Here is a 137,701-nt window from a genome sequence, read left to right as displayed (position 1 = left end):
AGCAGAGTGTGGTGTCCTTAAACGATGGATCTACATTTACACCAATTAACAAATATGGATACATCGACGAATACTACATCTGCAAATATAAACCAGTGATATTTTTCATCAACAGCGCTGAGCATACTTAACGGACTGCAGAGCTTCAATGTAGCACCGGGAACAACAGTGACCTTTGATACATCACTCTCCCAAGCAAATGTCAACAGCAGAACGTGGAGAAGGAATGGAACGGTGCTAACCAGCTCTGCCAAGTATCAGATCACAGTGGTAGGACAAACTCAACGTTTGGTCATCACAGACGCCCAGTCCTCTGACGCGGGGCAATACACCTACCAGGTTGGCTCTCTTACAACAACGGGAACACTGACAGTACAAACAGGTAAGAATCGATCTATGTCATATTTCATTTCCTATGACAAGCAACATTTACCAATTTGTCAAACACATTCACGTTTGCTACTTATGTGTGTAGAGCAGTCGTTTTGCGATGAATGAAAATAACAGTAGTTGCGAAGGAAACTAAACATGCAACATTACAAATGATCCTTCAGGCTTTGTTTTATTTCACTTTTCTCCACTTTATTCAAAATAAGTAAAAGTGACCAAAGGGAAAATTCTCATATGTTCTGATCATGTCTTTGATCATGAAGTGGTCAATGTACGAATTGTTTCATTCTCGTGTTAATATTGAAATCCAAAGAAAGAAAATACACACGCAAACATTAACATTCGATGTCTAATATAGTATGCTTAGTTATGGCTGTGAAAGCACAATTTCATCGGATAAGCAAATGCAAAACTGTTGAACAAGATCTACACAAATTTTACATAACGACGAGATAACTATTGCGATCGACCCTTAATAGATGTTTAACCGTCGAATGCTGAAAACTAGTTTTCATTCATGTAATGATGATGATGATGATATCAAGTGTCAGTGATATTTTAATCCTTGAACACAAGGATCCATTGGACGTTATTTATACTTCCAAGCATGAAATCATGTTAATTTAATCATACTGAATGTTGTCAAGTAAGCCTAATTGAACGTCAAGTCTCTTAGTTAGTGTTGATCAATTCCATTTCCAATGTCACAGAACATAGACTGCTAAGACGATTGATGACAATCTTTATTTCAGTCTGAATATATATATATATATATAATGTATATATATGTCTGAAACTGATATAAAGAAGATGATGGACTAACGTGGACACTATTATATTATTATATATAACATGTACACCGAGTGAACATTTACCTCATTTTTGTGTTTGTATATATATTATATTATATTACATTTCATGTAAAACTATTAATGTGTACCTTCTTACCTATACTGCATAGAAAGGTGCACATCCCAACAGTTTGACGGTGTGCATGGCTGAGCGAGAGATGGAAGTTTGCAATGTGAAACGCTTACTGTATGTTGCACCTTTTTCTAATTTGCATACATGTACATATTTGGTGAGCATAAAGCTTTAGTTCTTCTTACTAACTTACCTTGCTTGCTTTTAATGGTAAGTGACCTTATTATTACATGAGTTTGGGTGCCATGTTTATATATTAATATCAGCCATAATATATTTGCTATAATGAACATTGCAATCTGATTACAACAATTTATGACCAATCATTTCTTTAGTTTTACACAATGTAAAATACAAACAATGCTATAGATGTAGCTGCATCTATAGTAGAAGGCACAACAGAAACGCCTTGCCAAAAGATGAAGATTCAACTAATCATGGAGGGTAGCCATCTGAATACGGTGAATGTTATCTTAGATGCTCCTGTTTCTAGAACGTAAGTTTTGTGTTAATGCTTTGACGATCCGAGTGGCATTATTATTTCCGGGTCGAGATATAGTCTTTCGGTAACTTTAACGTTTGTTTCCCTTTGAGTTAAATAAACTAAATGTACTGTGAATGTCCTTCAGAAGGACGGAAAATGGCTAAAGGATGAACAATGACACTATTTATTATATACCATGTGTTATCCTTGCATATCAATGTTGTCACCATGCCGCTGTTTCAACGATTTATTGGAAGGGTATGTATATCTGTTTTCAGTTTCAGTAAAGTCGAATTTCCACGATCCAGTCTCCAAGCAATATATTACTGACCAGCGTTAAGAAGATCTGATGATTCATCCTCGAGACATATATTGCTTGAGCATAATGTGCAACTTTACAAGTCTCGTGGTATACTCCTCTCCATTTTACGTTGGAACTAAAATTATGTAAGTATACACTGATGTCTCAGGAAACACATAAAATCCTATTATCAAGGGATTCCTACGTCTTGCCGAAACGTTCTACACAAACAAATCACAGAAATGTATCTGCTTTCAATTCTTTATGGTAGCCAGAAAGTTTCCTAATTTGACGCATCAGTGTCTAAACTGATTTCCGCTTCAATTCCCTTTTTGGACTTGTACCATATGTCCCAGTGACAATTTTAGCGGAACACTGGACTTGCATGTGTTTTTGACGGTTGCAACTGGTGGGGCAGGATACATTGACATATGTATGCTCATTACTGTTTGTGTTTTTTCTTGGGAGTGTAAGTTCAGTAAAATATAATCTGCCTTGAAGGAAATTATAATACAAATGAATTTGTTAATTCAAAGTACTAATTCTCTTTTATCATACTATTTGATTTATTCTCTCTATCCTGAAATAACATAAGTTTTCCTTTCAAGGTCGACATTAATTGAAGGACCACCACGCTTGTTTCTACACCAGACAACTTTCTACTACTGCTTGACAGACGCCTGATCGTGACCTCAACTATACGATACAGATTATTGCAACATTGGCATCTAACTGCAAAAATAATTAAATATCCCAAGATGTTATTTACTTACAAAGCCATACAGAAATAGCAATGTACGAATACAAGAAGCCCATGTTTTCTTTCCAAGACTATCGAGGTGTACGAGCATGTTGTAGGCTTTCTTAGGTAAACGGTGTTGAGGAATTATTATTATTTTCACCATTACTTCAAGCAACGAGTGTAAGATACAATGTACAATTGGTATCTCCCGCATTCTCCATAAACCATATTACTCGGTGTTGACATACCAACATTCAAAAACCTTTTACAAGCGAGGAGATGAACCTTTTCAATTGTATAGAACTCTTTACAACCGCAATATATCAGACTCATATACACTACTGCCTAGAAGTTCATTCCCCTTACACGCATGGGCAACGCGTTACGCAACCAGTGTGCATCGGGTTGGTCACGCGTGTGATACCCGTGTGCAACGCGTTGCACACGGGTGTGCACCCCGTCCGCCACTCGTGTGCAACGCGTGACACACTCATTAGAGGGGGAACAAACTTTTGACCAAAGGAGGACCCGTCTTAAGCTGAACCTGGAGGTGGTAACAAGGAGAGAAAAATTTGTTCTCCTGACGAAAAATGATAATACACATGAATTTGCTAATGTCTCCTTTCTTTATGTGATTTTGTGGGAATAACATGAAAACTGTTGTGTTTAAATAGATCTGTCTTGTTTTATACGACCATTGCTTCTAAATCCGATTGTGTTAAGAGAATACATGGTCCTGGAACATGTTATTGCAATTGAAATGATTTTATTGTGATTTGACATTAACCGTCTGTAGTACGACTTTCAGTGATAATATGTATGAGGTTTGGCGGCGCATTGTTTTTATTGGACCCTAATTACTTTATGATAACTTGGACTCTTTATCTCAGCTCCATAGCCGTGAGGCTGGAAAAGAGAAGCAGGTAATTAATGAGGGTGGGTGATATAATTGAGGATACACTTGAGGGAGAGAATACTAATTACCGTACTACAGGAAGAGACCTGTAGACGTAAGCGCGGGGTTGTGTTTTAGCTGGCCGTTCGATAATGGCCGCCAGGAGAAGTGAGCTTTGACTGCGTCATCTAAAATAAATAATAAGATACAGCAGTGTTATTTTCACGGGCCTGTTGAATAAACTCCCAGCGCTGCGGTCAATGTATCTTCTACTTGATCCTTGATACATCATTTTGGCATTCACAATATATAGTATTTCAACGTACAAAAGAGCACTGTTCTAAAGCAATTCCGCGGGAGTAGTTGTTACCTGTGCATTACTGTATTTTCCCAGTGAGCACCCGGATGATAGAGCAGAAATCTAGACTTGTTCGCGACCTGTGCTCGCCATTCGTAAGCGCATTTTTATTGAAAGTAGAAGGACGTATGGTCACATTGATCAACAAAAATGAAATACAGTTTTGGAAATGTAGGTATATTTGTGGGGAGCATCGGTAATAGTGATGCAGTTTTTGTAAGTCACTTGCATGGTAATTGTGCGATCTTTGTGTACACTATTTTGACTTGCAACACAAAGTAAATATTTCATCTGAACATTGCTTATTTTACCGTGTGTATATGTTTACATTCAAAATGTAAACAGATTTCACTAAGGAAATTTATTAAACGCCTAAATATTCAGTTCATTTTACAAATTAACTGAAAAATATGTCCATCTTTATTAATATGATAACGAATTCCAAATATTTGTTTATGTTTAATATCATCACCAAGTACAGTTCTGTATTGTTTGGCTTCTTTTCTTAGCATAATTCATATATTGTGATATTTATAAGCTCTTTTTGCTCGTCTTTATCATTTTTAGTCAGTCGGTTAAATAAATGAATGGACTATTCAGTCAATTTGTAAAATGACTGAAATATTTAGATATTTTATAAATTGCCTGAGTGAATCATATTTTACACATTGACTGTAACATATACACGCTTACAAAAGAAAACACTTGCGAAAACAACGTCTATCGCGCATCGAAAAACTTCCCAACCAAACGGAAAGGAACAAGAATGATTCTGTTCAAAGCTGCAGCGAATGAATGAAAACAAAATGCAAATATCATTATTACAACCTAACAAAGTTATAATGTATCCGGGAATATCAACATAAAGGAACAATATCCATTGCGTCTGCAGCTGTACAAAAATACTTATTCGATGTCAAATGTCTATGTGAGAATCAAATACTTTAATAATAATTATTTGGAAACAATATTTGGAATATATATGAAATATATTAAAATATTTAAATATATCGTTTTTAAACGTTATTTAAATGTATCGAATATTATAACCCGTGTTTGTTTCTTAACTGATCACCTAGTTTGTTTCAATTGTTTCACATAGGTGCCAAGTTAGCTGAGAAAGCCCACGTGACAACTATTTTTATAATGTCCACGGTTCTTTAAAACATACATTGAGTTAGATAACAATGAACAACCAGTCAGTGTATTATCGGTTACCCTTTGAACAAAGTATGTTGTTTTTACATCTGTACTTCACGTCATGATATGAGTGTATTGCCTAGGTTTAGTAAACCTACCTTCACATGTAAACACTTACTTTTGACATATCCACTCTGCAAGATAACAGTAATTAATCAATCAACGTATTTCCTGTTGATCCTTTGATGTCTGGGAATGATCAGTTGATTTACAAAAAAAGTAAAGCAACTGACCATACATCTCTTGCTGGGCTGCCGCGTGCATATCACATAACTCACATTCCACCTCACTTCAAACCTTGATTTAGATTGAATAATTACCCCAGGTACAAGAAAGACCAAATTTGAACCTTTATAATCTGAGTGGTGCTACAACTAAGTATACATGTTATAAATTCATTAACTGAGCAGCAAGTAAATTACGACAAATACACAAGTGTAGGGTTATACCAGAAAATGTGGATGACAACAAGGGAGTAGTAATTATATCATCCACGCAATCCAAAATCCGCAAATGCTTTCACTCATGGATACTTTTTTATTATTAAACTGTAACCATCAGGGGTATTTCAAAATAACGACACCCGATGAGCTTTCGCCGTTATTTGTCTGTTTGTTTAGGCTGAAGAAATTAATTACCATGCGCCCTTTGTTGAAATCCTCATAGATCATGGGTAACCAATCAGTTTTCAAAAATGCTTAAGCTTATTTAGCTGTCCTTGCAGACTGGTAGCCCAGTCCCTTGTCACGCTCGGTTGCGTTAACGAGCAAATTGACTCACGGCAGCTAGAAAGCCCAAGCGGAAATCCAAAGGTCGTATTACCTGAAGAATCAACCTTCATTTGCGAAATATCTACTGCTCTCAAAATTAAAGTCATAACTTTCTAACCAATGATTACCAGTTGAAACAGGTCGGTGCCTGAACATTCCCAGGGAAGACAGCCAGTGTCCACTCTGTGAATCTATCGCTGTGGGAGATGAATTGCATTATTTATTTCAATGTGAAGTTTTCACCAATGGCGATATGAACATCTTAAATAAGCAATATCTTAAGTTTCCAAACATTTAAGAAAATTATGACCACTAACAGTGTAAGAAATCTAAAAGGCCTATCTAAATTCCTTAACAATGGGTACAATACAATTGGTAAATTGTATTAGTATCCACGTATCCTATTTTTTTATTTTTGTTAAATTGTACATAATAAAAATTGTAGATAATTGTATGTCATGTTATTCTAAGAATAAATGAGTTTGAGTTTGAGTCCGACACCCGAGAAGAAGCCAGAGATTAGTGCCCCTTTGTGAATAGTTTACAATCATGTGTTTTAGGGTTAGCCGTGTTGCCTTAAACGTATTTTTATTTCAAAAGAAATCTGGATCGGTAAACAAGCAAAACTTGCTTATGTAATACCTCTCCAGGTAACAACTTAACAACAGCTGGATATATATTAGTGAGTGATGAACATAAACATACAAAATGCACAAATGAAATACACGAAGCCAATACACTGAAGCAAGTGGTGTCTGTGAAATTAGGTAATGCAGTTTTCCTTTACTATATGCATAACATTAAGCTACTCAAACCTTTTGCTTTTGACAATGATGTCGTGAACTGATTTAAGAAGAGTCATGTTTGTAGAACTGATTAACTAATGCCACGTAATATCATTTTTAGACCATACCCATGTGTGTAGAAATACACAGTGTTTCTGATATTATCGTATTTTTTGACAGTTATAGAAAAAGTGAATTGCATCTTCAAGGTGATATCCACGAGTGCAGTCTGGTATGTCTGATACATGTCGTCTAAACTTATCAGCGTTTAAGTCACTGCATCCGAGCCTAAGGCGACAGTGGACAATTTGGAATGATCTATGAAAATATTTGAAGTCAAAATTTTTATTAGTAATTGCATCAGAACGATTAATTAATGATTTGATTTCTTTTAATGAGCGAGCATTAGTTACTTTATCGGATAGAGGGTTCCGCAGGTTGATCATATCCAGAAGAAATTATTATTAAGCATAGGTCTGTGTTCTACATTTGATTGTTGGTATGTTGAATCTATTTCTAAGGTTATATTTGCTGTTATCAGAGAATTGAATATACACTTTTCAAATATTTTGGCTAAGCAACTTGTGAGTGCTACAGGTCTATGATTTTGGCATTCATGTTCATCGCTGACACTGACACCGCATCAGCCCGGCAGTGGACTTGACACAGTTAGTTGCGCACTGATTATATAACTCCTACAGACAGGGTGGGGTGGTTGTTTAAAGCGAAACGGACGACCCCGTCTGTTATCTAACAAATGCTGTGCGGCGCCTTTGATCTTGCCTCAAAACATACACCTTATAGTAGTAAACGACGATCAGGATGGCCTGGAAATAAACACAATTCTGTCTGCCCAGTGTATCCACAATTAACTAGAATGCTTCATATCCACAAATATATATATAGAAAATAGATATTTGCCCACAGCAAATATTCATTTGCTTAATTGCATCAGTGTGGTTTATCAGAACATGTACAATGCTTACGCTTGGTGAGGCAGACTGAAATTGAACATTAGGATAACGTCAGCAGGGATAAAAGAGGTCATACCAAAGAACTTTAATTACTAGTGGAAAAGTCAGACATTCCGATCAACCACTACAAGGCCCGGCCGGATCTCAAGGTTGACCAGATCAACACCCCAAAGGAACATCTCTACGTCAAACAAGGAGTCCCTCTCGTCATGGTGCACAAGAAGGGGGGACAGGACATCGAGTACGACATCACAAACTACACAGACTTGAACCACTTCTTCCAGAGTAGTGGCGTACCGACCTCAAACCACTTCGTCGCCAATACCGCCGCCCTCCTTGCCAAGAGTCTCTACCAGAATCCCAACCCCCAGGATGAGAAGCTGACCAAGAGACTACTAAGACTACTAGAAGGATACCGCCGTTAGACTTCTAGCCACACATGCTCGCCAGCCGACGCCGTGCCTTCCCACGCTTGCCCCACCCCCCGCCCAAACTTTACCTTTACCATATTATTGAATATTCTTTTATCACCCACTCCCACCCAGCCAAACCCCAACCCCCTTAACTTTAATGGAATAGGCTGCAAACTTTTATTTTTTTATTTTTGGGGGGGGGGGGGGGGGGGGGGGGGGGTGCATTTAATCATTACGTTTTTTTACCCTAATAGTATAAGTGCTTCCCCGTGTGCGAGATAGGCTTAAGTCGGAAAGCGCACGTTAAATCTCCGAGGTACTTATCTACCAGAACTTTATTTGTTGTTCTGGTCATACATAAATATATGTAAGTTACGTACATGGGGAGGCTAGATTATTTACAGCTAACAGCAATATAGTGCAAATATTATGTTCAATAAAAGAAAACGTTGATAGATCTATAACACACTTTTTGTACTATTAAGCAAACTGTGGACTTTTAAGACATTTTCGCTTATTGTAATAACATCTAGCTAACAAATCATGTCTATCTCTGAAATCCACAAGCATAGTTGCTGTCAAACCTATAAAACATATTCAGGGAGGTCAGTTTTGACATTGGGCAAATGTAAAAATCACAAACCCTAACGAGATTATGTCTACATGGTGACACCCGGTGATTGTGAAGATCTCAAATTCTATCAACAGTCAGACAGCATGGCTGTTCATATTCATTTACAACATCCTCTTATAATTAGTATAAAAGTGTCCCACACAAAACCTTCTTTTATTTATTCTTTCAAAATACAAAACAGAAAGTGGGGTGTGGGGAAATGGGACATATTCCTACGTGAAATAATGAGACATTAGTAGTGGTGACGGCTATATCATAATTGTACTGTCTAAAGCATAAATTTGGCGAACGAAAAACGTTATATTTGCAATCAAATGAAATGACTCGTGTGGGCAAATGAATATGTTCGTAATCCACAAACAATCATTTTAGTAATGGCGAACATTTACCAACCCGCGACAATCGTGTCAACGCGGTGGTTCCCCTAGCAATAAACTCGCATCTAAATTCACTACTGTTCTACTGTCGGCTAGCCACAATGACGGGACCCTAGTGGAATGGTTCATGCCATAAAAGTCTAACAACCGAACACTAATTAAGACGGGCCGACCTTGTATTTATGGTCTGGTGAACACAGCTCAATGGCCGCTCATTAACTCAAATTTCACATCTCACTGTTTTGTTTTATCTCACTATTCATTTGATAATTTTGTCAACTTCAACTGGAACCCGGTCCCGTGTTACACGCGTGGTACACGCATGTGCAACGGGTTGCACACGCGATGCACACCCGTTGCACACCCGTGTGCAATGGGTGCTCACCCCGTGTGCAACCCGTTGAGCACCCGTGTCACATGCGTGTTACACGCGTTCTCAACGCGTGTTAGGGGAATGAACTTTTAGGCAGTAGTGTAGTAAAATAGGTTGTATTTGAGAATCAAATAATTTAAAATACATTTTCGGTAAAATAACTCCAAGCTGAGAGATAACAGAGTGGACTTGTAACAGAGCCCTCTTTGCTCTGTTTGTGAGATTAATTATAGACGTATTCAGATTCAGATTCAGTGTATGGGTAAACACTGGTCTGGTCTGGGCTTCGAGCAGACCACGGTAGAGTCTGTTTGACGTTGTTCTGGAGATGGTAAGTCACCTGAACTTTGACCAAATCAAGTTGACAATCAAAGGAGCAACATCCCCAAACCATCACCTAGCCGCCACCACATGCCACTATTTCCTGGATGTTGCGCTGATGATAATCTGTTCCATTTTCCTCCAGATACGAGTCCTAGCATCAGTGTTGTGCAATAAAACTGCCTCTCGTAAGACTAAAGAAGCCTCCTCCATGACTTGATTCCAGTGTGCATGAACCTGACACTAGTCCAAACGGTCCCGCATGTGTTGGGATGAGAGGAGTCGACGTTTTATTGGTCTTCTCGACCTAAATCCTGCTGCATTCACTCGACGCCTCTGTTGTGGGCATGTCAGCAATGACGAAAAACAGTGCAAGTTGTAGTTGGCAGCAGTTTTGCCTGCCGTACACATACTTTGTCCTCTCAAGCACTGTTCTTCCGTGGACGTCCTGATCTGGGCAAGTCCATCACCTGTCCAGTCAATGTGTGTGTCTGATGAGTCAGTCGACTGATTACAGTATGATTAATGTTCAAACCGCTGGCAATAACACGATATGACATGCCACTTTGGTGCATGCCAATGATTTGAATCTTGGATTTTCTGTGACTGTATGTTTCGGCATTACAATCGTTCCAAAGGCAGACCTTCAAATTGGAAGAACTTCCATTCAAAAGTCGTGGGAAACGTATCCAATACATATTATTATTATGTGGTTGTGTATTCAAAACAATGATTCTAACTGTTGTTACGTGTCAATTTTCGGAAGCCTGACCACTGTCGCCGCTAGGCGAATACATCACTGACTTTTGCTATCATCACTGTATCTGTGTATTTGATATTGACCACTGTCATCATATTATATATGGGTGCACGGGTGGCCTAATCGTCTAAGGTGTCGGGATTCGCTGTGCAGAGTCGCGTCCCTTGGGCACGCCAGAAACCTATGATTGTGAGTTCGAATCCCGGTTCGCCCCGATTATGTTTCTAGGTTAGTCAGCACCATACCCGTGCTCGTGGGTTTCACCGAAGTGCTCAACGTCTCAGACCTGCATCACTTCGGGCTTTCCTCCCACATTAAGCTTACATGCCGTGATATAACTGGAATAATGTTAAAAGCTGCATTAAACCCAACTCACTCACTCACTCATATTATATATTGCCACTGAATATTGAACTACCACTTTATTGTGTCTTGCCATTGTATGTCCTGTGCACTAATTTGTATTGATTTGTAAACCTGGTGAATTTTGTTGATTTTCTACGACTTGTTTGTCGTTTGTTGGTTTCACACTAAATTCTTTTACCTACAGATTTCTGGGTTAAGACATTGTTTTAATTGGGGAATCGACACGTAACAATATCATAATGTAGCTAATGGCAATACCAACTTCTGGATAACGGACACGTTGTTAAACGTTCACGTTCATTTCGCCATGTTTAATCAACGGTTCTTTTGTGTCTGTAGAATTAAGTTTTCAGCAAGTACTGTTTACATAACTTCTCTGTCAGACGGTGCGATGGCAAACTGGAAACGCAAGGAAATACTTTTTCATTAAATAGTGTAAATACTGTCTTGGAGATACCTCACCATCAAATAGTGTACATGCTGTCAAGGAGCTTCTTTACAATCAAATAGTATACCAATGTAACATTATTTTAAAATGTAGCGACTTGTGTGATTCTATAATCATAAAACCATTTGTTACAATGCCGAAAATTACCCCCATTTCTAAAAAGAAATAGTTCTGGTTGTATTTAATGTGTCTGTAGCCCCACTTGTATCTGTAGAAATAAGACATCACAACAACATCATCAGCGAACATCTATCGCATGATATCCTTAATATATTGGCTTACTGAAATACCATGATCCCACTTTCATACATACCATTTACCAGTTCATCAATAAAGAAAGCAAGTGAACAACTGGGGACACACAATACATCCATACATACACCAAACATTGTATTTTGAGTTACTTGCTTTTATACATGATCTAATTGCAACACATGTTTTAGAATGTTATGTATATTTTACCATGACATTCTGTTAAGATGTAACATATATACTAATTTCTTCCTGTCTACAAAATCAAAAGCATTTTTAAAGTCAAATATTGTCTGTTGTTCAATATATTTTGTGACGTTAAATATTAACTCACTCACTCACTTACCAATATATTTTACGAACCCTTGCCTGTTCTTCATAAATAAAATAATTTAAATCAACGCATATTCTTAAATTATTTTCTAAAATGTTATAGTACAGATATCCTCTCCAATGATTGACACAGTCGACAATTAATAAATGGAACCCTATATACTGGTATCCACTTGTGTGTAGTAAAGCACATTTTTGTCCAACTTCACAAGCTAATAAAGCTCTGATATCCATTATCGTCATTCCAAAAGTGTTGGGGATATCACATGTAAAGATTTGTTAAAACATTATTTGATAGTATGGTTGTCCCCATTTGTGTTATGGTTCAGAAATGGGGAGTAAAATAATTAAAGTAAAAAATAGAGTAAAGAAAAAATAGAAAGTAAAACTTCGACTTTGATGAAAGCGGACGTGTTCATTTGGTTACCCATGTAAACATATTCCTTTTCAGTTCGGTTTTGGATTTGCCTGGTTAGTCCAAGATGTTCGAAATATAAACATGGTTATATATCCAGTTTTAAGAACAGAATCTTTGGTAATCTCAAGCAAGCCTTCCATGTCCAATTCATCAAAGTGTAGGCACTATGTACAGTTTAAGTGTTTTATGCATATAAATGTTGAATTGTACCTTTCATCAAATAACCCTTCTTACTCTTACTAAAGTCTGTTTGATGTAGTAACTTTGGGTTAGCTGTAGAAACTGGAAAATACACATAAATGAATATTCACAGAGACTTTGCCCATTTTGTAAAAATAATAATCAGTTATATATTTGAGATGAATTTCATGTTTTGTTTATTTGTAGTAGGAATAATGTATTAAGAGAAATATATCTTAGCAACCATCTACAACATGTAAATGATAATTGCTTATCAATACACCTACAATCTTGGAAATCGATTGGCATCTACAACGAATGAAGCATTGTATAATGTTAGTCAATTAGGTACGTCAATTATGGAAAGTTTAACCTGCCACATAACTTGTACAACTCTGGCCTTAATATCCTCAAAATGTAAACCAAAACAAGCTCGTGTCTCTTAATTCTACTAAATGACTGCATTCTGACCTTTCTATTGAATAACATATTTCTGTCTGTCTATATAACTGTATCTAAGGATCCGGGGTAGAATAGGTTTTCACCAACTGCTGCTTGCCGGAAAGAAGAGGCCAGTGAGCTAACTGACTATAAAAGTCCAGTTTCCAGTAGGCTGGTATTATGGAGTTACATTTTGGCTGGACTAACGAGTCTATGCACGTTTTGCTTCTTTTTGAAAGGGTGACAATGCGACATGTCCCTTCTAGGATTCCATAGTAATCCGCGTGTAAAAATGCGCTATTGCACCTTCTGATATCATAGCTCTTCAAGAAGGAGTATCAATAATGGGATGGGTGATGAGGTCAACTGCATACCGATGTCAGAGTCTAAACGTTCTCATTATCAATAATGCGCTGAGTCTATACATTTTGCCAAATGAATGGCATGTATTACCTGTAGAAACATATCATTGATATACCTCTATGTTTTTGACGGACAAGGTGCCTTACATCCTCGGTAATAGTGAGGACTGGAATCATTGTGTTTCCGTTTTGTTCAGGTGAACGGTTGACTTGTCCTTGCAGGTGTTTGTGACGTGTGCCAGCGGCGTGGGAGGATACGCTCACCTTTTCGCGAACAACCGTTATTAAGGCCTGAACCTCATCGGGTTTTTATCTATCAATCTTAGCATTTCCTTGCGTCAGCATATTTGATCGACCCAAACCGCATTTGTTAAACACATATGATAACAGATCAGATACACGCATCTAAAACAACAAATAGATAAAAGGGATTTATGAAAGAAACTACTGAGTGGATTCCAATTGTTGTTCAGTAACACTAGACCACTGATCATAGCAAACACTAGGATTGCCAAACGCAACACTCAAGTTAATTATTTAACAGACTTTCTTAATTCCAGATAACATTAGAGGAAAATAAGTGTTGTCAATACGTAAACACAGGTTGTACTGGTAAAAGTACCACAATGTATCGACAGGATTTTGAGAGTTTTATGAGCAATTGTATCGCAGAATAAAATATTTCCCCAAAAGAGAGGCCACATGAGCATATGTATGTTCAACTTGCTTTTCAGGAACATCTGTTTTAGTTTGTTTACAAGAAATGTATTCCAATAATATCCCAATTAGATGAGAAAGGTCTGTTGAGAACTAGACCCCAGTAGATCACAGCGATAGTTTGGATGCGCTCATTTTCGATTTGTCCTCTCGGATGGGTTGTGCCTTGAACGGGCATGCAATCAAACGCTACTAATGTTTGCCAAAACGCTAAGTTCATTAATTAAAGGGTGTATATGGTGAGAAACGACGCTTCTGTGTGTCATTCGTGCGAGGGAACTCCCAGGGACTTCTCCAAGGAATGTCCAAGTAGTCCGTCAGTGTTTACGTCATTTCAGGAATACAGTCTCGTCAAGATGTGATCTTCATATGCACACTTATGAACTTCAGTTTCGCGGTCATGTGACCGACCTCTCTTCCAAAGGAAAAGCCGTATATCGTGTATACTTCACATTAAAAACATATTTACAGTAATAACCAAATAAAACACAACCCATTGTCCGATATCGGAGGGATATGGTATCTCAATAAACTTGGTAACATGGTTTGGTTTGACGTCTTGGCGCGTGTCTGAATTCCATCAACAGGTTTCAAATCGTACCTTGAACGAGCACTGAGACATGACCTAAAACTTGCACGAGCACTGAGACATGACCTAACACTTGCACGAGCAATGGGACATGATCTAACACTTGCACGAGCAATGGGACACGAACTAACACTTGCACGAGAAATTGGACATGACCTAACACTTGCACGAGCAATGGGACATGAACTAACACTTGCACGAGCAATGGGACACGAACTAACACTTGCACGATAAATTGGACATGACCTAACACTTGCACGAGCAATGGGACATGAACTAACACTTTCACGAGCAATGGGACATGACCTAACACTTGCACGAGCAATGGGACATGATCTAACACTTGCACGAGCAATGGGACATGATCTAACACTTGCACGAGCAATGGGACATGATCTAACACTTGCACGAGCAATGGGACATGACCTAACACTTGCACGAGCAATGGGACATGACCTAACACTTGCACGAGCAATGGGACATGACCTAACACTTGCACGAGCAATGGGACATGACCTAACACTTGCACGAGCAATGGGACATGAACTAAACTTGCACGAGCAATGGAACAAGACCTAACACTTGCACGAGCAATGGGACATGATCTAACACTTGCACGAGCAATGGGACACGAACTAACACTTGCACGAGAAATTGGACATGACCTAACACTTGCACGAGCAATGGGACATGATCTAACACTTGCAGGAGAAATTGGACATGATCTAACACTTGCACGAGCAATGTGACATGACCTAACACTTGCACGAGCACTGAGACATGACCTAACACTTGCACGAGCACTGAGACATGACCAAACACTCGCACTCGCCCGAAACAAACACCCTACACGTATGGCTGCACATGCTCACCTACACCCCAAAATAAAACACCCTACACACATGGTTCCACTTGTTCACCTACACCCCAAGATAAAACACCCTACACACATCGGTCCGCCTGGTCACCTACATCCAGACACAAACACCCTACATGCATGTGTCCACTTGCTCACCTACACCCCAAGATAAAACACCCTACACACATGGTTCCACTTGTTCACCTACACCCGAAGATAAAACACCCTAAATGCATGGCTCCACATGCTCACCTACACCCCAAGATAAAACACCCTACACACATGGCTCCACTTGCTCACCTACACCCAGTCACAGACACCCTACATGCATGGGTCCACCTGCTCACCTACACCCAGACACAAACACCCTAAATGCATATGTCCACTTGCTCACCTATACCCAGGCATGGCTCCGCTTGTTCAGCTATACCCAGGCATAAACACCCTACACGTATGGCACCACCTGCTCACCTACACCTCAGACACAAACACCCTACACAAATGTGTCCACCCGTTCACCTATACCAGGACACAAACACCCTAAACGCTTGGCCCCACCTGCTAACATACACCGAGACACAAACGCCCAACATACATGTGTCCACCTGCTCAACTATACTCAGACACAAACACCCTACATGCGTGGCTCCAGCTGTTCACCTACACCCCAAGATAATACACCCTACATGCATGGGTCCACCTACCACTTGCACCCCAAGATAAAACATCCTACATGCATGGCTCCACCTGCTCAATTATGCCCAAAGATAATACACCCCTCCATGCATGGCTCCACCTGCTCACCTATACTGAGACACAAACACCTTGCAAGCATGGGTCCACCTGCTCACCCATACCCAGACACAAACACCCTAAGATAAAACATCCTACATGCATGTGTCCACGTGATACAACTGGAAGGGCGTTATCTTGTTATGCCAACAGCACAAGTTCGAATTACAACTCACTCACTCACTCACTCATACAATGTGTGTAGATGAGCGTGTGCAGATTTTACTACGTCACCCTGAAACAGATAAATCACAGCGACATAATATATCCTCTTTCTTGAATGCGGCAACCAGAGCGTTAAATTGTGTAACTGGCATGCTGTCGTGCTGTAAACTGGGAGCGGGAGTTTTTACTTCCTTGTCAGACTCGTAGCTAAACAGGTTGTGACCAGCGTACAGAGAGGTGTTGCCTAACATCGTGATACCAGGAGCATTTTAGTTCCACTTACAAGTTTCTGTAAGGTAAATATACATCTTCTGCATTGTTTCAGTCCTTGACTCTAATTTATAGCTAAGAACAAGGCGCATGTGATATAATACATTACACTCAGGAACCACTCAGGATGATGTTGGGAAATAATACAAATAATTCACTCAACATTCGGGTCCAAAGGCAAGAGTCTGTAAACGTGATTTTACCCGGGACATGTAATTTCTCGTAGCTCGTATGTTATTCTCTAAGTCGTAAATGTTAACTCTATATCTGCAAACAGGTTCTGTGTATGATCCTATTTCGGGGTCAGGTAAATTTCCTATTCAATGTGAAGTTCAAGAGTGGCATCCTCCTCCGCCCTACACTTTTCATTTTGTTCATAATAATGTGTATTAATACTGCACCCACTGAAACAAGCTGAAAGGGCTTCGTCAAAAAGATAAACATACAGACACCAACAAGTTGTGAATATAAACTCAAAGAATATGTATATGGGTTACCCTAAAATGTAGTAAAAAGTATATATATAGCTCATCACTAACATTCACAGATGTATAGGGATACAGATCCTAGCCAGAGATTTAAGAAGAGGTTTGAAAGTTAAATGGTGATGACGCTTAACGCTGCTTTGAAAGTTCTCTTGCTGAACGATATTTGTGTTTGAGGCAGAATGTATTGCTGTTGAGATCGTAATGCTCGGGTGGGCCTAGGGTTTTGTGGGCTTGGCGAATAACATTAAACTAGATCATGTTCCCATAACATCTGAACGGGGGTATAAGTCCCTCTATACATGCTTCGGCGAGTTATGTTAATAGAAAAGAGAGGCATCATTCAAGAACATGGGTAGTCATTTCGAAATTTGACATTTTTGACGAAGCAGTAGTGAATCACGCCATGTTGAGGTTTGTTTGCCTCCACACTTCAGTAACCTTTCTGAAAAGAGATGATAAGTGCATTTGGAGGGTAAAGCGACGGAAACGTGTATTCTTAAATAAACCTGTGATAAGCCATGTCGGCCTCCAAGTGACAGAAGCATGTAAAGTCTGATCGTTATTGGAAGACAGATTGATGAGCAATAGAGCACACTGGTTTCTGTCTTTGAAAAGTTCTTGAGCCTAGGACCTAGGATTTGTTTTCAGTATCTCGTACTCGTCTGTCTACATACACATGGTTTTGTTTAAGAGGCTTGCCCCTGTTTCTTTAGTAACAGTCGGTAAAATGCCTGAACAATATTAATTCATGAAGCTACACTTCTACATTGTAGGAAAAATATGCCGGCATTGTGTATATACTTCACTGTCTTTGGTCTGTATGCCAGTTAAAGGTAGGCAGGAATACTTGTCTGGTATATGTTTCGATCACAAATATTAGCATTGTCTTCAGGTCGGTCATAACCATACCATAAGATGCAAAAAGGAAGGTAACTTTCACAGTTTACACAGCGACCTTTACATTACCAGAGTCCGATGGGATATGGACTTTGCAGATGTATCAGACAGTTATGTGGATAATGAAAACTTGGTATTGAAAGAAGAATGTATTTATACTGTAATCAAATCTGTCAATCTGTTTATCATCGAACATCATTCTCCCAACTTGTTCAGTTTGGAGACAGTAATAAGTAGTGTCTTAAGTGTAAAAAGTACTGCTAACAGCTACAGTAGCAGAGCCTTTAGAGATGTCATTTGATTGTGACGTCATGGTAACAACGACGCCACAATGATCTGCAAAGCATTGTGATGCAATTTCTACAACGTAGATATCGCTTGATCTCACCCAAGCGATATCTCCTGTGGGAGCCAGTTTGGGATGTCATTCAAAGTATATGTATCACTACCACGATGTTAATCGCAGAATAGGGGTTGAGAGGCCGTTTGCCTTCTTTTATATCTCAGTTTTTAACAGATAGAAATTTCCAGGTACGTGTGGGATCCACTTTGTCTTATTTTTACTATCAAGATCAAGGTGTCCCACAAGGTAGCATTTTATCAGTAACGTTGTTTAGTATAAAGATAAATGGTTTAGCTAAGGTTTTAAATGACTCTGTTGATGGGTCGTTATTTGTTGATGACTTTAATATCTCATGTCGAGGTAAAAATATGCACACGATAGAAAGACAGTTGCAACTTTGTCTAAATAAAATCAATGTTTGGGCAGAGCAGAACGGATTCAAGTTTTCTAAATCTAAAACTAATTGTATCCATTTCTGTCGAAAATATAAACCACATAAGGACCCAGAATTACATCTAGCTGGAACTCCAATTAAAGTTGTAAAAGAAGCTAAATTTTTAGGAATAATTTTTGATCATCACCTTACGTTTTTACCACATATTAAATATTTGAAAGCTAAATGTCTGAAGGCACTAGATTCATTAAAGGTTGTTTCAAATTCCAAGTGGGGAGGTGATCAAACGACCCTCCTTCACTTATATAGATCACTTGTCCGTTCTAAGCTCGATTATGGCTCCATCATCTATGGTGGAGCCTGTAAAAGCAATCTTAAACTTTTAGATCCAATCCATCATCAAGGTCTAAGACTCTGTCTTGGATCTTTCCGAACCTCCCCTATTGACAGTTTGTACATTGAGGCCGACGAGCCATCTCTTCAACAGCGCCGCATTAAACTTTCGTTACAGTATATCACAAAGCTATATTCTAATGAGTCAAACCCCGCATACAGCTATGTATTTAATCCCCTTTATGTGGACCTGTTTAGTAAAAAGTCATCTCTTATTCCGCCTCTCGGAATAAGAATTAAACCTTTTATTTCTGCTGCTGACATTAACCTTGAAAATATATCTCCTTTCCGTCTGTTTCCTCTCCTCCTTGGCAATTGGTAAAGCCACAGGTGGATCTTACATTATCTAAACTAAAGAAATCTGACACGAACCAACTACAATATCAACAAGAGTATAATCAGTTAAGAAGCGAATATAACACTTACAAATCAATATTTACAGATGGATCCAAGGATGGAGGTGCTGTTGCCAGCGCAACCATCATTGGATCCAGAACTTTATCAACCAGGTTACCAGATGACTGCTCAATTTTTACAGCTGAATCAAATGCCATATCAACTGCTCTAAACTATATCAATAGTCAGTCCAAACATATTGAATTTATCATTTTTTCTGACTCATTGTCCTGTCTTCAAGCAATAAAAAATATGTCGTGTCAGCATCTAGCATCTAGTTTTACTAGACTTGACATAATTGAATTACACAATAATCTTGCAACTGGCCAATACGACATCGTCTTTTGTTGGTTACCCAGCCATGTTGGGATCGTTGGTAACTGGCTGAAGGCAGCACTCAACAAATCTGTGACACCACTTCTTCTACCATACAGTGATTATAAACCTGTCATTAGATCTTACATCAGAGATCTAATGCAGAGGAGGTGGGACACCCAAGTGGGTATAAATAAATTACATGCAATAAAAGCAAATATCGGTTATACTTACTTGGGTTGTCAGTCCAGATTTGAAGAGGTCGTCTTAAGACGATGTCGTATTGGTCATTCTCGATATACTCATGAATATCTACTTAAAGGTGAGGATCCTCCATTCTGCATCCCTTGTGATGAGAGAATCACAGTCAAGCATGTCCTGCTTGACTGTGTTGATTTTTCCATCACAAGGGATAAATATTTCAAATCATCATCGCTTAAGGATCTTTTTACCAATATTAGTCCTCATTTAATTATTGCATTTTTAAAAGAAATTGAACTGATTGAGCTAAATTCCCTAATCGTCGCCAACAACTGAAGGGATGATGTAAATCCTGCTGGGGTCCATGCAGGTAGCAAAGGTACATGGTCCCCAGTATGGTGATCTACCGTCAGTTGCTGGTGATCTATAGCCCATTTTATAATGTATTGTCCTGTCTAGTGATGTATTTTTATGGATACCTGCTAGTTTTAAATACTAATCTGTGATAAGTCTAGTTATTTTACTGTCCCTTGTTGGCAGGTTTTTATGGTTTACATGTATTTATTATATATAACTTTTGAAAGTCACGATATGGCTGAAATATTGCCGCTGTGACTTAAAATCTTAACTCACTCACTCACTAATCGCAGAATATGTGCTCTTTTAAGTCAGCTAAATTTGTCACTAATCGCCAACACCTTAGGAGATGTTGGAAATCCAGCCGGGGTCCATATTGGTAGCAAAGGTGCTGTAAGTCCCCATTGTCCCAAGCATGGTGATCAGGCTTCAGTTGCTGGCGATTTTTTGCCCAATTTTATTATGTATTGTTACATGTAGTGATATATTTTTATGGGTTTATACTAGTTTTTTAATATAAATCCGTCCTATTCTAGTTATTTAACTGTCCTTTGTTGACAATAGTTTCAACGTATTTACTATGTATAACGTTTGATAGTCACGATATGGCTGACATACTTCCGATGTGACTTTAAATTTAAACTCATGTAATATTGTTTTAATTATTCATTCATCCATTTGTAACATTCACTATAATTCATTTTTGTACACACAAACAATTCAATAGCACGTCGTAAAGGCTGTATACGAATCGCCATTTTAGTAAGGCAAGAAAGCAGTAACACAGAAAACGTTTCTGTAAACACCAAGTCCAGTACTAGTAGAATGCCACTGTCTCTGTACACTACTAACCTTGTGAGCATGTCTAGAGCTGCTCAGGCTGCTGGTACCAGTTTCTCAATTGTCGTACTGCAGAATACATCACTAACTTGCTGTTGTTGTGTATACAGTGATCAGCTTGCTCTTTGAGTATACAGTTTGTCACAATGCGGAATTAAGCTCACCTTGCTTTTAATGGAACTGAACACAAATAGTGGTTCTGACCTTGTATTTCGTTCCGTCTCATGTCAAAACCGAATATGATCGAACAGACAACCTCTGTAGGTAGAGTGTTTCAGTTGTTTTTAATGACTGCTTTGGATACTTTGTTTGCTGTTTATTTATCCTTTCCATCAAAGGCTTATAGAGACCATCGCATATACCCTTCGTCTTTCACTTTCCCCTTGGCTTTTGCTTTCCTTTTTTAATACATAGGGTGGCTAAAGTCATACAAAAGAGCATGACTACGGCTGACGTGCTCCTTCATATATGAATAAAGATCAGAGTTAGAATCGCGTAACACAAGGAGTGTCTGTAAAAAGTGACTTTGAACTGTCACCATATTTATCTTGGATGAAGTTATAGTGGAAATCATATTTTACAAGTTTTGAGTGATCTAAAATGATGAATCCAGTAAAACAAGCTTGTTTTCTTCAGATGAACAGACGCCAAGTTAGGATTAAATATTTTGAACGCCTCAAGAGTTGACTTGGCACACAGTATTCTTACATCTTTGGGAGTGTTTACTAACTCTACGTGAACATGCTTACGTACGTTCATCATTGCACGACCACTGAGTTATTTACCAACCTGAAAAATGCTTTTACTGCCTCAGTTTTGTCCTGTTTTCATTTCTCGTTGTTGGAATCAATGTAACCTTTTAGAAAATGAATCTGTTCACACTGAAAAACTCCTCGGATTTCTGTTACTTTCATCCCCTGCTCAAGAAAGAATTGAATTGTCGCGAGAGACATACTATTGTTGGCCAAACAGGTTTGGCTCCAGGATCCTCGCTGGTTCGCCTTTTATACACAGTCTAATACATTCTTCGTATGTCCCAGAGGGAAGGAGAATATGACAGGTTGCATGCATGGGAACGCTTTCAATTAACGAGTGAGATAAACTTCCCTGAAAAAATAGTCAAAGCGGACCAGCCTTTTGGATAGTCTACCATTAAAATATTTCAATGACAGTTTATTCAAAGGGCGGCTTTTCCCGGATGCTACTGGTAGGGAAGGACATGGTCACGGTCATTGCGGATGCTACCGATAGAGCAGGAAATGATCACAGTCATGGCGGATGCTACCGATAGAGCAGGACATGCACACAGTCATGGCGGATGCTACTGGTAGGGCAGGACATGATCACAGTCATGACGGATGCTACTGATAGAGCAGGACATGCCCACAGTCATGGCGGATGTAACCGATAGAGCAGGAGATGATCACAGTCATGGCGGATGTAACCGATAGAGCAGGAGATGATCACAGTCATGGCGGATGCTACTGGTAGGGAAAGACATGCTCACAGTCATGGCGGATGCTACAGATAGAAAAGGACTTGATCACAGTCATGACGGATGCTACTCATAGAGCAGGACATGCTCACAGTCATGACAGATGCTACCGATAGAGCAGGACATGCCCACAGTCATGGCGGATGCTACTGGTAGTGCAGGACATGTTCACAGTCAAGGCGGATGTTACTGGTAGGGAAGGATATGCTCACAGTCATGACGGGTTGCTACCGATAGAGCAGGACATGATCACAGTCATGGCGGATGCTACTTGTAGGGCAGGACATGCTCACAGTCATGGCGGACGCTACCGATAGAGTAGGACATGCTCACAGTCATGGCGGATGCTACTGGTAGGGAAAGACATGCTCACAGTCATGGCGGATGCTACTGGTAGGGCAGAACATGATCACAGTCATGACGGGTTGCTACCGATAGAGCAGGACAGGCTCACAGTCATGGCGGATGCTACTGGTAGGGCAGAACATGATCACAGTCATGACGGATGCTACCGATAGAGTAGGACATGCTCACAGTCATGGCGGATGCTACTGGTAGGGAAAGACATGCTCACAGTCATGGCGGATGCTACTGGTAGGGCAGGACATGCTCACACTCATGACGGGTGCTACTGGTAGGGAAAGACATGCTCACAGTCATGGCGGATGCTACTGGTAGGGCAGGACATGATCACAGTCATGACAGATGCTACTGGTAGGTCAGGAAATGCTCACAGTCATGACGGATGCTACTAATAGAGCAGGACATGCTCACAGTCATGGCTGATGTTATTGGTAGGGCAGGACATGCTCACACTCATGATGGGTGCTCCAAATACAGCAGCACATGCACACAGTCATGATGGGTGCTACCGATAGAGGAGGACATGCTCACATTCATGACGGATGCTACCGATAGAGTAGGACATGTTCACAGTCATGGCGGATGCTACTGGTAGGGAAAGACATGCTCACAGTCATGGCGGATGCTACTGGTAGGGCAGGACATGCTCACAGTCATGGCGGATGCTACCGATAGAGCAGGACATGCTCACAGTCATGGCGGATGCTACTGGTAGGGAAAGACATGCTCACAGTCATGGCGGAGGCTACTGGTAGGGCAGGACATGATCACAGTCATGACGGATGCTACTGGTAGGTCAGGAAATGCTCACAGTCATGACGGATGCTACTGATAGAGCAGGACATGCTCACAGTCATGGCTGATGTTATTGGTAGGGCAGGACATGCTCACACTCATGATGGGTGCTCCAAATAGAGCAGCACATGCACACAGTCATGATGGGTGCTACCGATAGAGGAGGACATGCTCACATTCATGACGGATGCTACCGATAGAGCAGGACATGCTTACACTCGTGATGGGTGCTATCGATAGAGGAGAACATGCTTACACTCGTGTCGGGTGCTACTGGTAGAAGAGGACATTTTCACACTCATGAAGGTTGCTACAGATAGAGCAAGACATGCTCAGTTTAATGATGGGTGCTACTGGTAGGGCAAGACATGTTGACACTCATGACGGGTGCAGCCGCTAGGTCAGGACATGCTAAAACTCATTGCGTATAAAATCCAAAGGTGATTACAACAAACTGCCAAATATATACTGAAGGAAATTCATGGATTTGTGTTGAATGGTGTTGGCTGTCACTGTCAGTCTAGGCACTGATCAATTCGATATACTGTCTCTTGTAAAACTTTAAACGTTAAAGTGTGTCGTTCATACGCTCTCGTCCAACAGAAAAGCCGTAAATCATATAAACCTCACATTAAACTATTTTGATCAACCCTCTTGACGTGAGCCGTGAGGAGCCCGAGAAATAAACGAATGTGATGCAGAAATGGCAGATTCATTCGAGATTTCCTGAGGATATTTTCCCCCAAAAGTAAATACTCAGGGATTCATGATTTATCACAATTAAGTAAATATAAGGCGTATTACGTTTACTTAAAAAAAATCAATTTCTGAAATTCAATTTGTTAATTTGTTATCTTCATATATGAAAATATACATAAGCATGTAGGAAATAAAACACAGCATTTAAGGATATGATTTAGTCCATTTATATCAATTGTTTCACTAATAATAAACGATTATGTTATACTGTTAACTTACTGGCAAATGGTTTCTCGCACACTTAAACAATTCTTAAATCTACAGTTTCGTGGCGACATTACATGCACAAAGTTTATGTACACTATGGTAATCAGCAAACAAACTAACTCTCATACCATTGCTTTAGTTTCGCATTCAGGTAAAGAAGAAGAAGAATGTGCATTATTGGAGATTTAGAGCTTGATGAGAAACTAATAATCCATTCGTGGATTTTTCTTTCCAATTAAGCTAATACACTGTGATACAGTTGAAAAGGTGGTGAGGAAGTCTAGTGGTTAAACGTACGCTCGTCACACCGAAGACCCGGGTTCGATTCCCGACATGGGTACAATGTGTGAAGCCCATTTCTGGTGTCCCCCGTCGTGATATTACTGGAGTATTACTCAAAGATGCGTGTAGCCATACTCATTCATTCATTCATTCTTCCCGAATCACTGTAGAAGGGTGGTGCGGAAGTATTGTGGTTAAAACGTTGGATTCTCACGCCGAAAGCCCAAGTTCAATTCCCCACAAGGATACAAAGTGTGAAACCCTGCTCACTCACTCACTCACTATAACTGGAATACTGTCCAAGCTCACTCACTGATAACGCAATGTGAACAGTGACCTGAATAGCTGCCATTGACGTTTTAGACAAATGCGCATCTCCAATACGTATGACAAGTTTTTAGTTTCCCCTTATCAAGTTTAAAATATTTACTGATCAAGTTAAAAAAACTGACTTGTTTTGTTTGACATTTCAAACATACATTGAGTATCGATGGGCGTGTGCAGTTGCTACAAAGTCATCCTAAATCAGATGAATGGCGGCAACATAATATAGGCTATTTACATGTATGCAACAAACAGAGCGCTAAATTGAACACCTGACATTTTGTCCTGCCGTTTTCACATCCTTGTCAGACTTGCGGGTAAACAGGTTGTGACGAGCGTCCATCGATGTGTTGCTGTTGCCTAACATTGTGAAACCAGGGGCATTTTCATTTGACTTACAAGTTGATGGAAGGTAAATATAGTATTAGATATTCAGCATTGTTTCAGTCCTGGGTTATAATTAATAGCTGAGAACAAGGCGTATTCAATAACAATCATGTGATGTGTCGCGCCTTGTATGATGTCTCTTCTGTCATGGATAACACTTTGTCAACAGCAGGGTGGTGACAATGAGACATTTGGGGACACAAAGTCCTTGTTTGAATAGTTATCAAAATCCGAGTAAGTTTTGCAAGACGGACTATCAACTGTAAAGTTATGAGTCCCAAGGCAAGAGACCGTAAACATGATATATCTGCAAACAGGTTTTGTGTATGATCCTATTTCGGGGTCAGGTAAACTTCCTATTCAATGTGAAGTTCAGTGTCACGTCCTCATCCGCCCCACACTTCCCCCTTTGTTCATAATAATGTGTATTTATAATACACCATATCCATCACTGAAACATGTACAAATTAAAGGACCTTATCAAAATGATAAACATATAGACGCCAAAGAGCTGTGAAAATAAACTCAAAGAATATGTTTAACCCCAAAATGAAGTCAAAGTATATCTGCAGCTCATCACTAACATCACAGATGTATAGGGATAGAGACACCTACCAGGGATGGGAGCAGAGGTTGGAAAGTGTTAAATGTTGATGACGCGTAATGATGGTGCTGCTGCTACTGGCATAGTGTATATACTTCAATGTGTTGGGTCTGTCTGCCAGTTGAAGAGTTGAAGGAATACTTGTCAGTTGTAACCTTCTCTATCATTCATTTTTGTACCCAAAACAATTTTACGTATTGTAAAGGCTTCAAACGGATCGCTATTTTGGCAAGGCGAGAAAGCAGCAACACCGAAAACGTTTCTGTAAACACCAAGTCCTGTAGTTTGAATGCCACTCTCTCTGTACACTACAAACCTTGTGAGCTTTTCTAGTGCTGCTCAGGCTATGGTACTCATTTCGCAACTGTCTCACTGCAGTTACACGAGAACACATCAGTAACTTGCTGTTGACGTGTAAACAGTAAGCAGCTTACTCTTTTGAGGTTTAAGTTTGACATCAAAGGGAATTAGGCTCACCTTGCTTTTATTGGAACTGAACATACATAACTGATTCTGGCCTTTTTGTTTCGTCTCAAAACCGAATATGATCAAACAGACAACCTCTGTAGGCAGCGTGTTTCAGTAGTATTTTGGACTGCTCTGGACAACTATTTTGCTGTGTATTTGATCAATAAAGACCATTGCACTTACCCCTTGTCTTTCTCCCTGGAGTTTGGCATTCCTGTTTTAATACATTGGGTGACAAGAGGGAATAAACATGTTTGACGTGCTACTTCCTATCTGAAAAAAAAGATCTAGACACAAGGAATATGTGTCTGTGAAAAGTAACTTAGAACTGTCGCCATTTTTATCCTTGATGAAGTTATAGTTGAAATCATATTTTACAATTATTGAGTGATCTAAAATGTTGTATCCGGTATAAACAGATTTGTTTGCTTCAGGCGAACTGCCGCCAAATCAGAATAAAATATTTTGAACGCTTCAAGTGTTCACTTGGCACACAGTATTCTTACATCTTTTGGAGTGTTTGCTAACTCTACATGAACATGCTTACGTACGTTCATCATTGTACGACCAAAACTGAGTTGTTTGACAACTTGAAAATGCTTTTTCTGCCTCAGTTTTGGCCTCCTTTCATTTTTCATTGTTCAAATTAATGTGAACTGAAGTATCAAAATCACGAATGATCCCCACCCAAGTGCATGGTCCATGTGCAATGTTTCGGGTGTGTTGGGGCATTGGGTTTTGGTTCCTTCTGTGTTTGGCAATCATTTTTTGAAAGAAGGTCTTTCTTCTGAAAGCCGATCATAGCATTTTTATTTCATGATGCCTAACCTGTTGGGAGCGTATATATGTTCATACGTAACTATATATATTAATTAGGAGATAAACCAACTGTCTATCAATGTTGAGGTTTCGAACTTCAAAATGATTCCTGTAGTTGTTTCCAATTAAAGATTTGTAGTTATGGAATCAGAGTTAGAAATTTTACATTGAATTAATAAAAGTGACAAAAGTGTCTATCAATATCAAAGTCGTTTCTAAAAGGAGACAAGAGTGTACGATTCTGACTGATTCAAAAGAATCATAATAGTGTTCATAACTTGATTTGGAGTGACAGACACTATCCACAAAACTGTATGACAAGACTGTTGACTTCAACATTCCAACAGTCAAATTTCATTTTATGTCCAGCTATAAATTATCGTTTGCTGTCTTTTGTGTTTAAATTCCATAACTTTTGAGGTACAATCGAGCATGCTCTTTCCATGAAGATTTCACAGAAAACATTGTGTGATCAGATTTACAACATTCAAGGCCTCGGGAAAGGTTTTCAAAAGTTATGCGGTTGACATTTGGAGTGACGCATCAGTGGCCAATGTAATTCCCTATTGTTACTTTACCATGTGTTCCCATGTTTTTATCATGTAAACAATGATATGCAGGTAAACTGGTTTGAATGAGCATTCGACGATTCATTGTTGTTTCCTTTCATCTGGACACCAATATCATTTTCATCAGACTAAAACACTTTTTGGAGGTAAATATACACCAAGTCCTGTGGTATAATCAATACCAAAGAACAACTCGGGCGTATTCAATGAGATTTATGTGATGTGCAACGTATTATAGGAGGTCTCTTCTGTGAAGCATAACAACTGGTCTGCAGCCCCATTGGGACATGAATAGTTTTCAAAACCCAAACCAGTTTGTAAGGCAGACTATCAACTGTCACATTATGAATGAGATCTACGCGAAAGAAAGGAGGAACGGTTTGGATTTTGAAGGCCATGTGCAGGTTCACATGTTTCATGTGTGGGACATTGTGATAACAGTATCACCTTTTCGTGAACACCTGTTGTAATCACTATTTGATTGTGATTCATAAATACATGCTCATCCTTAGTCTGAATCGTTTAATACACGATATATTTTGAATATGGAAAGGATTTTGTCGCTTTTATTGTAAGAAGAATAAAACACTGTTTCGAATTCTAAAACCGATTTAAACTGTCGTTCTTAAAGTGCGTGAAAATATCAGGTTAGAATGGTCAGATTGCTGTACCTAATGCAGTCCACTAGTCATGAAAGTCATGATGCATTATTGTAAAGATTACAAATACATGATCAGCATCCACAATGGCATTTATTGATATGAAGATCTTAAAATGAGATTCTTAGATTGTCACTGAAGTGAAAATGTATCACCAATTTAAAGAAAGACATTCGTCAGAATTGGACGTTCTGTTTTCAGGTGTCAAGTGGGCAGTGATGAGACTGAGCCAGAGAACGATTTTGGTAGTGACACTTGTCGCATACCTGGCAATTGTCACAAACAGTCAACTGACAGGTTGGTAGACAACATACTGGATGTAACTCAATTCAAAAGAACGAGTTACCGATTAATGCTGAGTAACCAAATATGACTGTTACCGTTCAAAGTAATTTACCTGATATATATACAACTAATATTGAAACACATAGTTTCAGGTTTACAATTATATAATGCATCACAATGGTCAAATAAGTGGAAGGCGCTGTTAGTAGCAGGTGATCTGATTTATGTCAGTGTTTGAAGGTGGAAGGAATGCGGTCTTTTCAGTTAGGTATACAGTCCGTATCTGACAAGTAGATAAAATGCAAGTCAGCTCATTCAAAGGCCCCCGCTCTTATAGGTACAGCCAGCCCTCCAGAGACTCGGTCTGTCCTGAGTGTGTCATCAACCATGGAGGTAACGCTAAATCACAACTCTAGGTTTGTCAGGACAATACCAGTGCTCGTGGATTTCAACGAAGTGGTAAACGTCTGAGATCTGCATCATTTCGGGCTCTCCTCCCACATTAAGCTGACCCCCGTGATATAACTGGAATACTGTTAAAAGCGGCGTTAAACCCGACTCAATCACTCACTCCTCTTACAATCGGGCCACTACAGCACACATTCTTCGAGCGTCTCCCTCATTTGCTGCTTGTGACAATCACTATATGTAAACTTACAACAATCTCTACTGCCACATACCAATACCCAATTGCGATCTGAACAAAAATTGTCGGAGACCTAGAAATCGTAGGACGGTTGATTGTTGTTTCTCCCATGCCAACAAAATGAACAGGTGGTCGTGGTTAACACTTTGATTACTAGTGAGTAAATCCTCAAAAATACATTCATATTAATGTAACTGGTATTACCTTTTCGTTCATTATCCAATAACATATACACATGGTTTGATATTCGCGATGGAAAAGGATGTTTACAATAACGAGAATCCTGTTGAGGGTCATGAATTTTAGTTACAGGGCACTTCAATCTTGAGAAAGTTATCTAAATAATTTTTTACTGATAAAAATCTTAAGTTCCTCAGTTTAAATACTGGGCCTACATTTAAAATTCTTAGTCTGTCTGACGTGTGGCCTACGGCAATGATCGTTATTACGAAAACATCTCGTGCTGAATCCTGAAGGTACACCCGTGACCAAACAGTTTGTTTAGGTATTGCAATCAACACCAAGTTCTGAGAATGATCGGCAAGTTGTCAAGTTAATCGAGGAATACACTTTTAATGATAAATAAAATAAAACAAAATTAATTTAGAGATTTATATATCAATTCTGAAATAACCAATGTACATGTTATTTCTCTCCATATAACGGTAAAGATAATATCAATGGTTCACTGAATATCAGTGATGACACAAGGCGTTAGCGAGAAGGGTAAACATGTCCGGCTCTAGTGGTAGCACCCGCCACTCACAAGATTTGCATAAAAAGGTATCTGTTTGTTGCCTGACGTTTGAATTGCGTCTGTTATCTGTTAAAGTAACGAAAAAACATTTAAGAAATATGTTCGTTTTGCAACACAGCTGAGGGCAGCAAGCTTCCTGCTTCCTGTGCGACAATAGTCTCGACACGCATTCTAAGGGTTGATGTCTGATCTCTTTCACAGGATGTGTGGGTGATGTCGTTTTAGTCGTGGACACGTCAGCAAGTGTTGGCGCCACAAACTTCAACAATATGAAGAACGGCGTTGAACTTTTCATCAACGACAGCTTCGCAAACTATCCAAATGTTCAAGTTGGCTACGTCATGTATGGCACATCGGTAACACAGTCAGTAGGTCTCAATGGTCAGGCTAACCAGGTGAGTTTACTCAACCAGCTACGCAGCGCCACATACCCTTTTAATGCCCTGGAGAACACACACCTTGGCATCAACCAGGCCGCAAGCATCCTGAACACCCAAGCTCGAAGTGGATCACCAAAGATCATGATTGTCATAACAGACAGTCTCTCTGACAATCAGGCAGCCACCATCACTGCTGCCGCCAATGCAAGGGCCGCAGGCATCACCATATATGTTATTGGAATAGAAGCCTCTGTGACAGGCAGTGCCAGTTTGCTTGATAATTTCCGCCAGGAGCTCCAACAGATTGCCTCAGCTCCAAGCATTGTAACCCGGATTTCTGACTACAGTCTTCTTACGAATTCGCTAGGAAACTTGCCAAACTCCATATGTGCAGGTGAATATTTTTACTTACGAAAGGGCTGTATAGTATTGTGATATACTTGAATGAGAGTAAATTATTGTTTAGCATATTTCACTGTCAAAAAAGTTTGACCTGAACACTTTAATAATCTCGAATGTCCTAATCTGAAAAAAAACATTCAATCAAGCAAACACTATACACATGTTACTTTTGTTTCAGTTCAAATCATCAGCAACATGGTAAGCCAGACAGTGTTCACAAGTCAAACCATCATCCTCTCAGTGTCCTTGAATCAGAACGGCATTACCGGTGGAGTCTGGGCGAAAAATGGAGGGGCTCTGCCCAATGACGGCCGCATTTCTGTTTCCGTGGATAACCAGTTTCAGCGTCTCACAATTGTCAATGCCCAACAGAGCGACGCAGCAACATACTCCTTCACCATTGCTGGACAGTCGAGGTCTGCAACTGTCAGTGTTACAGGTGAGACCCCACGCATGTGGGTGGAATCCATTATCCATTATGTTTTCCCATTACATCTAGACGGTTCAGACGAGTCAATTGTGTTTTTGCTGTTTTAGCTGGAATCGTCCAATGGACCGTACGTCAGACAAGGACTATTGGTAGTACTGTAACCCTTACGGTGAATTTATTAAACGGCAATTGTAACCAAGGAACATGGACACAGAATTTCGCTACATTTGCCCTCGGAGGAAGGAGAAGCTACAGCACAAGCAATAACTGCCTTACACACACCCTGACTATCACCAACGTCCAACTATCTGACCAGGGAACATACCGATTCACCTACAATACACAACAGGTTTCGTCTGAGCTCACTGTTTCAAGTAAGTGGTAACGGTTATTTAACATGATGTGATTAACTATGAACATCGACACGGTATTGGTATACATATACGTACGTGCCTCCGTCACATTTACAATGAAAGGAATTAGTAGAAACTGTATGGAAGCGTAACGTGCATATTGATGCTATGACAAGGCATGAGCATATTTATTCTGTCTGACATTAATCAAAGTATCCAAGCAGCGAGTGTTTATATTTTACGCCGCTTGTAGCAATATCACAGCCCAAAGCACGGCGAGGTGATCAAGGAAGAACTGCCCACATCATACCCTTAAAACTAATCCCGTGAGGTTCCAAAGGATAACAAAGTGATGTCTTTCATTTCTTAGCTAACCCCCAAGCCCTCATTTTTTTTCCTAAGAAGATTACATGTCCTTTCAGCGAGTAGTTCTGCACCTGTCAATGGTGGATTCAGCGAGTGGACAGCATGGAGCCAGTCCCAATGCAATGTAACATGTGGCACCGGAGCTACAAAATCTGTCTTCAGATCTAGGACATGTGACAACCCTGAACCACTGAATGGTGGTGCTAACTGCACCGGTCAGTTCACAGAGTCGGCAGTGACCAACTGTGGCTTGGTTGGATGTCCAGGTAGGTTCACTGACATAATGTCAGCAAACCAAAGTGCAAGAAAACACTCTATACTCCACACTTAAACACGAAATGGTGGTTGCTTTGAATAATAATAATAATAATAATAATAATAATAATAATAATAATAATCCACTTACATGGCGCTCCTCAAAACGCTTAGACATTATAACCCCGGTCAGTAGATCAGTGTGCACTCAACAATTATTCTCAACTCCATGGGGAGTATACAACCCAAGCTGCCTGTGAGGTGCTAGAGGGTTAACAACATATCATCTCATCCTGCCGGGTACCCATTCACTACCGGATGAACAAAGTCACTTGCCTAAGGAGACACAACATGTGCTACATATGCTTCAGAGTGGGACAGGACCGAAGCATTGTGATCACTTACGCTAATGGCTGATACAGTTCTGCTTTTGTAACAAGGGGATTTTCAATATCTACCAAGTATTCTTTACGCCCAGTACCTAACTGAAAAATCAGTTAATGACCTTACAAGATCAATGAATATTCAATGAATCATACTGAAACGCAATGGTTTAGTTTTAGTATCAAAACAGGCACAGAATGGGTCAAATACGTGGCAACAGCAATAAGTAACATACCCTGCAATTAATCTACGTGCACCCACGAATGTTAAGACATTTGTCACTGTTGAATTTCTTGAAATAGGCCCGTCTCCTTCCTTGAATCTGAATTCGGTTTGGGAATTGGCAGGAATTCGGTGTTTAGAACTAAGTGTCCCAGTCACATTAAGTACAAATCTGGCCGGAAAAGGCCATGCATCGCCCCATGTCTCTCTTAAATAGGTGCTGTCAGCATATCTTAAAACTATCCTCCCCTGAAACTTCTTCCATGGTCATGTTTACACAAGGGCAAATAACTTTAAACCATTCTGACCTCAGCCGACAACCGCTGTTGAAATCTAGCCGCGACAGCCGCTCGATATTTTACTAGCATTTCAATCATTTTCTGACCCCGATAATCACTACAACCATATTGACAACAATTGCTACTGCCGCATGACACTATTTATGACAGAAAATGACAACATGATTTTAATTCAAATTTGCTTCATTGAGGCCCACACGAATCCTTAACAGTAACGTTCACGCAATTATCTTTGCTTGCAGTAAATGGTGGCGTGACGCAGTGGACAACTTGGAACTCGGGATCAGTGACGTGCCCTCAGACTTGTGGAACAACAGCACAGAAAATTACAGCGAGGCGCCGTACCTGTACCAGTCCTACACCTGTGAATGGAGGAACATTTTGTAGCGAGACGCTGCTGGAAACACGAACTGAGTCTTGCGGATTAGTGTGAGTGAGTGAGTGAGTTAATATTTAACGTCACATCGGCAATATTGCAGCCATATCGTGACGAGAGAAAATGTGACTTTCATAACATATATGTAAACTGAATAAAATTCTGTCGACGAAGGACAGTAAAACAACTAGATTATCACAGATATATGTTTAAAACTAGTACAGAACCATAAAATAGGACAATTCATAACAGTACAATAGATAAAATTGGGCTATATATCACCAGCAGCTAAAGTGAGGACACCATACTGAGGACCATGGGGACTTACAGTACCTTTGCTACCTGCATGGACCCCAGCAGGATTTACACCATCCCTTTAGTCACTGGCGACCGTTGACAGGGTTTAGCCGGAGATTTAAAACCAACAGATATGCTACGATTAAAACACTGGCAGATGTAAAATTACTTTGATTTATGTGGGCTTACATATCCTCTCAGGGGGACAATAATTTTACGCTACTTCAACCCCCTTCGAGGATATAGCCACTAACAATCTCCGTTAAGTATCATATACTACCAATTTATAAAATATATATCTTTGTACATCAAAATTTATTAATTAATTCTATTTCTTTTTAAAAAACCGATGATTAAATGAGCAGGTACTTGATTAAAAAGATCCTTCATAGATGACACTTTGAAATATTTATCCCTTGTGATGGAAAAATCAATGCAGTCAAGCAGGACATGCTTGACAGTGATTCTTTCATCACAAGGGATACAAAATGGAGGATCCTCACCTTTCAATAAAAATTCATTTGTATATCTGCTATGGCCAATACGACATCGTCGTATAATGACCTCCTCAAATCTGGACTGACAACCCAAGTAGGTGTAACCGATAATTGGTTTAATGGCATGTAATTTATTGATTCCTACTTGGGTGTCCCACTTCTGTTGCATCAGATCTCGTATATATGATCCAATCACAGGCCTGTAATCAGTGTATGGAACAAGAAGTGGTGTCACAGATTTGTTGAGTGCTGCTTTAGCAGCAGCATCAGCCATTGTGTTACCTTTGATGCCTACATGGCTTGGTAACCAGGAAAAAACGATGTCGTATTGGCCAGTTGCAAGTTCATTATACAATTCAAGTATTTCAATTAAAAGTGGATGTTTAGTAGATTGATTTGTAATTGCCTGAAGACAGGAAAGAGAGTCGGAAAATATAATAAATTGTTTATGCTTTGATTGTCTACGAATGTATTTTAGTGCTGTTAATATGGCGTTTGATTCGGCTGTAAAAATGGAACAGTTATCTGGTATTCTAGATGATATTGTCCTGGATCCAATGACGGTGGCGCTGGAGTGAGTGAGTGAGTTAATATTTAACGTCACATCGGCAATATTGCAGCCATATCGTGACGAGAGAAAATGTGACTTTCATAACATATATGTAAACTGAATAAAATTCTGTCGACGAAGGACAGTAAAACAACTAGATTATCACAGATATATGTTTAAAACTAGTACAGAACCATAAAATAGGACAATTCATAACAGTACAATAGATAAAATTGGGCTATATATCACCAGCAGCTAAAGTGAGGACACCATACTGAGGACCATGGGGACTTACAGTACCTTTGCTACCTGCATGGACCCCAGCAGGATTTACACCATCCCTTTAGTCACTGGCGACCGTTGACAGGGTTTAGCCGGAGATTTAAAACCAACAGATATGCTACGATTAAAACACTGGCAGATATAAAATTACTTTGATTTATGTGGGCTTACATATCCTCTCAGGGGGACAATAATTTTACGCTACTTCAACCCCCTTCGAGGATATAGCCACTAACAATCTCCGTTAAGTATCATATACTACCAATTTATAAAATATATATCTTTGTACATCAAAATTTATTAATTAATTCTATTTCTTTTAAAAAACCGATGATTAAATGAGCAGGTACTTGATTAAAAAGATCCTTCATAGATGACACTTTGAAATATTTATCCCTTGTGATGGAAAAATCAATGCAGTCAAGCAGGACATGCTTGACAGTGATTCTTTCATCACAAGGGATACAAAATGGAGGATCCTCACCTTTCAATAAAAATTCATTTGTATATCTGCTATGGCCAATACGACATCGTCGTATAATGACCTCCTCAAATCTGGACTGACAACCCAAGTAGGTGTAACCGATAATTGGTTTAATGGCATGTAATTTATTGATTCCTACTTGGGTGTCCCACTTCTGTTGCATCAGATCTCGTATATATGATCCAATCACAGGCCTGTAATCAGTGTATGGAACAAGAAGTGGTGTCACAGATTTGTTGAGTGCTGCTTTAGCAGCAGCATCAGCCATTGTGTTACCTTTGATGCCTACATGGCTTGGTAACCAGGAAAAAACGATGTCGTATTGGCCAGTTGCAAGTTCATTATACAATTCAAGTATTTCAATTAAAAGTGGATGTTTAGTAGATTGATTTGTAATTGCCTGAAGACAGGAAAGAGAGTCGGAAAATATAATAAATTGTTTATGCTTTGATTGTCTACGAATGTATTTTAGTGCTGTTAATATGGCGTTTGATTCGGCTGTAAAAATGGAACAGTTATCTGGTATTCTAGATGATATTGTCCTGGATCCAATGACGGTGGCGCTGGAAACTGCGTCACCATCCTTTGATCCATCGGTAAATATAGATTTATAAGTATCATATTTGTGTCTTAACTGAGTATATTCTTGTTGAAAAATTAGTTCATTTGTTTCAGATTTTTTAAATTTAGTTAAGGTTAGATCTACCTCTGGTTTCACTAACTGCCATGGAGGGGAAGTCAAAAGTTGGGTGGGGGCTATATTTTCAAGATTTATTTTAGCAGTCGAAATATAAGATTGTAGTCTTAAGCCAAGTGGTGGAGTGAGTGATGAACTTTTTGTATAGAGGCCTTCGTACAGAGGGTGAAAAACACAGTCATAGGCTGGATTTGATTTCAAAGAACAGAGTTTAGTAATATACTGCAAAGATAATTTAACACGGCGGTGTTTAAGTGAAGGCTCATCAGCCTCCACATACAGACTATGAATTGGAGATGTTCGAAAGGCTCCAAGGCAAAGCCTCAGGCCCTGATGATGAATAGAATCCAGCTTTTTCAAATTGCTTTTACATGCTCCACCATGGACGATGGAGCCGTAATCAAGTTTAGAGCGGATGAGGGCTCTGTACAGTTGGAGGAGGGTTTTCTGATCCCCTCCCCATTTAGCGTTTGAGACTACTTTTATTATATCAAGAGCCTTCAGGCATTTAGTTTTTAAATAATTTATGTGTGGCAGAAAGGTCAAGTGGTGGTCAAAAATAATACCAAGAAACTTGGCCTCTTTAACAACTTTGATAGGTGCACCATCCAAAACTAAATCAGGGTCCTTATGCAGCTTATACTTTCTACAAAAATGAGTACATTTGGTCTTGGCTTTTGAAAATTTAAAGCCGTTTTCAAGACACCATTTATGGATTTTGTTTAAACACAATTGTAGTTGTCTTTCAATGGTATGCATGTTTTTACCACGACAAGAAACATTAAAATCATCCACAAAAAGCGATCCATCAAGTGAATCATTTAAAACCTTCGACAAACTGTTTATCTTTATGCTAAATAACGTTACAGACAAGATACTGCCCTGTGGGACGCCCTGATCCTGATTGTAATGGTCAGACAGGGAGGAACCCACACGAACTTGAAATTGTCTATTTTTTAAAAACTGAGATATAAATAGAGGCAAACGGCCTCTTAAACCAAAATCATGTAGATCTTTTAGAATACCATACTTCCATGTGGTATCATATGCCTTTTCGAGATCGAAAAATATTGAAACCGCATGTTGTTTATTTATTATGGAATTTTTAATAAAAGATTCTAAACGTACTAAATGATCGATGGTACTACGATTTTTGCGGAAACCACATTGAATGTTAGTAATGAGATTGTTGGTTTCCAAGTACCAAACTAAACGATTATTTATCATACGTTCCATAGTCTTACAAACGCAGCTAGTAAGGGATATTGGCCGATAATTAGAGGGATCGGTATGATCTCGACCAGGCTTGGGTATAGGAATAACGGTAGCATTTCGCCATGACGATGGAAAATTACCAGAAGTCCAAATATTGTCAAAAATATTGAGCATTGTTTCTAAACATAATTCAGGTAAATGTTTAAGGAGCTGATAATGAATATTATCAGGCCCCGAAGCAGTATCATGAGCTTGCCCAAGGGCGGTATGGAGCTCATGAATGGAAAATACTTCATTATAATCCTCACCATTATCTGAGTGAAAATTAAGTTTCTTTTTTTCTTGTTGTTCCTTATATTTCTGAAAGTTAGGAACATAATTGGATGATGAGGAATGTTGAGCTAATGTTTCACCTAACTTATTAGCAATATCAGATTTATCTGTTAGAAAAGTGTCACCCTCCTTGAGATGGTGAACAGTGGATTTGGACCCTTTTCCCTTAATTTTCTGAACCATATTCCAAACCTTTGAAATAGGCGTACGTGAATTAATTTTAGAAACATATGTTTGCCATGACTGTCGTTTATTTTGTTTAAATGTGCGACGAGCCTTGGCATTCGAAATTTTGAATTGATTTAAGTTATGGACGGTGGGATGGCGACGAAAATATTTTTCTGCCTTCTTCCTAGCCTTTCTAGCTTGTTTGCAGTCCATGTTAAACCAAGGTTTACGGATGTGTGGAACCGTAGAGGATTTCGGAATACATTCATCAGCAATAATATTTAATTCATCTGAAAAAACCTGAATAGGATCATGAACATTTAGAAATAATTCTGGCTGTAATCTTTCAGTGCATAATGCATTAAATAAAGACCAATCGGCCTTTGTAAAATTCCACCTTGATGATGTTGGAGCATCAGTTGGATTTATTGTTGAAATTACAGTCGGAAAATGGTCACTTCCACAAAGGTCATTGTGGACTGAAATTCATTAAACAGAGTAGCATCTGCAACAGATAAATCCAGAGAGGAGTAGGAGCCAGTCGCAGGATGTAAATATGTATTAGAGCCATCATTAAAAATACATAAATCATTATTTGAAAAGAAATCCTCGAGGATCTTACCTTTTGTGTTGGTGTTATTACTTCCCCAAAGGGGGTTATGGCCATTGAAATCTCCCATGAGAATGCAGGGTTGAGGGAGTTGGTCATAGAGGGCCTGTAATTCTGATTGACGTAGAGAAGATGATGGTGGAATATAAAGTGAACACAAAGTGAACACAATATGCAGCGTAACACGTACTGCAACTGCCTGAAGAGGGGTATTCAGTGGAACAGCGCTATGAATGGTGTTTCGACGCACCAAAATAGAAGATCCTCCAGTAGCCTTCTCACCAGGAGGAGAGAAGCAATGGTAGGAATCATAATTTCTGAAATCAAATTTGTCTGTAGATTTTAGGTATGTTTCTTGTAAACATAATGCTGATGGATTGTAATCCTGAGTTAAAAGCTGTAAATCGTTAAAATTGTTTCTGAGTCCTCTACAGTTCCATTGTACAATGTTGGAAGACATTTATCTATTTGGAAGTTTAATTGGGGATCTACCCCGCCCTTTCTTTAAGGGTGACAAGCTATGTGTCCTCTGATGGCTACTGTCAGACACATCCATGTCTTCGAGGGATCCAAACTTGTTGAAAAGTTGGATCTTATTGTCTGATCCTTTTGACACCCTGCCACTGAGATATTTCTTTGATGATTCAGGTTTGGGTTTGCTTTTGTTTTTGACCACTTGTTTTACATTTGTTTCAGATTGTTGTATGTGAGACGACTGAGATGATGATTGGTCATGAGAAGTTTGTGAACTGGCGGTTTCTAAAACAGTTGTGGAATCCACAGATAGAGATATCACTGTAGGAGAATCTGTTTTTGTCCAGGTGTAGTCCGTTTGACAGCCAACGGCTACGCATGAAACAACTTGTTGAATACAGGGAACAGATTGTGAAATCGGTTTGGAAACGGCTGCAGAGTATGAACTGCGAGAAGACTGTTCTTCATCTAGAATAATCTTCTTCGCATCTTGAAATGAGAGGTTTCTTTCGTGTTTTATTTTAACAATTTTCGACTCACGTTTGAATGTAGGACAGTCTTTAGATGAGGAATAATGGTTTCCGCCACAGTTTACACAAAGGGGATCCTTGACACAATCTACACCGTCCACACAGTTGTCACCACATCTATGACAAACAGGTTGTTTGTCACACGTTCTCGAGCCATGACCATACTGCTGACATTTGTAGCATCGTAATGGGTTAGGGATGTACATGTCAACAGTGATGTTACAATATCCTGCTCTGATAGAGTTTAGGATTTTTGGAAGGCCGAACGTGAAGAGGTATGTATTGGTCTGAATCACCTGACCATTCCGTTTGGTCGAAAAACGTTTTACAGATGTGACATTTTGTTTTTGTAGTTCTGCTAAAATTTCATCCTCGGTCATATCAGCAAGGAAACGGCCTCTGTCCCTCACTATACCTTTGCTACTGTTCAGGGACCTGTGTGGGGACACCACAACAGGAACATTTGCAAGGTTCTTAATTGAAAGAAGACTAACAGCTTGTTTGTGCCGCCTACATTTTATCAGCAGGCATCCACTGCGTAGTCTTTTGGCATCTTCAACATCCCCTGCTATACCTTGTATAGCCTTTTCAACAGCAAACGGGTTGAGCTTAAGAGGAGTGCCATCCAAAGCAGAGATTACCAGGAATCTGGGCCAGTTTTCAAATGTTACATTTGGTGTCCTCGGACTTGCAGTCTCATTATCGAAACCATCATGGGATTCATGTGATCGTTTTTTCATAGGGGGTTCCATAGTGGTAGTAATTGTGTTTCACCTTCTTGGCTCCCCACCCCCCATGGAGTATCAACAAGGACGATGTCATACACCTGTGGGTCTCCGACAGGCGACACCAAGGATACCAAGAAGGTATACTCAAGTAGAAACATCAAGAAAATGTCCCACCAGATTGGCCCATGAGCCACCGCCTTCTGGGCATTGAGACTCTAGGCAAATACAGAAATATTTTATAAATTGTTGATTTTGAATTCGAACTAGACATTTCCAAAAGTCTACAGATGTATGAGTGTTATATGACATTGGTCTATTTGTCATATTTGTCAGAATTGTAATTGTAAAGACAATAGCATGAACGAAATCTCACAACAGACTTTTTATAGATGTGCAAATGAAATATAATGCACAGGGCTCGGCATGACCAGCCGATTGATAGGACCGGGCCCATCCTACCACCCGTCTAGGCGAAGTAAGGGTCGAAGTGGTGTATTGGGCAAAGGAACGCTATTCCTGGAACCAGTGCCCTCAACCACCAGACTCCCGTCCTCCGCCGACACAGGGACGCAACCCACGGCAAACGGGCTGCCCACTTTGGTCGCCTCTTACGACCAGCAATGGGGTGCTGTGGAAATATTCTACCCCGGTTCCACACGGGGGAAGAGCTATTAGCGCTACCCAGCACTCACCACGAGGAGGTTGCTCTTCACGAGTGCCTCTTGCGGATTAACAAACGCCTGTCCACGTAAGGAAGGAACCAATGTATACGAACCAGTGTTACTAAAGGAATTGCCTACGATTATAAATACATAAATGCAATTAAGTACCTGGAATGGTAGTGCCACTTTGATAGCTGTCACCAAAGATATATTAGTTCATGCTCGTGCTAGTTCGTATCTTGTTAGAATACCTCGGTTACAGTCTCTGTTGACTCTGATAACTAACTAGATAGAATACCTCAGTTACAGTCACTGTTGACTCTGATAATTGTCTAGGTAGAATACCCCGGTTACAGTCTCTGTTGACCCTGATGACTATCTTGGTAGAATACCACGGTTACAGTCTCTGTTGACTCTGATAATTATCTAGGTAGAATACCCCGGTTACAGTCTCTGTTGACCCTGATAACTATCTTGGTAGAATACCACGGTTAGAGTCTCTGTTGACTGTGATAACTATGTAAGTAGAATACCACGGTTACAGTCTCTGTTGACTCTGATAACTATCTAGGTAGAAGACCTAAGTTACAGTCTCTGTTGACTCTGATAACTATCTAGGTAGAAGACCTCGGTTACAGTCCCTGTTGACTGTGATAACTATGTAAGTAGAATACCACGGTTACAGTCTCTGTTGACTCTGATAACTATCTAGGTAGAAGACCCCAGTTACAGTCTCCGTTGACTCTGATAACTATCTAGGTAGAAGACCTCGGTTACAGTCTCTGTCGACTGTGATAACTTTCTTGGTAGAATACCATGGTTATAGTCTCTGTTAGCTCTGATAACTATCTAGGTAGAAGACCCCGGTTACAGTCTCTGTCGACTGTGATAATTGTCTAGGTAGAAGACCTTGGTTACAGTCTCTGTCGACTGTGATAACTTTCTTGGTAGAATACCACAGTTATAGTCACTGTTGACTCTGATAACTATCTAGGTAGAATACCCCGGTTACAGTCTCTGTTGACTCTGATAACTATCTATGTAGAAGACCTCGGTTACAGTCTCTGTCGACTGTGATAATTGTCTAGGTAGAATACCCCGGTTACAGTCTCTGTTGACTCTGATAACTATCTAGGTAGAAGACCCGAGTTACAGTCTCTGTTGACTCTGATAACTATCAAGGTAGAAGACATCAGTTACAGTCTCTGTTGGCTCTGATAACTATCTTCGTAAAATACCTCGGTTAAAGTCTTTGTTGACTCTGATAACTATCTAGGTAGAAGACCTCGGTTACAGTCTCTGTTGACCCTGATAACTATGTAAGTAGAATACCTCAGTTACAGTCGCTGTTGACTCTGATAACTATCATGGTAGAAGACTTTGGTTAAAGTATCTGTTGACTCTGATAGCTATCTAGGTAGAATACACTGATTCCAGTCTGGGCCGATAGCTCTGGGACCCGTGAAGATTCCGGGGTAGAATAGGTCTTCAGCAACCCATGCTTTCCGTAAGAGGCGACTATGCTTGTCGTAAAAGGCGACTAACGGGATCGGGTGGTCAGGCTCGCTGACTTGGTTGATGCATGTCATCAATCCCAATTGCGTGGATCGATGCTCATGACATTAATCACTGGATTGTCTGGTCCAGACTCGATTATTTACAGACCGCCGTCATATAGCTGGAATATTGCTGAGTGCGGCGTTAAACAACATACCAACCAACCAACCGATAGCTCTGGTGTCTTCATATCATTGTCTAATAATATATGCATTTGCTATGCACTGTTTTCCATCCACTGTTCGGTTGCTCAAAGTGCACCCCACTCAATTGATAAGTATGCACTCAACAATCATTCACACCTCCCTGGGGAGTATAAAGTGTAAGGGAATTATCATACATCTATATTATTATCATTATCATATCTGCAATAGTGGCACCCATGCTCGTATGGTTTTCACACGAAAACAAGCATTATACAAACGTCAGGTAATCTCTCACGTTTTCTTTTACTGTTTGAACTCATTTTATCAATCTATTATTGACATTTTTCAGCTGTTGTCAATGGCGGTGTGTCTGAGTGGGGCGTTTGGACCAACCCAACCTGTAGTGTGACCTGTGGCACCTCTGCCACCAAAGTGATCCAGAGGTTCAGGACCTGCACCAACCCACCTCCTTCACCTGGAGGTGCTAACTGTGTCGAGAACTTGGTGGAGAGTGCGGTGGTCAACTGTGCTTTGACTGGTTGTCCAGGTAAATCCTCCTCCTATAAACTCATCATGTTTAAATACATACTATGTTCATTTGAATAGTGTTGCACACTTGCAATGTTTTTTAAATGATTTAATTCTACCCCCATTGAAAGCCTTGTAACCACCGAATGGCTACGTGCCCATGTATATTGTGCAACTTTATTATGTTTAACTGTTTCTTTTCCAGTTAACGGAGGACTTTCCCAGTGGGGCGAATGGAACAGTGCCACAGCGCCTTGCCCGTTTACGTGTGGCTTTACCGCCACTAAAATAGTCAACAGATTCCGTCAGTGTAACAACCCCATCCCCGTCTTTGGTGGCCTGCCTTGTCCGGAAAGCCTCCTTGAGAGCAAAACCGTCACCTGTGGACTCCAAAACTGCGCAAGTAAGGAGGCACTCCATATTGTTGAAAACTATAAAAACTTGCAGGCATGTATAAATTGAGAAATATAATAAATTGCATAATTAAACATATAACCATAAATTTATTTCGTTAAATTGTATGGTAATATGGTCCTATTTTGTGTTTTGAACATACATTTTAAAAGAATAGTTATAAACTGAATATTGTTCATTAAGACAGTATTTTGCACAAGACACATTTATTTAAAGCTGTTTTGGTGTGTTGTAGCTGCAGTGAATGGTGGAGTTGGACAATGGGCATCATGGAACACAGCATCGGTGGCCTGCCCAGTCACTTGCGGGGTCTCTGCATTGAAGACGATCACCAGAACAAGACAATGCAATAATCCTCCTCCAAGCAATGGTGGCAGACAATGTCTGGAGAATTTATCTGAGACCACTCAAGTAAACTGTGGCCTTATCGGGTGCCCAGGTAAATTGGTGATACTTGAAATCAACTTCTTAACAGAGTTATAGCATATATCAATGAATTGAAAGTGTATGTGAAATGCGGGAGACTGATGCTTTGGATAACCGTTGCCCTTTATACAGTTTTGAGAATAGCCAATTTATTATTGTTATCATCGTTATCATCATCATCATCATCATCATCATCATCATCATCATCATCATCATTATCATTATTATTATTATTATTATTATTATTATTAGAATGTAAATATAAGAGGAATACAAATGCTGCGGCTCCATATCCTGCTGTTGTTCCCGTGAGTGAGTGGGTTGGGTTTAAGGCTTTGAACAATACCTCAGGTGTATGACAGTGTCAGTTTAATGTGGGATATAATCTAAAATAGGTGCAAATCATATACTAAAGTTTGGTAAAAACGACGAGCTCGCCTATTGGTGTATTGAAGGACACTAGTAATGGAAGTTATGATTTCGTATTGTTCATGATAATATTATTGCATCAAACTGATTCAAGTTAACAATCAATTTTGAAGGGTTGAGTAGTTTATTCATGTATAATTTACAGATGTATTTTTCAAACCCTATCATCTACGTTACTTCCAGTCGATGGCGGAGTCTCCGAGTGGGAGTCCTGGAATACCAACAGTGTGCAGTGCCTACTTACATGTGGTTTGACTGCGACTAAGACTATTGAACGTATTAGACGGTGTAACAACCCTCCTCCCTCTAATGGTGGCGCATCCTGCTCAGAGGGCCTTGTACAGACGTCCACGGTATCATGTAATACGCCAGCATGTGCAGGTAAATAATTAAATAAATGTTTCCTCTCTGAAGATAGATAATACAGATAAGGTAGTGTGCAGTTTCATGGCTTACAACTGAACAAGGATTTAAAAGGTGTTGATCGTTGTTATGTTTTTTGGCTTACTTTATAAATAGGAGAATCACATATTTTTTACTCTTGAGATAAAGCTGGTCATTATGCTTTCAGTTTGAGTGTCTATGTTTTTTACGTAATAACTGGCTGAATATCAGTAAATACTTGAGTACCCTCACAACACGTTGTATATGTTTTTATTAGTTGTTGTAAACGGCGGAGTATCTCAGTGGGGAGCCTGGAGCGATACAGCCTGTGCTGTCACATGCGGAGAAGCTATTCAAGTCATCAGAAGAGCAAGAACGTGTACTAATCCACCACCATCAAACGGAGGACAATTTTGTGTGGAAAGCCTGTCTCAATCAGCACAAGTTTCCTGTGGTTTAGTTGGATGTCCAGGTACGTAGAACTAACCACAATATAGTTTGTTGAGGATTATCACAATGGACACAATGAAGCGTCCCATTTTCTTATGTGGAGTGACTGCTACCTGTGTTGCAATTGTTGCTCGAGCCTAGAGCTGCACCAAACCACATTGATGCTGAAATGCATATGCTTACAACTGAAACAACATGAACTATTATATTGGTCTAAGAAATGTAACACTTATATTCAGGTGAGGACGGAGTAACACCATTGAATGAGTGGGCGGGTGAACCGTGTGTGTTGACTGTCAGCAGAACAAGGATCTGCACCAGACCAACTCCCACCACAGGAGGTCAAGGTTGTTCTGGGGATCTTGTCCAGATCACAACTCGCAGGTGCAGTCTAACTGACTGTAAAAGTAAGTATGGTAGGAGTGTAGTCAGGCAGAACCAAAGGAAAGTCCAATCCCCTGAAATGAACTGAACTTGGCTATAAGGTACGGGTAGTTCCGAGTTTGTCCCCAATAGTTGCAGGAAGTTTTGTTTAACCTAAACAACATTAAAAGCAGTATTTATATGCCCCTGTATTAGTATTATCCTGCCCATTTGTCAGCCATGATGCGATACAAAATATATTTGTTATTGAAATGTTCAATATTCGTATGCCATATCGTCTCCATTATGATAAAATATGTCACATGTAAACGTGTCAGAGAAACGTTTCATAGATGTTTTGTTATCAGTGTGTGACTTTACAACATCATCATGGCCTCAGTAGTCTGTAACCGGCCTTGATTATGTCAAACGTGTTCAGGGTGATGTCACACTAACTTCCTGATATTATAAAGGAACTACCCACAATTCATTGACCTTTATGGCATGACAAACAATTTAATTGAAAAACAAACGCTTGAGTTTGTATTTGTTAGATGTAAAACGTTTATGTAAAACTATTCATGTGTACCTCCTTACCTATAAACCATAGTAAGATCTACGCCCCGACTGTTGACGGTGACGGTGTGCATGACCGAGTGAGAGATGGACGTTTGCAATGTGAAACGTGATGTTAACTGTATGTTGCACCTTTTTTTCAAGTTACCAACGTATACTACACAATCTGTACTTTGCTATTGTTTCAATTATGCTGTGCATGAATGTATGACACAATCGTAAGCTGTAGCTACATCTCTAGTAGAAGGCACAACAGACACGCCTTGCGAAAAGATGAAGATGCAACTGTAGAGATGTCAGCCCAAACAGAAATGATGGAGGGTAGCCATCTGAATACGGTGAATGTTATCTCAGATGCTCGTGTTTCTAGAACGTAAGTATTGTATTCATCTTTTGATCATGAGAGTGGCATGATTAATTCCGGTCCCAGATATAGTCCTCCCTGAAATGTAATTTTTCCCTTGGGCTCAGTACACTAAATGTAATGTGAATGTCCTTCAGAGGGAAAGAAACTAATAAAACATTCAAACACAGTTTAGTTTAAGCAACACTAGCTATTCGTATGTAGTAGCCCTCTTGTAGTCATTCATCTTGGAGTGAATGAGAGAGAATGTTGTTATGCTATTTCCATCAATATTCCAGCAATATACGACAGGGGAACCACAACGGGGCTTCCCACACATGGGAAATCAAGACCGGGCCTTCTGCGTGTTGAGCTAGGCTACCTCATCGCCCCAAGTATCTTCAAATTCAAGTAACATATGGATTTATGGGTAAATAGAAGCGACAAAATCATTTCCATAGGCATACGAAATGTGTCATAAAAGCTTAGTCTATTGCACGATTCGGCCTGTATCAAAAGCCTTCTGTATGCCTTCATGAACAACAATCAAATCATGCCGTGGCACCCGCCACAAACACATGTGAAGGCAAGTCAACATAAAGAAGACTAAACTAAAGCTAACATATGGTACAAGTTAAAATAGGGAATGCATCCAACATTATTGTCCCTGATGCGTCAAGCTGGGAAATGTCCTCCATATGTCTACCATAAAACGTTTCGAATGCCTGACTAATAAAACATGTCCAGGCAGTAAAGGTAAAGGTCAAGACAGCAGATGCAAGCAGATCAAATATGTCTTGTAAACACTCCTCAGTTAGACAAAATAGACCCATGTGTTATTGTTGGCTTATTACTTTTCAAGCTGCACTAGAATTACATGAACAGATTCAGTGGCAGTCAGTGCATGTACAATGTATACCTCATGCATACAAATCACACTCATATGTCAGTTTTTCAGATGAAAAGTTTACTGGCCTTTGCATGTGTTAGTGATGGGTGCTACCGATGGGGCAAGCTATACTCACCTTTTCGTGAACAGACAATATCATCACTGTCTGATAGTGTTTAATAAACACATGCACATTATAAAGTCAGAATCGTAAAATCGACTCTGCTTTTTGCAGAGATTTATCGTGGATATGGAAAGGTTTTTGTCGCCTATTTGTATTCAGCAACAAACAAAACAGACACAAATGTGATAAATGCGCAGCTTAAAGTTTCAATTAAATATCAAGGTTTTTGCACACAACACTTTCACCAACAAATAAAGTTATTAAATATTCTGAACATACGTTCCATTTTTCAAATGAAGATTTTAACGCCACTTCCGTCATTATATTTGTCCATTACAACAAGACGAGTGTTACCAATTAATTGTGTTTTCCTGTTTCAGCTGGTATCGCGCATAGACATGAATCGTCAAACCAGGACATTGGCGGTACTGCGACCCTCACGGTGAATTTGTTAAATGGAAATTGTAACCAAGGAACCTGGACACGGAATTTAGGAAAACTAAGCTACTCCAAAACCAAAAACTGTCGTACGCACATCCTTACTATCGCCATGGATCTGACCAGGGAACATACCGATTCACCTACAATACACGAAAGGTTTCGTTTGTGCTTACTGTTACAACTAAGAGGTATCAGCTATTTAACGTTATGTAATTGACTATTAACATCTACGCATTACATTCATACACGTGCATACCACTATAACATGAACAATGAAAGAAAAGAATAGGAACCATTTGGAAGCGACTCGTGCATATTAAAGTTATGATAAGGCATTATCGTAATTATTCTTTCTGACATTCATCACAGTATCCAAGTGTTATTTGTGTGTATATTTTAGGCCACTTCTAGCAATATAACAGTACAAGTCACGGCGAGGTGATCAAGCAAAGACTGCACACATCATACCCATTTAAGGAATCAGGCCAGGTTCAAGTTATCTCAAGGATAACGGGCCAGATTTTTTACTATTTAGCGGATCTCCCAGCACTCAAAATGTTGTTTTTTTCTAAGACGACTACATGTCCTTTCTAGCGAGGTCTGCACCGGTCAATGGTTGATTCAGCGAGTTGACAGCATGGAGGGTAACATGTGGCACCAGAGCCACAAAAACTGTCACCAGATCTGAGACATGTGACAACCCTGAGCCGCTGAATGGTGGTGCTAACTGCAATGGACAGTTCACAGTGAAGTCTTTGAAAGACATTTAGATGTGAAACATATAAGGAAGAGAATTTTATGGATGTCAACTTCTTTATTATGAGGAACACAATGTTTTGGAGTATATGCTTACTCCTACATCAGGTGAATGAATACTATGAGGCAGAGAACATATACATGTATATGAAAGAACAAAAGTAATAAGAGGTTGACAACAAATAATTGGCGTTGAATAATTAGCAATAGATAATGGAAGCTAACACTTTACAGTAATTAGCGCAGATAGTTTTGGACAACTGGAAGCCAGGACTAAATTATCACTGATTACTAATTGGCAATAGACAATGGGCAAAAGAATAGAAATAACAAAGGGCAAATGGAAGGCAGCTGGATAGTCGCCATCGACAAGGATCAAAGACCCAAGCACTAGGTACATGTACACTGTAGATAGGTTCCCTGGTCACGGTGCCTGGCTGGCTGGTTCAAGGCTGGCTGGCAGGTGTCTCCTCATTGGTTTGATTTTATGTCCAGGGAGGTCAACTTACATGCGTCATAACGTCAGCAAATAACAAGGAAACTCTCTGTTGTCCAAGCTTTTATATTTGTCATACCATTGACACATCTAGCTATGGAAACTTTAAATGTTAAGTCGAACAATGATTGCCATACAATGAATCTCTGCCATCTTATAATGGAACAAAACATTGAAGGGGTGGTTGCTTTTGTTGCTTTGTTGATACTGAACAAGAATTGTGTGATTGATGCAGCTTGGCTTTCAGTTCTATTTATGTTAGAAACTTTACCAGTAACGATTACACAATGCTCTTTGCTTGCAGTAAAAGGTGGCGTGACGCAGTGGACAACTTGGAACTCGGGATCCGTGACGTGCCCTAAGACTTGTGGAACAACATCACAGAAAATTACAGAGAGGCGCCGTACTTGTACCAGCCCTACACCTGTGAATGGAGGAACATTTTGTAACGAGACGCTGCTGGAAACACGAACCGAGTCTTGTATATTGACAAACGCATGACCACGTAAGGAAGCAGCCAGTGCATACTACTAAATATTACCAAATGAATGGGCTTTGATCAAAATGCACACAAGAAATTAAGCACCTGCATTGGTAGTAATAATGTGACAGATGCTTTGAAAGTTCTTTTTAATAATTTGGATTGCTATCTTAGTAGAACACGCCAATTAGTCTCTGTTAACTGTACTATCTTGGCAGGAGACCCCAATTACACTCTCTGTTGACTCTACCATCTCAGAAGTACACACCAATTATAGTCTCTGTTAACTCTATCATCTGAGTAAAACAAACCGATTCAGTACCTGTTGACTCTACCATCTACGTAGAACACTTCGATTACAGTCTCTGTTGACTCTAAAATCTATGTAGAACACTCCGATTATAGTCTCTGTTGACTTTACCATCTTATTAGAACACTCCGATTATAGTCTCTGTTGACTCTACCATCTTAGTAGAGCAAACCGATTACAGTCTCTGTTAACTCTACCATCTTCGTAGAACACACCGATTACAGTCTCTGTTGACTCTACCATCTTAGTAGAACACACTGATTATAGTTTCTGTTGGCTCTAGCATCTTAGTAGAACACACCGATTACAGTCTCTGTTGACACTACCATCTTCGTAGAACACCCCGATTACAGTCTCTGTTGGCTCTAGCATCTCAGTAGAACGCACCGATTAGAATCTCTGTTAACTTTATCATCAAAGTAGAACACTACCAGTTTTCAAATGGCACATTTACAAAACAGGTTTGGTGTGTTGTAGCTATCGTGAATGGTGGAGTTGATTCATGGCCAACGTGGAACACAGCGTCGGTTACCTGCCTTGTCACCTGTGGTGGGCACTGCAATAAAGACGATAACCAGAGCAACACAATGTGATCGTCCTTCCCAAAGCAATGTTGGCAGACAATGTATGGAGACCACTGAAGTAAAACTGTGGTCTTATCGGTTTGCCAAGTACGTTTGTGATTCTCAACAGAGTAATGGCAAATATAATAATCAGTAGAATGAATAATTGTCTAGAAGGGATTGCCAATAACTGCTAGAAGGGGTAAATATAATCATCAGTTCATTTCGTTTGTGTGCTGATATTCGGTGCGTAGCGGGACTAGTCTGTGCAGTGTACCGACGCAACAGCCTTTGCATCGCATCAAGTTGAACAGTTGAATGAACGATAACATTGTGTTTTTAGTTACTGTCAATGGAGGTGTGTTACAATGGAGCCAGTTTTCTAACCCAAGCTGTTTTGAGACCTTTGGATCTACTGCTACCAAGTTTATAACCAGAACCAGACTGTGTAATAACCCACCACCCAGCAATGGGGGCAGAGACAGCTCAACAATAGGCCTCCCACTCGCCCAAACTAATGAAGTTAACTGTGGACTTGTTGACTGTCCAGGTAAATCTCGCACCTGCTAACATCATTAATGTCGTGTTGATATGGATCCACTTGACATTCATCTCATAGATAATACCGATGGGCATATGTTATGTGTGATACATATGCTGCCTGTTTCAGTGGCTGGTGGTGTGTCTCAGGATTGACAGTGGTCGATCCCTGCCTGTACCGTCACCTGCGGTGTGTCAGCAGTCGAAACGATTTCCAGAACCTGTACCCACTCATCACAGAGCAATGACGGACCCTTCTCTACCGAATCACGTACTTCGTGCATAGGTTACAGCAAGCTGTATAAAGATCATGAATTTCCTGTCTGGAATGTGAATTGAAAAGAGTGCTGAAAATACGGCGTCGCATTGGTTACACATCTCTGACTATTATCTATCAGAAAGACACACATATATATAATAGTAATGGTGGCATTGGAGGCAAAAGGTCCACATTTGATAATCAAAAGGTATTCACGGCAAACTTAAAGAGAAACTTTAGATCAAGATGGCGGCACCCAATCGAGATATCTAAAATCGATTAGAAACCTTTAATGAAGCAAGCAATGTGTGTGTGTGTTTGTTAATCACTGCAGCTGCCAGATTCAGAGGATCTACTGTCGAAGGTGTTTACCCTACAAACGCGTTAAATGTTGTCGAAACGTTTGGGGCCGGATACTCGCACCTTTTCACGAACACACGGTATCATCAATATCTGATAGTGATTCATAAACACATGCTCAATGTATAGTCGGAATCGTACAATAGACTCATGACTCCATGACTATGGAAAGGGTTTTGCCGCTTTTATTCCTAAAGCGGGTCCAAATCTTTCAGCCGCTTCGACGCTGTCTTCTCCATAAGATCACATCAGTATAAAAAACATGTATTAAAGTGAGATTTGTTTTATATCTTATAGCAGGTGTTGTTAATATATGATATAAAATTATATTTTATATCTTTAGGCAAGAAGAAGGCATCCCCTTGAGCACCAATTGTAACCCCTTTCTTTCGGATCTGTTTCTATATTCATATCAACAGGTATTTCCACCCGAAATTGCAAAGTCAAAACAAAGTAATTTGACCAAGAAGTTGATCTTAACCTCAGATATATCGATGATCTGATATCGTTCAAGACCACCAAAATAGTTCATTTCCTTCCACTAACTTACCAACCTGAATAAAAAAAAAAGGAGATCAGTGTGACCGCCTAGCCTGATCTGTTTCATATTTGCAACATAGTTTCAGTTTGAACTATATTGGCTACTGTCACTGTCCGACTGACACATCACTTACCGTGTGACGTAATAAATATTAATGCGCGCATTCCAGGAAAACTCACAATGTTTCGTTAATATTTGTGAGAGAGGGAAAGCGATTTTGAAGCACAGAATTAAAGATTGACATTATATGATAAAGAGGTTATCACGCTTGTGTGTTTAGGGATGGAAAATATCGTCAAGGCTCGCTTAATACAATGTTTATTCCTAATGCAGGATATTTACCATCCCCAAGCACACTCGCGTGATAATCTCTATATACACGTTTATTAGTAATTTTCAGCAGTTATGCTCTTCTTGAATAACTGTGTTTTCACAATATACATGTAGTGTTACCCGACCCGTCTGTAATACATAATTAAGAGGCAGTACATGTACTCTGGTGTTACTGAGGGAAGCTTATTGGTTAGGGAGTTATACCCTGTTTTTTCCCTAGTAATCCTGTTATAACTTTATTTCTATTTAATGGCAACCCGTTTTCTAGATCACAACTCCAAGAAAATGAATGAGTGTGTTTTAACGTCACAGTCAGTCAAAGGCGAATGTTGTGTGGTTTGATGACACACTTCTACCAGGTCGAACGTTATGGATCCTCATTTAATCTGCTCTGTGAATGTTCTTGGTGACGAAAAGGCCGCAATTTACCTGGGTATCTTGTATAACCATTCGCGGCACTGGCTACCTGAAGAGGATCATAGTTGCTAATCTATCTCCAAATACCGTCCCGCTGAAGATGACTTTTCTTGATCATAAATCCATAACACTGTTTAAAGCAGCGTTAAACCAAACTGACTCACTGACTCACGCACTCACTCACTGACTCACATTATGGAGATCTGTAACTGAAGTTTATCGTAATTTTCTTGAACTTCTTAATTCCATTGTAAAATTCCGGTCTGCCTCTCACTCTATGATGTTTAGACAGAGGAAATCTATTTTGTTATAAGAATCTCTGTTTACTGATATTTAAGATGTACATATTGTAAAATATTTCCGATATTTTAACGTGTAACTGGACGTATGCAATGCTACGCGAGTATGAGATCAGATGCATGAGGGCGGATATAGGTATAATTCGATGGATGTTCGGGGGGCGCATGGATCCACGAGGGCCGACGTAGACATAGTGAGATGGTTGCAGTGATATGTTGGGAAAAGGTGAATACGATGCGTGCGTGCGTGGGGATACGAGGGTTGGCGTACATGTAGTGTGATGATTGCGTAAGTAAGTTAAGTGGTTGAGGATGTAGTATATGAGTATGGATACATGCAGATTTGGGGTTCACAGCCTGGGTGTGCATATACTGATGTCTTTTTAATGACTTTAGTGTCTCATAGGTCATAATGGCCGGGCGTTCTACATATCTACCCGAACTACATACCATTTGTTATGAAATACCATTCTTCTTATCCACGCACGCACGCACGCACGCACGAAAGCAAGCACGCACGCAAGCACGCACGCACGCACGCACGCAGAACTTTCTCCTCTTCCTTTGTGGAATAATGTTTTACATTTGGAAAATGATTGCTCTTATCTGTCTGTACCATCAACTAACTGCCCTCATCCCCTGCAGTTTTCCGTCCCATATTGCCAAGCAGGTCACCCATAAGGAACCATGTGGTTGCTGATGAGCGAGGGGAAGGGTCGCCTGCCCTCGCACAGTTCAGTTGTATACTGTGCCTAGCATAACATGTTGTGAATGAGTAGCCTAGCTGTGGCCAAACATTTTGTAACAATTTAGCAAACAGCAAGTATAATTCAGTTTTATGCCATCTTAATATATTAGTTGAATCCTAGTTGACCAGTGAAGATCTGGTTTAAAGTAGGTCTTTAACAACCCATGGTTGCTTATGGAGTCGTCCATGCTTGTCGTAAGAGGCGACCAACAGGAACGGGTGGTCAGGCTCACTGACTTGGTTGAGGCATGTCATCGTATCCAAATTGCGTAGGTCGATGCTCTTATTGTCAATAACTGGATTGTCTTGTCCAGACTTGATTATTTACAAACCACGGTCATATAGCTGGAATAATGCTGCATGCGGCGTTTAACAACAAACAATAAAACAAAATCACACTGAACACATTCCAACAATGAAAAATTAAAGATAGATATCGTAGCTCTGAACGATCTGGTTTACGATAGTTTCGAAAATCTATCTTATCTTAACCTTAAGATATCTTATCTTTGAACATAAGTTGTTAAGATTTATCTTAGCTACGATCGTTTCGAAATTCTAGTCCCTGATCGATAATGCATAGAACCGACCGGGAGCCATAAACCCTTAGGGCGCTATCTTGTGCCCTAAGCGCTAACGTCTTAACAGCCGCGTGTTGTATTGTTTTTTGGGGGGCACAAAGGCGACTTTCCTTTGCTTACGTTTGCACGCGCGACACTTGGAACATGCCATTGCTACTAACATCTATATTTTAATTCAGATATACTCAAAAAAGGAAACGCAATACGGATATTTTTGGCTATAAAAGCAAAATTAGAAATGAAGAGGTTTAAAGTGTTATAGTATAAGTGACAATTTTTCCTGATCAAAATGATCACAACAGAGGCATGCAAACCATTAGTCGAGAAACACGTACGATTGTGGAAAAAACGCACCCAGTGCATAAACAAAGGGCCTTGGAGCTGCACGTAATGTACGTGCATCGGCACTTTGAATGGTATTAAAGTGCAGGGTTTTTGATTGCCTGGCATCTGCGTCAATTGAACAGCGACAGTTCAACAACATGCCAAGATTAACAGAAGTGCTATGAACCAACGTTATTGGCCGCTTGCAGACAGAGGAAATCCGATCAGCTGTAGCGCTCAGCACCATCACAAGGCCATAGGATCGGTTTCAACAGCATGGGTCAACACGTGATAGGCCAAGGTCGGGACGACCAAGCGTAACCATCCCCGCCAAAGATCGCTACATCCGACTGCGCCAACTTCGTGAAAGGACGACCGAAACCCACGAGCACGGGTATGGTGCTGACAAACCTAGAAACATAATCAGGGCGAACCGGGATTCGAATCCACAATCATAGGTTTCTGGCTTTGTCCAAAGGACGCAACTCTGCACAGCGAATTGCGGCGCCTTAGACGACTGGGCCACGCGTGCCCCCCTACAAGCAAGAGATCCTGTTGGACGCGTCATATTGAGTCGACAACATCATCAACAACGCGACGAATCAAGATTTCTCCTCCGTCGAGGGTATGTAACAGCACGGGTCTACAGACGTCGGGGAGAGCGTTACGCCAGAAACTGCTTACAAAACTAGACAGGTTTGATTGGGGTAGCCTTATGATGTGGGCGGGTATCTCTCATCATGGCAGGGCAGGTTTGGTCCATATCCATGGCAGTCTTACGGCGGTACATCAACGACATTCTCCTACCACACGTCCTCCAAATTGCAACCAACGGCAACGTGTATTCCAGCAAGACAACGCTCAACCGCATACAGAACGGATCACAAGAGCCTGTCTACACAACAACAACCTTGATGTTCTCCCTTGATCCTCCAGATCACTGGATTTTAACCAAACAGAGCACCTATCCTGTGGGCTGAATTAGAAATACGGCTACGCCAACGTCTACCACAACCCCAGACGTTGCAACGGTTGGCTTTTGGGTTGCAGGCCAAGTGGGCTACCATTCCCCATGCTGTGATTCGCATACTCTTCTCTCACATGGACAGGAGATGTCAGGCCGCTATCTATTCCAACGGGGGACACACGCATTATTGATGGTAGCTGACCTTTACCTTGGACTTTTCTTGTGTGCCGATAACTGAGATGACTACAATAACCACATGTTCCGTCCACAACATTTTGGTTCAATACCGTGTACGGTGTCTCGTTTAAATGTATTTCCCTGCCTCACAAACATCTGGCTTTGCTTTTCTTTTTTGAAGAGTATTTATAATTTACTGAAATTATATTCATATTCGAGATTTCTTCCCACGCTCGATGGTGTTTTCATTTATACAATCGGTAATCTAAAGGCAGGAGAAGTTTATTGTATTGGAGATGCGGGATGCCCTACCAAACATTGAAAAGGAACCTTCAGACCTGTCAGGGACTTGCCGACGCTACAGGGAGCTAACCATGCATGACAGTTTATGAGCAGTGTTACCTATTCACCACGACTGCTGTTATTGTACGTGTCTCGCGATGGGCCTCAAATCACTTGAGCACTTTATTAAAAACATGAAAAGATTCGCAAAATATCTGTTGACACCCAGTTGGCGGTAAACTTGCTTTACAAATCTTTCAGCCATGAATTTACAGAATCTGAGCTGCAGTTTCTCGAGAATGAATGAATCAGTGTTGTTCAGGAGGGTTTATTCTATACCCCAGATTTCACTTTTATATAGTATTACTGGCTCGAATAATGTTTTGAATATTTTGCAAGTAAGAGATGTAGGTATATCTTGGTAAAGAATGCAGACTGAAGCTTGTGGTAGGCCTCATGGCCTTTTTCAGGACAAGTTTAATATTTGCTTCAAAATGTAATTCCTATGTAATTATATCTGTCCGTAACTAGTGATTTTCTATCACCAACATTTGTTTTGTCAGCATTGACCTTTAGGTATATTTTTTGCCCAAAATACATTCAGACCATCAAGAAACGCTTGTAGTTTTTTTTATGGAATCGGCCAGTATTGAGTCACCGGGAAACAACAAACGGCAAATGTTTAAACCATTAAGTGTTATATTATAACTTTTAAATTTGATATAAAGTGGAAATCATTGAGGAATATATTACATAATATGGGAGACAAATATCTTTCCACGATGTTGGAGTTAAAGGATTGCGAAATGCCCTTGTCAGTTTTCACTTCATAAAAGATAAAGTGAAGACATTATTATAATACATTTCCTTAGATTTTATTTGATAATATCTTTGTTAGGAGTAGTGATCTGTCAACTGAATCAAAGGCCTACTGAAAACCTACAAAGCAACTTATGTTCTTTTCGTTTTACATTTTGTAGTATATATTACTGTTTAAAGAACAAATACATTATTTGATGTTCGTTATCCCCTACCAAATCTGACTGAGAGTGGTCTTGTTATAGAGTTTTTTTCCACGTGTTCCATGTGTTCTATTATTATTTCATTTATGTCAATTATATGAAAACATATATTCAAAACACTTAATGCAGAATAGAACATATGAATATTATGACTGTACTCTCAATAGATATTTTAACTTTTCATATGTGTCATTCACATTGTGAATATATCCTATAACTACCATTCTTTCTTCTCCTCACTTTGTTTAAAAAAGGCAAACCCAACTCGTTGAGCATCTTACTCTGTGCTGACCACCAGCATTAATGTAAACCATGTGGTCTAATGAAGGCTGACAGTCACTGGTGCTCTACATGGTCCAGCTATGCAGTGTGGGTGATATGGCAGGAGATATCATATTACCTGATTGTGATGGTATCGCTACATTTTCTAGAAAGTAAATACTTGACTTTTAACAAACGGTTACGTCAGTGAGTTGCCTCGATCTATGGTTACCTATTCACACACACACAGATTAAAATGATTTGTTTGTACTATGCTTTCTTATTTTAGTTTATTTAATTCATATTAAGCAATGAGTAATAATTCGCTTGTAAAAAAAGAAATTAAAAAAAATAAAATATTCAAAGAGCGACAATAATGCGACAAATGGCCAAAAAGTCGCATTGTCGCGCTTTCGTTAATTCTGACACGTTTTGCTTGTTTTTGAAAGGTGACAATGTGAAATGTCCCTTCTAGGATTCCATAGTAATCCGCGCAACTAACACTGAGTTATGAAAGAAGTCTAACATGCCTATTCAGAGATAAAGTGTAAAAATGCGCTATTGCACCTTCTGATTTCAGAGCTCTTCAAGAAGGATTATCAATAATGGGATGGGTGATGAGGTCAACTGCATACCGATGTCAGAGCCTAAACGTTCTGATTATCAATAATGCGCTGAGTCTATACATTTTGCCAAATGAATGGCAAGTATTACCTGTAGAAACATATTATTGATATACCTCCATGTTTTACAGACAAAGTGCTTTACATCCTCGGTAATGGTGAGGACTGGAATCATTGTGTTTCCGTGTTTTGTTCAGTTGAACGGTTGACTTGTGCTTGCAGCTGTTTGTGACGGGTGCCAGCGGTGTGGGAGGATATGCTCACCTTTTCGTGAGCAACCGTTATTAGGGCCTGAACCACTTCGGGTTTTTATCCATCAATCTGATACAACGTGATATAACTGAAATACTGTTCAAAGTAGTGTTTAACTCTCCCACGGTATTGTGAGTTACTGCTACTGTCACAATTATCACAGTGGGTGGAGCTTATTTACGGTTGCGCTATAAATAGCAAAGCACATGGTCATGTATACATGTGACACATTCAATGCATTTGTGGTCAAAGTGTATTGTGTTGTATATTTTTACGACAGAACAGCAGCAGAACATCAGTTTCGGTTGTTGAACAGTAACGATACTTAAATACGAAATTGACGACGCGATTCTATCAGTCCAATCCGAAAATTACAGATATTTGTTTAGTTTTGGTCATTTGCATTCAACAGTTTGTATTGTGCCACACAATAATCAGTTTATATTCATAAAACTTAAATTATTAGACAGATTTTTCAACTAGTGCTATGGAAGGGGCCAAATTTGAAGCACCAGAAGTTGCGCCTATATTTCTCTGCTTGACTACATTAGACGAATATGTCACCTGTATCAACATAACAATGCACATAAGTAACTGGTAAATAAGTAACGAAATATACTAGATGTTTTGACCTACAGAAGGCGAATCTAGATAATATTGTACTTACGATAAAAGAAAACTCCAATACAAATATTCCATGACAACTTTAATTATGAATTTCCTTTTCTTTCACACAAAACTGATTTTGATGATTAGATCTGGGATCCCTTTCCCGTTTTGTCCACACCAATTCTTCATCTGCTGCAACGTTTAGTTCCGTTTCTTCAAGTCCAAGTATCTACGATCTCTCCAAACACTTCGTTTATTAAGCTCAGTCCAGAAGCAATGTGTTCCAATCGACGAATTTCTGCAACATGGTGGCCGCACCATTCCCAAACTGCGATTGCCTGTGCCGTGTCACGCATGGCTGACAAAAGAAGTGTGAACATACATATTCGGCTTCATCTGGTTCCACAATGAAATCTAGCTGTGACACTGATTCACTACTCCCAAGAATCGGCACTGAATTTATCAGTTTCTGTTGCACTTGCAAGGGCGGGAAGAGAGGCGCAATCTTGTCGATTCGAGTTGTGAATCGGAATGATGTCATCTTGAATTGGAACTTTCTCCAAGATAAAGTCACCAATGTCACAATCGAAATGACCAAAGGCTCCCTGATTATCTCGAACAACTCTTTGTCAAATTAGGCTTCAAGTGAAAATGTTTTGTTGCTCATATTGAAGACAAGCGAAATTGCAAAGTTCTTGACAGTTGTAAGCAGCAACTCGATGTGCTTATGGGGCGTGGTTGCTAGGAGATCGCGTGGGCAGAAAGGGAAAACAAAAAGTTTTAGAAGGTAATAAAAGAAATGCAAATCCAGTGCAATCCCAAAGTACCATGTACAGGATATTTTGTAATAATAATATTCACGAAAAAAGATCTTTTCTAAAAATGCAAATTAATTTATTTATTTATCCCAAGGTCGTAACCCTGATCACGTGGTAGGTATTTGGAAGGAATCTTTTCGATGACGCCATTGTTGAATTCAACTGCCGAGGAAGATTGTTGAGGCATTGACATTATGACAGATGTTCGTCATGGATGGAGAGAAAAATGTATCTGAGAGAAACATTGTTGCTTTGAGCTTCGAGACAAAACATGTGTTACTGCCGAAGAAGCCAGCGACCTGAATGTAAGCTTGATAAAAAATAATGTTGAAACCCATTTTCACGCACATGACAGAATTAATGTGAACAAATATTTATCTGAACATCGTTTCGAAGTCTGTGAGGCTGTACGTATTTTAATATTTTTATCTCCATTTCAACGTGAAATAATAGGATATCTTCGTGTCTCAATTTTGCTGCTGCTGTTGAAAATTGCGCACCGATCTAATAAAAGAAATACTACTAGATCTACCATTGCACCGTCATAAAAGAATCAGGTCAACTTTATCTTTGTTCTGTTGTTTATTAAAAATTCGTTTCCGAAGCAAAGCGAATCGATCTACATCATAGATTAATTCATAGACTAGATTCTAGTACTTCATAGACTAGATTCTAGTAAGAAGTGTTAAACCTTTTTTAAAATGTCTTAAAATAACTTACATAATTATTGAAAGACATTTTTTGAGAAGTAATATATTTTATTTCGTCCTCCCACTCTCTGGTTAGTTTAGGCTTGAGGGGAGAAACACATACAAAAAATATGGATGGCCTTATGCAAATGACACTTGGCATGCCAATCAACAGGGATCTGGGTCACTGAGACCCGCCAAGTTTCACGGATCGAGTTACTTCGGCATGAGGCGCTACATTGGATAAGTGTGACTTTGTCCAAAATACATTGCTACTGGGCAATAAAAAAAACTACTTTGAAAATATTTTTGACCATTACCAGGGTTTTTTACACGATATTTGTCATCCAGATTCCAGATGAGGCAAGACGAACACAACGAATAAAAACACTGTTGAAATCACCGATTGCCGTATATATTACGAGAAATGCTATTTATAAAGTGCAGATATACCGTACACCACAGGATAACGATTGGCGCCGTAACACATGTTATGTTCTTTTGTTCAATTACACTGCTCATATTCATCACGACAAACGTATTTCGTTCTCGTCCAGAGATCTAGAATATAACTCAGAACGAGAACAGCTATAAGTTCTGTGTTGGACTGCGTTGGATAAATCGTTGACATTCCGCGGTATCATTTTATGAAGATGTGAAGACGACATGGTAGGTAGGTTTTGAAACCAAAGACCAACGCGTTTGTTAAAAAGTCTTGGAATCGTTTGATAGATATGTATTACCATTAAAACTTACGTCCTTGTCGTCAAACTGTCCACGTGGGTGGGTGTTTACATGACGTCACCCGTTTACGCATTAACCAATGAAATGCGTGTGTTATCATGACGTTATATTGACCTGTCAGATCACTCATATAAGCTCCGCTCACTAGAGTGCGGTAGTTCCCACCGCAGATGCCCCTTTAAGTCAATATATAAACACAGGTTGTTCTGGTAAATGTATCACCATGTATCGACACGAATTTGATGGTTTTATGAGCAATTGCATCGCGGAATAAAATATTTCCCCCCAAAGAGAGGCTACATGAGCATATGAATGTTCAACTTGCATTTCCGGAACATCTGTTTTAGTTTGTTTACAAGAAATGTATTCCAATAATATCGATAAACGTGGCGGGAGAGATTTCCGAAGTAGTTAATGATCCTGTGGCCATTTCAAGTGTTATTCATGACCGATCAATTGGCAGATCATTGAAAGGTGATTGTAACGATGTGTCAATTTGATACTTAGGTACATTCATAGAATGTTGTTGACACATACATAGATTGATGTAGACTGTCACAGCGATAGTTTGGATGTGCTTATCTTCGATTTATTCTCTCGGATGGGTTGTACCGAGGATATCCTTGAACGGACCAAAAACGCTAAGTTCAAAATTAAAGGGTATAAATGAGAAACGACGCTTCTGTGTGTCATTCGTGTGAGGGGACTCCCAGGGACTTCTCCAAGGAATATCCAAGTAGTCCGTCAGTGTTTACGTCATTTCAGGAATACAGTCTCGTCAATATGTGTTCTTCATATACACACTTATGAACTTCAGTTTCGCGGTCGTGTGACCGACCTCTCTTCCAAAGGAAAAGCCGTATATCGTGTATACTTCACATTAAAAACATATTTACAGTTATAACAAAATAAAACACAACCCATTGTCCGATAGAGATGACTGTGCATATCGGAGGGATGTGGTATCTCAATAAACTTGGTAACATGGTTTGGTTTGACGTCTTGGCGCGTGTCTGAATTCCATCAACAGATTTCCGCGCGACAGATACTAGAGCAAGGCATGCCCGATATACGAAACCTAATTCTCCCTAAAGGAAGCCTTGGACATCACGTGCGTCAGGGGACCAGCGCCATCTGATTGGCTGTTAACAGTTGTACAAGGCGGAGCAAAAAACATCGTTTTCCCGTCCACTTTATGCTTGAAAAACTCGACGCTTTTCCGGACACTTTCTCGACGCTCACAAATTAATCAACCTTAATGAATTTTTGTCCGTTTTTTTCCACCCACTGACCATACACTTATAACTTACACTTACACAAGCACTGGAACGTTAACGTACCCTTGAACGAGCACTGAGGCATGACCTAACACTTGCACGAGCACTGAGACATGACCTAAAACTTGCACGAGCACTGAGACATGACCTAACACTTGCACGAGCACTGAGACATGATCTAACACTTGCACGAGCAATGGGACAAGACCTAACACTTTCACGAGCAATGGGACATGAACTAACACTTGCACGAGCAATGGGACATGACCTAACACTTTCACGAGCAATGGGACATGATCTAACACTTGCACAAGCACTGAGACATGATCTAACACTTGCACGAGCAATGGGACAAGACCTAACACTTGCACGAGCAATGGGACATGAACTAAGACTTGCACGAGCACTGAGACATGACCTAACACTTGCATGAACACTGGGACAAGACCTAACACTTTCACGAGCAATGGGACATGACCTAACACTTTCACGAGCAATGGGACATGATCTTACACTTGCACGAGCAATGGGACATGATCTAACACTTGCACGAGCAATGAGACATGAACTAAGACTTGCACGAGCACTGAGACATGACCTAGCACTTGCATGAACACTGGGACAAGACCTAACACTTTCACGAGCAATGGGACATGACCTAACACTTGCACGAGCAATGGGACATGACCTAACACTTGCACGAGCAATGAGACATGACCTAACACTTGCTTGAACACTGAAACATGATCTAACACTTGCACGAGCAATGAGACATGAACTAAGACTTGCACGAGCACTGAGACATGACCTAACACTTGCATGAACACTGGGACAAGACCTAACACTTTCACGAGCAATGGGACATGACCTAACACTTTCACGAGCAATGAGACATGACCTAACACTTGCACGAGCAATGAGACATGACCTAACACTTGCTTGAACACTGAAACATGATCTAACACTTGCACGAGCAATGAGACATGACCTAACACTTTCACGAGCAATGGGACATGACCTTACACATGCACGAGCAATGGAACAAGACCTAACACTTTCACGAGCAATAAGACATGACCTAACACTTGCATGAACACTGAACTATGACCTAACACTTGCATGAACACTGAAACATGACCTAACACTTGCACGAGCACTGAGACATGACCTAAATCTCGCACTAGCCCGAAACAAACACCCTAAATACATGTATCCTACTCAATTATACCCAGACACAAACACCATACACCCCAAGATTAAACATCCTACACACATGGGTCCGCCTGCTAACATACACCGAGACACAAACACCCTATACGTATGGCTCCACATGCTCACCTACACCCCAAGATAAAACACCCAACACACATGGCTCCACTTGCTCACCTACACCCAGTCACAGACAGCCTACAAGCATGGGTCCACCTGCTTACCTACACCCAGACACAAACACCCTAAATGCATGTGTCTACTTGCTCACCTATACCCAGGCATGGCTCCGCTTGTTCAGCTATATCCAGGCATAAACACCCTACACGTATGGCGCCACCTGCTCACCTACACCTCAGACACAAACACCCTACACAAATGTGTCCACCTGTTCACCTATACCAGGACACAAACACCCTACACGCATGGCCCCACCTGCTAACATACACCGAGACACAAACGCCCAACATACATGTGTCCACCTGCTCACCTATACTCAGACACAAACACCCTACATGCATGGCTCCAGCTGCTCACCTACACCCCAAGATACCACATCCTACATGCATGGGTCCACCTACTCACTTGCACCCCAAGATAAAACATCCTACATGCATGGCTCCACCTGCTCAATCATACCCCAAGATAATACACCCTACATGCATGGCTCCACCTGCTCAATCATACCCCAAGATAATACACCCTACATGCATGGCTCCACCTGCTCAATCATACCCCAAGATAAAACACCCTACATGCATGGCTCCACCTGCTCAATTATACCCCAAGATAATACACCCTACATGCATGGCTCCACCTGCTCACCTATACTGAGACACAAACACCTTACAAGCATGGGTCCACCTTCTCACCCATACCCAGACACAAACACCCCAAGATAAAACATCCTACATGCATGTGTCCACATGATACAACTTGAAGGGCGTTATCTTGTTATGCCAACAGCACAAGTTCGAATCACAACTCACAACTCACTCACTCGCTCACTCACTCACTCACTCACTCACTCACTCACTCACTCACTCACTCACTCACTCACTCACTCACTCACTCACTCACTCACTCTTATTTTTATAGTTTGAACCATACAATGTGTGTAGATGAGCGTGTGCAGATTTTACAACGTCACCCTGAAACAGATAAATCACAGCGACATAATATAGGTTCTTTCTTGTATGCGGCAACCAGAGCGTTAAATTGTGTAACTTGCATGCTGTCGTGCTGTAAACTGGGAGCGGGAGTTTTTACTTCCTTGTCAGACTCGTAGCTAAACAGGTTGTGACCAGCGTACAGCGAGGTGTTGCCTAACATCGTGATACCAGGAGCATTTTAGTTCCACTTACAAGTTTCTGTGAGGTAAATATACATCTTCTGCATTGTTTCAGTCCTTGACTCTAATTTATAGCTAAGAACAAGGCGCATGTGATATAATACATTACACTCAGGAACCACTCAGGATGATGTTGGGAAATAATACAAATAATTCACTCAACATTCGGGTCCAAAGGCAAGAGCCTGTAAACGTGATTTTACCCGGGACATATAATTTCTCGTAGCTCGTATGTTATTCTCTAAGTCGTAAATGTTAACTATATATCTGCAAACAGGTTCTGTGTATGATCCTATTTCGGGGTCAGGTAAACTTCCTATTCAATGTGAAGTTCAAGAGTGGCATCCTCCTCCGCCCTACACTTTTCATTTTGTTCATAATAATGTGTATTAAAACTGCACCCACTGAAACAAGCTGAAAGGGCTTCACCAAAAAGATAAACATACAGACACCAACAAGTTGTGAATATAAACTCAAAGAATATGTATATGGGTTACCCTAAAATGTAGTAAAAGTATATATACAGCTCATCACTAACATTCACAGATGTATAGGGATACAGATCCTAGCCAGAGATTTAAGAAGAGGTTTGAAAGTTAAATGGTGATGACGCTTAACGCTGCTTTGAAAGTTCTCTTGCTGAACGATATTTGTGTTTGAGGCAGAATGTATTGCTGTTGAGATCGTAATGCTCGGGTGGGCCTAGAGTTTTGTGGGCTTGGCGAATAAAATTAAACTAGATCATGTTCCCATAACATCTGAACGGGGGTATAAGTCCCTCTATACATGCTTCGGCGAGTTATGTTACTAGAAAAGAGAGGCATCATTCAAGAACATGGGTAGTCATTTCGTAATTTGACATTTTTGACGAAGCAATAGTGAATCACGCCATGTTGAGGTTTGTTTGCCTCCACACTTCAGTAACCTTTCTGGAAAGAGATGAAAACAGCACAGGCCATTTGGAGGGTAATGCGACGGAAACGTGTATTCTTAAATAAACCTGTGATAAGCCATGTCGGCCTCCAAGTGACAGAAACATGCAAAGTCTGATCGTTATTGGAAGACAGATTGATGAGCAATAGAGCACACTGGTTTCTGTCTTTGAAAAGTTCTTGAGCCTAGGACCTAGGATTTGTTTTCAGTATCTCGTACTCGTCTGTCTACATACACATGGTTTTGTTTAAAAGGCTTGCCCCTGTTTCTTTAGTAACAGTCGGTAAAAATGCCTGAACAATATTAATTCATGAAGCTACTCTTCTACATTGTAGGACAAATATGCCGGCATAGTGTATATACTTCACTGTCTTTGGTCTGTATGCCAGTTAAAGGTAGGCAGGAATACTTGTCTGGTATATATTTCGATCACAAATATCAGCATTGTCTTCAGGTCGATCATAACCATATCATAAGATGCAAAAAGGAAGGTAACTTTTACAGTTTACACAGCGACCTTTACATTACCAGAGTCCGATGGGATATGGACTTTGCAGATGTATCAGACAGTTATGTGGATAATGAAAACTTGGTATTGAAAGAACAATGTATTGATACTGTAATCAAATCTGTCAATCTGTTTATCATCGAACATCATTCTCCCAACTTGTTCAGTTTGGAGACAGTAATAAGTAGTGTCTTAAGTGTAAAAAGTACTGCTAACAGCTACAGTAGCAGAGCCTTTAGAGATGTCATTTAATTGTGACGTCATGGTAACAACGACGCCACAATGATCTGCAAAGCATTGTGATGCAATTTTTACAATGTAGATATCGCTTGATCTCACCCAAGCAATATCTCCTGTGGGAGCCAGTTTGGGATGTCATTCAAAGTATATGTATCACTACCACGATGTTAATCGCAGAATATGTGCTCTTTTAAGTCAGCTAAATTTGTCACTAATCGCCAACACCTTAGGAGATGTTGGAAATCCAGCCGGGGTCCATATTGGTAGCAAAGGTGCTGTAAGTCCCCATTGTCTCAAGCATGATGATCAGGCTTCAGTTGCTGGCGATTTTTTGCCCAATTTTATTATGTATTGTTACATGTAGTGATATATTTTTATGGGGTTATACTAGTTTTTTAATATAAATCCGTCCTATTCTAGTTATTTCACTGTCCTTTGTTGACAATAGTTTCAACGTATTTACTATGTATAACGTTTGATAGTCACGATATGGCTGACATACTTCCGATGTGACTTTAAATTTAAACTCATGTAATATTGTCTTAATTATTCATTCATCCATTTGTAACATTCACTATAATTCATTTTTGTACACACAAAAAATTCAATAACACGTCGTAAAGGCTGTATACGGATCGCCATTTTAGTAAGGCAAGAAAGCAGTAACACCAAGTCTAGTACTAGTAGAATGCCACTGTCTCTGTACACTACTAACCTTGTGAGCATGTCTAGTGCTGCTCAGGCTGCTGGTACCAGTTTCTCAATTGTCGCACTGCAGAATACATCACTAACTTGCTGTTGGCGTGTATACAGTGATCAGCTTGCTCTTTGAGTATATAGTTTGTCACAATGCGGAATTAAGCTCACCTTGCTTTTAATGGAACTGAACACAAATAGTGGTTCTGACCTTGTATTTCGTTCCGTCTCATGTCAAAACCGAATATGATCGAACAGACAACCTCTGTAGGTAGCGTGTTTTACGAAATGGTAGTGTATAAGTATTATCCTAGATTGCTTGTGGCTGTGCCCTCGAAGGGGGTTGAAGTAGGGTAAAATAATTGTCCTCCTGAGAGGGTATCATAAGACCCAATCATTCTGTTTATATTCCTACCGTAATTTTTAATCACAGAATATTTGTTGATTTTACATAGTGGCTAAAATTGCCCACAATCGCAAGTAGCTGAAGTGATGGTGTAAATCCTGCTGGGGAACCGTGTAGGTAGCAGAAGTATCGTAAGTCCCCACGGTCCCTAGTATGGTGGCCTAACTTTAGTTGCTGGTGATCTATAGCCCGTTTTTATGATGTATTGTCGAATCATGGATTATTCTTTTAATTGTTCGCAACTAGTTTTACTTCTAAACTGTGATAGTCTAGTTATTATACTGTCCGTCGTTGACAGGTTTTTATTTATCTAAGTTTAAATTGCATTGATGTTCTCGTCACTATATGGCTGAAATATTGCCGATGTGACGTAAAATTTTAACTCACTCACTCACTCACTCCCCTTGGCTTTAGCTTTCCTTTTTTAATACATAGGGTGGCTAAAGTCATACAAAAGAGCATGACTACGGCTGACGTGCTCCTTCATATATGAATAAAGATCAGAGTTAGAATCGCGTAACACAAGGAGTGTCTGTAAAAAGTGACTTAGAACTGTCACCATATTTATCTTGGATGAAGTTATAGTGGAAATCATATTTTACAAGTTTTGAGTGATCTAAAATGATGAATCCGGTAAAACAAGCTTGTTTTCTTCAGGTGAACAGGCGCCAGGTTAGGATTACCTATTTTGAACGCCTCAAGAGTTGACTTGGCACACAGTATTCTTACATCTTTGGGAGTGCTTACTAACTCTACGTGAACATGCTTACGTACGTTCATCATTGCACGACCACTGAGTTATTTACCAACCTGAAAAATGCTTTTACTGCCTCAGTTTTGTCCTGTTTTCATTTCTCGTTGTTGGAATCAATGTAACCTTTTAGAAAATGAATCTGTTCACACTGAAAAACTCCTCGGATTTCTGTTACTTTCATCCCCTGCTCAAGTATTATAGGCATAAAACAATAGATAAAAGAATAGTAATTAACAAGTCATTAAGACACTCATAATAATTATATAAATAAACAAGATGAGGGGCTAACAGAGTAAGAAATAGGTATAACACATGGGAAGATATAGGAAGGGCAGGCGATATAGGAATTGAGGAGCACAGGAGACATACTGGGTCACTGTTAACCAGGGGTGACAGTAGTAGGTCTAGGGTCGGGGTGATAGAGCAAAACAATAAAGGTAACATAACAAGGGAACATACAGGTTGCCAAAGACAAAATAGATTGGGAGAAGAAACGTAAGGGAAATTGCCCTCGGATTCATATATGGTTTGGGGGGTGACAGTACAGACTCTGGAAGTCAAGACGGTCACATTACCACAAGTCCTAAAAAGAACCTAGAGATTAGACAACAGTGGGCTAGGACGACCTAATGTCAGGGGAGATAGGTGGATGGCCAATGACAATGGAAAAAATGAGTAAGGCCATGACGTAAGTCGGGAGTAAAAAGACAAGGAAACGGGAGGTTCGGGACGGCTGGAGGATCCCACTTGAACACTGTGGTCACGTTCTAATATTCGAAAAGAAACATACAAACCTCCAGTATTTTGACTAGGGATTGAAGCCTTGCGGCCGAAGTTCCGTAATTATCAAGTGACCATAGAGTGGGTTGACCAACAACACTAGAGTGAATAAAAGCTGCTTGAACGAAGATCACTCTTTGTAGTTGTTGGAGTAACTACGGTAATAAATCCAAGGCCCTCGGGTACTGACATTGTACCTCTCGCTCGTCCCCGAGCGTCAGCACCAGAAACGAGGGGATTACCGTGGTTAGGTCGAAGAAGTACTCGAATTGCCATCCTGGTAATCAACAACAATTACCGTATTTTACCATCTTAAATATACCTTGGATACAAGAAAGAATTGAATTTTCCTGTCGCGAGAGACATACTATTGTTGGCCAAACAGGTTTGGCTCCAGGATCCTCGCTGGTTCGCCTTTTATACACAGTGTAATACATTCTTCGTATGTACCAGAGGGAAGGAGAATATGACAGGTTGCATGCATGGGAACGCTTTCAATTAACGAGTGAGATAAACTCCACTGAAAAATTAGTCTAAGCGGACCAGCCTGTTGGATAGTCTACCATTAACATATTTCAATGACAGTTTATTCAAAGGACGGCTTTTCCCCCATTAAACCTTGAAATATTTGATTGGTGTCAACAAGCGCTGGTGAATCAGAGGATACGGGTGGCTGCAGGCTGCAGTGGTGTTAAAAATTCATGGTAACGAAAATATAGTAATATGTAATACTATGTGTGAATATTAACAAAACGCTTAGAGAATCCATCAAATATATAAATACGAGTTGATGAAAGTTTAGAACTGTTGAGGCTCTTGTGTTGATACATTTAATAGATTCTCTAGGTTAAATTCACACAAATTTACAACTACCATTCTAAGTCAAACCATGAGCTCCTATCCCGACTACACACAGGAAATCACTGACCGTCTATGACCTACACAAATAGAATAAGACTGCCTAGCTCTACAGATTTCTGTTACTTTCATCCCTTGTTCGAAACAGAATTGAAGGTTCCTGTCCCGAGAGACATGCTATTGTGTGTCTAACAGATTTCGCCCCAGGATCCTCGCTGGTATACACAGTGTAATACATTCTCCGTATGTACCAGTGGGAGGGGGAATATATCAGGTTACATGCATGGGAACGCTTTCAGTTAACGAGTGAGATATACACCCCTGAACAATTATCCTAAGCGTTCTGGGCTGTTAGATAGACTACCATTGAAATATTTCAATTACAGTCTTTTCAAAGGGCGGCTTTTCCCCCATTAAACCCTAAAATATTTGATCTTTTGAGTGACGTCACTACCCGACGCAACAAGCGCTTGTGATTCCGAGGATATGGGTGGCTGCAGGCTGCAGTGGTGTAAAGTAACATGGTAACAAAAACATTCCTATATATTATATTATATGTGAATATCAACAAAACAGTTAGAGAATTTATCAAATATATAAACACAAGTTGATAAAAGTTTAGAACGGTTGAGGCTCTTGTGTTGATACATTTAATAGATTCTCAATGTTAAATTCACACAAATTTACAACTACCACTTTCAGTCAAACCATGTGCTCCTATCCAGACTACACACCCACAGTGACGGGAAATCACTGACCGTCTATAACCTGCAAAACTAGAATTGCCTCTTGTAACGTAGGCTACACAACTTGTAACTTGGCACAGCCACCGACCGTCTATAGGCCACACAAATACATGTGGAATTGCATCTTGTACCTTGGCGCAAGTAAACAGTGATCCACTCTTCCTGTGTACCATCGACCGTCTATAGCCTACATAGATACATGTAGAATTGCATCTTGTACCTTGGTGCAAGTAAGCTGTGATTTGATTTGCTGTTTGAGCTCGATTTATTTAAACCAGGTTTCTGATTAGTCGGTCCTGAGGCACCCTCATTAACAGTTTAGCTCTGCAGAAACCTTTACCAAAGTCGGCAAATCACAAACTGGCTACTCTCGCTGAGTTCTACAAGCTTCTAGCATGCCAATAGGCCTTAGCTGTTCGCCACTTTGTTGAAGAAATATTCCTATTCTGATCACAAATACTGCATTGAAGCAAGTACTGAGAGCTAACGTGTTTCTGTAGATAATGAAAATCAACAAAGCTAAAGACCTCAGAACGATCTGACCACTTATCTATCACGAATGATGCCCATCCAAGTGCATGGTCCATGTGCAATGTTTTGGGTGTGTTGTGGCATTGGGTTTGGTTCCTTCTGTCTCCCACAATTATTTTTTGAAAGATGATCTTTCTTCTGAAAGCCTATCTTAGCATTTATATTTCACGATGCCTTGCTTTTTGGAGCATATATTTGTACATACATAACAAGATATCAATTAGGAGATAAACCAACTGTTTATCAATGTTGATGTTTGGAACTTCGATATGATCCCTGTTGTTGTTTACAAATTAAACATTTGTTGTTATGGAATCGGAGTTTGAAATTTTACATTGAATTAATAAAAGTGACAAAAGCTTTGTCCACCATTAACTGATAGAGCAGGACATGCTCACACTAATGACGGGTGCTACTGGTAGGGCAGGATATGCCCACATTCATGACAGGTGCTACCGATAGAGGAGGACATGCTCACACTAATGACGGGTGCTACTGGTAGGACAGGATATGCCCACATTCATGACAGGTGCTACCGACAGAAAAGGACATGCTCACACTAATGACGGGTGCTACTGGTAGGGCAGGATATGCTCACATTCATGACAGGTGCTACCGATAGAGGAGGACATGCTCACAGCCATGGCTGGTGCTACTGGTAGGGCAGGGAATGCTTACACTCGTGACGGGTGCTTCCAGTAGAGCAGGACATGCTCATATTCATGACGGCTGCTTCCGATAGGGTAGGATATACTCACATTCATGACGGGTGCTACCGATAGAGCAAGACATGATCACACGAGGTCAGGACATGCTAGAACTCATTGTGTATAAAATCCTAAGGTGATTACAACAAACTGCCAAATAAATACTGAAGGAAATTCGTGGAATGGTGTTGAATGTAGTTGGCTGTCACTGTCAGTCTAGGCACTGATCAAATTCGATATACTGTCTCTTGTAAAACTTTAAACGTTAAAAGTGTGTCGTCCATACGCTTTCGTCCAACAGGAAAGCCGCTAAACATGGAAACCTCACATTAAACTCTTTTGATCGACCTGCTTGACGTAAGCCGTGAGGACCCCCCCCCCAAAAAAACAAAACAAAAAAAACAAAAAAAAAAAAACAAAAAAAAAAACGAAAAAAAAACGAATGTGATGCAGAAATGGCCTAAGAGTATTTTCTCCAAAAGTATATATCCATTTTCTGAATTTTTTTTTTTAATGTAACTATTCACATGAAAATGTGTATAAGCATGTTGGAAATAAAACACAGTATTCAAGGATATGATTTAATACATTTAGATCAATTGTTTCACTAATTTTAAATGATAATGTTATACTGTTAACTAATTAATGGGCAAATGTTTTCTAACACACTTAAAAACATTCTGAAATCGACAGTTTCGTGGGCGACATTACATGCACAAAGTTTATGTTCACCACGGTAATCAGTGAACAAACTAACTTTCATACGATTGTTTTTGTTACGCATTCAGAAAAAGAGTGAGTGAGTGAGTATGGTTTTACGCCGCTTTCAGCAATATTCCAGCAATATCACGACGGGGGACACCAGAAATGGGTTTGACGCTCCGAAAAAGAAGGAGAAGCATGAGAGGAGATTTAGAGCTTGATGAGAAACTTTGTTGATTTTCTTCCTAATTAAGCTGAAACACCGTGATACTGCTACGAGGGAGTCTAGTGGTTAAAACGTTGGCTTCTCACGCCGAAAGCCCAAGTTCAATTCCCTACATTGATATAAAGAGTAAAATCTTACTCACTCACTCACTCACTCACGCTATCACGCACTCACTCACTCACTCACTCACTCACTCACTCACTCACTCACGCACTCACTCACGCTATCACGCACTCACTCACGCACTCACTCACTCACTCACTCACTCACTCTATCACGCACGCACGCACGCACGCACGCACGCACGCACGCACGCACGCACGCACGCACGCACGCACGCACTCACTCACTCACTCACTCACTCACTCACTATAACTGGAATACTGTTCCAAGCTCACTCACTAATAACACAAAGTGAACAGTGACCTGAATAGCTGCCATTGACGTTTTAGACAAATGCGCATCTCCAATACGTATTACAAGCTTTGAGTTTCCCATCATCAAGTTTAAAATATTTGCTGATCCAGTTAGAAAGATTTGACTTGTTTTGTTTGACATTTCAAACATACATGTGTGTAGATGGGCGTGTGTAGTTGATACAAAGTCATCCAAAATTAGATGAATCGCGGCAACATAATATAGGCTATTTACATGTATGCAACAAACAGAGCGCTAGATTTAGCACCTGACATTTTGTCCTGCTGTTGTCTTCCTTGTCAGACTTGCGGGTAAACAGGTTGTGACGAGCGTCCATCGATGTGTTGCTGTTGCCTAACATTGTGAAACCAGGGGCATTTTTATTTAACTTTCAAGTTTATGCAAGGTAAATTTATTGTATTACATATTCAGCATTGTTTCAGTCCTGGGTTATAATTAATCGCTGAGAACAAGGCGTATTCAATAACAATCATGTGATGTGTCGTGTCTTATATGATGTCTTTTCTGTCACGCATAACATTTTGTCTACATCAGGGTGGTGACAATGAGACATTTAGGGACACAAAGTCCATGTTTGAATAGTTATGCAAGACGGACTATCAACTGTCAAGTTATGAGTCCCAAGGCCAGAGACCGTAAACGTGATATATCTGCACACAAGTTTTGTGTATGATCCTATTTCGGGGTCAGGTAAACTTCCTATTCAATGTGAAGTTCCGCCTCATCCGCCCCACACTACCCCCTTTGTTCATAAGAATGTGTACTAATAATGCACCATATCCATCACTGAAACATGTTCTAATTAAAGGACCTTATCAAAATGATAAACATATAGACGCCAAAGAGCTGTGAAAATAAACTCAAAGAATATGTTTATGAGTAACCCCAAAATGAAGTCAAAGTATATATGCAGCTCATCACTAACATCACAGATGTATAGGGATAGAGATACCTACCAGGGATGGGAGCAGAGGTTGGAAAGTGTTAACTGTTGATGACGCTTAATGATGGTGCTGCTGCTACCGGCATAGTGTATATACTTCAATGTGTTGGGTCTGTCCGCCAGTTGAAGGGTGGAAAGAATACTTATCATTTGTAATCTTCTCTATCATTCATTTTTGTACCCAAAACAATTTTACGAATCGTAAAGGCTTCAAACAGATCGCCATTTTGGCAAGGCAAGAAAGCAGCGACACTGAAAACGATAGAGTACTATAGTTTGAATGCCACTGTCTCTGTACACTACGAACCTTGTGAGCGTGTCAAGTTGTGCTGGTACTCATTTCGCAATTGTCTCACTGCAGTTTCACGAGAACACACCGGTACCTTGCTGCCGGCGTGTATACAGTAATCAGCTTGCTCTTTTGAGGTTTACGTGTATCACAGGGAATGAGGCTCACCTTGCTTTTATTGGAACTGAACATACATAGTGGTTCTGACCTTGTATTTGTTTCGGCTCATGTCAAAACCGAATATAGGCAGCGTGTAGGTTCTGTAGGCAGCGTGTTTCAGTTGTATTTTGGACTGCTCTGGACAACCATTTTGCTGTGTATTTGATCAATAAAGACCATCGCACCTACCCCTTGTCTTTCGCCCTGGAGTTTGGCATTCCTGTTTTAATACATTGGGTGACTAGAGTAAGTATTTTTTATCCTTGATGAAGTTATAGTGGAAATCATATTTTACAACTGTTTAGTGATCTAAAATGTTGTATCCGGTATAAACAGATTTGTTTGCTTCAGGCGAACTGCCGCCAAGTCAGGATTAGATATTTTAAACGCTTCAAGTGTTCACTTGACACATAGTATTCTTACATATTTTAGAGTGTTTGCTAATTCCACATGAAAATGCTTACGTTCATCTTTCCAAGACCAAAACTGAGTTGTTTGAGAACTTGAAAATGCTTTTTCTGCCTCAGTTTTGGCCTCCTTTCATTTTTCATTGTTCAAATTAATGTGATCTGAAGTGTCAAAATCACGAATGATCCCCACCCACGTGCATGGTCCATGTGCAATGTTTCGGGTGTGTTGGGGCATTGGGTTTTGGTTCCGTCTGTGTTTGGCAATCATTTTTTGAAAGAAGGTATTTCTTCTGAAAGCCGATCATAGCATTTATATGTCACGATGCCTAACCTTTTGGGAGCGTATATATGTTCATACATAACTATATATATTAATTAGGAGACAAACCAACTGTCTTCAAAATGATTCATGTAGTTGTTTACAAATTAAACATCTGTAGTTATGGAATCAGGGTTAGACATTTTACATTGAATTAACAAAAGTGACAAAAGTGTCCATCAATATCAAAGTCGTTTCTAAAAGCAGACAACATTGTACGATTCTGACTGAATCAAAAGATTCATAATAGTGTTCATAACTTGATTCGGAGTGACATACACTATCCACAAGACTGTATGACAAGACTGTTGACTTCAACATTCCAACAGTCAACTTTCATTTTATGTCCAGCTATAAATTATCGTTTGCTGTCTTTGGTGTTTACATTCCACAACTTTTGAGGTACAATCGAGTATACTCTTTCCATGAAGATTTCACAGAAAACATTGTGTGATCAGATTTACAACATTCAAGGCCTCAGGAAAGGTTTTCAAAAGTAATGCGGTTGACATTTGGAGTGACGCATCAGTGACACGAACAATGGCCAAAGTAATTCCCTATTGTCACTTTACCATGTGTTCCCATGTTTTTATCATGTAAACAATGATATGCAGGTAAACTGGTTTGAATGAGCATTCGACGATTCATTGCTGTTTCCTTTCATTTGGACACCAATATCATTTTCATTAGACTAAAACATTTTTTGGAGGTAAATATACACCAAGTCCTGTGGTATAATCAATACCAAAGAACAACTCGGGCGTATTCAATGAGATTTATGTGATGTGCAACGTATTATAGGAGGTCTCTTCTGTGAAGCATAACAACTGGTCTGCAGCCCCATTGGGACATGAATAGTTTTCAAAACCCAAACCAGTTTATAAGGCAGACTATCAACTGTCACATTATGAATGAGATCTACGCGATAGAATGGGGGAACGGTTTGGATTTTGAAGGCCATGTGCAGGTCCACATGTTTCATGTATGGGACATTGTGATAACAGTATCACCTTTTCGTGAACACCTGTTGTAATCACTATTTGATTGTGATTCACAAATACATGCTCATCCTTAGTCGGAATCGTTTAATCCACACTGCTTTTAGCAAAGATTTCTATTGAATATGAAAAGGATTTTGTCGCTTTTATTGTAAGAAGAATAAAACACTGTTATGAATTCTAAAACCGATTTAAACTGTCGTTCTTAAAGTGCGTGAAAATATCAGGTTAGAATGGTCAGATTGCTGCACCTAATGCAGTCCACTAGTCATGAAAGTCATGATGCATTATTGTAAAGATTACAAATACATGATCAGCATCCACAATGGCATTTATTGATATGAAGATCTTGAAATGAGGTTCTTAGTTGACACTGAAGTGAAAATGTATCCCCAATTTAAAGAAAGACATCCGTCAGAATTGGACGTTCTGTTTTCAGGTGTCAAGTGGGCAGTGATGAGACTGAGCCAGAGAACGATTTTGGTAGTGACACTTGTCGCATACCTGGCAATTGTCACAGACAGTCAACTGACAGGTTGGTAGACATCATACTGGATGTAACTCAATTCAAAAGAACGAGTTACCGATTAATGCTGAGTAACCAAATATGACTGTTACCGTTTGTAGGTATTTACACTAAGACTGAATATATTACTTTGAAGAGCCTTGTGAGATGAAGCACAACGCTCCTTCATTAAAACAGAGTTCTCTCCTCACTATCTGTTTCAATATTATATATAGATATATATACTCCACATAGTTTCAGGTTTACAATTATAAAATGCACCACAATGGTCAAATAAGTGGAAGGCACTGTTAGTAGCAGGTGTTCTGATCTATGTCAGTGTTTGAAGGTGGAAGGAATGCGGTCTTTTCAGTTGATAAAAGTAGATAAAATGCAAGTCAGCTCATTCAAAGGCCCCCGCTCTTATATACATGTAGGTATAGCCAGTCCTCCAGAGACTCGGTCTGTCATGTGTGTGTCATCAACCATGGAGGTAACGCTAAATCACAACTCTAGGTTTGTCAGGACAATACCAGTGCTCGTGGATTTCAACGAAGTGGTAAACGTCTGAGATCTGCATCATTTGGGGATCTCCTCCAACATTAAGCTGACCCCCTGTGATATAACTGGAATACTGTTAAAAGCTGCGTTAAACCCGACTCAATCACTCACTCCTCTTACAATCGGGCCACTACAGCACACATTCTACGAGCGTCTCCGTCATTTGCTGCTTGTGACAATCACTATATGTAAACTTACAACAATCTCTACTGCCACATACCAATATCCAATTGCGATCTGAACAAAAATTGTCGGAGACCTAGAAATCGTAGGACGGTTGATTGTTGTTTCTCCCATGCCAACAAAATGGACAGGTGGTCGTGGTTAACACTTTGATTACTAGTGAGTAATTCCTCCAAAATACATTCATATTAATGTAACTGGTATTACCTTTTAGTTCATTATCAATTAACATATACACATGGTTTGATATTCGCGATGGAAAAGGATGTTTACAATAACGAGAATCCTGTTGAGGGTCATGAATTTTAGTTACAGGGCACTTCAATCTTGATAAAGTTATCTAAATAATTTTTTACTGATAAAAATCATAAGTTCCTCAGCTTAAATACTGGGCCTACATTTAAAATTCTTAGTCTGTCTGACGTGTGGCCTACGGCAATGATCGTTATTACGCAAACATCTCGTGCTGAATCCTGAAGGTACACCCGTGACCCAACAGTTTGTTTAGGTATTGCAATCAACACCAAGTTCTGAGAATGATCGGCAAGTTGTCAAGTTAATCGAGGAATACACTTTTAATGATAAATAAAATAAAACAAAATTAATTTAGAGATTTATATATCAATTCTGAAGGAACCAATGTACATGTTATTTCTCTCCATATAACGGTAAAGATAATATCAATGGTTCACTGAATATCAGTGATGACACAAGGCGTTAGCGAGAAGGGTAAGCATGTCCGGCTCTAGTGGTAGCACCCGCCACTCACAAGATTTGCATAAAAAGGTATCTGTTTGTTGCCTGACGTTTGAATTGCGTCTGTTATCTATTAAAGTAACGAAAAAACATTTAAGAAATATGTTCGTTTTGCAACACAATAGAGGGCAGCAAGCTTCCTGCTTCCTGTGCGACAATAGTCTCGACACGCAGTCTAAGGGTTGATGTCTGATCTCTTTTACAGGATGTGTGGGTGATGTCGTTTTAGTCGTGGACACGTCAGCAAGTGTTGGCGCCACAAACTTCAACAATATGAAGAACGGCGTTGAACTTTTCATAAACGACAGCTTCGCAAACTATCCAAATGTTCAAGTTGGCTATGTCATGTATGGCACATCGGTAACACAATCAGTAGGTCTCAATGGTCAGGCTAACCAGGCGAGCTTACTCAACCAACTACACAGCGCCACATACCCTTTTAATGCCCTGGAGAACACACACCTTGGCATCAACCAGGCCGCAAGCATCCTGAACACCCAAGCTCGAAGTGGATCACCAAAGATCATGATTGTCATAACAGACAGTCTCTCTGACAATCAGGCAGCCACCATCACTGCTGCCGCCAATGCAAGGGCCACAGGCATCACCATATATGTTATTGGAATAGAAGCCTCTGTGATCGGCAGTGCCAGTTTGCTTGATAATTTCCGCCAGGAGCTCCAACAGATTGCCTCAGCTCCAAGCATTGTAACCCGGATTTCTGACTACAGTCTTCTTACGAATTCGCTAGGAAACTTGCCAAACTCCATATGTGCAGGTGAATATTTTTACTTACGAAAGGGCTGTATAGTATTGTGATATACTTGAATGATAGTAAATTATTGTTTAGCATATTTCACTGTCAAAAAAGTTTGACCTGAACACTTTAATAATCTCGAATGTCCTAATCTGAAAAAAAACATTCAATCAAGCAAACACTATACACATGTTACTTTTGTTTCAGTTCAAATCATCAGCAACATGGTAAGCCAGACAGTGTTCACAAGTCAAACCATCATCCTCTCAGTGTCCTTGAATCAGAACGGCATCACCGGTGGAGTCTGGGCGAAAAATGGAGGGGCTCTCCCCAATGACGGCCGCATTTCTGTTTCCATGGATAACCATTTTCAGCGTCTCACAATTGTCAATGCCCAACAGAGCGATGCAGCAACATACTCGTTCGCCATTGCTGGACAGTCGAGGTCTGCAACTGTCAGTGTTACAGGTGAGACCCCACGCATGTGGGTGGAATCCTATCACACCGCCCAATTCATGACCATGGAAATACCCTTTAAACCTGATTATTGGCATAACTGCAGCTATTCCAGGAAACTCTTTACCAATCAAACATTCTGATAATGACTTTGTGTTTCTTTTGTTTTCTCAACTTCTTTCATACTGTTTCATTTTACAAACGTAAATGTTTCGTTTTGACTTTATTTAAGCCATTATGTTTTCCCATTACATCTAGACGGTTCAGACGAGTCAATTGTGTTTTTGCTGTTTTAGCTGGAATCGTCCAATGGACCGTACGTCAGACAAGGACTATTGGTAGTACTGTAACCCTTACGGTGAATTTATTAGACGGCAATTGTAACCAAGGAACATGGACACAGAATTTCGTTACATTTGCCCTCGGAGGAAGGAGAAGCTACAGCACATGCAATAACTGCCGTACACACACCCTGACTATCACCAACGTCCAACTATCTGACCAGGGAACATACCGATTCACCTACAATACACAACAGGTTTCGTCTGAGCTCACTGTTTCAAGTAAGTGGTAACGGTTATTTAACATGATGAGATTAACTATGAACATCGACACGGTATTAGTATACATATACGTACGTGCCTCCGTCACATTTACAATGAAATGAATAAGTAGAAACTGTATGGAAGCGACACGTGCAAATTGATACTATGACAAGGCATGAGCGTATTTATTCTGTCTGACATTCATCAAAGTATCCAAGCAGCGAGTGTTTATATTTTACGCCGCTTGTAGCAATATCACAGCCCAAAGCACGGCAAGGTGATCAAGGAAGAACTGCCCACATCATACCCTTAAAACTAATCCCGGGAGGTTCCAAAGGATAACAAAAGTGATGTCTTTCATTTCTTAGCTAACCCCCAAGCCCTCATGTTTTTTTCCTAAGAAGATTACATGTCCTTTCAGCGAGTAGTTCTGCACCTGTCAATGGTGGATTCAGCGAGTGGACAGCATGGAGCCAGTCCCAATGCAATGTAACATGTGGCACCGGAGCTACAAAATCTGTCTTCAGATCTAGGACATGTGACAACCCTGAACCACTGAATGGTGGTGCTAACTGCACCGGTCAGTTCACAGAGTCGGCAGTGACCAACTGTGGCTTGGTTGGATGTCCAGGTAGGTTCACTGACATAATGTCAGCAAACCGAAGTGCAAGAAAACACTCTATACTCCACACTTAAACACGAAATGGTGGTTGCTTTGAATAATAATAATAATAATAATAATAATAATAATAATCCACTTACATGGCGCTCCTCAAAACGCTTAGACATTATTACCCCGGTCAGTAGATCAGTGTGCACTCAACAATTATTCTCAACTCCATGGGGTGTATACAACCCAAGCTGCCTGTGAGGTGCTAGAGGGTTAACAACATATCATCTCATCCTGCCGGGTACCCATTCACTACCGGATGAACAAAGTCACTTGCCTAAGGAGACACAACATGTGCTACATATGCTTCATAGTGGGACAGGACCGAAGCATTGTGATCACTTACGCTAATGGCTGATACAGTTCTGCTTTTGTAACAAGGGGATTTTCAATATCTACCAAGTATTCTTTACGCCCAGTACCTAACTGAAAAATCAGTTAATGACCTTACAAGATCAATGAATATTCAATGAATCATACTGAAACGCTATGGTTTAGTTTTAGTATCAAAACAGGCACAGAATGGGTCAAATTCGTGGCAACAGCAATAAGTAACATACCCTGCAATTAATCTACGTGCACCCACGAATGTTAAGACATTTGTCACTGTTGAATTTCTTGAAATAGGCCCGTCTCCTTCCTTGAATCTGAATTCGGTTTGGGAATTGGCAGGAATTCGGTGTTTAGAACTAAGTGTCCCAGTCACATTAAGTACAAATCTGGCCGGAAAAGGCCATGCATCGCCCCATGTCTCTCTTAAATAGGTGCTGTCAGCATATCTTAAAACTATCCCCTCCTGAAACTTCTTCCATGGTCATGTTTACACAAGGGCAAATAACTTTAAACCATTCTGACCTCAGCCGACAACCGCTGTTGAAATCTAGCCGCGACAGCCGCTCGATATTTTACTAGCATTTCAATCATTTTCTGACCCCGATAATCACTACAACCATATTGACAACAATTGCTACTGCCGCATGACACTATTTATGACAGAAAATGACAACATGATTTTAATTCAAATTTGCTTCATTGAGGCCCACACGAATCCTTAACAGTAACGTTCACGCAATTATCTTTGCTTGCAGTAAATGGTGGCGTGACGCAGTGGACAACTTGGAACTCGGGATCAGTGACGTGCCCTCAGACTTGTGGAACAACAGCACAGAAAATTACAGCGAGGCGCCGTACCTGTACCAGTCCTACACCTGTGAATGGAGGAACATTTTGTAGCGAGACGCTGCTGGAAACACGAACTGAGTCTTGCGGATTAGTGTGAGTGAGTGAGTGAGTTAATATTTAACGTCACATCGGCAATATTGCAGCCATATCGTGACGAGAGAAAATGTGACTTTCATAACATATATGTAAACTGAATAAAATTCTGTCGACGAAGGACAGTAAAACAACTAGATTATCACAGATATATGTTTAAAACTAGTACAGAACCATAAAATAGGACAATTCATAACAGTACAATAGATAAAATTGGGCTATATATCACCAGCAGCTAAAGTGAGGACACCATACTGAGGACCATGGGGACTTACAGTACCTTTGCTACCTGCATGGACCCCAGCAGGATTTACACCATCCCTTTAGTCACTGGCGACCGTTGACAGGGTTTAGCCGGAGATTTAAAACCAACAGATATGCTACGATTAAAACACTGGCAGATGTAAAATTACTTTGATTTATGTGGGCTTACATATCCTCTCAGGGGGACAATAATTTTACGCTACTTCAACCCCCTTCGAGGATATAGCCACTAACAATCTCCGTTAAGTATCATATACTACCAATTTATAAAATATATATCTTTGTACATCAAAATTTATTAATTAATTCTATTTCTTTTAAAAAACCGATGATTAAATGAGCAGGTACTTGATTAAAAAGATCCTTCATAGATGACACTTTGAAATATTTATCCCTTGTGATGGAAAAATCAATGCAGTCAAGCAGGACATGCTTGACAGTGATTCTTTCATCACAAGGGATACAAAATGGAGGATCCTCACCTTTCAATAAAAATTCATTTGTATATCTGCTATGGCCAATACGACATCGTCGTATAATGACCTCCTCAAATCTGGACTGACAACCCAAGTAGGTGTAACCGATAATTGGTTTAATGGCATGTAATTTATTGATTCCTACTTGGGTGTCCCACTTCTGTTGCATCAGATCTCGTATATATGATCCAATCACAGGCCTGTAATCAGTGTATGGAACAAGAAGTGGTGTCACAGATTTGTTGAGTGCTGCTTTAACAGCAGCATCAGCCATTGTGTTACCTTTGATGCCTACATGGCTTGGTAACCAGGAAAAAACGATGTCGTATTGGCCAGTTGCAAGTTCATTATACAATTCAAGTATTTCAATTAAAAGTGGATGTTTAGTAGATTGATTTGTAATTGCCTGAAGACAGGAAAGAGAGTCGGAAAATATAATAAATTGTTTATGCTTTGATTGTCTACGAATGTATTTTAGTGCTGTTAATATGGCGTTTGATTCGGCTGTAAAAATGGAACAGTTATCTGGTATTCTAGATGATATTGTCCTGGATCCAATGACGGTGGCGCTGGAGTGAGTGAGTGAGTTAATATTTAACGTCACATCGGCAATATTGCAGCCATATCGTGACGAGAGAAAATGTGACTTTCATAACATATATGTAAACTGAATAAAATTCTGTCGACGAAGGACAGTAAAACAACTAGATTATCACAGATATATGTTTAAAACTAGTACAGAACCATAAAATAGGACGATTCATAACAGTACAATAGATAAAATTGGGCTATATATCACCAGCAGCTAAAGTGAGGACACCATACTGAGGACCATGGGGACTTACAGTACCTTTGCTACCTGCATGGACCCCAGCAGGATTTACACCATCCCTTTAGTCACTGGCGACCGTTGACAGGGTTTAGCCGGAGATTTAAAACCAACAGATATGCTACGATTAAAACACTGGCAGATATAAAATTACTTTGATTTATGTGGGCTTACATATCCTCTCAGGGGGACAATAATTTTACGCTACTTCAACCCCCTTCGAGGATATAGCCACTAACAATCTCCGTTAAGTATCATATACTACCAATTTATAAAATATATATCTTTGTACATCAAAATTTATTAATTAATTCTATTTCTTTTAAAAAACCGATGATTAAATGAGCAGGTACTTGATTAAAAAGATCCTTCATAGATGACACTTTGAAATATTTATCCCTTGTGATGGAAAAATCAATGCAGTCAAGCAGGACATGCTTGACAGTGATTCTTTCATCACAAGGGATACAAAATGGAGGATCCTCACCTTTCAATAAAAATTCATTTGTATATCTGCTATGGCCAATACGACATCGTCGTATAATGACCTCCTCAAATCTGGACTGACAACCCAAGTAGGTGTAACCGATAATTGGTTTAATGGCATGTAATTTATTGATTCCTACTTGGGTGTCCCACTTCTGTTGCATCAGATCTCGTATATATGATCCAATCACAGGCCTGTAATCAGTGTATGGAACAAGAAGTGGTGTCACAGATTTGTTGAGTGCTGCTTTAGCAGCAGCATCAGCCATTGTGTTACCTTTGATGCCTACATGGCTTGGTAACCAGGAAAAAACGATGTCGTATTGGCCAGTTGCAAGTTCATTATACAATTCAAGTATTTCAATTAAAAGTGGATGTTTAGTAGATTGATTTGTAATTGCCTGAAGACAGGAAAGAGAGTCGGAAAATATAATAAATTGTTTATGCTTTGATTGTCTACGAATGTATTTTAGTGCTGTTAATATGGCGTTTGATTCGGCTGTAAAAATGGAACAGTTATCTGGTATTCTAGATGATATTGTCCTGGATCCAATGACGGTGGCGCTGGAAACTGCGTCACCATCCTTTGATCCATCGGTAAATATAGATTTATAAGTATCATATTTGTGTCTTAACTGAGTATATTCTTGTTGAAAAATTAGTTCATTTGTTTCAGATTTTTTAAATTTAGTTAAGGTTAGATCTACCTCTGGTTTCACTAACTGCCATGGAGGGGAAGTCAAAAGTTGGGTGGGGGCTATATTTTCAAGATTTATTTTAGCAGTCGAAATATAAGATTGTAGTCTTAAGCCAAGTGGTGGAGTGAGTGATGAACTTTTTGTATAGAGGCCTTCGTACAGAGGGTGAAAAACACAGTCATAGGCTGGATTTGATTTCAAAGAACGGAGTTTAGTAATATACTGCAAAGATAATTTAACACGGCGGTGTTTAAGTGAAGGCTCATCAGCCTCCACATACAGACTATGAATTGGAGATGTTCGAAAGGCTCCAAGGCAAAGCCTCAGGCCCTGATGATGAATAGAATCCAGCTTTTTCAAATTGCTTTTACATGCTCCACCATAGACGATGGAGCCGTAATCAAGTTTAGAGCGGATGAGGGCTCTGTACAGTTGGAGGAGGGTTTTCTGATCCCCTCCCCATTTAGCGTTTGAGACTACTTTTATTATATCAAGAGCCTTCAGGCATTTAGTTTTTAAATAATTTATGTGTGGCAGAAAGGTCAAGTGGTGGTCAAAAATAATACCAAGAAACTTGGCCTCTTTAACAACTTTGATAGGTGCACCATCCAAAACTAAATCAGGGTCCTTATGCAGCTTATACTTTCTACAAAAATGAATACATTTGGTCTTGGCTTTTGAAAATTTAAAGCCGTTTTCAAGACACCATTTATGGATTTTGTTTAAACACAATTGTAGTTGTCTTTCAATGGTATGCATGTTTTTACCACGACAAGAAACATTAAAATCATCCACAAAAAGCGATCCATCAAGTGAATCATTTAAAACCTTCGACAAACTGTTTATCTTTATGCTAAATAACGTTACAGACAAGATACTGCCCTGTGGGACGCCCTGATCCTGATTGTAATGGTCAGACAGGGAGGAACCCACACGAACTTGAAATTGTCTATTTTTTAAAAACTGAGATATAAATAGAGGCAAACGGCCTCTTAAACCAAAATCATGTAGATCTTTTAGAATACCATACTTCCATGTGGTATCATATGCCTTTTCGAGATCGAAAAATATTGAAACCGCATGTTGTTTATTTATTATGGAATTTTTAATAAAAGATTCTAAACGTACTAAATGATCGATGGTACTACGATTTTTGCGGAAACCACATTGAATGTTAGTAATGAGATTGTTGGTTTCCAAGTACCAAACTAAACGATTATTTATCATACGTTCCATAGTCTTACAAACGCAGCTAGTAAGGGATATTGGCCGATAATTAGAGGGATCGGTATGATCTCGACCAGGCTTGGGTATAGGAATAACGGTAGCATTTCGCCATGACGATGGAAAATTACCAGAAGTCCAAATATTGTCAAAAATATTGAGCATTGTTTCTAAACATAATTCAGGTAAATGTTTAAGGAGCTGATAATGAATATTATCAGGCCCCGAAGCAGTATCATGAGCTTGCCCAAGGGCGGTATGGAGCTCATGAATGGAAAATACTTCATTATAATCCTCACCATTATCTGAGTGAAAATTAAGTTTCTTTTTTTCTTGTTGTTCCTTATATTTCTGAAAGTTAGGAACATAATTGGATGATGAGGAATGTTGAGCTAATGTTTCACCTAACTTATTAGCAATATCAGATTTATCTGTTAGAAAAGTGTCACCCTCCTTGAGATGGTGAACAGTGGATTTGGACCCTTTTCCTTTAATTTTCTGAACCATATTCCAAACCTTTGAAATAGGCGTACGTGAATTAATTTTAGAAACATATGTTTGCCATGACTGTCGTTTATTTTGTTTAAATGTGCGACGAGCCTTGGCATTCGAAATTTTGAATTGATTTAAGTTATGGACGGTGGGATGGCGACGAAAATATTTTTCTGCCTTCTTCCTAGCCTTTCTAGCTTGTTTGCAGTCCATGTTAAACCAAGGTTTACGGATGTGTGGAACCGTAGAGGATTTCGGAATACATTCATCAGCAATAATATTTAATTCATCTGAAAAAACCTGAATAGGATCATGAACATTTAGAAATAATTCTGGCTGTAATCTTTCAGTGCATAATGCATTAAATAAAGACCAATCGGCCTTTGTAAAATTCCACCTTGATGATGTTGGAGCATCAGTTGGATTTATTGTTGAAATTACAGTCGGAAAATGGTCACTTCCACAAAGGTCATTGTGGACTGACCATTCAAATTCATTAAACAGAGTAGCATCTGCAACAGATAAATCCAGAGAGGAGTAGGAGCCAGTCGCAGGATGTAAATATGTATTAGAGCCATCATTAAAAATACATAAATCATTATTTGAAAAGAAATCCTCGAGGATCTTACCTTTTGTGTTGGTGTTATTACTTCCCCAAAGGGGTTATGGCCATTGAAATCTCCCATGAGAATGCAGGGTTGAGGGAGTTGGTCATAGAGGGCCTGTAATTCTGATTGACGTAGAGAAGATGATGGTGGAATATAAAGTGAACACAAAGTGAACACAATATGCAGCGTAACACGTACTGCAACTGCCTGAAGAGGGGTATTCAGTGGAACAGCGCTATGAATGGTGTTTCGACGCACCAAAATAGAAGATCCTCCAGTAGCCTTCTCACCAGGAGGAGAGAAGCAATGGTAGGAATCATAATTTCTGAAATCAAATTTGTCTGTAGATTTTAGGTATGTTTCTTGTAAACATAATGCTGATGGATTGTAATCCTGAGTTAAAAGCTGTAAATCGTTAAAATTGTTTCTGAGTCCTCTACAGTTCCATTGTACAATGTTGGAAGACATTTATCTATTTGGAAGTTTAATTGGGGATCTACCCCGCCCTTTCTTTAAGGGTGACAAGCTATGTGTCCTCTGATGGCTACTGTCAGACACATCCATGTCTTCGAGGGATCCAAACTTGTTGAAAAGTTGGATCTTATTGTCTGATCCTTTTGACACCCTGCCACTGAGATATTTCTTTGATGATTCAGGTTTGGGTTTGCTTTTGTTTTTGACCACTTGTTTTACATTTGTTTCAGATTGTTGTATGTGAGACGACTGAGATGATGATTGGTCATGAGAAGTTTGTGAACTGGCGGTTTCTAAAACAGTTGTGGAATCCACAGATAGAGATATCACTGTAGGAGAATCTGTTTTTGTCCAGGTGTAGTCCGTTTGACAGCCAACGGCTACGCATGAAACAACTTGTTGAATACAGGGAACAGATTGTGAAATCGGTTTGGAAACGGCTGCAGAGTATGAACTGCGAGAAGACTGTTCTTCATCTAGAATAATCTTCTTCGCATCTTGAAATGAGAGGTTTCTTTCGTGTTTTATTTTAACAATTTTCGACTCACGTTTGAATGTAGGACAGTCTTTAGATGAGGAATAATGGTTTCCGCCACAGTTTACACAAAGGGGATCCTTGACACAATCTACACCGTCCACACAGTTGTCACCACATCTATGACAAACAGGTTGTTTGTCACACGTTCTCGAGCCATGACCATACTGCTGACATTTGTAGCATCGTAATGGGTTAGGGATGTACATGTCAACAGTGATGTTACAATATCCTGCTCTGATAGAGTTTGGGATTTTTGGAAGGCCGAACGTGAAGAGGTATGTATTGGTCTGAATCACCTGACCATTCCGTTTGGTCGAAAAACGTTTTACAGATGTGACATTTTGTTTTTGTAGTTCTGCTAAAATTTCATCCTCGGTCATATCAGCAAGGAAACGGCCTCTGTCCCTCACTATACCTTTGCTACTGTTCAGGGACCTGTGTGGGGACACCACAACAGGAACATTTGCAAGGTTCTTAATTGAAAGAAGACTAACAGCTTGTTTGTGCCGCCTACATTTTATCAGCAGGCATCCACTGCGTAGTCTTTTGGCATCTTCAACATCCCCTGCTATACCTTGTATAGCCTTTTCAACAGCAAACGGGTTGAGCTTAAGAGGAGTGCCATCCAAAGCAGAGATTACCAGGAATCTGGGCCAGTTTTCAAATGTTACATTTGGTGTCCTCGGACTTGCAGTCTCATTATCGAAACCATCATGGGATTCATGTGATCGTTTTTTCATAGGGGGTTCCATAGTGGTAGTAATTGTGTTTCACCTTCTTGGCTCCCCACCCCCCATGGAGTATCAACAATGACGATGTCATACACCTGTGGGTCTCCGACAGGCGACACCAAGGATACCAAGAAGGTGTACTCAAGTAGAAACATCAAGAAAATGTCCCACCAGATTGGCCCATGAGCCACCGCCTTCTGGGCATTGAGACTCTAGGCAAATACAGAAATATTTTATAAATTGTTGATTTTGAATTCGAACTAGACATTTCCAAAAGTCTACAGATGTATGAGTGTTATATGACATTGGTCTATTTGTCATATTTGTCAGAATTGTAATTGTAAAGACAATAGCATGAACGAAATCTCACAACAGACTTTTTATAGATGTGCAAATGAAATATAATGCACAGGGCTCGGCATGACCAGCCGATTGATAGGACCGGGCCCATCCTACCACCCGTCTAGGCGAAGTAAGGGTCGAAGTGGTGTATTGGGCAAAGGAACGCTATTCCTGGAACCAGTGCCCTCAACCACCAGACTCCCGTCCTCCGCCGACACAGGGACGCAACCCACGGCAAACGGGCTGCCCACTTTGGTCGCCTCTTACGACCAGCAATGGGGTGCTGTGGAAATATTCTACCCCGGTTCCACACGGGGGAAGAGCTATTAGCGCTACCCAGCACTCACCACGAGGAGGTTGCTCTTCACGAGTGCCTCTTGCGGATTAACAAACGCCTGTCCACGTAAGGAAGCAACCAATGTATACGAACCAGTGTTACTAAAGGAATTGCCTACGATTATAAATACATAAATGCAATTAAGTACCTGGAATGGTAGTGCCACTTTGATAGCTGTCACCAAAGATATATTAGTTCATGCTCGTGCTAGTTCGTATCTTGTTAGAATACCTCGGTTACAGTCTCTGTTGACTCTGATAACTAACTAGATAGAATACCTCAGTTACAGTCACTGTTGACTCTGATAATTGTCTAGGTAGAATACCCCGGTTACAGTCTCTGTTGACCCTGATGACTATCTTGGTAGAATACCACGGTTACAGTCTCTGTTGACTCTGATAATTATCTAGGTAGAATACCCCGGTTACAGTCTCTGTTGACCCTGATAACTATCTTGGTAGAATACCACGGTTAGAGTCTCTGTTGACTGTGATAACTATGTAAGTAGAATACCACGGTTACAGTCTCTGTTGACTCTGATAACTATCTAGGTAGAAGACCTAAGTTACAGTCTCTGTTGACTCTGATAACTATCTAGGTAGAAGACCTCGGTTACAGTCCCTGTTGACTGTGATATCTATGTAAGTAGAATACCACGGTTACAGTCTCTGTTGACTCTGATAACTATCTAGGTAGAAGACCCCAGTTACAGTCTCCGTTGACTCTGATAACTATCTAGGTAGAAGACCTCGGTTACAGTCTCTGTCGACTGTGATAACTTTCTTGGTAGAATACCATGGTTATAGTCTCTGTTAGCTCTGATAACTATCTAGGTAGAAGACCCCGGTTACAGTCTCTGTCGACTGTGATAATTGTCTAGGTAGAAGACCTTGGTTACAGTCTCTGTCGACTGTGATAACTTTCTTGGTAGAATACCACAGTTATAGTCACTGTTGACTCTGATAACTATCTAGGTAGAATACCCCGGTTACAGTCTCTGTTGACTCTGATAACTATCTATGTAGAAGACCTCGGTTACAGTCTCTGTCGACTGTGATAATTGTCTAGGTAGAATACCCCGGTTACAGTCTCTGTTGACTCTGATAACTATCTAGGTAGAAGACCCGAGTTACAGTCTCTGTTGACTCTGATAACTATCAAGGTAGAAGACATCAGTTACAGTCTCTGTTGGCTCTGATAACTATCTTCGTAAAATACCTCGGTTAAAGTCTTTGTTGACTCTGATAACTATCAAGGTAGAAGACATCGGTTACAGTCTCTGTTGACCCTGATAACTATGTAAGTAGAATACCTCAGTTACAGTCGCTGTTGACTCTGATAACTATCATGGTAGAAGACTTTGGTTAAAGTATCTGTTGACTCTGATAGCTATCTAGGTAGAATACACTGATTCCAGTCTGGGCCGATAGCTCTGGGACCCGTGAAGATTCCGGGGTAGAATAGGTCTTCAGCAACCCATGCTTTCCGTAAGAGGCGACTATGCTTGTCGTAAAAGGCGACTAACGGGATCGGGTGGTCAGGCTCGCTGACTTGGTTGATGCATGTCATCAATCCCAATTGCGTGGATCGATGCTCATGACATTAATCACTGGATTGTCTGGTCCAGACTCGATTATTTACAGACCGCCGTCATATAGCTGGAATATTGCTGAGTGCGGCGTTAAACAACATACCAACCAACCAACCGATAGCTCTGGTGTCTTCATATCATTGTCTAATAATATATGCATTTGCTATGCACTGTTTTCCATCCACTGTTCGGTTGCTCAAAGTGCACCCCACTCAATTGATAAGTATGCACTCAACAATCATTCACACCTCCCTGGGGAGTATAAAGTGTAAGGGAATTATCATACATCTATATTATTATCATTATCATATCTGCAATAGTGGCACCCATGCTCGTATGGTTTTCACACGAAAACAAGCATTATACAAACGTCAGGTAATCTCTCACGTTTTCTTTTACTGTTTGAACTCATTTTATCAATCTATTATTGACATTTTTCAGCTGTTGTCAATGGCGGTGTGTCTGAGTGGGGCGTTTGGACCAACCCAACCTGTAGTGTGACCTGTGGCACCTCTGCCACCAAAGTGATCCAGAGGTTCAGGACCTGCACCAACCCACCTCCTTCACCTGGAGGTGCTAACTGTGTCGAGAACTTGGTGGAGAGTGCGGTGGTCAACTGTGCTTTGACTGGTTGTCCAGGTAAATCCTCCTCCTATAAACTCATCATGTTTAAATACATACTATGTTCATTTGAATAGTGTTGCACACTTGCAATGTTTTTTAAATGATTTAATTCTACCCCCATTGAAAGCCTTGTAACCACCGAATGGCTACGTGCCCATGTATATTGTGCAACTTTATTATGTTTAACTGTTTCTTTTCCAGTTAACGGAGGACTTTCCCAGTGGGGCGAATGGAACAGTGCCACAGCGCCTTGCCCGTTTACGTGTGGCTTTACCGCCACTAAAATAGTCAACAGATTCCGTCAGTGTAACAACCCCATCCCCGTCTTTGGTGGCCTGCCTTGTCCGGAAAGCCTCCTTGAGAGCAAAACCGTCACCTGTGGACTCCAAAACTGCGCAAGTAAGGAGGCACTCCATATTGTTGAAAACTATAAAAACTTGCAGGCATGTATAAATTGAGAAATATAATAAATTGCATAATTAAACATATAACCATAAATTTATTTCGTTAAATTGTATGGTAATATGGTCCTATTTTGTGTTTTGAACATACATTTTAAAAGAATAGTTATAAACTGAATATTGTTCATTAAGACAGTATTTTGCACAAGACACATTTATTTAAAGCTGTTTTGGTGTGTTGTAGCTGCAGTGAATGGTGGAGTTGGACAATGGGCATCATGGAACACAGGATCGGTGGCCTGCCCAGTCACTTGCGGGGTCTCTGCAGTGAAGACGATCACCAGAACAAGACAATGCAATAATCCTCCTCCAAGCAATGGTGGCAGACAATGTCTGGAGAATTTATCTGAGACCACTCAAGTAAACTGTGGCCTTATCGGGTGCCCAGGTAAATTGGTGATACTTGAAATCAACTTCTTAACAGAGTTATAGCATATATCATTGAATTGAAAGTGTATGTGAAATGCGGGAGACTGATGCTTTGGATAACCGTTGCCCTTTATACAGTTTTGAGAATAGCCAATTTATTATTGTTATCATCGTTATCATCATCATCATCATCATCATCATCTTTATCATCATTATTATTATTATCATTATCATTATCATTATCATTATTATTATTATTATTATTATTATTAGAATGTAAATATAAGAGGAATACAAATGCTGCGGCTCCATATCCTGCTGTTGTTCCCGTGAGTGAGTGGGTTGGGTTTAAGGCTTTGAACAATACCTCAGGTGTATGACAGTGTCAGTTTAATGTGGGATATAATCTAAAATAGGTGCAAATCATATACTAAAGTTTGGTAAAAACGACGAGCTCGCCTATTGGTGTATTGAAGGACACTAGTAATGGAAGTTATGATTTCGTATTGTTCATGATAATATTATTGCATCAAACTGATTCAAGTTAACAATCAATTTTGAAGGGTTGAGTAGTTTATTCATGTGGTTTGACTGCGACTAAGACGATTGAACGTATTAGACGGTGTAACAACCCTCCTCCCTCTAATGGTGGCGCATCCTGCTCAGAGGGCCTTGTACAGACGTCCACGGTATCATGTAATACGCCAGCATGTGCAGGTAAATAATTAAATAAATGTTTCCTCTCTGAAGATAGATAATACAGATAAGGTAGTGTGCAGTTTCATGGCTTACAACTGAACAAGGATTTAAAAGGTGTTGATCGCTGCTATGTTTTTTGGCTTATTTTATAAATAGGAGAATCACATATTTTTTACTCTTGAGATAAAGCTGGTCATTATGCTTTCAGTTTGAGTGTCCATGTTTTTTACGTAATAACTGGCTGAATATCAGTAAATACTTGAGTACCCTCACAACACGTTGTATATGTTTTTATTAGTTGTTGTAAACGGCGGAGTATCTCAGTGGGGAGCCTGGAGCAATACAGCCTGTGCTGTCACATGCGGAGAAGCTATTCAAGTCATCAGAAGAGCAAGAACGTGTACTAATCCACCACCATCAAACGGAGGACAATTTTGTGTGGAAAGCCTGTCTCAATCAGCACAAGTTTCCTGTTGTTTAGTTGGATGTCCAGGTACGTAGAACTAACCACAATATAGTTTGTTGAGGATTATCACAATGGACACAATGAAGCGTCCCATTTTCTTATGTGGAGTGACTGCTACCTGTGTTGCAATTGTTGCTCGAGCCTAGAGCTGCACCAAACCACATTGATGCTGAAATGCATATGCTTACAACTGAAACAACATGAACTATTATATTGGTCTAAGAAATGTAACACTTATATTCAGGTGAGGACGGAGTAACACCATGGACTGAGTGGGCGGGTGAACCGTGTGTGTTGACTGTCAGCAGAACAAGGATCTGCACCAGACCAACTCCCACCACAGGAGGTCAAGGTTGTTCTGGGGATCTTGTCCAGACCACAACTCGCAGGTGCAGTCTAACTGACTGTAAAAGTAAGTATGGTAGGAGTGTAGTCAGGCAGAACCAAAGGAAAGTCCAATCCCCTGAAATGAACTGAACTTGGCTATAAGGTACGGGTAGTTCCGAGTTTGTCCCCAATAGTTGCAGGAAGTTTTGTTTTACCTAAACAACATTAAAAGCAGTATTTATATGCCCCTGTATTAGTATTATCCTGCCCATTTGTCAGCCATGACGCAAAACAAAATGTATGTTACTGAAATGTTCAATATTCGTATGCCATATCGTCTCCATTATGATAAAATATGTCACATGTAAACGTGTCAGAGAAACGTTTCATAGATGTTTTGTTATCAGTGTGTGACTTTACAACATCATCATGGCCTCAGTAGTCTGTAACCGGCCTTGATTATGTCAAACGTGTTCAGGGTGATGTCACACTAACTTCCTGATATTATAAAGGAACTACCCACAATTCATTGACCTTTATGGCATGACAAACAATTTAATTGAAAAACAAACGCTTGAGTTTGTATTTGTTAGATGTATAACGTTTATGTGAAACTATTCATGTGTACCTCCTTACCTATAAACCATAGTAAGATCTACGCCCCGACTGTTGACGGTGACGGTGACGGTGTGCATGACAGAGTGAGAGATGGACGTTCGCAATGTGAAACGTGATGTTAACTGTATGTTGCACGATTTTTTCAAGTTACCAACGTATACAATCTGTACTGTGCTATTGTTTCAATTATGCTGTGCATGAACGTATGACACAATCGTAAGCTGTAGCTACATCTCCAGTAGAAGGCACAACAGACACGCCTTGCGAAAAGATGAAGATGCAACTGTAGAGATGTCAGCCCAAACAGAAATGATGGAGGGTAGCCATCTGAATACGGTGAATGTTATCTCAGATGCTCGTTTTTCTAGAACGTAAGTATTGTAATCATGTTTTGAAAATTTCAAATTCAAGTAACATATGGATTTATGGGTAAATAGAAGCGACAAAATCATTTCCATAGGCATACGAAATGTGTCATAAAAGCTTAGTCTATTGCACGATTCGGCCTGTATCAAAAGCATGCCTTCATGAACAACAATCAAATCGTGCCGTGGCACCCGCCACAAACACATGTGAAGGCAAGTCAAGTGTTCACCTAAAGAAAACTAAACTAAAGCTAACATATGGTACAAGTTAGAATAGGGAATGCATCCAACATTATTGTCCCTGATCCATGAAGCCGGGAAATGTCCTCCATATGTCTACCATAAAATGTTTCGAGTGCCTGACTAATAAAACATGTCCAGGCAGTAAAGGTAAAGGTCAAGACAGCAGATGCAAGCAGATCAAATATGTCTTTTAAGTCTCCCTCGATAGACAAAATGAACCCATTTGTTAATGTTGGCTTATTACTTTTCAAGCTGCACTAGGATAACAGTAACAGATTCAATGGCAGTAAGTGCATGTATACATCATGCATACAAATCACACTCATTTGTTAGTTTTTTCAGATGAAAAGTTTACTTGCCTTTGCATGTGTTAGTGATGGGTGCTACCGATGGGGCAAGATACGTTGACCTTTTCGCGAACAGATAGTATCATCACTGTCTGATAGTGTTTCATAAACACATGCACATTATATAGTCGGAATCGTAAAATCGACTCTGCTTTGGGCAGAGATTTGTCGTGGATATGGAAAGGATTTTGTCGCCTATGTTTATTCAACAACAAACAAAACAGATACAAATGTGATAAATGCACAGATTAAAGTTTTAATTCAATAACAAGGTTTCTGCAAACAACACTTTCACCAACAAATAAAGTTATTTAAAATTCTGAACATACGTTCCATTTTTCAAATGAAGATTTTAACCCCTTTTCCGTCATTATATTTGTCCATTACAGCAAGACGATTGTTACCAATAAATTGTGTTTTCCTATTTCAGCTGAAATCGGCGCATTGACACGACTCGTCAAACCAGGACTATTGGCGGTACTGCAACCCTCACGGTGAATTTGTTAAATGGAAATTGTAACCAATGAACCTGGACACGTAATTTAGGAAAACTAAGCTACTCCAAAACCAAAAACTGTCGTACGCACATCCTTACTATCACCATGCATCTGACCAGGGAACATAGCGATTCACCTACAATACAGGAAAGGTTTCGTTTGTGCTTACTGTTACAACTAAGAGGTATCAGCTATTTAACGTTATGTTATTGTCTATTAACACCTACGCATTACATTTATACACGTGCATACCACTGTAATATTAACAATGAAAGAAAAGAATAGGAACCATTTGGAAGCGACACGTGCATATTAAAGTTATGATGAGGCATTATCGTAATTATTCTTTCTGACATTCATCACAGTATCCAAGTGTTATTTGTGTGTATATTTTAGGCCACTTCTAGCAATATAACAGTACAAGTCACGGCGAGGGGATCAAGCAAAGACTGCATACATCATACCCATTTAAGGAATCGGGCCAAATTTTTTACTATTTAGCTGATCTCCCAGCTCTCAAAATGTTGGGTTTTTTTCTAAGACGACAACATGTCCTTTCTAGCGAGGTCTGCACCGGTCAATGGTTGATACAGCGAGTTGACAGCATGGAGGTTAACATGTGGCACCAGAGCCACAAAAACTGTCACCAGATCTGAGACATGTGACAGCCCTGAGCCGCTGAATGGTAGTGCTAACTGCATGGACAGTTTACAGTGAAGGCTTTGAAAGACATTTAGACGTGGAACATATAAGGAAGAGAATTTTATGGATGTCAACTTCTTTATTATGAGGAACACAATGTTTCGGAGTATATGCTTACTCCTACATCAGGTGAATGAATGCTATGAGCCAAAGAGCATATATATGTATATGAAAGAACAAAAGTAATAAGAGGTTGCCAACAAATTTTTGGCGTTGAATAATTAGCAATACAGTAATTAGCGCAGATAGTTTTGGACAACTGGAAACCAGGACTAAATTATCACTGATTACTAATTGGCAATGGACAATGGGCAAAAGAATAGAAATAACAAAGGGCAAATGGAAGGCAGCTGGATAGTCGCCATCGACAAGGATCAAAGTCCCAAGCACTAGGTACATGTACACTGTAGATAGGTTCCGTGGTCACAGTGCCTGGCTGGCTGGTTCAAGGCTGGCTGGCAGGTGTCTCCTCAGTGGCTTGATTATATGTCCAGGTAGGTCAACTTACATGCGTCATAACGTCAGCAAATAACAAGGAAACTCTCTGTTGTCCAAGCTTTTATATTTGTCATACCATTGACACATCTAGCTATGGCAACTGTAAATGTTAAGTCGAACAATGATTACCATACAATGAATCTGTGCCATCTTATAATGGAACAAAACATTGATGGGGTGGTTGCTTTTGTTGCTTTGTGGATACTGAACAAGAATTGTGTGATTGATGCAGCTTGGCTTTCAGTTCTATTTATGTTAGAAACTTTACCAGTAACGATTACACAATGCTCTTTGCTTGCAGTAAATTGTGGCGTGACGCAGTGGACAACTTGGAACTCGGGATCTGTGACGTGCCCTTAGACTTGTGGAACAACATCACAGAAAATTACAGAGAGCCGCCGTACTTGTACCAGCCCTACACCTGTGAATGGAGGAACATTTTGTAACTAGACGCTGCTGGAAACACGAACCGAGTCTTGTATATTGACAAACGCATGTCCACGTAAGGAAGCAACAAGTGCATACTACTAAATGTTACCAAATGAATGGGCTTTGATCAAAATGCACACAAGAAATTAAGCACCTGCATTGGTAGTAATAATGTGACAGATGCTTTGAAAGTTTTTTTTAATAATTTGGATTGCTATCTTAGTAGAACACGCCAATTATTCTCTGTTAACTGTACTATCTTGGCAGAAGACCCCAATTACATTCTCTGTTGACTCTACCATCTCAGAAGTACACACCAATTATAGTCTCTGTTAACTCTATCATCTGAGTAAAACAAACAGATTAAGTACCTGTTGACTCTACCATCTACGTAGAACACTTCGATTACAGTCTCTGTTGACTCTACCATCTATGTAGAACACTCCGATTATAGTCTCTGTTGACTTTACCATCTATGTAGAACACTTCGAATACAGTCTCTGTTGACTCTACCATCTTCGTAGAACACACCGATTATAGTCTATGTTGGCTCTAGCATCTTAGTAGAACACACCGATTACAGTCTCTGTTGACACTACCATCTTAGTAGAACACCCCCATTACAGTCTCTGTTGGCTCTAGCATCTCAGTAGAACGTACCGATTAGAATCTCTGTTAACTTTATCATCAAAGTAGAACACTACCAGTTTTCAAATGGCACATTTACAAAACAGGTTTGGTGTGTTGTAGCTATCGTGAATGGTGGAGTTGATTCATGGCCAACGTGGAACACGGCATCGGTTACCTGCCTTGTCACCTGTGGTGGTCACTGCAACAAAGACGATCACCAGAACAACACAATGTGATCGTCCTTCCCAAAGCAATGTTGGCAGACAATGTATTGAGACCACTGAAGTAAACTGTGGTCTCATCGGTTTGCCAAGTACGTTTGTAATTCTTAACAGAGTAAAGGAAAATAGCATAATCAGTAAACATACAATGTATGCTTGGGCTATGTGTGAATAAATTTCAACTGCTAGAAGGGATAAATATAATCATCAGTTCATTTCGTTTGTGTGCTGATATTCGGTGCGTAGCGGGACTAGACTGTGCAGTGTACCGACGCAACAGCCTTTGCATCGCATCAAGTTGAACAGTTACATGAACGATGACATTGTGTTTTTAGTTACTGTCAATGGAGGTGTGTTACAATGGAGCCAGTTTTCTAACCCAGGCTGTTTTGAGATCTTTGGATCTACTGGTACCAAGTTTATAACCAGAGCCAGTCTGTGTGATAACCCACCACCCAGCAATGGGGGCAGAGACAGCTCAACAATAGGCCTCCAACTCGCCCAAACTAATGACGTTAACTGTGGACTTGTTGACGGTCCAGGTAAATCTCGCACCTACTAACATCAATAATGTCGTGTTGATATGGGTCCACTTGACATTCATCTCATAGATAATACCGATGGGCATATGTTATGTGTGATACATATGCTGTCTGTTTCAGTGGCTGGTGGTGTGTCTCAATTTTGACAGTGGTCGATCCCTGCCTGTACCGTCACCTGTGGTGTGTCAGCAGTTGAAACGATCTCCAGAACCTGTACCAACCCATCACCGAGCAATGGCGGATCCTTCTCTACCGAATCCCGTTCTTCGTGGATAAGTTACAGCAAGCTGTATGAAGATCATGAATTTCCTTTCTGGAATGTGAATTGAAAAAAGTGCTGAAAATACGACGTCGCATTGGTTACACATCCCTGACTGTTATCTATAAGAAAGACACACACATATATATATAATAGCAACGGTGGATTGGATGCAACAGGTCAACATTTGATAATCAAAAGGTATTCACGGCAAACTTGAAGAGAAACTTTACATCAAGATAGTGACAACCAATCAAAATATCTAAAATGGATTAGAAACTGTTAATGAAGCAAGCAATGTTTTTTTTTTGTTAATTACATGCAGCTGCAAGATTCAGAGGATCTACTGGCGAAGGTGTCTACCCTACGAAAACGCCAAATGTTGTTGAAACAAGTGAGGCGGGATACGCTCACCTTTTCACGAACACACGGTATCATCAATATCTGATGCTCAATCTATAGTGAGATCGTAGAATAGACTCATGAAAGGGTTTTGTCGCTTTTATTCCTAAGGGAGTCCAAATCTTTCAGCCGCTTCGACGCTGTCTTCTCTGTAAGATCTCCTCAGTATAAAAAGCATGTATTAAAGTGAGATTTGTTTTATATCTTATAGCAGGTGTTGTTGATATATAATATGTCCTATTATTATATCTTATATCTTTAGGTAAGACGAAGGCACCCCCTTGAGCACCAATTGTAATCCCTTTCTTGCGGATCTGTTTCTTTACTCATATCAATAGGAATTTCTACTCGGACTTGCCGTCAAAACAAACTAATTTGACCAAGAAGTTGATCTTAACCTCAGATAATATTATATCGATGATCTGATATCGTTCAAGACCACCAAAATAGTTCATTTCCTTCCACTGACTTACCCACCTGAATAAGAAAAAAGGAGACCAGTGAGACCGCCTAGCCTGATCTGTTTCATATTTGCAAACACAACAGAGTGTTAATATTTTGATTTGTCCAAAAAATGATTTAAAAAATAATTATTTTTTTAATTTGCGTACTGCTGAGGTCTTATTTCACACCTGAATTAATACATGTTCTCCATTTTTATTTGTGGTATTTAATATAACTTACAAGCACATTAACACATCAAAACCGGGACTTGCGATCGCTTAGCAATGCATTTGAAGCATCGCTGTTAAATTCGAAAAACGCATGAGAAGGACCGTAATTGTTTTCTGTTTGTAAACTATTTGCAGTGTTAACAAAGACATGTAAGCGTTCTAAAATCTGGTTTCCGCTGGATGGGACATGTACAAGGGTGAATAACTGCTTTAACGGGAGTTCCGGCAAAGTGTTATTTTCATTGCAGTGAACATATCACGTTTCAGTCACTGCTGTAAAAATATAACTTTTCTATATCAGAAATCTCAGACTTTCACACGTTGGTAAAACAGTGATTCAAAAACAGATTGTCATGATAAGGTCGAAATCGTGCAATGTCGCTTAAATTTCTGGCTCGTACTTGATCGGCACGCATTTAGGAGATAAACCTACTGTGTTTTGAAATTTGATGTAGTCCCACTGTAGAATAGATACCTCTTTTTTATAATTTTGAAATTATACAAATTATAATAAAGAGGTTTCTATTCTACAGTGGGACTACATCAAATTTCAAAACACAGTAAGTTTATCTCCATTCTACCATGACTGCAACTACGCTTTGAAAACGGCGCTCTCTTGCAACGCGCAATAACACAGGTGCACAGGTCCGCGATCTTAGAACATTCCGAAAAGTGGTCACAGGTAGTTGTATATGTAAGAAATATTACTAAAGTTCAAGATTAAAAAACATCAAAGTCGTGAGTAGTTCATAATAAGTGTTCAAAACACATAGTTTTTCAAACGAAGTTGACAAATAACACTCCTAACTTAATCCAAAGAAAGATGTTTTAATTTCTATCAAACTGTTGCACACTGTTGAACACTGTGGACTTGGCTGTCGTTTCTCGGAAATTTGTGAGAGAGGTCGTTTCTTGGAAATCGAACATGCCATCATTTCTATTGTAGGGGTGACGGGTAATAGAAAAAGGTTTTAAAATGCTAAACGAATATATTTCTACAGCAAACTTTATGAATAAACATTCTCATATACATTTAACATGTCTAAGAGTTATTAGTTAGATAGCAATTACCCCCAGTAAACAAGAATAACATCAAAGTAAATGCCTCTCTACCCCGAACATGGATGTGGCAGAACTTGACCTAAATCACGGTTACTCACACCTCACAGCTGTCAATGGCTGACAATCATGTGTTTACATTAACTTGATCTAGTTAAAAGAAGCAAGATGACAACCCCGATCTATGATGTGGTTCAACATTTACCTGTAGATTTACTGGGATTGATCGAGCCTGCTGGTACATCCATATGCTTACTAATGGAACTGAGTATGACTGAACAGCCACTGTTTAGGCTGCAGACGAGCCGGATATTTTGAAACGAGGAATCTGCATGGCGTGGCCTGTCAATTTCAAGATTTCACGGATCCAAAGCCAAATAGTGACAGAACTTAAACATTTGTGGTCCAGAAATAGTAGGTCGTGTATAATTTTCATAATGAATTTCATCAAGTTTAATCAGCTGTCACTTCAGTTGGGACATTGTTTTCGTGGACTTTCGAAAGGGAGTGTTCTGATGCACTTTCAAATCCCCTCCTGCCAAATTCCAACGGTGGTGGTTGACGGAGTTGGTAATGGATATCGATCAGAAAAAGGTTTGTAAACACCATGTTGTCATGAATAAAATGTCTTCAAACATATTTTATTATGTTATATTTCACTTTCATTGTCGGTTGTTTCAATATGAAATTACCTGTTCGTGGGTTTCAGAAAAAGTTACCAAAAAATTAAAAAATGAACAATTATTATTTTCTATTTTTTTAATTAGATATCACTCTTTCACTTATTTTGAATGTGTGAATCTTTGAATTATACCTCCCCACCCTGAAATGAGAACCGTCCTAACGTGTCCCGGTTGTCACTGTACCATCTGCACTGCACTCTCAGTTATGGCTGCCAAAGAAATTGTTAACAGTAACGGAGGAAACCAGAAGCCAACCCAGTACTGATGCACAGTGTGATGCTGTTCAACATTAACACGTTGACTAACTGTCCCTGCTGATGTAATGTTGTATTTTTCAAACAATTTTTATAATGTTATTTTTTACTTTCATTGTCGGTTGTTTCAATGAGGAAATAGCTTAAATTGTTCCGATTCTGGTCACCATAGAACATTTCTGTAGATCTAACAGTTTCATAAACATTTCATTTGTATGCAAAAGATATGCCTTCGTTAAATCTTTTAATGTCATCATCGAAGCAGTCAGGGTTGCGTCCCAGAACGCCCCAAACATCCGATATCAAACTACCGTATTTCCTCTGTTTGACACTATACGCCGTCTATTAATTTCGCGAGAGCCCTTGACTCGGCGTGTATTAGAGACCTGTCTGGTATTAGAGACCCAGCGTGTATTAGAGGAAATATAGATATGTTTTACAGTTCATATGGGGGTGATCGATCGGCAGCCATTTTCTGTGAATCGATATGTAGGCTATCTATGTATTTATACGCACGTTTTTTTGTGAAAAGGCTTACTATATTTGAAAGGGGTTTCCGTAGCAAAAAGGAAACCTCTTTTTAACCAATCAGAATCAAGCATTCATCAATGTCATGGTAGAATTCTCATTAACTAACACAATGATAACGGTAAGAAGTTTAATCAAAATAATTAGGAAAGCACAAGGCTCAGGAACGGCTGAGTATAGGGGAAAGATTGGTACTTTCGCAAGTAATATATTCGTCAAATACGCAAACTATCAATCAAAATAATTTGACGGCTTTCCAAATTTCTTTTTGTAGAAGGTGACCTTGGTGTAAATTGCCAGACAATTTATGCATATATATTTTACCGATATTGCTTGTTGCTATTGCCGATAATGTTAAGGTTCGTCTACTTTCTCATTTGCACATGACACCTAAGCAGTGCTCTGCTTAATATTATAATGAAGTCGACAATGTTCTGTTATTTTAAACATATTAATGTCAAATTCCAAAGTTCTGATGTCCATTTAGACTAATGCTTAGTCTCTAAGAATATATAATTTTGATATAAAAATGATGAAAGATGAACCTGAGGAAAATATAGACTTGCTTCATGTAGAGCTTTTGCTGAGCGAAAGGCAGAATGATAGGGACTTTGAGACAGACTGGTGTCTATTCTGTAGATATCTAGCCTGCCACCCAACCCGATCCAAATGGGATCCGAAAGCTTATTGTATGCTACATAGTCAGATGGAAGTGGACTAGAATTATACATTCTATTGCGCACGATTGTGTTAGTATATTTACATTTAAGTCAGGAAAATATATATCAGATATACAAAAACGCCTGTTACTGTTATAGAGTCATCCTCTCATTTAACCTTTTTATTGCTCATAGTATCAAATTTTATTCAACAATTTCAAGAGCAGCAATTTAAATTACTGAAACACCCAAACATGAGGCTGTTATCAAGACCTGGTGCAAAGGTGGTTCATAGTAAGACCTGTTTCGTGATGTCTTCAGAAAAACAATATCTTGCAGATATATATAAATAAATGTATTTGGATGTTAACACTAAAGACAAGCATACGTCATTATTTCTTCAGTTCAGATATAACACTTTTATCATATAATTGGTAGGTTTCTCGACAGGATAACGCCAACGGATAAAAACGATATCCGTTGGGGTCATGTGCGGATAGAGATGCAAATATTAAAGGTCAAGTAGGGACTACTTTCACTGTTAATAAACAAACATGGCGTCGCCATCGTCATTCGGCGATCGAGTCAGAATTAACCACCGGGAATCTGGATAAACTACAGGGATAATTGCTATCATTATCAAAAGAACAGTCTAATATACTGAAAATCAGTGTCTTACTGTGACGTAGCTAAGGCATTTTATAAGTTTTGGCAACTTTGGAGAAACAATTTTGCGAGGGCACGAGGCCTAGCCAAGCGGGATGAGTAGCCATATCTGCGCTTGTAGACCTCTGCGGCTTGAAACCTTCTCCACAAATTAAAATAGTTGGATTCGGCCGAAATATGTTTGAATTGTTACCTTGACCCGTTTTGTCGCTATGTGTACATCTGACTACACTTCTTAACGTTATGACAGGACAGACTGACTGTCAACAACGTCTGACCGTTACCGTGACGTCTCATAGACTAGGGTTAGGGTTGCTTCCTTTTGACAAAGGGCAGTTACCCTAGCGGACAGATGGATTGCCGCGAAAGGCAATTAATAACAATTGTAGCTTTGCGTATATGTTGCTTCGCCGCTGTATAAGAAACAGATTTTAGTTGGAACTATATTGGCTACTGTCACTGTCCGACTGACACGTCACTTACCGTGTGACGTAATAAATATTAATGCGCGCATTCCAGGAAAACTCACGTTTCGTTAATATTTGTGAGAGAGGGAAAGCGATTTTGAAGCACAGAATTAAAGAATGACATTATATGATAAAGAGGTTATCACGCTTGTGTGTTTAGGGACGAAAATATCGTCAAGGCTCGCTAAATACAATGTTTATTCCTAATGCAGGATATTTACCATCCCCAAGCACACTCGCGTGATAATCTCTATATACACGTTTATTAGTAATTTTCAACCATTATGCTCTTCATTTAATAACTTTGTTTTCACAATATACATGTAGTGTTACCCGACCCGTCTGTAATACATAATTAAGGGGCAGTACATGTACTCTGGTGTTACTGAGGGAAGCTTATTGGTTAGGGAGTTATACCCTGTTTTTCCCCTAGTAATCCTGTTATAACCTGGTGACGAAAAGGCCGCAATTTACCTGGGTATCTTGTATAACCATTCGCGGCACTGGCTACCTGAAGAGGATCATAGTTGCTAATCTATCTCCAAATACCGTCCCGCTGAAGATGACTTTTCTTGATCATAAATCCATAACACTGTTTAAAGCAGCGTTAAACCAAACTGACTCACTGACTCACACACTCACTCACTGACTCACATTATTGAGATCTGTAACTGAAGTTTATCGTAATTTTCTTGAACTTCTTAATTCCGTTGTAAAATTCCGGTCTGCCTCTCACTCTATGATGTTTAGACAGAGGAAATCTATTGTGTTATAAGAATCTCTGTTTACTGATATTTAAGATGCACATATTGTAAAATATTTCCGATATTTTAACGTGTAACTGGACGTATGCAATGCTACGCGAGTATGAGATCGGATGCATGAGGGCGGATATAGTTATAGTTCGATGGATGTTCGGGGGGCGCATGGATCCACGAGGGCCGACGTAGACATAGTGAGATGGTTGCAGTGATATGTTGGGAAAAGGTGAATACGATGCGTGTGTGCGTGGGGATACGAGGGTTGGCGTACATGTAATATGATGATTGTGTAAGTAAGTTAAGTGGTTGAGGATGTAGTATATGAGTATGGATACATGCAGATTTAGGGTTCACAGCCTGGGTGTGCATATACTGATGTCTTTTTAATGACTTTAGTGTCTCATAGGTCATGATGGCCGGGCATTCTACATATCTACCCGAACTACATAGCATTTGTAATGATGTACAATTCTTCTTATCCACACACACACACACACGCACGCAGGCGCGCACAACTTTCTCCTCTTCCTTTGTGGAATAATGTTTTACATTTGGAAAATGATTGCTCTTATCTGTCTGTTCCATCAACTAACTTCCCTCATCCCCTGCAGTTTTCCGTCCCATATTGCCAAGCAGGTCACCCATAAGGAACCATGTGGCTGCTGATGAGCGAGGGGAAAGGTCGCCTGCCCTCGCACAGTTCAGTTGTATACTGTGCCTAGCATAACATGTTGTGAATGAGTAGCCTTGCTGTGGCCAAACATTTTGTAACAATTTAGCAAACAGCAAGTATAATTCAGTTTCATGCCATCTTAATATATTAGTTGAATCCTACTTGGCCAGTGAAGATCTGGTTTAAAGTAGGTCTTTAACAACCCATGCTTGCCTATGGAGTCGTCCATGCTTGTCGTGAGAGGCTACTAACAGGAACGGGTGGTCAGGCTCACTGACTTGGTTGAGGCATGTCATCGTATCCAAATTGCGTAGGTCGATGCTCTTATTGTCAATAACTGGATTGTCTTGTCCAGACTTGATTATTTACAAACCACGGTCATATAGCTGGAATAATGCTGCATGCGGCGTTTAACAACAAACAATAAAACAAAATCACACTGAACACATTCCAACAATGAAAAATTAAAGATAGATATCGTAGCTCTGAACGATCTGGTTTACGATAGTTTCGAAAATCTATCTTATCTTAACCTTAAGATATCTTATCTTTGAACATAAGTTGTTAAGATTTATCTTAGCTACGATCGTTTCGAAATTCTAGTCCCTGATCGATAATGCATAGAACCGACCGGGAGCCATAAACCCTTAGGGCGCTATCTTGTGCCCTAAACGCTAATGTTATCCAAGGTCTTAACAGCCGCGTGTTGTATTGGGTTTTCTGGTTTGTTTTTTTTTTGCGGGGGGGGGGGGGGGGGGGGGGGGCACAAAGGCGACTTTCCTTTGTTTACGTTTGCACGCGCGACACTTGGAACAGACCATTGCTACTAACATCTATATTTTAATTCAGATATACTCAAAAAAGGAAACGCAATACGGATATTTTTGGCTATAAAAGCAAAATTAGAAATGAAGAGGTTTAATGTGTTATAGTATAAGTGACAAAATTTCCTGATCAAAATGATCACAACAGAGACATGCAAACCATTAGTCGAGAAACACGTACGATTGTGGAAAAAAAGCACCCAGTGCATAAACAAAGGGCCTTGGAGCTGCACGTAATGTACGTGCATCAGCACTATGAATGGTATTAAAGTGCAGGGTTTTTGATTGCCTGGCATCTGCGTCAATTGAACAGTGACAGTTCAACAACATGCCAAGATTAACAGAAGTGCTATGAACCAACGTTATTGGACGCTTGCAGACAGAGGAATTCCGATCATCTGTAGCGCTCAGCACCATCACAAGGCCATAGGATCGGTTTCAACAGCATGGGTCAACACGTGATAGGCCAAGGTCGGGACGACCAAGCGTAACCATCCCCGCCAAAGATCGCTACATCCGACTGCGCCACCTTCGTGAAAGGACGACCGAAGCCACCTCAACCGTATCCCGAATACCCGGACTGCGCAAAATCACCGACCAGACCGTACAAAACCGTTGAAGAGCAGCAGGTCTACGAGCGATAGTGAGTGAGTGAGTGAGTGAATGAGTTGGGTTTAACGCCGCTTTTAACAGTATTCTAGTTATATCGCGACTTGTCAGCTTAATGCGGGAGGAAAGCCCGAAGTGATGCAGGTCTCAGACGTTTACCACTTCGGTGAACCCCACGAGCACGGGTATGGTACTGACAAACCTAGAAACATAATCAGGGCGAAAAGGGATTCGAATCCACAATCATAGGTTTCTGGCGTTGTCCAAAGGACGCAACTCTGCACAGTGAATTGCGGCGCATTAGACGACGGGGCCACGCGTGCCCCCCTACAAGCAAGAGATCCTGTTGGACGCGTCATATTGAGTCGAAAACATCATCAACAACGCGACGAATCAAGATTTCTCCTCCGTCGAGGGTATGTAACAGCACTGGTCTACAGACGTCGGGGAGAAAGTTACACCGGAAACTGCTTACAAAACTAGACAGGTTTGATTGGGGTAACCTTATGATGTGGGCGGGTATCTCTCATCATGGCAGGGCAGGTTTGGTCCATATCCATGGCAATCTTACGGCGGTACATCAACGACATTCTCCTACCACACGTCCTCCAAATTGCAACCAACGGCAACGTGTATTCCAGGAAGACAACGCTCAACCGCATACAGAACGGATCACAAGAGCCTGTCTACACAACAACAACCTTGATGTTCTCCCTTGATCCTCCAGATCACTGGATTTTAACCAAACAGAGCACCTATCCTGTGGGCTGAATTAGAAATACGGCTACGCCAACGTCTACCACAACCCCAGACGTTGCAACGGTTGGCTTTTGGGTTGCAGGCCAAGTGGGCTACCATTCCCCATGCTGTGATTCGCATACTCTTCTCTCACATGGACAGGAGATGTCAGGCCGCTATCTATTCCAACGGGGGACAAACGCATTATTGATGGTAGCTGACCTTCACCTTGGACTTTTCTTGTGTGCCGATAACTGAGATGACTACAATAACCACGTGTTCTATCCACAACATTTTGGTTCAATACCGTGTACGGTGTCTCGTTTAAATGTATTTCCCTGCCTCACAAACATCTGGCTTTGCTTTTCTTTTTTGAAGAGTATTTATAATTTACTGAAATTATATTCATATTCGAGATTTCTTCCCACGCTCAATGGTGTTTTCATTTATACAATCGGTAATCTAAAGGCAGGAGAAGTTTATTGTATTGGAGATGCGGGATGCCCTACCAAACATTGAAAAGGAACCTTCAGACCTGTCAGGGACTTGCCGACGCTACAGGGAGCTAACCATGCATGACAGTTTATGAGCAGTGTTACCTATTCACCACGACTGCTGTTATTGTACGTGTCTCGCGATGGGCCTCAAATCACTTGAGCACTTTATTAAAAACATGAAAAGATTCGCAAAATATCTGTTGACACCCAGTTGGCGGTAAACTTGCTTTACAAATCTTTCAGCCATGAATTTACAGAATCTGAGCTGCAGTTTCTCGAGAATGAATGAATCAGTGTTGTTCAGGAGGGTTTATTCTATACCCCAGATTTCACTTTTATATAGTATTACTGGCTCGAATAATGTTTTGAATATTTTGCAAGTAAGAGATGTAGGTATATCTTGGTAAAGAATGCAGACTGAAGCTTGTGGTAGGCCTCATGGCCTTTTTCAGGACAAGTTTAATATTTGCTTCAAAATGTAATTCCTATGTAATTATATCTGTCCGTAACTAGTGATTTTCTATCACCAACATTTGTTTTGTCAGCATTGACCTTTAGGTATATTTTTTGCCCAAAATACATTCAGACCATCAAGAAACGCTTGTAGTTTTTTTTATGGAATCGGCCAGTATTGAGTCACCGGGAAACAACAAACGGCAAATGTTTAAACCATTAAGTGTTATATTATAACTTTTAAATTTGATATAAAGTGGAAATCATTGAGGGATATATTACATAATATGGGAGACAAATATCTTTCCACGATGTTGGAGTTAAAGGATTGCGAAATGCCCTTGTCAGTTTTCACTTCATAAAAGATAAAGTGAAGACATTATTATAATACATTTCCTCAGATTTTATTTGATAATATCTTTGTTAGGAGTAGTGATCTGTCAACTGAATCAAAGGCCTACTGAAAACCTACAAAGCAACTTATGTTCTTTTCGTTTTACATTTTGTAGTATATATTACTGTTTAAAGAACAAATACATTATTTGATGTTCGTTATCCCCTACCAAATCTGACTGAGAGTGGTCTTGTTATAGAGTTTTTTTCCACGTGTTCCATGTGTTCTATTATTATTTCATTTATGTCAATTATATGAAAACATATATTCAAAACACTTAATGCAGAATAGAACATATGAATATTATGACTGTACTCTCAATAGATATTTTAACTTTTCATATGTGTCATTCACATTGTGAATATATCCTATAACTACCATTCTTTCTTCTCCTCACTTTATTTAAAAAAGGCAAACCCAACTCGTTGAGCATCTTACTCTGTGCTGACCACCAGCATTAATGTAAACCATGTGGTCTAATGAAGGCTGACAGTCACTGGTGCTCTACATGGTCCAGCTATGCAGTGTGGGTGATATGGCAGGAGATATCATATTACCTGATTGTGATGGTATCGCTACATTTTCTAGAAAGTAAATACTTGACTTTTAACAAACGGTTACGTCAGTGAGTTGCCTCGATCTATGGTTACCTATTCACACACACACAGATTAAAATGATTTGTTTGTACTATGCTTTCTTATTTTAGTTTATTTAATTCATATTAAGCAATGAGTAATAATTCGCTTGTAAAAAAAGAAATTAAAAAAAATAAAATATTCAAAGAGCGACAATAATGCGACAAATGGCCAAAAAGTCGCATTGTCGCGCTTTCGTTAATTCTGACACGTTTTGCTTGTTTTTGAAAGGTGACAATGTGAAATGTCCCTTCTAGGATTCCATAGTAATCCGCGCAACTAACACTGAGTTATGAAAGAAGTCTAACATGCCTATTCAGAGATAAAGTGTAAAAATGCGCTATTGCACCTTCTGATTTCAGAGCTCTTCAAGAAGGATTATCAATAATGGGATGGGTGATGAGGTCAACTGCATACCGATGTCAGAGCCTAAACGTTCTGATTATCAATAATGCGCTGAGTCTATACATTTTGCCAAATGAATGGCAAGTATTACCTGTAGAAACATATTATTGATATACCTCCATGTTTTACAGACAAAGTGCTTTACATCCTCGGTAATGGTGAGGACTGGAATCATTGTGTTTCCGAGTTTTGTTCAGGTGAACGGTTGACTTGTGCTTGCAGCTGTTTGTGACGGGTGCCAGCGGTGTGGGAGGATATGCTCACCTTTTCGTGAACAACCGTTATTAGGGCCTGAACCACTTCGGGTTTTTATCCATCAATCTGATACAACGTGATATAACTGAAATACTGTTCAAAGTAGTGTTTAACTCTCCCACGGTATTGTGAGTTACTGCTACTGTCACAATTATCACAGTGGGTGGAGCTTATTTACGGTTGCGCTATAAATAGCAAAGCACATGGTCATGTATACATGTGACACATTCAATGCATTTGTGGTCAAAGTGTATTGTGTTGTATATTTTTACGACAGAACAGCAGCAGAACATCAGTTTCGGTTGTTGAACAGTAACGATACTTAAATACGAAATTGACGACGCGATTCTATCAGTCCAATCCGAAAATTACAGATATTTGTTTAGTTTTGGTCATTTGCATTCAACAGTTTGTATTGTGCCACACAATAAGAAGTTTATATTCATAAAACTTAAATTATTAGACAGATTTTTCAACTAGTGCTATGGAAGGGGCCAAATTTGAAGCACCAGAAGTTGCGCCTATATTTCTCTGCTTGACTACATTAGACGAATATGTCACCTGTATCAACATAACAATGCACATAAGTAACTGGTAAATAAGTAACGAAATATACTAGATGTTTTGACCTACAGAAAGCGAATCTAGATAATATTGTACTTACGATAAAAGAAAACTCCAATACAAATATTCCATGACAACTTTAATTATGAATTTCCTGTTCTTTCACACAAAACTGATTTTGATAATTAGATCTGGGATCCCTTTCCCGTTTTGTCCACACCAATTCTTCATCTGCTGCAACGTTTAGTTCCGTTTCTTCAAGTCCAAGTATCTACGATCTCTCCAAACACTTCGTTTATTAAGCTCAGTCCAGAAGCAATGTGTTCCAATCGACGAATTTCTGCAACATGGTGGCCGCACCATTCCCTAACTGCGATTGCCTGTGCCGTGTCACGCATGGTTGACAAAAGAAGTGTGAACATACATATTCGGCTTCATCTGGTTCCACAATGAAATCTAGCTGTGACACTGATTCACTACTCCCAAGAATCGGCACTGAATTTATCAGTTTCTGTTGCACTTGCAAGGGCGGGAAGAGAGGCGCAATCTTGTCGATTCGAGTTGTGAATCGGAATGATGTCATCTTGAATTGGAACTTTCTCCAAGATAAAGTCACCAATGTCACAATCGAAATGACCAAAGGCTCCCTGATTATCTCGAACAACTCTTTGTCAAATTAGGCTTCAAGTGAAAATGTTTTGTTGCTCATATTGAAGACAAGCGAAATTGCAAAGTTCTTGACAGTTGTAAGCAGCAACTCGATGTGCTTATGGGGCGTGGTTGCTAGGAGATCGCGTGGGCAGAAAGGGAAAACAAAAAGTTTTAGAAGGTAATAAAAGAAATGCAAATCCAGTGCAATCCCAAAGTACCATGTACAGGATATTTTGTAATAATAATATTCACGAAAAAAGATCTTTTCTAAAAATGCAAATTAATTTATTTATTTATCCCAAGGTCGTAACCCTGATCACGTGGTAGGTATTTGGAAGGAATCTTTTCGATGACGCCATTGTTGAATTCAACTGCCGAGGAAGATTGTTGAGGCATTGACATTATGACAGATGTTCGTCATGGATGGAGAGAAAAATGTATCTGAGAGAAACATTGTTGCTTTGAGCTTCGAGACAAAACATGTGTTACTGCCGAAGAAGCCAGCGACCTGAATGTAAGCTTGATAAAAAATAATGTTGAAACCCATTTTCACGCAAATGACAGAATTAATGTGAACAAATATTTATCTGAACATCGTTTCGAAGTCTGTGAGGCTGTACGTATTTTAATATTTTTATCTCCATTTCAACGTGAAATAATATGATATCTTCGTGTCTCAATTTTGCTGCTGCTGTTGAAAATTGCGCACCGATCTAATAAAAGAAATACTACTAGATCTACCATTGCACCATCATAAAAGAATCAGGTCAACTTTATCTTTGTTCTGTTGTTTATTAAAAATTCGTTTCCGAAGCAAAGCGAATCGATCTACATCATAGATTAATTCATAGACTAGATTCTAGTACTTCATAGACTAGATTCTAGTACGAAGTGTTAAACCTTTTTTAAAATGTCTTAAAATAACTTACATAATTATTGAAAGACATTTTTTGAGAAGTAATATATTTTATTTCGTCCTCCCACTCTCTGGTTAGTTTAGGCTTGAGGGGAGAAACACATACAAAAAATATGGATGGCCTTATGCAAATGACACTTGGCATGCCAATCAACAGGGATCTGGGTCACTGAGACCCGCCAAGTTTCACGGATCGAGTTACTTCGGCATGAGGCGCTACATTGGATAAGTGTGACTTTGTCCAAAATACATTGCTACTGGGCAATAAAAAAAACTACTTTGAAAATATTTTTGACCATTACCAGGGTTTTTTACACGATATTTGTCATCCAGATTCCAGATGAGGCAAGACGAACACAACGAATAAAAACACTGTTGAAATCACCGATTGCCGTATATATTACGAGAAATGCTATTTACAAAGTGCAGATATACCGTACACCACAGGATAACGATTGGCGCCGTAACACATGTTATGTTCTTTTGTTCAATTACACTGCTCATATTCATCACGACAAACGTATTTCGTTCTCGTCCAGAGATCTAGAATATAACTCAGAACGAGAACAGCTATAAGTTCTGTGTTGGACTGCGTTGGATAAATCGTTGACATTCCGCGGTATCATTTTATGAAGATGTGAAGACGACATGGTAGGTAGGTTTTGAAACCAAAGACCAACGCGTTTGTTAAAAAGTCTTGGAATCGTTTGATAGATATGTATTACCATTAAAACTTACGTCCTTGTTGTCAAACTGTCCACGTGGGTGGGTGTTTACATGACGTCACCCGTTTACGCATTAACCAATGAAATGCGTGTGTTATCATGACGTCATATTGACCTGTCAGATCACTCATATAAGCTCCGCTCACTAGAGTGCGGTAGTTCCCACCGCAGATGCCCCTTTAAGTCAATATATAAACACAGGTTGTTCTGGTAAATGTATCACCATGTATCGACACGAATTTGATGGTTTTATGAGCAATTGCATCGCGGAATAAAATATTTCCCCCAAAAGAGAGGCTACATGAGCATATGAATGTTCAACTTGCATTTCCGGAACATCTGTTTTAGTTTGTTTACAAGAAATGTATTCCAATAATATCGATAAACGTGGCGGGAGAGATTTCCGAAGTAGTTAATGATCCTGTGGCCATTTCAAGTGTTATTCATGACCGATCAATTGGCAGATCATTGAAAGGTGATTGTAACGATGTGTCAATTTGATACTTAGGTACATTCATAGAATGTTGTTGACACATACATAGATTGATGTAGACTGTCACAGCGATAGTTTGGATGTGCTTATCTTCGATTTATTCTCTCGGATGGGTTGTACCGAGGATATCCTTGAACGGACCAAAAAGGCTAAGTTCAAAATTAAAGGGTATAAATGAGAAACGACGCTTCTGTGTGTCATTCGTGTGAGGGAACTCCCAGGGACTTCTCCAAGGAATATCCAAGTAGTCCGTCAGTGTTTACGTCATTTCAGGAATACAGTCTCGTCAAGATGTGTTCTTCATATACACACTTATGAACTTCAGTTTCGCGGTCATGTGACCGACCTCTCTTCCAAAGGAAAAGCCGTATATCGTGTATACTTCACATTAAAAACATATTTACAGTTATAACAAAATAAAACGCAACCCATTGTCCGATAGAGATGACTGTGCATATCGGAGGGATGTGGTATCTCAATAAACTTGGTAACATGGTTTGGTTTGACGTCTTGGCGCGTGTCTGAATTCAATCAACAGGTTTCATATCCTTAATCTGACTTATCTGCACTGCGCGCGACAGATACTAGAGCAAGGCATGCCCGATATACGAAACCTAATTCTCCCTAAAGGAAGCCTTGGACATCACGTGCGTCAGGGGACCAGCGCCATCTGATTGGCTGTTAACAGTTGTACAAGGCGGAGCAAAAAACATCGTTTTCCCGTCCACTTTATGCTTGAAAAACTCGACGCTTTTCCGGACACTTTCTCGACGCTCACAAATTAATCAACCTTAATGAATTTTTGTCCGTTTTTTTCCACCCACTGACCATACACTTATAACTTACACTTACACAAGCACTGGAACGTTAACGTACCCTTGAACGAGCACTGAGGCATGACCTAACACTTGCACGAGCACTGAGACATGACCTAACACTTGCACGAGCAATGGGACAAGACCTAACACTTGCACGAGCAATGGGACATGAACTAAGACTTGCACGAGCACTGAGGCATGACCTAACACTTGCACGAGCACTGAGACATGATCTAACACTTGCATGAACACTGGGACAAGACCTAACACTTTCACGAGCAATGGGACATGACCTAACACTTTCACGAGCAATGGGACATGATCTTACACTTGCACGAGCAATGGGACATGATCTAACACTTGCACGAGCAATGTGACATGAACTAAGACTTGCACGAGCAATGAGACATGACCTAACACTTGCATGAACACTGGGACAAGACCTAACACTTTCACGAGCAATGGGACATGACCTAACACTTGCACGAGCAATGGGACATGACCTAACACTTGCACGAGCAATGAGACATGACCTAACACTTGCTTGAACACTGAAACATGATCTAACACTTGCACGAGCAATGAGACATGAACTAAGACTTGCACGAGCACTGAGACATGACCTAACACTTGCATGAACACTGGGACAAGACCTAACACTTTCACGAGCAATGGGACATGACCTAACACTTTCACGAGCAATGAGACATGACCGAACACTTGCACGAGCAATGAGACATGCCCTAACACTTTCACGAGCAATAAGACATGACCTAACACTTGCATGAACACTGAAACATGATCTAACACTTCCACGAGCAATGAGACATGACCTAACACTTTCACGAGCAATGGGACATGACCTAACACTTTCACGAGCAATGGGACATGACCTAACACTTGCACGAGCAATGAGACATGACCTTATATATGCACGAGCAATGGAACAAGACCTAACACTTTCACGAGCAATAAGACATGACCTAACACTTGCATGAACACTGAACTATGACCTAACACTTGCATGAACACTGAAACATGACCTAACACTTGCACGAGCACTGAGACATGACCTAACACATGCACGAGCAATGGAACAAGACCTAACACTTTCACGAGCAATAAGACATGACCTAACACTTGCATGAACACTGAACTATGACCTAACACTTGCATGAACACTGAAACATGACCTAACACTTGCACGAGCACTGAGACATGACCTAAATCTCGCACTAGCCCGAAACAAACACCCTAAATACATGTATCCTACTCAATTATACCCAGACACAAACACCATACACCCCAAGATTTAACATCCTACACACATGGGTCCGCCTGCTAACATACACCGAGACACAAACACCCTATACGTATGGCTCCACATGCTCACCTACACCCCAAGATAAAACACCCAACACACATGGCTCCACTTGCTCACCTACACCCAGTCACAGACACCCTACAAGCATGGGTCCACCTGCTTACCTACACCCAGACACAAACACCCTAAATGCATGTGTCTACTTGCTCACCTATACCCAGGCATGGCTCCGCTTGTTCAGCTATATCCAGGCATAAACACCCTACACGTATGGCGCCACCTGCTCACCTACACCTCAGACACAAACATCCTACATACATGTGTCCACCTGTTCACCTATACCAGGACAAAAAACACCCTACACGCATGGCCCCACCTGCTAACATACACCGAGACACAAACGCCCAACATACATGTGTCCACCTGCTCACCTATACTCAGACACAAACACCCTACATGCATGGCTCCAGCTGCTCACCTACACCCCAAGATACCACATCCTACATGCATGGGTCCACCTACTCACTTGCACCCCAAGATAAAACATCCTACATGCATGGCTCCACCTGCTCAATCATACCCCAAGATAATACACCCTACATGCATGGCTCCACCTGCTCAATCATACCCCAAGATAATACACCCTACATGCATGGTTCCACCTGCTCAATCATACCCCAAGATAAAACACCCTACATGCATGGCTCCACCTGCTCAATTATACCCCAAGATAATACACCCTACATGCATGGCTCCACCTGCTCACCTATACTGAGACACAAACACCTTACAAGCATGGGTCCACCTTCTCACCCATACCCAGACACAAACACCCCAAGATAAAACATCCTACATGCATGTGTCCACATGATACAACTTGAAGGGCGTTATCTTGTTATGCCAACAGCACAAGTTCGAATCACAACTCACTCACTCACTCACTCACTCACTCACTCACTCACTCACTCACTCACTCACTCACTCACTCACTCACTCTTATTTTTATAGTTTGAACCATATAATGTGTGTAGATGAGCGTGTGCAGATTTTACAACGTCACCCTGAAACAGATAAATCACAGCGACATAATATAGGTTCTTTCTTGTATGCGGCAACCAGAGCGTTAAATTGTGTAACTGGCATGCTGTCGTGCTGTAAACTGGGAGCGGGAGTTTTTACTTCCTTGTCAGACTCGTAGCTAAACAGGTTGTGACCAGCGTACAGCGAGGTGTTGCCTAACATCGTGATACCAGGAGCATTTTAGTTCCACTTACAAGTTTCTGTAAGGTAAATATACATCTTCTGCATTGTTTCAGTCCTGGACTCTAATTTATAGCTAAGAACAAGGCGCATGTGATATAATACATTACACTCAGGAACCACTCAGGATGATGTTGGGAAATAATACAAATAATTCACTCAACATTCGGGTCCAAAGGCAAGAGTCTGTAAACGTGATTTTACCCGGGACATATAATTTCTCGTAGCTCGTTTGTTATTCTCTAAGTCGTAAATGTTAACTCTATATCTGCAAACAGGTTCTGTGTATGATCCTATTTCGGGGTCAGGTAAATTTCCTATTCAATGTGAAGTTCAAGAGTGGCATCCTCCTCCGCCCTATACTTTTCATTTTGTTCATAATAATGTGTATTAATACTGCACCCACTGAAACAAGCTGAAAGGGCTTCGTCAAAAAGATAAACATACAGACACCAACAAGTTGTGAATATAAACTCAAAGAATATGTATATGGGTTACCCTAAAATGTAGTAAAAAGTATATATATAGCTCATCACTAACATTCACAGATGTATAGGGATACAGATCCTAGCCAGAGATTTAAGAAGAGGTTTGAAAGTTAAATGGTGATGACGCTTAACGCTGCTTTGAAAGTTCTCTTGCTGAACGATATTTGTGTTTGAGGCAGAATGTATTGCTGTTGAGATCGTAATGCTCGGGTGGGCCTAGGGTTTTGTGGGCTTGGCGAATAACATTAAACTAGATCATGTTCCCATAACATCTGAACGGGGGTATAAGTCCCTCTATACATGCTTCGGCGAGTTATGTTAATAGAAAAGAGAGGCATCATTCAAGAACATGGGTAGTCATTTCGAAATTTGACATTTTTGACGAAGCAGTAGTGAATCACGCCATGTTGAGGTTTGTTTGCCTCCACACTTCAGTAACCTTTCTGAAAAGAGATGATAAGTGCACAGGCCATTTGGAGGGTAAAGCGACGGAAACGTGTATTCTTAAATAAACCTGTGATAAGCCATGTCGGCCTCCAAGTGACAGAAGCATGTAAAGTCTGATCGTTATTGGAAGACAGATTGATGAGCAATAGAGCACACTGGTTTCTGTCTTTGAAAAGTTCTTGAGCCTAGGACCTAGGATTTGTTTTCAGTATCTCGTACTCGTCTGTCTACATACACATGGTTTTGTTTAAGAGGCTTGCCCCTGTTTCTTTAGTAACAGTCGGTAAAATGCCTGAACAATATTAATTCATGAAGCTACTCTTCTACATTGTAGGAAAAATATGCCGGCATTGTGTATATACTTCACTGTCTTTGGTCTGTATGCCAGTTAAAGGTAGGCAGGAATACTTGTCTGGTATATGTTTCGATCACAAATATTAGCATTGTCTTCAGGTCGGTCATAACCATACCATAAGATGCAAAAAGGAAGGTAACTTTCACAGTTTAGACAGCGACCTTTACATTACCAGAGTCCGATGGGATATGGACTTTGCAGATGTATCAGACAGTTATGTGGATAATGAAAACTTGGTATTGAAAGAAGAATGTATTGATACTGTAATCAAATCTGTCAATCTGTTTATCATCGAACATCATTCTCCCAACTTGTTCAGTTTGGAGACAGTAATAAGTAGTGTCTTAAGTGTAAAAAGTACTGCTAACAGCTACAGTAGCAGAGCCTTTAGAGATGTCATTTAATTGTGACGTCATGGTAACAACGACGCCACAATGATCTGCAAAGCATTGTGATGCAATTTCTACAACGTAGATATCGCTTGATCTCACCCAAGCGATATCTCCTGTGGGAGCCAGTTTGGGATGTCATTCAAAGTATATGTATCACTACCACGATGTTAATCGCAGAATAGGGGTTGAGAGGCCGTTTGCCTTCTTTTATATCTCAGTTTTTAACAGATAGAAATTTCCAGGTACGTGTGGGATCCACTTTGTCTTATTTTTACTATCAAGATCAAGGTGTCCCACAAGGTAGCATTTTATCAGTAACGTTGTTTAGTATAAAGATAAATGGTTTAGCTAAGGTTTTAAATGACTCTGTTGATGGGTCGTTATTTGTTGATGACTTTAATATCTCATGTCGAGGTAAAAATATGCACACGATAGAAAGACAGTTGCAACTTTGTCTAAATAAAATCAATGTTTGGGCAGAGCAGAACGGATTCAAGTTTTCTAAATCTAAAACTAATTGTATCCATTTCTGTCGAAAATATAAACCACATAAGGACCCAGAATTACATCTAGCTGGAACTCCAATTAAAGTTGTAAAAGAAGCTAAATTTTTTAGGAATAATTTTTGATCATCACCTTACGTTTTTACCACATATTAAATATTTGAAAGCTAAATGTCTGAAGGCACTAGATTTATTAAAGGTTGTTTCAAATTCCAAGTGGGGAGGTGATCAAACGACCCTCCTTCACTTATATAGATCACTTGTCCGTTCTAAGCTCGATTATGGCTCCATCATCTATGGTGGAGCCTGTAAAAGCAATCTTAAACTTTTAGATCCAATCCATCATCAAGGTCTAAGACTCTGTCTTGGATCTTTCCGAACCTCCCCTATTGACAGTTTGTACATTGAGGCCGACGAGCCATCTCTTCAACAGCGCCGCATTAAACTTTCGTTACAGTATATCACAAAGCTATATTCTAATGAGTCAAACCCCGCATACAGCTATGTTTTTAATCCCCTTTATGTGGACCTGTTTAGTAAAAAGTCATCTCTTATTCCGCCTCTCGGAATAAGAATTAAACCTTTTATTTCTGCTGCTGACATTAACCTTGAAAATATATATCCTTTCCGTCTGTTTTCCTCTCCTCCTTGGCAATTGGTAAAGCCACAGGTGGATCTTACATTATCTAAACTAAAGAAATCTGACACGAACCAACTACAATATCAACAAGAGTATAATCAGTTAAGAAGCGAATATAACACTTACAAATCAATATTTACAGATGGATCCAAGGATGGAGGTGCTGTTGCCAGCGCAACCATCATTGGATCCAGAACTTTATCAACCAGGTTACCAGATGACTGCTCAATTTTTACAGCTGAATCAAATGCCATATCAACTGCTCTAAACTATATCAATAGTCAGTCCAAACATATTGAATTTATCATTTTTTCTGACTCATTGTCCTGTCTTCAAGCAATAAAAAATATGTCGTGTCAGCATCCAGTTTTACTTGACATAATTGAATTACACAATAATCTTGCAACTGGCCAATACGACATCGTCTTTTGTTGGTTACCCAGCCATGTTGGGATCGTTGGTAACACTTTGGCTGATGCTGCTGCTAAGGCAGCACTCAACAAATCTGTGACACCACTTCTTCTACCATACAGTGATTATAAACCTGTCATTAGATCTTACATCAGAGATCTAATGCAGAGGAGGTGGGACACCCAAGTGGGTATAAATAAATTACATGCAATAAAAGCAAATATCGGTTATACTTACTTGGGTTGTCAGTCCAGATTTGAAGAGGTCGTCTTAAGACGATGTCGTATTGGTCATTCTCGATATACTCATGAATATCTACTTAAAGGTGAGGATCCTCCATTCTGCATCCCTTGTGATGAGAGAATCACAGTCAAGCATGTCCTGCTTGACTGTGTTGATTTTTCCATCACAAGGGATAAATATTTCAAATCATCATCGCTTAAGGATCTTTTTACCAATATTAGTCCTCATTTAATTATTGCATTTTTAAAAGAAATTGAACTGATTGAGCTAAATTCCCTAATCGTCGCCAACAACTGAAGGGATGATGTAAATCCTGCTGGGGTCCATGCAGGTAGCAAAGGTACATGGTCCCCAGTATGGTGATCTACCGTCAGTTGCTGGTGATCTATAGCCCATTTTATAATGTATTGTCCTGTCTAGTGATGTATTTTTATGGATACCTGCTAGTTTTAAATACTAATCTGTGATAAGTCTAGTTATTTTACTGTCCCTTGTTGGCAGGTTTTTATGGTTTACATGTATTTATTATATATAACTTTTGAAAGTCACGATATGGCTGAAATATTGCCGCTGTGACTTAAAATCTTAACTCACTCACTCACTAATCGCAGAATATGTGCTCTTTTAAGTCAGCTAAATTTGTCACTAATCGCCAACACCTTAGGAGATGTTGGAAATCCAGCCGGGGTCCATATTGGTAGCAAAGGTGCTGTAAGTCCCCATTGTCCCAAGCATGGTGATCAGGCTTCAGTTGCTGGCGATTTTTTGCCCAATTTTATTATGTATTGTTACATGTAGTGATATATTTTTATGGGTTTATACTAGTTTTTTAATATAAATCCGTCCTATTCTAGTTATTTCACTGTCCTTTGTTGACAATAGTTTCAACGTATTTACTATGTATAACGTTTGATAGTCACGATATGGCTGACATACTTCCGATGTGACTTTAAATTTAAACTCATGTAATATTGTTTTAATTATTCATTCATCCATTTGTAACATTCACTATAATTCATTTTTGTACACACAAACAATTCAATAGCACGTCGTAAAGGCTGTATACGAATCGCCATTTTAGTAAGGCAAGAAAGCAGTAACACAGAAAACGTTTCTGTAAACACCAAGTCCAGTACTAGTAGAATGCCACTGTCTCTGTACACTACTAACCTTGTGAGCATGTCTAGAGCTGCTCAGGCTGCTGGTACCAGTTTCTCAATTGTCGCACTGCAGAATACATCACTAACTTGCTGTTGTTGTGTATACAGTGATCAGCTTGCTCTTTGAGTATACAGTTTGTCACAATGCGGAATTAAGCTCACCTTGCTTTTAATGGAACTGAACACAAATAGTGGTTCTGACCTTGTATTTCGTTCCGTCTCATGTCAAAACCGAATATGATCGAACAGACAACCTCTGTAGGTAGAGTGTTTCAGTTGTTTTTAATGACTGCTTTGGATACTTTGTTTGCTGTTTATTTATCCTTTCCATCAAAGGCTTATAGAGACCATCGCATATACCCTTCGTCTTTCACTTTCCCCTTGGCTTTTGCTTTCCTTTTTTAATACATAGGGTGGCTAAAATCATACAAAAGAGCATGACTACGGCTGACGTGCTCCTTCATATATGAATAAAGATCAGAGTTAGAATCGCGTAACACAAGGAGTGTCTGTAAAAAGTGACTTTGAACTGTCACCATATTTATCTTGGATGAAGTTATAGTGGAAATCATATTTTACAAGTTTTGAGTGATCTAAAATGATGAATCCAGTAAAACAAGCTTGTTTTCTTCAGATGAACAGACGCCAAGTTAGGATTAAATATTTTGAACGCCTCAAGAGTTGACTTGGCACACAGTATTCTTACATCTTTGGGAGTGTTTACTAACTCTACGTGAACATGCTTACGTACGTTCATCATTGCACGACCACTGAGTTATTTACCAACCTGAAAAATGCTTTTACTGCCTCAGTTTTGTCCTGTTTTCATTTCTCGTTGTTGGAATCAATGTAACCTTTTAGAAAATGAATCTGTTCACACTGAAAAACTCCTCGGATTTCTGTTACTTTCATCCCCTGCTCAAGAAAGAATTGAATTGTCGCGAGAGACATACTATTGTTGGCCAAACAGGTTTGGCTCCAGGATCCTCGCTGGTTCGCCTTTTATACACAGCCTAATACATTCTTCGTATGTCCCAGAGGGAAGGAGAATATGACAGGTTGCATGCATGGGAACGCTTTCAATTAACGAGTGAGATAAACTTCCCTGAAAAAATAGTCAAAGCGGACCAGCCTTTTGGATAGTCTACCATTAAAATATTTCAATGACAGTTTATTCAAAGGGCGGCTTTTCCCGGATGCTACTGGTAGGGAAGGACATGGTCACGGTCATTGCGGATGCTACCGATAGAGCAGGAAATGATCACAGTCATGGCGGATGCTACCGATAGAGCAGGACATGCACACAGTCATGGCGGATGCTACTGGTAGGGCAGGACATGATCACAGTCATGACGGATGCTACTGATAGAGCAGGACATGCCCACAGTCATGGCGGATGTAACCGATAGAGCAGGAGATGATCACAGTCATGGCGGATGCTACTGGTAGGGAAAGACATGCTCACAGTCAGGTCGGATGCTACAGATAGAAAAGGACTTGATCACAGTCATGACGGATGCTACTCATAGAGCAGGACATGCTCACAGTCATGGCGGATGCTACTGGTAGTGCAGGACATGTTCACAGTCAAGGCGGATGTTACTGGTAGGGAAGGATATGCTCACAGTCATGACGGGTTGCTACCGATAGAGCAGGACATGATCACAGTCATGGCGGATGCTACTTGTAGGGCAGGACATGCTCACAGTCATGGCGGACGCTACCGATAGAGTAGGACATGCTCACAGTCATGGCGGATGCTACTGGTAGGGAAAGACATGCTCACAGTCATGGCGGATGCTACTGGTAGGGCAGAACATGATCACAGTCATGACGGGTTGCTACCGATAGAGCAGGACATGCTCACAGTCATGGCGGATGCTACTGGTAGGGCAGAACATGATCACAGTCATGACGGATGCTACCGATAGAGTAGGACATGCTCACAGTCATGGCGGATGCTACTGGTAGGGAAAGACATGCTCAAAGTCATGGCGGATGCTACTGGTGGGGCAGGAGATGATCACAGTCATGGCGGATGCTACTGGTAGGGCAGGACATGCTCACACTCATGACGGGTGCTACTGGTAGGGAAAGACATGCTCACACTCATGACGGGTGGTACTGGTAGGGCAGGACATGCTCACAGTCATGGCGGATGTAACCGATAGAGCAGGAGATGATCACAGTCATGGCGGATGCTACTGGTAGGGCAGGACATGCTCACTGTCATGACGGGTGCTACTGGTAGGGAAAGACATGCTCACAGTCATGGCGGATGTAACCGATAGAGCAGGAGATGATCACAGTCATGGCGGATGCTACTGGTAGGGCAGGACATGCTCACAGTCATGGCGGATGCTACAGATAGAAAAGGACTTGATCACAGTCATGACGGATGCTACTCATAGAGCAGGACATGCTCACAGTCATGACAGATGCTACCGATAGAGCAGGACATGCTCACAGTCATGGCGGATGATACTGGTAGGGTTTGACATGCCCACAGTCACTACGGATGCTACCAATAGAGCAGGACATGATGACACTCATGGCGGATGCTACTGGTAGTGCAGGACATGCTCACAGTCATGACGGATGCTACCGATAGAGCAGGACATGCTCACAGTCATGGCTGATGTTACTGGTAGGGCAGGACATGATCACAGTCATGACGGATGCTACCGATAGAGTAGGACATGCCCACAGTCATGGCGGATGCTACTGGTAGAGCAGGACATGATCACAGTCATGACGGGTTGCTACCGATAGAGCAGGACATGATCACAGTCATGGCGGATGCTACCGATAGAGTAGGACATGATCACAGTCATGACGGATGCTACTGATAGAGGAGGACATGCTCACAGTCATTGCGGATGCTACTGGTAGGGAAGGACATGGTCACGGTCATTACGGATGCTACCGATAGAGCAGGACATGCCCACAGTCATGGCGGATGCTACTGGTAGTGCAGGACATGCCCACAGTCATGGCGGATGCTACTGGTAGTGCAGGACATGTTCACAGTCAAGGCGGATGTTACTGGTAGGGAAGGATATGCTCACAGTCATGACGGGTTGCTACCAATAGAGCAGGACATGATCACAGTCATGACGGATGCTACTTGTAGAGCAGGACATGCTCACAGTCATGGCGGAAGCTACCGATAGAGTAGGACATGCTCACAGTCATGGCGGATGCTACTAGTAGGGAAAGACATGCTCACAGTCATGGCGGATGCTACTGGTAGGGAAAGACATGCTCACAGTCATGGCGGATGCTACTGGTAGGGCAGGACATGCTCACAGTCATGGCGGATGCTACTGATAGAGCAGGACATGCTCACAGTCATGGCGGATGCTACTGGTAGGGAAAGACATGCTCACAGTCATGGCGGATGCTACTGGTAGGGCAGGACATGATCACAGTCATGACGGATGCTACTGGTAGGTCAGGAAATGCTCACAGTCATGACGGATGCTACTAATAGAGCAGGACATGCTCACAGTCATGGCTGATGTTATTGGTAGGGCAGGACATGCTCACACTCATGATGGGTGCTCCAAATACAGCAGCACATGCACACAGTCATGATGGGTGCTACCGATAGAGGAGGACATGCTCACATTCATGACGGATGCTACCGATAGAGTAGGACATGTTCACAGTCATGGCGGATGCTACTGGTAGGGAAAGACATGCTCACAGTCATGGCGGATGCTACTGGTAGGGCAGGACATGCTCACAGTCATGGCGGATGCTACCGATAGAGCAGGACATGCTCACAGTCATGGCGGATGCTACTGGTAGGGAAAGACATGCTCACAGTCATGGCGGATGCTACCGATAGAGCAGGACATGCCCACAGTCATGGCGGATGCTACTGGTAGAGCAGGACATGATCACAGTCATGACGGGTTGCTACCGATAGAGCAGGACATGATCACAGTCATGGCGGATGCTGCCGATAGAGTAGGACATGATCACAGTCATGACGGATGCTACTGATAGAGGAGGACATGCTCACAGTCATTGCGGATGCTACTGGTAGGGAAGGACATGGTCACGGTCATTACGGATGCTACCGATAGAGCAGGAAATGATCACAGTCATGGCGGATGCTACCGATAGAGCAGGACATGCCCACAGTCATGGCGGATGCTACTGGTAGTGCAGGACATGTTCACAGTCAAGGCGGATGTTACTGGTAGGGAAGGATATGCTCACAGTCATGACGGGTTGCTACCAATAGAGCAGGACATGATCACAGTCATGACGGATGCTACTTGTAGAGCAGGACATGCTCACAGTCATGGCGGAAGCTACCGATAGAGTAGGACATGCTCACAGTCATGGCGGATGCTACTGGTAGGGAAAGACATGCTCACAGTCATGGCGGATGCTACTGGTAGGGCAGGACATGATCACAGTCATGGCGGATGCTACCGATAGAGCAGGACATGCTCACAGTCATGGCGGATGCTACTGGTAGGGAAAGACATGCTCACAGTCATGGCGGATGCTACCGATAGAGCAGGACATGCCCACAGTCATGGCGGATGCTACTGGTAGAGCAGGACATGATCACAGTCATGACGGGTTGCTACCGATAGAGCAGGACATGATCACAGTCATGGCGGATGCTGCCGATAGAGTAGGACATGATCACAGTCATGACGGATGCTACTGATAGAGGAGGACATGCTCACAGTCATTGCGGATGCTACTGGTAGGGAAGGACATGGTCACGGTCATTACGGATGCTACCGATAGAGCAGGAAATGATCACAGTCATGGCGGATGCTACCGATAGAGCAGGACATGCCCACAGTCATGGCGGATGCTACTGGTAGTGCAGGACATGTTCACAGTCAAGGCGGATGTTACTGGTAGGGAAGGATATGCTCACAGTCATGACGGGTTGCTACCAATAGAGCAGGACATGATCACAGTCATGACGGATGCTACTTGTAGAGCAGGACATGCTCACAGTCATGGCGGAAGCTACCGATAGAGTAGGACATGCTCACAGTCATGGCGGATGCTACTAGTAGGGAAAGACATGCTCACAGTCATGGCGGATGCTACTGGTAGGGAAAGACATGCTCACAGTCATGGCGGATGCTACTGGTAGGGCAGGACATGCTCACAGTCATGGCGGATGCTACTGATAGAGCAGGACATGCTCACAGTCATGGCGGATGCTACTGGTAGGGAAAGACATGCTCACAGTCATGGCGGATGCTACTGGTAGGGCAGGACATGATCACAGTCATGACGGATGCTACTGGTAGGTCAGGAAATGCTCACAGTCATGACGGATGCTACTAATAGAGCAGGACATGCTCACAGTCATGGCTGATGTTATTGGTAGGGCAGGACATGCTCACACTCATGATGGGTGCTCCAAATACAGCAGCACATGCACACAGTCATGATGGGTGCTACCGATAGAGGAGGACATGCTCACAGTCATGACGGATGCTACCGATAGAGTAGGACATGTTCACAGTCATGGCGGATGCTACTGGTAGGGAAAGACATGCTCACAGTCATGGCGGATGCTACTGGTAGGGCAGGACATGCTCACAGTCATGGCGGATGCTACCGATAGAGCAGGACATGCTCACAGTCATGGCGGATGCTACTGGTAGGGAAAGACATGCTCACAGTCATGGCGGATGCTACCGATAGAGCAGGACATGCCCACAGTCATGGCGGATGCTACTGGTAGAGCAGGACATGATCACAGTCATGACGGGTTGCTACCGATAGAGCAGGACATGAACACAGTCATGGCGGATGCTGCCGATAGAGTAGGACATGATCACAGTCATGACGGATGCTACTGATAGAGGAGGACATGCTCACAGTCATTGCGGATGCTACTGGTAGGGAAGGACATGGTCACGGTCATTACGGATGCTACCGATAGAGCAGGAAATGATCACAGTCATGGCGGATGCTACCGATAGAGCAGGACATGCCCACAGTCATGGCGGATGCTACTGGTAGTGCAGGACATGTTCACAGTCAAGGCGGATGTTACTGGTAGGGAAGGATATGCTCACAGTCATGACGGGTTGCTACCAATAGAGCAGGACATGATCACAGTCATGACGGATGCTACTTGTAGAGCAGGACATGCTCACAGTCATGGCGGAAGCTACCGATAGAGTAGGACATGCTCACAGTCATGGCGGATGCTACTGGTAGGGAAAGACATGCTCACAGTCATGGCGGATGCTACTGGTAGGGCAGGACATGATCACAGTCATGACGGATGCTACTGGTAGGTCAGGAAATGCTCACAGTCATGACGGATGCTACTAATAGAGCAGGACATGCTCACAGTCATGGCTGATGTTATTGGTAGGGCAGGACATGCTCACACTCATGATGGGTGCTCCAAATACAGCAGCACATGCACACAGTCATGATGGGTGCTACCGATAGAGGAGGACATGCTCACATTCATGACGGATGCTACCGATAGAGTAGGACATGTTTACAGTCATGGCGGATGCTACTGGTAGGGAAAGACATGCTCACAGTCATGGCGGATGCTACTGGTAGGGCAGGACATGCTCACAGTCATGGCGGATGCTACCGATAGAGCAGGACATGCTCACAGTCATGGCGGATGCTACTGGTAGGGAAAGACATGCTCACAGTCATGGCGGATGCTACTGGTAGGGCAGGACATGATCACAGTCATGACGGATGCTACTGGTAGGTCAGGAAATGCTCACAGTCATGACGGATGCTACTGATAGTGAGTGAGTGAGTGAGTTAAGATTTATAGTCACATCGGCAATATTTCAGCCATATCGTGACTAAATCAAGTTGGACAGTAATCATACATAAATATAGACATTTAAATCTGTCGACAAAGGACAGTAAAAACACTAGACCTTCACAGATGTAGATTGTAAAACTAGCATAACATAATAAAATTTGTAACAATTCATAACAATACACAATAAAAATGGCCTATAGATCACCAATAGCCAAAGGTAGGTCACCATACTAGGTACCATGGGGACTTACGATACTTCTGCTACCTACATGGTACTCCAGCAGGATTTACACCATCGCTCCGGCTACTGGTGATTGTCAGCAAGTTTAAGCCAAATCAGTTAAAAACAACAAGAATTCTACGATTAAAAACATGGAAAATGAAAAATACTTTGAATGAAATAGGACTTATGTACCCTCTCAGGGGGACAATTATTTTACGCTACTTCAACCCCCTTTGAAGGTACAGCCACTAACAATCACAGTCATATAATCATTTTACCAATTAAAAGCACATACTTTATACAATACATATCAAAATTTATCAATCAATTCTATTTCTTTTAAAAAAGCAATAATTAAATGAGAACTTACCTTAAAAAGATCCTTCATAGATGAAACCTTGAAATAATTGTCCCTTGTGATGGAAAAATCAACACAGTCAAGCAGGACATGCTTGACTGTGATTCTTTCATCACAAGGGATACAGAATGGAGGATCCTCACCTTTTAACAAATATTCATGAGTATAACGAGAATGGCCAATACGACATCGTCTTAATACGACTTCTTCAAATCTGGACTGACAGCCCAAGTAGGTATAACCAATATCTGCTTTAATTGCATGTAATTTATTTATACCCACTTGAGTGTCCCACTTCTTCTGCATTAGGTCTTTGATATAGGATCTAATAACAGGTTTATAGTCACTGTATGGTAGTAGAAGTGGTGTCACAGATTTGTTGAGAGCTGCCTTTGCTGCAGCATCAGCCATAGTGTTACCCGTGATTCCAACATGACTGGGCAACCAGCAAAAGACGATGTCGTATTGGCCAGTAGCAAGGTCATTATACAATTCTAAAATATCTAAAATGAATGGATGATGCGAAGAGCTAGATTTGATTGCCTGTAGACACGATAATGAATCTGAAAAGATGATGAACCGTTTACAACTGTACTGTTTTGGGATATATTCTAAAGCAGTTAATATTGCCTTGGCTTCAGCAGTGAAAATGGAGCTATGGTCTGGTAAGCGAGATGAGACGGTTTTGGATCCAATGACAGCAGCACTGGAGACTGTGCTGCCGTCCTTGGATCCATCTGTAAAAATAGAACGGTGGGATTCGTATTTAGCTCTAACTTGTAAATATTCTTGCTGATATACTAATTGATTTGTGTCTTGTTTTTTAAATTGTGTGAGAGTCAAGTCCACCTCCGGTCTGATAAGTTGCCAAGGAGGGGAAGACAGAAGCCTGAAAGGAGAAATATTATCTAAATCAATATGTGCAGCTGTAATGTGGGGTTTAATCCGAATGCCTAGTGGTGGGACCAGCTTAGGCTTACTATGAAAAAGGTCTTCGTAATGGGGTTGAAATATACAGTTATATGCAGGGTTTAACGGGTTAGAACGTAATTTTGCAATATATTGAAGCGATAATTTGATACGCCGCTGCTTTAACGATGGTTCATCAGCTTCTACATATAAGCTTTCTACAGGAGACGTTCGAAAGGCGCCAAGACATAGTCTTAGGCCCTGATGGTGAATAGAATCTAATTTTTGTAAATTGCTCTTACAGGCTCCACCATAAACGATGGAGCCATAATCTAATTTAGAGCGGATTAGAGACCTATACAAGTGTAGGAGAGTTGATTGATCACCTCCCCACTTCGTATTGGCAACAACTTTCAACAAATCTAGAGCCTTCAGGCATTTAGTTTTAAGATAGTTAATATGCGGTTTAAAAGTTAAATGGTGATCGAAAATGAGACCCAGGAACTTGGCCTCCTTTGCAACCTTGATAGGAGTGCCATGTAAAACTAGTTCTGGATCGTTGTGGTGCTTGTATTTTCTACAAAAATGAATACAATTGGTCTTAGCTTTTGAAAACCTAAAACCATTTTCAAGACACCATTTTTCGATTTTGTTGAGACATAGCTGTAACTGTCTCTCGATGGTACGCATATTTTTACCACGACATGAAATATTAAAATCGTCCACAAAAAGTGAACCATCAACTGAATCATTTAAAACTTTTGACAAACTGTTAATTTTGATACTGAATAAAGTGACAGACAAAATACTGCCTTGTGGGACACCCTGATCCTGATTATAATGATCAGACAGGGTTGTACCCACTCGGACTTGAAATTGCCTGTCTGTTAAAAACTGGGATATAAAATGAGGCAGACGGCCTCTTAATCCAAAATCATGAAGATCTTTTAAAATACCATGTTTCCATGTTGTATCGTAAGCTTTTTCTAAATCGAAAAAGATCGATACAGCATGTTGTCTATTTACAATGGAATTTTTAATGAACGATTCTAAACGCACTAAATGATCGATAGTACTTCTGTTCTTCCGGAAACCACATTGTATATTGGTAAGAAGATTATTTGTTTCCAAGTACCACACTAATCGATTATTTACCATGCGTTCCATCGTTTTACAAACACAGCTAGTTAGTGAGATAGGTCGGTAATTTGATGGATCAGAATGATCCCGCCCAGGTTTGGGTATTGGTATAACAATGGCATTATGCCATGAAGGTGGAAACGTCCCAGATGTCCAAATGTCATCAAATATAGTCAACAAAGTTGCAAGGCATGATTCGGGCAAGTGTTTCAGTAGCTGATAATGAATATTATCAGCGCCTGCTGCTGTATCATGAGCTTGCCCTAAGGCAGTATATAGCTCATGTAGTGAAAATACCTCATTGTAATCTTCACCATTATCAGATGTAAAATTTACTTTTTTCTTTTCCTGTTGGAGCTGATATTTTTGAAATTCAGGAACATAATTTGATGAAGACGAATGTTGAGATAACGTTTTCCCAAGGCTATTGGCAATATCAGACTTATTCGTTAGCAAAGTATCGCCATCCTTTAGATGGTTTACTGTAGAATTTGATCCCTTGCCTTTGATCTTTTTGATCATGTTCCATACTTTGGACATGGGGGTACGAGAGTTAATTTTTGAGACATAATTCTGCCAGGATTGACGTTTATTTTGTTTGAATAGACGCCTCGCCTTAGCATTTGAAATTTTGACAGTGTTTAAATTATGGACAGTGGGATGTTTACGGAAGTATTTCTCCGCCTTCTTACGACATTTCCTAGCTTGTTTGCAAGAGTCATCAAACCATGGTTTACGAACATGTGGGTTGACGGAGGACTTAGGAATTGATTCATCAGCAATTTTATTCAGTTGATCTGAGAACAACTGAATCGGGTCATTAACATTCTGAAAGGACGTAGGTTGTAATTTATCTTTGCATAAAGATTGAAATAAAGGCCAATCAGCCTTCACAAAATTCCATCGAGGTGAAGGTGGATCATCAGCGGGATTAATGGGTTTAAGCACCGTGGGGAAATGGTCACTCCCACATAGGTCATCATGGACAAACCATGAAAATTCATTCAACAAAACTGAATCCGTCAAAGACAGATCTAATGATGAATACGTACCAGTTGCAGGGTGTAAGTAGGTGTCCGAGTCATCGTTAAAGATGCAGAGGTCATTATCAGAAACAAAATCCTCAATGACTTTACCCTTTTGATTAATGATAGAACCTCCCCATAAAGTAGTATGCCCATTTAGATCACCCATGATGAGACAGGGCTTTGGGAGCTGGTCGTACAGTTTTTGGAGATCATTACGCTGAAGATTTGAGGATGGAGGAATGTATAAGGAGCAAAGTGTGAAGGCAATATGCAGTGTAAGTCTAACTGCAACTGCTTGCAAATTCGTGTCAAGCGGAACAGGACTGTGAACAACGGCGGTTCCACAGGAGATCGCTCACGTGAACGTGAAGAGGAGTCACAACTGTTGGTGTGATGTGAGGATGGAGTAACATCCATCTCTAAAGGTTCAAAGAAGTTGTGAACATCTACAGATGTTTCAGTAGGAGTCGGGATCTTTGTTGTAATTTTCCTGTTTTGTTTTTTCTTTTGTTTTCTTGACGTGTCAGCTGATGTTTGTACAGTAGCTGACATTTCTGGAGCTGCTAAAGATTGAGTCAAAGTTTCACTCATAATCTTAAATGGTGGAGAATTGTCACATGCTGTAGTAGCTAATTGAGGTGTCTGGCTTTCAGATGTTGTCGTAATAGGCATTGGATGGTCTGAATTTGTCCATGTCAAATCTGTTTGACATTCTATTGATCTAGTTGTGGAAGGGCGAGAGACAGCTGCAGCATAGGTTTGTGTTGATGGAGGAGACCGGCTGGCAACAAGTTTTTTAGCATCTAGATAAGACAAATTATTTTGACATTTGACAGTCAAAATATCCTTTTCCAGTTTCCACAGTGGACAGAATTTGGAAGAAGCAACATGTCGGCCATTACAATTAACACATTTGAGTTCAGCTGTACAATCAGAACCGTCATGATTGCTACCACAGCGGAAACAAACAGACGATCGATTGCATGTCTTGGACCCATGTCCAAACTTCTGACACTTATAACATCGGAGTGGACTGGGGACATACACCTCCACTCCGATGTTGAAATAGCCTGCCTTTATTGATTGGGGTATGGTTGAAAGGGAGAAGGTGAACAAATATGTGTTCGTAGGAACGAAGGTCTCACCGTCTTTTCTTGAGAAACGTTTCACTGACGTGACATGTTGTTCCTGTAATTCATCAAGTATCTCGTCCTCTGACATCTCAGCCAGACAACGGGCTCTGTCGCGGATGATACCTCGACTTGAATTTAGCGTTCTGTGCTCAGAGACAACTACTGCAGTGTTTGCAAACATTGTACACTTCAAAAGATTGATAGCTTGCTGTCTCCGTGCACACTCCACCAAAAGAGAGCCGCCCCGGAGCCGTGAAACATTTTTTACCTCTCCGCAAATACCTTCAATGGCTTTGCAAATTGCAAATGGATTCATTTTTAAAGGATGATCAGTTCCAGATTCAACTACAAGAAATCGTGACCAATTAGAATTTTGTTGAACAGAAGCAGCGTCAGATGAGAAAGTCTCAGCTTCTAAACGTCTTTTCTTTTCGTTGCGGTTTGAACCAGAGAGATTGTTTGCCATGGTGAAAGTAAATTATTCAGCACCTCTGCTCCCCACCCACCATGGAGTGCTACAAAGAGCGATGTTATATTGCACCGGATCTCCAACATGCAAACATCAGGGATACAGAGGTGGTATACTCCAGTAAGAACAACATGAATAGCTGTATTTGTCTATCAAATAAAATGCCAGGCTGGTTCGGCCCATGACAGGAAATTGAAGACATACAGAACTCAGAGGTCGAAAGTACCAGACTGGCCCATGAGCCACCGCCTTCTGGCGTAAGACTCTAGGCAATTTATTCAATCCAAAATTGATAATATACACAAGATATGCACGGCCAAGACCGAAATATACATTAGAATACAACACATGTGTGCATATACATTATTACGCACAGGGCCTGGCATGACCAGCCGATTGATAAGACCGGGCCCATCTTACCACCCGTCTAGGCGAAGTAAGGGTCGAAGTAGTGTGTTGGGCAAAGGAACACAGTTCCAGGAACCAGTGCCCTCAACTACCAGACTCCCGTCCTCCGCCGACACAGGGACGCAACCCACGGCAAACGGGCTGCCCACTTTGGTCGCCTCTTACGACCAGCAATGGGGTGCTGTGGAAATATTCTACCCCGGTTCCACACGGGGGAAGAGCTATTAGCGCTACCCAGCACTCACCACGAGGAGGTTGCTCTTCACGAGTGCCGCTACTGATAGAGCAGGACATGCTCACAGTCATGGCTGATGTTATTGGTAGGGCAGGACATGCTCACACTCATGATGGGTGCTCCAAATACAGCAGCACATGCACACAGTCATGATGGGTGCTACCGATAGAGGAGGACATGCTCACATTCATGACGGATGCTACCGATAGAGCAGGACATGCTTACACTCGTGATGGGTGCTATCGATAGATGAGAACATGCTTACACTCGTGTCGGGTGCTACTGGTAGAAGAGGACATTTTCACACTCATGAAGGTTGCTACAGATAGAGCAAGACATGCTCAGTTTAATGATGGGTGCTACTGGTAGGGCAAGACATGTTGACACTCATGACGGGTGCAGCCGCTAGGTCAGGACATGCTAAAACTCATTGCGTATAAAATCCAAAGGTGATTACAACAAACTGCCAAATATATACTGAAGGAAATTCATGGATTTGTGTTGAATGGTGTTGGCTGTCACTGTCAGTCTAGGCACTGATCAATTCGATATACTGTCTCTTGTAAAACTTTAAACGTTAAAGTGTGTCGTTCATACGCTCTCGTCCAACAGAAAAGCCGTAAATCATATAAACCTCACATTAAACTATTTTGATCAACCCTCTTGACGTGAGTCGTGAGGAGCCCGAGAAATAAACGAATGTGATGCAGAAATGGCAGATTCATTCGAGATTTCCTGATGATATTTTCCCCCAAAAGTAAATACTCAGGGATTCATGATTTATCACAATTAAGTAAATTTAAGGCGTATTACGTTTATTTAAAAAAAATCCATTTTCTGAAATTCAATTTGTTATCTTCTTATATGAAAATATACATAAGCATGTAGGAAATAAAACACAGCATTCAAGGATATGATTTAGTCCATATATATCAATTGTTT

General features: G+C 40.4%; 3 protein-coding genes and 2 long non-coding RNA genes across 9 annotated transcripts; all 5 read left to right on the top strand.

Annotated features, from left to right (window-relative positions):
* The first annotated feature begins 116 nt into the window (after nucleotides 1-116).
* On the top strand, nucleotides 117-3,171 carry LOC139467128 (uncharacterized). Its single transcript, XR_011653639.1, has 3 exons — nucleotides 117-382; nucleotides 1,352-2,245; nucleotides 2,708-3,171. It is a non-coding gene; the product is annotated as an uncharacterized lncRNA (long non-coding RNA).
* Nucleotides 3,172-26,132: 22,961 nt separating this feature from the next.
* LOC139466968 (SCO-spondin-like) lies at nucleotides 26,133-46,736 on the top strand. The gene is made up of 14 exons (XM_071248684.1): nucleotides 26,133-26,154; nucleotides 29,450-29,545; nucleotides 31,138-31,710; nucleotides 31,897-32,157; nucleotides 32,256-32,526; nucleotides 32,931-33,133; nucleotides 34,270-34,441; nucleotides 41,985-42,016; nucleotides 43,983-44,180; nucleotides 44,367-44,564; nucleotides 44,811-45,014; nucleotides 45,614-45,811; nucleotides 46,092-46,286; nucleotides 46,504-46,736. Exons 1-14 carry the CDS (start codon nucleotides 26,148-26,150, stop codon nucleotides 46,734-46,736), a joined length of 2,841 nt encoding a protein of 946 aa, XP_071104785.1. The 5' UTR covers nucleotides 26,133-26,147.
* A 166-nt stretch (nucleotides 46,737-46,902) lies between these two features.
* Nucleotides 46,903-101,608, top strand: LOC139466770 (uncharacterized). 5 transcript variants are annotated; one of them, XR_011653626.1, is made up of 7 exons: nucleotides 46,903-47,576; nucleotides 47,846-47,976; nucleotides 97,680-97,743; nucleotides 99,248-99,448; nucleotides 100,126-100,318; nucleotides 100,562-100,768; nucleotides 100,889-101,608. It is a non-coding gene; the product is annotated as an uncharacterized lncRNA (long non-coding RNA). The 5 variants fall into 5 exon arrangements; XR_011653625.1 differs by lacking the exon at nucleotides 46,903-47,576 and having other exon boundaries at nucleotides 47,754-47,976; XR_011653628.1 differs by lacking the exons at nucleotides 46,903-47,576; nucleotides 47,846-47,976 and adding an exon at nucleotides 96,695-96,723.
* On the top strand, nucleotides 66,215-89,464 carry LOC139466769 (uncharacterized). The gene is made up of 8 exons (XM_071248445.1): nucleotides 66,215-66,315; nucleotides 78,372-78,467; nucleotides 80,143-80,715; nucleotides 80,902-81,162; nucleotides 81,447-81,713; nucleotides 82,117-82,326; nucleotides 83,454-83,640; nucleotides 89,422-89,464. The coding sequence occupies exons 2-8, from the start codon at nucleotides 78,389-78,391 to the stop codon at nucleotides 89,447-89,449; spliced, it is 1,605 nt and encodes a 534-aa protein (XP_071104546.1). The 5' UTR covers nucleotides 66,215-66,315; nucleotides 78,372-78,388; the 3' UTR covers nucleotides 89,450-89,464.
* Nucleotides 90,539-94,247, top strand: LOC139466869 (coadhesin-like). The gene is made up of 5 exons (XM_071248603.1): nucleotides 90,539-90,605; nucleotides 91,143-91,205; nucleotides 93,172-93,369; nucleotides 93,556-93,753; nucleotides 94,000-94,247. The coding sequence occupies exons 1-5, from the start codon at nucleotides 90,539-90,541 to the stop codon at nucleotides 94,245-94,247; spliced, it is 774 nt and encodes a 257-aa protein (XP_071104704.1).
* Nucleotides 101,609-137,701: the final 36,093 nt, after the last annotated feature.

The sequence above is a fragment of the Haliotis cracherodii genome, unplaced genomic scaffold, assembly GCF_022045235.1.
Source record: "Haliotis cracherodii isolate W230 unplaced genomic scaffold, xgHalCrac1.p SCAF_19, whole genome shotgun sequence".
Taxonomy (NCBI): domain Eukaryota; kingdom Metazoa; phylum Mollusca; class Gastropoda; order Lepetellida; family Haliotidae; genus Haliotis; species Haliotis cracherodii.
The sequence above is the reverse complement of the archived record's forward strand: the minus strand, read 5'-3'. Positions and strand labels throughout refer to the sequence as shown.

Excerpts from the sequence above, each read along its gene's own strand:
- LOC139466869 (XM_071248603.1), top strand. The coding sequence starts at position 90,539 with ATGACGATGTCATACACCTGTGGGTCTCCGACAGGCGACACCAAGGAT. Across the intron at positions 90,606-91,142 it reads TACCAAGAAGGTGTACTCAA|CACTCACCACGAGGAGGTTG; the intron begins GTAGAAACATCA and ends AGCGCTACCCAG. Across the intron at positions 93,754-93,999 it reads TGGACTCCAAAACTGCGCAA|CTGCAGTGAATGGTGGAGTT; the intron begins GTAAGGAGGCAC and ends GGTGTGTTGTAG.
- LOC139466769 (XM_071248445.1), top strand. The coding sequence starts at position 78,389 with ATGAGACTGAGCCAGAGAACGATTTTGGTAGTGACACTTGTCGCATAC. Across the intron at positions 81,163-81,446 it reads TGCAACTGTCAGTGTTACAG|CTGGAATCGTCCAATGGACC; the intron begins GTGAGACCCCAC and ends TTGCTGTTTTAG. Across the intron at positions 83,641-89,421 it reads ACTGAGTCTTGCGGATTAGT|ATTGTTGTATGTGAGACGAC; the intron begins GTGAGTGAGTGA and ends CATTTGTTTCAG.
- LOC139466968 (XM_071248684.1), top strand. Across the intron at positions 32,158-32,255 it reads TGCAACTGTCAGTGTTACAG|CTGGAATCGTCCAATGGACC; the intron begins GTGAGACCCCAC and ends TTGCTGTTTTAG. Across the intron at positions 33,134-34,269 it reads TGGCTTGGTTGGATGTCCAG|TAAATGGTGGCGTGACGCAG; the intron begins GTAGGTTCACTG and ends CTTTGCTTGCAG.